This window comes from Dermacentor andersoni, chromosome 4 (genome assembly GCF_023375885.2).
Source record: "Dermacentor andersoni chromosome 4, qqDerAnde1_hic_scaffold, whole genome shotgun sequence".
In the NCBI taxonomy this organism is placed as follows: domain Eukaryota; kingdom Metazoa; phylum Arthropoda; class Arachnida; order Ixodida; family Ixodidae; genus Dermacentor; species Dermacentor andersoni.
Genome location: NC_092817.1, coordinates 48,906,674 through 49,050,852, shown reverse-complemented (window position 1 = coordinate 49,050,852; position 144,179 = coordinate 48,906,674). Strand labels below are relative to the sequence as shown.

Genomic DNA, 144,179 nt, shown 5'->3' with positions numbered 1-144,179 from the left:
GTACCGAGCTCGCAGCGTTAAAGGAAAGGAAATGCGGACAGGACAGATGACGTTTATTGTTGTGTGGCAAGATGCGAATCTGAACCTGGCAACGTTTAACGTTGGAACGTTATCTAGGGAGGCGAGTCTAGCAGTGTTATTGGAGGAATTAGAGGATAGTAAATGGGATATAATAGGGCTCAGTGAGGTTAGGAGGACAAAAGAAGCATATACAGTGCTAAAAAGCGGGCACGTACTGTGCTACCGGGGCCTAGCGGAGAGACGAGAACTAGGAGTCGGATTCCTGATTAATAAGGATATAGCTGGTAACGTACAGGAATTCTAAAGCATTAACGAGAGGGTGGCAAGTCTTGTTGTGAAATTTAATAAGAGGTACAAATTGAAGGTAGTACAGGGCTACGCCCCTACATCCAGTCATGACGACCAGGAAGTCGAAAGCTTTTATGAAGACGTGGAATCAGCGATGGGTAAAGCCAAAACAAAATACACTATACTGATGGGTGGCTTCAATGCCAAGGTAGGCAAGAAGCAGGCTGGAGACAAGTCAGTGGGGAAATATGGCATAGGCTCTAGGAATAGCAGGGGGAGTTATTAGTAGAATTTGCAGAACAGAATAATATGCGGATAATGAATACCTTCTTCCGCAAGCGGGTTAGACGAAAGTGGACGTGGAGGAGCCCAGATGGCGAAACTAGAAATTAAATAGACTTCATACTCTGTGCTAACCCTGGCATCATAGAAGATGTGGACGTGCTCGGCAAGGTGCGCTGCAGTGACCATAGGATGGTAAGAACTCGAATTAGCCTAGACTTGAGGAGGGAACGGAAGAAACTGGTACATAAGAAGCCAATCAATGAGTTAGCGGTAAGAGGGAAAATAGAGGAATTCCGGATCAAGCTACAGAACAGATCATCATCATCATCATCATCATCATCATCATCATCATCATCATCATCATCATCATCATCATCATCATCATCATCATCATCATCATCATCATCATCATCATCATCATCAGCCTAGTTACGCCCACTGCAGGGCAAAGGCCTCTCCCATACTTCTCCAACTACCCCGGTCATGTACTAATTGTGGCCATGTTGTCCCTGCAAACGGCTTAATGTCATCCGCCCACCTAACTTTCTGCCGCCCCCTACTACGCTTTCCTTCCCTTGGAATCCAGTCCGTAACCCTTAATGACCATCGGTTATCTTCCCTCCTCATTACATGTCCGGCCCATGCCCATTTCTTTTTCTTGACTTCAACTAAGATGTCATTTATCCGCGTTTGTTCCCTCACCCAATCTACCCTTTTCTTATCCCTTAACGTTACACCTATCATTCTTCTTTCCATGGCTCGTTGCGTCGTCCTCAATTTCAGCAGAACCCTTTTCGTAAGCCTCCAGGTTTCTGCCCCGTAGGTGAGTACTGGTAAGACACAGCTATTATACACTTTCCTCTTGAGGGATAGTGGCAACCTGCTGTTCATGATTTGAGAATGCCTGCCAAACGCACCCCAGCCCATTCTTATTCTTCTGGTTATTTCAGTCTCATGATCCGGATCCGTGGTCACTACCTGCCCTAAGTAGATGTATTCCCTTACCACTTCCAGTGCCTCGCTACCTATCGTAAACTGCTGTTCTCTTCCGAGACTGTTAAACATTACTTTAGTTTTCTGTAGATTAATTTTCAGACCCACCCTTCTGCTTTGCCTCTCCAGGTAAGTGAGCATGCATTGCAATTGGTCTCCTGAGTTACTAAGCAAGGCAATATCATCAGCGAATCGCAAGTTGCTAAGGTATTCTCCATCAACTTTTATCCCCAATTCTTCCCACTCCAGGTCTCTGAATACATCCTGTAAACACGCTGTGAATAGCATTGGAGATATCGTACCTCCCTGTCTGACGCCTTTCTTTAATGGGATTTTGTTGCTTTCTTTGTGGAGGATTACGGTGGCTGTGGAACCGCTATAGATAGCTTCCAGTATCTTTACATATGGCTCATCTACACCCTGATTCCGTAGTGCCTCCATGACTGCTGAGGTATCGACTGAATCAAATGCTTTTTCGTAATCAATGAAGGCTATATATAAGGGTTGGTTATATTCCGCACATTTCTCTATCACCTGATTGATAGTGTGAATATGGTCTATTGTTGAGTAGCCTTTACGGAATCCTGCCTGGTCCTTTGGTTGACAGAAGTCTAAGGTATTCCTGATTCTATTTGCGATTACCTTAGTAAATACTTTGTAGGCAACGGACAGTAAGCCAATCGGTCTATAATTTTTCAAGTCTTTGGCGTCCCCTTTCTTATGGATTAGGATTATGTTAGCGTTCTTCCAAGATTCCGGTACGTTCGAGGTCATGAGGCATTGTGTATACAGGGCGGCCAACCTTTCTAGGACAGTGTTCCCACCATCCTTCTACAAATCTGCTGTTACCTGATCCTCCCCAGCTGCCTTCCCCCTTTGCATAGATCCCAAGGCGTTCTTTACCTCTTCCGGTGTTACTTGTGGGATTTCAAGTTCCTCTAGACTATTCTCTCTCACCTTATCGTCGTGGGTGTTACTGGTACTGTATAAATCTCTATAAAACTCTTCAGCCACTTGAACTATCTCATCCATATTAGTAACAATATTGCTGGCTTTGTCTCTTAACGCACACATCTGATTCTTGCCTATTCCTAGTTTCTTCTTTACTGCTTTTAGGCTTCCTCCGTTCCTGAGAGCCTGTTCAATTCTATCCATATTATAGTTCCTTATGTCCGCTGTCTTACGCTTGTTGATTAACTTAGAAAGTTCTGCCAGTTCTATTCTAGCTGTAGGGTTAGAGGCTTTCATACATTGGCGTTTCTTGATCAGATCTTTCGTCTCCTGCGATAGCTTACTGGTTTCCTGTTTAACGGCGTTACCACCGACTTCTATTGCGCACTCCTTAATGATGCCCATAAGATTGTCGTTCATTGCTTCAACACTATGGTCCTCTTCCTGGGTTAAAGCCGAATGCCTGTTCTGTAGCTTGATCCGGAATTCCTCTAGTTTCCCTCTTACCGCTAACTCATTGATTGGTTTCTTATGTACCAGTTTCTTCCGTTCCCTCCTCAAGTCAAGGCTAATTCGAGTTCTTACCATCCTATGGTCACTGCAGCGCACCTTGCCGAGCACGTCTACATCTTATATCATGCCAGGGTTCGCGCAGAGTATACAGTCGATTTCATTTCCAGTCTCACCATTCGGGCTCCTCCACGTCCACTTTCGGCTAACCCGCTTGCGGAAAAAGGTATTCATTATCCGCATATTATTCTGTTCTGCAAACTCTACTAATAACTCTCCTCTGCTATTCCTAGAGCCTATGCCATATTCCCCCACTGACTTGTCTCCGGCCTGCTTCTTGCCTACCCTGGCATTGAAATCGCCCATCAGTATACTGTATTTTGTTTTGACTTTACCCATCGCCGATTCCACGTCTTCATAGAAGCTTTCGACTTCCTGGTCATCATGACTAGATGTAGGGGCGTAGACCTGTACAACCTTCATTTTGTACCTCTTATTAAGTTTCACAACAAGACATGCCACCCTCTCGTTAATGCTATAGAATTCCTGTATGTTACCAGCTATGTTCTTATTAATCAGGAATCCGACTCCTAGTTCTCATCTCTCTGCTAAGCCCCGGTAGCACAAGACGTGCCCGCTTTTTAGCACTGTATATGCTTTTTTTGGCCTCCTAACTTCACTGAGCCCTATTATATCCCAGTTACTGCCCTCTAATTCCTCCAATAGCACTGCTAGACTCGCCTCACTAGATAACGTTCTAGCGTTAAACGTTGCCAGGTTCATATTCCAATGTCGGCCTGTCCGGAGCCAGGCATTCTTAGCACCCTCTGCAGCGTCGCAGGTCTGACCGCCGCCGTGGTCAGTTGCTTCGCAGCTGCTGGGGACTGAGGGCCGGGGTTTGATTGTTGTGTTCATATAGGAGGTTGTGGCCAAGTACTGCACCAGGGTGGCCAATCCTGCTCTGGTGATAGAGTGCGTTACCGGTTCTGGTCACCGGGATCTGGCCGCACTCCAGGCCTGTTTGTGCAATTTTCTCAACACACAGTTGTTGTTTTTTTCTGGTATTTTCCGGTGGAGAATTGTGCGGCCCGGGATTTGAATCACGGTCCTCTTGCACGGGAGGCGGATATTGTACCGTCCCCGCAGGTATTCGGCTTTAACTCAGGAAGAGGACCTTAGTGTTGAAGCAATGAACGACAATCTTATGGGCATCATTAAGAAGTGTGCAATATAAGTCGGTGGTAACTCCGTTAGACAGGATACCAATAAGCTATCCTAGGAGACGAAAGATCTAATCAAGAAACGCCAATGTATGAAAGCCTCTAACCCTACAGCTAAAATAGAACTGGCAGAACTTTCTAAGTTAATCAACAAGCGTAAGACAGCTGACATAAGGAACTATAATAGGGATAGAATTGAACATGCTCTCAGGAACGGAGGAAGCCTAAAAGCAGTGAAGAGGAAACTAGGAATAGGCAAGAATGAGATGTATGCGTTAAGAGACAAGGCCGGCAATATCGTTACTAATATGGATGAGATAGTTCAAGTGGCTGAGGAGTTCTATAGAGATTTATACAGTACCAGTAGCACCCACGACGATAACGTGAAAGAGAATAGTCTAGAACAACTTGAAATCCCACAAGTAACGCCGGAAGAAGTAAAGAACGCCTTGGGAGCTATGCAAAGGGGGAAGGCAGCTGGGGAGGATCAGGTAACAGCAGATTTGTTGAAGGAAGGAGGGAACATTGTCCTAGAAAGACTGGCCACCCTATATACACAATGCCTCATGACCTCGAGCGTAACGGAATCTTGGAAGAACGCTAACATAATCCTAATCCATAAGAAAGCGGATGCCAAAGACTTGAAAAATTATAGACCGATTGGCTTACTGTCCGTTGCCTACAAAGTATTTATTTAGGTAATCGCAAATAGAAGCAGGAACACCTTAGACTTCTGTCAACAAAAGGACCAGGCAGGATTCCGTAAAGGCTACTCAACAATAGACCATATTCACACTATCAATCAGGTGATAGAGAAATGTGCGGAATATAACCAACCCTTATATATAGCCTTCATTGATTACGAAAAAGCGTTTGATTCAGTCGAAACCTCAGCAGTCATAGAGGCATTACGGAATCAGGGTGTAGATGAGCCATATGTAAAAATACTGAAAGATATCTATAGCGGCTCCACAGCCACCGTAGCCCTCCATAAAGAAAGCAACAAAATCCCAATAAAGAAAGACGTCAGACAGGGATATACGATCTCTCCAATGCTATTCACAGCGTGTTTACAGGAGGTATTCAGAGACCTGGAGTGGGAAGAATTGGGGATAAAAGTTGATGGAGAACACCTTAGCAACTTGCGATTCGCGGATGATATTGCCTTGCTTAGTAACTCAGCAGATCAATTGCAATGCATGCTCACTGACCTGGAGAGGCAAAGCAGAAGGATGGGTCTGAAAATTAATCTGCAGAAAACTAAAGTAATGTTTAACAGTCTCGGAAGAGAACAGCAATTTACGATAGGTAGCGAGGCACTGGAAGTGGTAAGGGAATACATCTACTTAGGGCAGGTAGTGACCAGGGATCCGGATCATGAGACTGAAATAACCAGAGGAATAAGAATGGGCTGGGGTGCGTTTGGCAGGCATTCTCAAATCATGAACAGCAGGTTGCGACTATCCCTCAAGAGAAAAGTGTATAACAGCTGTGTCTTACCAGTACTCACGTATGGGGCAAAAATCGAGGACGACGCAACGAGCTATGGAAAGAAGAATGATGGGTGTAACGTTAAGGGATAAGAAATGAGCTGATTGGGTGAGGGAACAAATGGGCATGGGCAGGACATGTAATGAGGAGGGAAGATAACCGATGGTCATTAAGGGTTACGGACTGGATTCCAAGGGAAGGGAAGCGTAGCAGGGGGCGGCAGAAAGTTAGGTGGGCGGATGACATTAGGAAGTTTGCAGGGACAACATGGCCACAATTAGTACATGACTGGAGTAGTTGGAGAAGTATGGGAGAGGCCTTTGCCCTGCAGTGGGCGTAACGAGGCTGATGATGATGAAGATGCAACTCAAAGGGTGTAAACTTAGAGTGTGTTGTGGGGCAAATGTACTTCCGAAAGGGTGTTAACATTTTTTAGAGTGTCGCAAGTACCGGGCTCGCAGCGTCAAAGAAAGGAAATGTGGCCAAGACAGACGACGATTATTGTTTGGGGACAAAATACAACCCAAAGGGTGTAAATGTTTTTTAGAGTGTAGTAAACGTAACGAGTGGACACTCCCGTAGGCCCCTGCGGCCGACTTGGGCTATCGACTTCGACGAGCTAGCGGAATCAGAGAAATTCATCCGCCTCCACGACGGCCGCCGCACGCCGAAGGCCATACTGGACGCCAAGAACAGGAATATAGCAGAAAAGAATTTATTGCCGCAAGATTGTAAGTGGCATATACAAGGAAACTGGAAGAAAATGCGAAATGCAAGTAGTACGGGTGTCAAACGGCGCACTTTTAATCGCTTTTAAGCCCGATTCAGTTTGAATTTCTCGGTCGCGATTGATTCTTTTGCGCAAGCGGCGCGAGGAAGCCAATCGCAGTCTAGAATTTTTATCAGGATCGGGCGTGATCGCGATCGAAAGTGGTCGTGTGATACCGCTATAATTGAGTAGAGTCGGAAATTAATGGCGTGATTGCGATAATCTTCACACAAGGATAACAACACACACGAGACGTGTCGTAACACCAGGTTAATGAAAAAAAAAATTACGCAGATAAGCCAGCAAATAATTTACTGAAAATGGGATTGTTTCAGAAGGAATAAATATGACGCTTTTTTGTACTTCTACTAAGGAAAGCGATATAAGGTAGCAAAATTGTGCGAATAGTAGCATGCCAAAATAAAGTGGCGATATAGACAAAGACAACTGGGCACGCACCAACATCATCTTTAATGCGCAATCCAGTGAGTCCCTCATTGAACAGCTGTAAGATACTGGCATCCAGCCAATTAAGCACTTCGACAGTGTTGGACTCTTCACCTGCATTCTTCGAAGCGTTGCAATCGTCGTCTGATACTTGGAAATGTGCCCTTGGATATGCGTGATGTCCTTGGGCTGTAGGAAAAGTGGAACGTAAGGAAGGAAAAGTGGAAGGAAGGAAAAGTGGAACGTAAGCGATACTGGAGCCTTCAAAGCTTTTGAATGAAGATGGTACGTTCCTTCGTGTAACGCATACTTTTCTTATCTAACACGCGACTGTCTCTGATATTAATGTACGTCACCAAAAGAATGGCTGTCAAGGAAGCACTAATAAATGCTGAGAAACAAGAAACTTGCAACGGTAAGGACTCAATACAGAAAACACGCATCTTCAGCCCAATGCAACAGCTAACAACGCTCGATAGCACATAGACTGGTACAGCGGTTGAGAGAGTACGTTAGTGCCATACTGCCAATATTGCACGTTGTACGGCTTTAGACATGGTAATATTTCTTTTGCAAAACTAGCGCACCATGCTTTTTCAGAAGCAGCTTCGCGCAACGTCCTTGAATTAACCAACACAAAGCATTGTGCACCAAACGGCATGTGTTCACAGGCCGCATTCCTTAACGAACCATTTTACTTGAAATAACAAAAGTTTGGGCATGTTGGTGTTCTATTTCTGCATCTAGGCCACAACACAAGCTGGTTTTCACTCTGTCCTTGTCTCGTGTTGTGCGTGAAATGCAGAAATTAACCAATTTATTTTATTTTCGAACTTCCCCATTGTTTCGAACGTGCCTCCCAGCTCGGACACTGCCGCGTTGCTGTTATCGCTGGCATCACCGCTCATTGCTACGCACGATAAAAAAAAAAAAAAGAAAGGAAAAATGCAGAATGAAATTCAACGTTACAAATGGGCAGCAGCTGGTTATGGCTTCATGACTGCCATGCCCCCCCTCCGTCTATGTTCATACGGCAGTGACACAACGAGGTACAAAGAGAATAAGTCTTTAACAACGCGCGAAAGAACTTCCACTGGCCTTACCGTGAAACGGCTTCGAAGCAGTAGTGTCAAACGCTGGCAGAGGATCCTGACAACAATCCTCGGGAGCATTTTACAGAATAACGTCCCCGCCAGTCCGGCGGCGGGGCCTGACTGGGCTTCGCACGTGCTGGGTCGAGCCGCCTGTCAAGCTGCCAGCCACGGCCGCCGCCGCAGCCACATTAGTCACGACGCAGCCGACCTTGTTCAACGCACGTTTGAGAGCAGAACGATGCCACTGCGCAAGCGTACTGTCGCGTGGGATTTTTTCATATTTCGTGGGCTTTCTTTGCAACCCGAAAAAAAGGACGTGAGACGTATCGTACAGGAAACAACTCAATCGGTGGCGTCTTAAGGTCCTCTACACACCTGCGGGGTCCTCAGCCAATAATTAAGAAGTTGGGTAATTAAACTTAATTATTTAGTGATTTATGGGAAAAGATGCCTGAGTTACTATAGGCCAACGCTATAGGCCAATGTGAATAGTATGCGTTCGGTTCAAAACGCTTCCGACGCGCTTTTCATTTTTAAAATCTTGGCTCAAGTTACGTTGGACACCCTGTATAGATCGCACATACAGCCTCCGACGTGAACTGGTAGGCCGTGCTTTCCGCGTTTTCATCTTTGGCACTGGCTCTCGCTAGACAAGATGCAAACTGCGAGAATTTATCGGCGAAAGAAGCAGAAATGTCGGCCTCAGCGAGTTAGCTTTAGTGAGCTGATGCGGGAGTTGGGAAAAAAGTGTGAAAGAAAAAGATAGAACATGATGACGAGAGAAAGATAAGGAATACTAAACAGAAACGAGGCATTTGGTCAGTCCGGTATGCAGTAGCGTTTCAAGGCTCTGTTTTCTTTTTCTTAGGCGCGAAAAGAGTGATTGACGGTGAGAAAGTGAAGGCCGAGCTTGTCTTCGAATTTTTTTGAAGCCCTCTTGAGTGACCTTTTCGAATGTGTGCAGGTTTGATAACACGCTAACGTCTGGGGACAATAAAAAAAAAGAAAGAAAGAAAGGGAAAAAATAAAAAATAAAGAAGGAAGAAGGGGGGGGGGCACATTTTACAATGGTTAATATGATTGAACATTCTTATCATATGCCACGCCGAGTAACCGATCAAGCCGTAATGGCGCCGCACCCGCGTCCGAGCCAAGAACGAGGGACGACAAGAATTGCTGATGGATTATTGCGAAGTTTGGCCCTTGGTATTTTACAGGGACGCTGTTAGCCTCTAGTTCGTAGGGATTTTTCGGTCTGTGCTCACCCAATATACAGACCTCAAACGGCAGCTGGAAAAGGGGTCTGTGTTTGACTTCCCGCGTAACAGAATTATGTTTTCTCGTACGTGCGAATTACAATGCCAATGTTATCATGTCCTAGGTTGTGTGTAAGTCGTAATTTACGAATTTTGCGACACAGTTTACTTTGAGAAATTCAATTAGTTTAATAACGCATTTGCACCAGGCGGAGGGCCTACAAGGACGAGGATATATGCTGCACTTCCGCACACATGCGTGCGCGAATTACGAAGGCGTGCGCTCAACGTATCTGTCCTTGATGCTTAGCGTTCTGTCATTGCATCTGTCGCACAGCGTGGGTTTCGACCGTAATCGAAAATATAGCGAACACTGTCCAAAAAGCAGTAGCGCCACTTAGCCACTTAGGCAGACCTCGAACGTCAACTGGACAAGGGCTTTGTCTTTCAGTTTCCGCGTAATTGAATTATGTTTTCTCGTTTATTCGAATTACAGTCCGAAACTCCCATGTCTGCAGTATGTGTGTAAGTCGTATTTTACGCTCTTTTCTGACGCACTTTACATTTAAACATTCATTTAGTTCAACAAGGCCCTTGCGCTTGGCGGAGGGCCTAGGAGAATGAGGATGTATTCTGAATTTCCGCACACGTGCGCGCGAGCGTGACTCACATTGCTAGTGGTGGCGGTGCTTGTCTAACGACGGCAACTTCGCTGTACATCCACTTTCGCAGGGTCGAATGGACAGACAGACAACGAACTTTATTTAATCCTGCGGAGCTACTGTCAAGATCTCCTAACGAGAGGCATTTGTAGCCGCTGGCCGCGCCCACGTAGAGGACAGAACGCCGTGACGCTCCGCCCTTTCCTGGGCCCTCTGGATAGCCTGGGCTTGCTTTCGAAGTACCGTGCTTCTGATGGCCTCCTCCCATTCGGCTTCGCTGGAGAGAAAGTCGTTAGGCAACGTGGGACATCGCCAGAGCATGTGAGCCATAGAGCAAAAGGTTTCACTGCAGTCGGGACAACTAGGGTCCACATCCGAGTACATTTTACTGAGGAATCCCCGCCACCGTAAAGATCCCGTCTGCAACATTCTAAGAGTAGCTGACTGACCTCTACTGAGCTTCGGGTGAGGCAGAGGATAAACTCTGCGACCAAGTTGGTAAGGTTTAGTAATTTCATTAAATGTGAGGAGTGGATCGTTCTTTTTAGTCCCTTCCTGCCCCTCTGGCACCTCCAGACCGCCGCGGCGCGTGAGTTCTCGCGCACGGTCGTGGGCCAGCTCGTTGAGGTTTGGGAAGCCCTCGAGAACGTTCGTCCCCATATGTGCGGGGAACCACGTGATCTAATGAGAACCGGGGCAAGCCCTTTTCTCTAGAATAGAGGACGCTTCTCGAGCGAGGTTACCCGATTCGAAAGCTCTGATTGCGTCTCTTGAGTCGGTGTAAATGTAGGAACGCTCTGGGTCACACAAGGCCAGCGCAACCGCAATTTGCTCTGCTATACTTGGGGTGGCCGCTTTTACCGAAGCCGAGAACACTCTTCTGTTCCCGTACTGCGCAACATCGACAAAGACCGCGGAGTCTCTATCATCTCTAACTTTCTTCAAGAAGGCTCGTGCACGGGCTTTACGTCTACCCTCGTTATGCTGTGGATGTACGTTTCACGGGAAGGGCCTCACCAGGTAGGTCGCCCTCGTTTGTCGTGTCAATGTTATACGCCGGTCCTCCATTAGCCTAGGAGCCATACCAACCTCGTCGAGAATTCGCCTGCCAGTTTTGGTCGACGATAGTCTCTAGATAATAGAGGCAGTGACCTGTGCCTCTGTGATCTCGTCTATGCTATTGTGCATCCCTAGTTGATTTAGCCTGTTGGAGCCCGCGGCATTAGGAAAGCCTAGCACTCTCTTGATGCTCTTGCGCATGAGGGTATTTAATTTGGTCTTTTACGTTTTGGTCCATACTAGAGCTGATGCCACAAAGTTAATATGGCTCATGAGAAACGCGTTGTACATCCGAAGGAGGTTGTCGTCACCTAACCCCTTCCTTCAGTTGGACACCCCAGAGATTAACTGCAACATATTCTCCGTCTTGGCTGTAACGTGGGTAATTGTTCTGACATTACAGCCCCTCGCGTCTATGAGCAGGCCTAGGATCTTAACTGAGTCGACTCTAGGAATTTTCTGCCCATTATTCGCGTATAATACCACGGGTATTATGAGGGGTGTCAGACCCCTAACCCCTTGCCTTGCGGGTCTGTAAAGTAAAAGCTCCGATTTACTCGTAGACAGCTTGAGACCCGTGTCCGCGAGGTAAGCCTCCGTCTCGTCCAAGGCCGCTTGTAGAGCTTGCTCCATTTCCGCCAAGGAGCCCCTTAGGCACCAGATCGTGATGTCTACTGTGTAAAGTGCGTGACCTATGCCCTGGAGGCCGCCCAGCCTGTCTGGTAGACCCTTCATGACTATATTGAAGAGCAGTGGCGAGATGACTGATCCCTGAGGGGTACCCCAAGCCCCCAATCCGTCCACGCTCGACCGAATCTGCCTCACCTGAATAGTAGCAGTTCTATTCATGAAAAAGGACCTGACAAAGGCCGGGAATTTGACTGCCAGTCTTATCTAGGCCGTGGCCTGCAGAGTTTATCGATGTAACACTGTGTCGAACGCCTTAGTGAGATCCAGGGCGAGAATCCCTCTCACGTCCTGGGTGCCGCTATCAAAGATTTGCTTCATTAGCATTAGCATAATCTCCTGCGTCGCTAGGCCGGGCCGAAAACCAACCATATTATGTGGGAAGAGGTCTCTGCGCTCTTTGTACCCAGAAACCCTGTTCAACATCGCGTGCTCCGCTACCTTGTCTATGCACGAGGTTAGTGATATTGGCCTCATGTTGTCCAAATGAAGGGGTTTTCTTGGTTTAGGGATGAGTGTCACCATAGCCGACCTCCATCCGTCAGGCACTTGTCCGGTCTCCCATAGCCTGTTGACCTCCGTAGCTAGTAGTTCCATTGCCTTATCGTCCAGGTTTCGTAATAGCCGGTTAGAAACTTTATCTGGACCCGGATCCGATCTGCTGTTTAAATTGTAGAGCACCGCCCTGATCTCCGATTTCGTGAAGGGCTCGTCCAGCTCCTCTACCGTCGCGCACTCGATTCGCGGATAATGCTCTTCCTGCGTCGGCCCTATGGGGAGGTTTATATCCGCGACCGCATTCAAAAGTGACTGTTCAGTACCTACCTCCTGTTTGTGCCGGTGTATGGCTTTACTAAGTGTTTGCCTTTGATTCTGCTTAGTCTGCACGTCACCCAAGAGGTGCTTGAGGAGGTTGCATTTCTCTCCCGAGTGCATGGACCCGTCTACTGCCGCACAGACCTCGTCCCATTGTAGCCTATTGAGCTCCACGCAGTATCTCTCGATCTCTCTATTAAGCTCCGCAACATTTTTCCTCAACCTGCTATTTACCCTTTGTGTTTTCCACCTCATCAGAATTGACGATTTGGCCTCCAACAGGTGCTCTAGGTGCGGATCTATTCTTAGGACCTCCGCTTCCGTTTGTACTTCCTTATTAGCCCTCTCTACGTCCTCCGTTAGCGAGTCGATAGCCTCGCCAAACGAGGAAACTGTGCTCGTTCACTCCTTCCTAAGTTTCCTGAACTCCTCCCAGTCCGTGACCCGAAATACCTTGGCTGGTCGGACGTCCACCCTTAAAGTTACCACCACTATGAAGTGGTCACTGCCCAGGTTCTCCTGCTTATTGGGCCACGTTACGTTACCCACGTTCCTTAAACATGCCAAATCAGGCGTTGTGTCTCGCGCAATTGACGTGCCCAGCCTAGTGGGGAACCCTGGGTCCGTGATTACTGCAAACGCGAGATCATCCAGGATCCTCGCCAGGTTCTCTCCTTTTACAGTCCGTCTGACGTAGTCCCATGCATCATGAGGGGCGTTAAAGTCCCCGGCAAATATCAGGGGAGACTGTTTGGCTATTGACGTCGCCCTCCTAAGCAGGGAGTTAACCGTCTGTCTCTGGTCCGACGGCAGGCTATAGGCATTAAGCACAAGGACGCTCTGCTTAAGACGCCCGTGCGGTATAACCTCCTCGAAAAGGGCCTCCACTTACACCGTCCAGATTGGATTGGATGTTCAATAAAGGCTACATTTTTTTTTATCATCGTGGCTAGTCCTCTGCCTCCTTCGTTCCTGACCGACACAGTGTTATGAATCATTTGTCGGAGCCAGGTCTGAGGACAGCTGTCTGTTTGGAAGTGAACTTCGCTCCGTACAAATAGTGAGACAACTTATGGCCCGCCAAAACTAACCAGGCGCGTTCTTTTATGTGAGCGGAACGGCGTCATTTATGGATGAAGTTGCTTTCTCGGTCATGCTACTCAGCCTGGCATACCTAAGGGTAATAATAATAATAATAATAATAATAATAATAATAATAATAATAATAATAATAATAATAATAATAATAATAATAATAATAATAATAATAATAATAATAAAAAATAATAATAATAATAACAATCAGAAACAATCAGAAACAATCAAAGGTGTTTATTAAAGTGCCTAGGAACAACCTCGAGGGCCTTGGTGCTGGCGCACTCGGCAAAACAATGCACAGGAAGAACAATGTAAGCTCACACACACATACACACATACAGACGCGGGCACACATAAAAAATTATAATTCCGCGAATACAGACGTTAACAGAGCATCAAATGTGTACACGAAGAGGACACAAAGCAAAAGTGAAGAAACAGAAGAAAGGATTACAGAATGGCGGAACAGACCACACATATGAGAGTTTTTGTTCAGTTGTTGAAATACCTCTGCAATTCCTTTCAGCAAAATATTAAAATTCGACATCAAGATATCCAGGCACTCTGAATGGGCGTTATATGTCGCCTGCACTATAGATAGAGGGTCATAAAAATGTGAAGGCTGACAGGCACGCTGCTTCCTTGTGCCTTTCTGCGGAATGTAAAAGCGCAAATTAGAAATCAAGTGCGAGGAGCAGATTTTCCACGCATTAATTTGTGAAGAAAAAGAACATCCGATTTATTGCATTTACAGGTGAGGGTAGGTAACGTGAGTGTCTATGTTAGCGCTATGGAGAAGGCTTTTGACAGAATCAATATTTAAATTTAGATGTGAAAATTCTTGGACGTTTTCGAGAAGTTCACAATTTGACCTTCAAGTGCCGGCCGCCCCAAAGCACGGAGGCGTTCTCAAGAACTGAAAGGCATAGGCTCTTATACAAAGTTACAAATGGCATATGTTGTTTGAAGTCTTTCGTCACACGACATACTGTGCCGAGCGTTCGAAACTTGAGCGAGTTGGTGATTCAATATCGACATGATTGCACAGCGCATAAGAGGAGGACTGAAGGAAGAACACAACACAGGCGCTGACTTCAACTGATCTTTATTTGCGAAATCGCCAGAACTATATACATGAGCAAAAGTAATGAAAAAGCAACTTTTGCATTAAGTTACAGGTGAACCCCTATTGCATCATAGCCACATACTTGATTTCGTTTTTTGTGAGGGCTATAGACGGCATGCTGATGCAAAGGTCGCCCAGCCGCTGTATCTTGTCAGCTTCTATGATTTCACGTGTAAGCTGTTCTCGGTGTTTGGAAATTATGACGCAGTCTTTGAATCCAGGGTCCCAATGGCAGCCTCTGCAGTGAATGCCAAGATGACCTTGCACGGCTCTATAAACATTGTAAAAATGCTCCTTCAATCGCTCATCTAAACGTCTGCCTGTGTGGCCAACGTATTTCTTTCCGCAAGTCAAGGGAATCATGTAAACCACACCCACGGCGCATGCTGCAAACCGCTTCCTATAGTTAGTATTGAAAATATTTCGTCGTGTGGCATGAGCGTTCACACGCCTACAGAGCACTGATAATATTTGCGGGGCAGAAAAAACAACTTTAACATCTAATTTACTGCCTGTCTTCTTCAAGCTGTGCGAAATCTTGTGAAAGTAAGGGAGCACCGCGACTGGCTTATTGTCTCTGGCAGTGCCGTGAACTGGTGCTTTGTCTCCCAGCTTGATTTTCTTTAATATATTTTCTCCTACAGAAACTAACAAAAGCTCGGGGTACCCAGCTATGTTAGGCGGAAGGCCTGCGCTTGGAGACTGCGCGTTAAAGAGTGGAAGCAAGACTTGTTTAGGGCATTTGTGAAGCAAAGATTTACAATGCCCCATTTAACCAGCTTAGAATGGGCCTACAGATAAGACAAAAGTGGCTTGTTCCCTCTGGGCTCGTACATCCTCTCTACATCGTTTACTCCATCTTTTACTAAGCGCGATGTCTCAAGCTTTGAGTCGATGTTGTCTAGCTCTCCAGTTCAATATGCGTCGAAACACAATTTCTGGTTAAACATGTGACAAACCCATGACCCGCATACGACACTATGTGAAAAGCTCCTGAGATACAGTCTTCCTGTGCTACAGGGCCTTTCTTAGTCAATCTAACATGAAAGCCGAGACGAGCATGCAAGCTATATCACAGAGTGTGCATCTAGGCTAGCCGTAAAACATCTCGACGATAGGGTCGCAGAAACCAGACGCGTTTCGGTTTGCATGCCTCTGCTGCAGGAGTCTCTTCGAGTCCGTGTGTGTGCTTTGTTGTCAAAGGGCCACGTCACCTGCTAGCTGCGTGCTGCGCTCCAAATTTACGCAGCTGGCTCCTGCTGCACTGTCAGAGAGCCCTTTTGTGCCGACGGAACCACAGTGAAAAAAAACTTCCTTTATTATGGATCGATACGCCACTGTCTGGATTCAAGAGCAAGAGAAATGCTCCTGCCGACCAGCGCTGCCATATTTTGCTCCTATGTGGTACAAACATCATAAGTGCTACTGTATATTCACTCTGACATGTACACCGATGGCTCTGTTACATCGACATCATCTGCCATTGGTGCGTGGATTCCGCCCAACACCGGGTTGACCGGTAAACTGAAGGCATCGCGCGGATAACCGGATTTTCCTACACTAAGAACTCCTCCCACTGAGATCTTCCACCCGACCTCATTTCAATAAAAGATTTCTTTTACGCTCTCCGTGACAGTGTGGCACCATCTCTGCCACACCTAGCCAGAGGACTTATGAGGAAGCTTTAGCTCGGGCCCAACTCCGATGCGGCCTATTCAAATACATGTAAAACGCAGAAACGCTTCTCTGACATAACCCCTGGACTGCTTTTAATAAAATTTGTCGCATTTGAGAGAGAAAGTTAAATTCTAGGCTGCGATCACGCAAACAGCTCACTTCTCCGTACGTTCGGTCTGGCTGCGACGTCACAAAATGGTTGTCCGGTTCCGTCGTGGGAGACGCCCACTCCATGAGAGCCCAAAGCTCTCGTGGTCTGCAGGACCTCGAATAAAGTTGATTTCCTTCCTTCCTTCCTTCCTTCCTTCCTTCCTTCCTTCCTTCCTTCCTTCCTTCCTTCCTTCCTTCCTCAAGATTTGTGAGAACGGCAGGGAGAGCAAAGCCAATAAGCGAGCGAGGTCAGCCCCGGAAGTTTGCGTCGCCAATTCGGGCTTCGATTGGGGACGATATATGAAGTGCAGAACGTTTCTAATGCTTTAATAACTTAACACGTAATATGAAAAAAAAATTCTTACTGTTGCAACATGCGAGAGAAGAAAACTAATTTAAGCGGCATATATTTTGTTTTAGTCCGCTAGGTGGTATCGCACACGCCAAAACGAATTGACGGGAACGCCCAGTTTAGTCGGCGATCGTAGCTTTGTTCTGATCACTTGCGAACCACCATAATGTCCTCGCACAAGAACGTGAGTCTTGGCCCGCACGTTTCATCCCACCAACGCGAACTGTTGGTCGCCTTCATGGAAGGACACCCATTCCTCGTGAGGGCATCATGCGGACTGTGCCCGGAGATTACGGTGGAGCAAAAGCGGCAGTTGTGGAACGACCTCGCCGCCATATTGAACGCGGTAGGCCCGGTCACAAAGACTGTCGAGCAATGGCAGGCGTTTTGGCGGAAGGAGATTTTTCTCTCCCGACGAGATGCCGCCACAGCTTCCGCAAGCCAAAGGTGAGTGCGAGGAGTGGTTTTGTTGCTCGCGATGTTTACAATGCTGTTTGTAATTGCCGCGGCACAGGTGGAGGCCGCCTGCCCGGCCTTCGTGGCCTTATCCTGCAGTTCGTCGGCACGTCCTCAGTGGCGGCCATGTGCGCGCCCTTCTTTCAGCCACTCGACGAGGTAAGCTGTTCATAAAAGCTGCAAAACAGGGCGACGCGCCAGCATTTTTCTTTTTTGCAATCGTGTCGTGTATAATGCATCGCGTAGGCAGTATTATACCGCAGTTATGCAGGGCGCTTTCAATCGCAAGCGAGAAATTTTATCCCGATTGAAAGTGCCCGTGTGACACTGGTATGACATCGTTTTTCTCCATTTTGTGTGCATGCGTGCACTGGTGGCATGCAAAAGGCGATTAACTGCTAGAATTTCATTAGTTTTTTTTGTGTTGTCATAACACTGTGAGTTGCATATTGGGAGGAGTACATTAGACGAACTTTTGAAAACTGCTTCTTGGTGTCTCGTATATAAAGCAGCCCACCGTGGATGTGACCGTGACAACCGAGTCGGTGGGCGCCACAGCTGGCACTAGCGGTCTTTTACGTGAAAGTAAGCTTCTTCCCTGTTACCTCACCTTTTGTGGAAACTGTTTCATCTATACGGAGCGCGAACTACTTCTACTCATACCATTGAGTGCATGTACTTTTTACAAACAATGTAGGAGCACTGCAGCCAGACGGCCCTCCAGAGCCACTGCTTCACAGCCCTCCACCTGCACAACCAACAGCTGGCACCAGCCCTGTGAGAAACAGTAAGCGAAAAGGAAAATCCTGCAATATCACAGCTTTAGTGCTTTGGACGTAACATAGCTGTGTGTTCAGTTCATTATAAATTGTTAATTTTTTTTCCAGGCTGGCCACACAGAGTACAACGTCAGCCTCGCGGACACCGTCGGGTCTCGCACCGGGAATCCCTGGTCCAATGGTTGGCCGATGATTATTCTCGGAGTGTGGCACAAAATGAAGAAACAAACGAAGTGCGTATGTCTTTGCTTATATTGTGGAGTATACCAGACTTACAGTAGACAGCTGAAATGATTTTTATGAATTGTATGGGCTGTGCAGAGGAACACGAACTCATGCACATGGCTAACACAAGTTTGAACAGCTGAAATAAAGAAAAAGCAAATGAGTAAGGGAGACAGACGAGAAGGTAGCTGTACATTAGTTACATGAATAATTAGATAAGGACACTTGCCATCACTCATAAAATCTAACAGCTTCATACACAGTCATCACTGCCACTACCAATTCTGCAAACAGGCAATGACAGAGTGAACTGGAGAACAAGGGCACTTGCTTTCAGTCACGCAGTAACAGCTTAAGACATTCCAATTTCCATTAAACCTGTTTCTTTTGAGCAGTTTCACAAATATGGCGAGTTGCCTGTAATTAAATCGCACGCTTTAAAATGCTGCTGCATAAGACTTATTCGTTTCAAACCTTGGCCTCCCACTTCCAAGTACCAACTAAAGAAATTTACCATGTGCACTGTAATTGAGCCACACACATTTGCTCGCACATCGTGATTGTGAAAGTTCTTTGCATTTGCATAGAAAATAACATCGAAAAGATTTCTCCCAAGGCAGCAGGTGTAGGCAGCAGGTTTGGTGTATGCAAAACACACCTACAATGCTCTGGACACTTTGCATTCGTAACTAATTGCAAAGGCTGTAGCTAACTCACACTTTAAATTTAGCCTGCAGATTCATAAAGTTTGCTTTATGTTATCAAAATATGAACACTTATCTTTTGCTCAGATCATTGAGGACACTGGAGAAAACAAACAAGAACCCCAACAAACTATCGAAAAACAGAAAAAGAGGGTTCACAAATGGTTTGCAATGCTTGTAATTAAGGCAGGAACAGGGAAGCTTTGCAACACAATACGCTCACGATTGTACCTATTTCCACCAATGTTTAAGTTTATACCTTGTTCTAGGATTTCGGAAAACATTACGCACAGTGGCAGTATGACAGCTCGCAGTCTTTCAATAACTATTTTTATAGAGTGTCCGCAACGTGCTTCTTACTCGCAACAAAATGCAAACAGCGGGCTTAGCATTTTTTTTCTGCTGAGATGTCTTCATAATTTGCTGATTCACAAACCCAACTTCATTTCTATGTCATGCATGAACTTTCCAGCCATGTGATAGCTTAGGTATTGATATTTGTTTGCGGAACTACATGGAAAGCAACAACAAAAACCATGTACCGTTACATAGCCAGTTCGGAATGTAGACAGAGACAACAACATATATGGAAAGCGTTTGTCCTTGCATGCATCTCTTTAAACTAAAATTGAAAGTGTCTTTCATGAACATGTGGTAATCTGAATGAGTATACGTACATTTGAGCACGTTTAAAACCAAGTGCTTCGTACCTCCAAAATCATTCGTTATACAGGTCACTTTGTTGTAGAAGGTGCTTGTGGGAAAAGACACTTCTGCCAGGTTTATTGTCGCAGAGTGTTCAGCCGTCCTGACATGGCGTACTCAAGGTGACAAACCCAACATCCGAATTTTCCCCGGTCGCGAGCACGTCCCTCTCTTCCTCTTCTTCGATGCGCCGCGCGAGCACGATTTCCAACATCCTCCGCGGCCAACAATGTCCCTTGCACAGTTCCAGAGGACAAAGAAGTTGAACCGGTCTCATGAGCTTTGTGCTGTTTGCTAGCCGGACTTTGCATGCTCTGACGTACCCGTCACTCCCCTTAAAGATTTTAACAACTTTACCTAAATTCCAAAACGTAATTGGTACTTTGTTATCTCTAGTTATGAAAATGTCATCATTCTTTAAACAGTTGTCGAGCTTCTGTGACCTGCTGTGCGCGCTTCTCAGTGTCAAGATGTATCCTTTATAACAGCGCTGCCAAAAGTCGTTTAGTTTTTGTTGTCTACATCTCCAGGCGCGCAGTGTGTAGTTAACTTGCGGTCGTGGAAGGGCAGTGAGACGTCTACCTGACAAAAAGTTAGTACTTCCGCTTCGGTAGAATCATCAGAAATGTATGTGAGTGATCTAGAATTTATCACTGCATCGACATCTATTAGTAAAGTGTGGAGCTGTTCGAAGCTGAAGCATCCTTTTCCTAGTGTTTTCCTGAGGCAGTTCTTAACTGTCAGAATCATTCTTTCCCAAAATCCTCCCCACCATGAAGCGCGCTCAGCAATGAACTTCCATGTGATGTTACTAGATGCACAAAGGTTCTGTACCTGGAAATCACGTAGAAGTACACATGTCAGCTTGAGTTCGCGACTGGCTACCTTAAACGTTAAAGCACTGTCAGAATAAATTACACATGGCAAACCATGGCTCGAAATAAATCGACGAAAGGCCTATAAAAAGGAATTCACAGTCATGTCAGTGGAAAGCTCTAAGTGAACAGCTCGCACTACAGCACAGTTAATACTACAATGAATGGTTTCACAGAGCCGTTTCCCTTCACAAACACTGGACCAGCGAAGTCGATGCCTGCGACTGGAAATGGATGAGACCTCGAGACTCTGTCGATCGCAAGTGGAGCTGTAGGAGCTGAAGCCGCTTTAAGACGATACCTCGCACAGACCCCGCACTGGACAAGCACCTTTTTAACGCACTGGCGACCGCGCACTACTCAAAACTTCTCACGCAACTCGGTGAGTGTAACACCGACACCATTGTGAAGGAGGCATCGATGTTCGCTGTCCACGATGAGGTGCGTACAGTGATGACCTGCGGGTAGGAGTGCAGGACATTTTACATTGTCTGAAGCAGCTACGTTGTCAAGGCGAGTCTTGATCCTGACAATGCCCTTGGCATCCATGAACGGGTGAAGGTCTCGTATGGTCGACGTCTTGTCGAGAGCTTTGTCCGTTGTTAGTGCAGCAATCTCATTTCCAAAGCTTTGTGCTTGTGAAATCCTCAGCCACGTATCTTCGCTATCTGAAATCTCCTGAGCGGAAAGTGGACCTTCTCGTCTAGTATTAGAAGGTGCTTGGCAATTGCGAATGAACCTCTTCACCCAAGCCGTGATCCTAAGGACCGTCTTCTAGCGACTATATTTGGTGATATCTAATATAGGTTCAGGAGTCCTACTCAGGGCCATCAGAACCACTTATTCTGCTGGTTTTCTTTCGTCGAGTAACACCTCAGGTGAGTTCTCGCACCTCTCTTCCTGTTTTGGCCACGTTTGTTGGGGCGTAATTAGCTATTCGGGGCCAAGCCACCATAAAGAATTTGTGTAAAGGCTATGGGCTGACACACCTCTTGTTAGTAAATCGGCTGGGTTGGTTTTCCGAGCGCAGTGACCCCAGCGACTTGGGTCGGTGTGGTCTTGAATTTACATTACTCGATTGCAAACAAAGGGTTTCCACTTAGTGGGTGATGACCGTATCCAGCATAGGCAGATGTTCGAATCGGTCCAGCAGAAGTATTCGTCGCATTTTGGCAGTGTCTCTTGTAGGAATGTCACGATCCGCACGCCTAGGCAAGCCCCGACGAGGTCAAGACGCGATAACGTCAGTGTCTTGATGGGAGCGACCCGAGCTTTCGAGCGCAGTTGTTGGACATAGATGTTGCCCGATCTCTCTTAAACCCTTAGGTATGCGACGACACCGTATGCCTTAGGGCTCGCGTCAGTGAAGACATGTAGCAGTGAGTGAGCTCCGTCCGTGTTGACTTTGGTCAATGAGCTCCTCTTCAGAGACAGACCTCTTATGTCTTTAACCTCCACAGCAAACTTGTTCCAATCATCTTCGAAAGCCTTCGGTAGTGACACATCCCAATATAATCCTTGCTTCCATATCTCTTGAAAGAGTATTTTGGCTCTCATTGTGAATGGAGACAAAAAACAATGCGTCGGAAATTCTTCATGTGGCTTGGCGCACTGTTCGCTTTGTGCTCTTTCCTTAGTTGATAATCTCTAGAAGTGGGTCAAGGGTCACACCAAAGCGTGTCTTCTTCCGTATTCCAGTATAGGCCGAGTACCTTCGTTAGTATATGTTCCCTCGTTGATGTTTCTTCTTTTTTTCCGCAGCATGTCGCAGCACGTCGTCGTTAGTATACCATTTCTGCATATTCATCCTTGCTGGCTTCATGATCTGGGTTGTTTTTTCGTACAAGTGGGATATCTCCTCTGGTGTTGAAGCGCCAAATACCAAATCGTCCACGTAGAAGCTTTCCTTGAGCTGAGCAGCTGTTTCTTGGTATGTCGAATCTACGTGGTTGAAGTGATACTGAAGCGTAGCTGATATGAGAAACGAACTCGAAGTGGTTCCGAAAGGCACCCGCGTCATCCTGATCTCCTCGAGTCGTGGAAGCGGTTTGTTCTTGGTGGGAACTTCCTCAAATCACAAGAAGCGAAGCGCATCTCGGTCTTCTTCCTTGATGGATATCTGAAGGAACGCTTTCTGTACATCCGCTGCATGTCCAAATACGTACAAATGAAACCTGATTATCATCTTAAGAAGGTCAGCGTTCAAGTTCGGTCCCTTTTCAAGTCTTTCAATTAGACTACATGATCCTGTTCCGTGCGAAGATGTGTTGAAAACAACGCGCAGTCTAGTAGTAGTAGACGTCTCGCTAATGACTTCATGATGGGGCATGTAATACACGTTTTCTCGTGATGTTTGGACGTCGTTGACCTTCTCCGCATGGCCATCCTTCTTGTACTGTCTGAATGCTTTGTCATACGCTTCCAAGGCTTCATCGTTCGACGAAAGCCTTCGAACCAACGAATACAGTCGTGAAAGCGCCACTTTGCGATTGTCGGTCATATCAGGTCCAGTTGATTTCCATGGGAGCGATACTTCATAGCGACCATGTTGAAATTTGATGGTTTCATTAAACTTCGTCAAAAAATCTCCTTCTTGCTTGGATGATGGCATACCAATCGCTTCCATTTCCCAGAATCATTGCAACGGGAAGGAAAGCTCTTCATTCTCGTATGCGTTTACGCGTAAAACACATATCTGACTGCTCGTTTGCCGACAAACTTTCCTTGTGAACGCCAAAGGCCCTTGAATAGCCCATCCGATGTTCGTGTTGATCACTACCAGAGATCGGTTTTCGGTATCCCATCTCACCTAACTTGAATTCGGCATGAGCTTCTACATCTGGTCGGAACCACTCAAAAGACTCACTCCGGGTTCACCTGTTGCGCCAGAAAAAACCACTGTGTCTGCTAGTGGCTTGTCCTCCGCGACGATGGCACGGAGCAACTGGTTATCTGGAGGACCTTCGATCATGGCTTCGCAGACGAAAGGCACGACGATTGCTTCTACCTGTACTGATACATTCTCGTGCTGGCTCCAAACTGTTATGCTGACTACCTTAGCCCGCTTAGCATGCTGTGACCGAGCTCGTCCGAACGTGCTAATCACCAGATCTATATCTCGTATTGGAGATAAATTGAGCCTCTTACAGACATCTTCCCGAAGAAATGTTCTCTGACTGCCATTGTCCAAAACACCGCGGACGTAACAGCAGTGAGTCGGAGTCGTCAGCCCGCCACGGAACGTCTGTAGGAGAATCTCCGTAGCAAGTCGAGGCTGTGTACCGTTCGTTGCAACGTGCATGGCAACATCCGGCGTCCTTTGCGGTGCTGAAGAAGGCGATCTTTCGTTAACGCCAGCGTTGCACATCGTGGAAGCATGACGAAGCTTGCATGCGGTACACTGGACCCTGCGACGACAGTCACGCGCAAGGTGTCCCCTCGTCGCGCACTTGAAGCATCGACCATCTTTCCTGAGCATGCTGCGTTTGTCTTCGAGGCTAACGTCACTGGTGCATCGTTCGGTCCTATGGTATTTGGCTGAACAAAAGAAGCATGGTTCTGTTCATACTTCTGCCTTGTTGTGAAGAACCCTTGCAGCAGGAGTCGACGACATATTGAAGCTCGGACTGTGTTTAGGACGTGTTTCGTTCAGCCTTGGTGTTCTAGTCTGAGCGCACCTCTCTTTGCATTCGACTTCTAGCTGAAGAAATTTCAGCAAGCGCTCTAACTCCTGTTCCGGTGAGTGCTTACTGTTGCCTGAGCCTACCGATGGCACAGTGGACTCAATGTTCTCGCGCTTGTAATACTATACTACCATATCTTGAGGTATAGTTTACAGAAGTATTTCACCTAGCATCGAAGCGTAAGATGAAGCGCTCACCTCAAGGTTTGCGAGTCCTCGTCGGTTGAGTTGAACATCGTCGAGCAACTTCCGCAAGGCTGGAACGTTGTCCGAAGATGTAACCGATCCGAGCATTCGTAGGTTTTCCAAGAGCTTGTGCTCGATCAACTTGCGGTTACCGTAGCGCTGCTTCAATATTCCAAGTGCGTCGCTGTAGCTTGATTCCGTCACTTGGATTCCGGCAACCGCTTGAGCAGCAGCTCCGTCAAGTAGCGAAATCAGGTAATGGAAGCAATCCGTGTCGGACAGCCGCGGGTTCTCGGGAACAGAATGAAGAAACATACCCCAGAACGGCTGCCATCGGGTGGTCGTCCCGTCGAAACGTACAGGTTCTAACTTCGGTAACCTAGCGCCAAACTCACGCTGTGAACGTGTCGTGTTTGTCGAGGAAGCAAACGCTTGGTTCCCGTCAGATGTGGTCGGTGGCTGAGTTGTCGGAGGCGAGGAGGAAACCTTGAGCACGTCGATATTGTGCTCGAGCAAGGCCAAAGCGCTGGTAGCAGTGTCTTCATATTTCATGACAGAATCATAATTTGCTGTGGCTTGCTCGTCGGCCATGAATGTTTCGAACTCGGCGTTGAGTACGGATAACACCGACTTCGTCGCCCTTAAGCAGCGGCTATGCAGTACACGAAGGGCTGAAAAGTCGAACTGTCCGGATTGAATGATCTCGTTCACCTAGATAATGATCCTCGTGCTCTGCGCTCGGCGGGAAGTCCGCTTGTTCTTGATGCGCTCCGTGACTGTCTGGCTGCAGAGGTCTCTCCCAGATGAAGCAGCAAGTTGCAAAGGCGGTGGCTGGCTTCCCGGGTTTCGGCACCCAAATACGATGTGGGAAAAGACACTTCTGCCAGGTTTATTGTCGCAGAGCGTTAAGCCATCCTAACATGGCGTACTCAAGGTGACAAGCCTAGCATCCGAATTCTCCCCGGTAGCGAGCCCATCCCTCTCTTCCTCTTCTTCGATGCGCCGCGCGAGCACGATTTTCAACAGTGCTTGTCCGATTGTTCAGGAATGGATGCTGATGTAATGCTATTTTTCAAGCTTCTTTGTGGTGTTTGCCAGGGCGTGGACCGGCTAGCTGCAGCGGCTGGGCGAGTCGTGGCTGCTGTCGAGCGGCGGACTGACCAACTGGCTGAGGCACTGCGGCCAGTGGGCCAGCTTTAGCAGCTACTGGCCCAGCTTATGCAGGAGGCAGTGGCTGCAAGAAGGCAGTAGTCGATTTGAACTGCTGTATATTTTGTGGCATCTTTACTATTTATTTCATCGACATCTACACTAGTAGCATAATAAAGTTTTATGTACTTATTATTTACTGCATTCAGTACAATTATTCTTTTCTGATCTGATCTTGTGCATTTAAAAAAAGATATATTTACTTATCTTTAAATTTTGAGATGTCACTCCAAGACACTAGAAATAAAAGAACAGTTACCCTATTTCAATTACGTGCACATGAAATTTCATAATATTGCTAAACTTTATAATGTGTTCTGAATGCATGTATCATTAATATGTTTAAGGTGTTTCAGTAAAAAAGAGTTAGATGTCAGTCATGCTAGTGTTTGCTCTTTCTCTACTTTGTGTTGTTCATGAGGTCCAATTTTTTTCACAAGGTTTTACATCCAGCGTGTACTTAAAGTCACTGGATGGCTGTTTTCGAAATATGCTAGGTGCGACATATAGTGAAGCTCATTCTTGAATGGAAACCATTATTTGGTGCCTGAATGGGATTCTCCAGCTAGCAGCTGATGCCTTGCACGCGGAGAAAAGAACTGTCTCAGTCATATTGTTTTCAACTACTTCATGTTATTTCTGCCGGTTATATAGAAGTACAGAGGGCTAGCCAGGCTTGTGTTATGTTTTTTTCATTGCATGCTTATCACTTCTGGCTAGCCACATGGACTCCTGCTGTAATATTTCTTGCTACTCTTTTCATGTAATTTTATATATACCATGCTCCAGATATAAAGTGCATTACTGTACTTGATATTGAAGAGTAGTTCAAGCTGCTGTGATATGTGATGTAAACACGTCCTGCAGGTTTCCGGCTATAGCAGCACAATTGTATGTGTTTTAATGAGGTCTATCAGCATATCCATGTATGTTGTATTAGTTCAGCTCATTCTGACCTATTTCATAACTGTTACTACTTCAGAAATGTTGTATGTGGAAAGTATGTGAATGCAGAACATGTAGTGGCAGACCCTTATCTGTAATTTCTTTTTTGTGGGTGATGCGACCAAGTTTACGTAATTGAAACCATGAAGTAGATTGATGTAACAACATTTCCTTCAGCTACATGATTTCTTGCTTTTACTCCATGCTGGCTGAAAATACTACATAAACAATGTGCCCATTGCAGTGTGAAACCAGATGTTCTTCTGAAGTTTCAACCTAGCTACCCAGCTGGCTACAGGGATGCTCAAAATGTTCAGACAGCATGACGTGTCTTGGTGAAATGTTTTGTTTTCATTATTTCCTGTTGTAACACTGTGTTGTTGTTTTGTAATTTGTGTTTACAGAATAAAATTACAAAAGAAGAAAGAACCCGGAAAAGAGATGCAGCAGCACAAGCCCTCAGGTGCTTGTGCTGTTCTTTGTATTCTCCATGAATGTTCATTCCCATCACAAACCAACTTACACAGCAACGTACACTTCTTTAATATGTCTTTTCAACTGTTTCTAAACCTTTTGTTGGTGTAACACACCCTGTGAAAATCCGCGGTGTCTTTCAATACCGGTTCCACATGGCCACCATCGATCGCGATCGATTTGATCCGGTTCGAAATTCTCAACTGCGATTACCTCCCTCCCGCAGCTTGGGCGCATCAGTCAATCTTGACCGAGAAATTCAATTCCGAACGGGCTCGATGGCGATCGATAGCGCGTTATGTGACATCCGTATTGTATACACTAGGATGACGTTACATGAAACCGGTAAGGTACCATAAAAGAAGAAAGCGTGCAATAAATGGCCGATCGTGAGTACCTACCATGATGATATTCAAGGCGTGGAAGCCCTACCTCAAAACTAAGCCCGCATTCCCGCCCGGGCAGTCCTTCAGGTTGTTTGGTTAAATGTTTGATGGCTGTGAGCGCACCATCGACACAGGCCACTGCACCGGGAATGCGGCCGCGATCTGAAAAGGCTGCCTTTGCGCTTGCCTTGTCGGCCGGTGTTATCGGGAAACTCACCCAGCCCTGCTGCCAGCCCATTACGGTTATTACCTCCGCAACCACGTGAATGCTCTCCCTCACGAAAACCTGCCCACGGATATGAAGTCTTCGCTGCCGATGGGTCTTTGAAAGCTCCCCGTCGCGATGAAACGGAGAACACAAAGCACCTTGCCTTGCGTCGTGATGCAACCGGTCCGAAGGCCACCTATGGCGTCCTCCAATTTTGCGCAGAGCCAACGCACAGTGTCCTTTTAGAGCCTGAAGTGCCCGCGGAATTCTATCGCCGAGGCTGCTCAAAAGACTCCAAAAGCGCGACAATAGGAGCAGCCATCGTGGCTCGTGAGCGCTAAACACTGAACGTGATTCCGTGAGCACAAAGTAAAACGGTGAGCATTCTTGGCAGATGCGCTCATATCACTCAACAATAAAAAAATGAACAGAATTTATGTTTGTCACTGCGCATGCACAACATTTACTTTCATTGATTACAATTGTTTTCAATAATTAACATCGGTAACGTTGTGCGACGGCAGGTCGCGTTCTAATCTCGAAAAACGGGACCCCCGCCACAGCCATACAGTTTCATTAGAGTGTACTAGTTTCATACAATAATTGGCCACAACCACCCATGTTCGGCGAGCGACGACATTACGAGCACACGACAGGCGCATCGTTTGCTACTAGCGCTGCTATGGCAACGGCCATTCATTCTTCGAAACGAATGATCTTGTCGACCGTTCCACGCTAGCAGACGATTCCACTTGGTTTTCGAATGATTGACAGGAGCGTGACGTATGCGCATTTTGTGATCCCGCCCAGGCGCAATGGCGGCCGTGACGAAACGCGCGGGCGCCAACGAATGACGTGAGGACAACCAAACGAACGGAAAAGCGAGCTGTCTGCGCGATTGCAGCCCTATGACTGTTGGTAGCGGAATTTCGATTTGGGCCGAAATTTTGTTAGAGAACGTTCTAAAAATGGGCAAGTCTGAATAATATATAGAAGCACCATGTTTATAAATTAATAGCTCTGCATCAAGAACAGATATCACGATTCTGTAAACGGCATCCACTGGATAAGTGAAAGCGTACAAACTTGATATGTCATTTTATATCTCACGTGAATTTGTTACGTTGTGTACAAGGTTTCTGCAAAATCTGTATTTCCATATTACATCTTTTCTTGAGATTCATGTGTAACATATCAATTTTGTCCGCTTTAGGTGTATTATTAAACGCAATGTTCATAATTATGATATCGCTTTTCATTGCTGGGTTACAGGGTTGTAAATTTGATAGTTTTCTGAAAACTTGCGATTTTGCCAATTTTTTATACAGAATTGACGACCTAAACCTAACTTCGAAACCAACAGTCACTAGATCTTAAGTTTTTCCTTTGAGATGCAACAAACCTCGTCAGATTTGGTGGAGTGGTTGCCGAGAAAAACGACTTCTCCTTTTACATGTACTTAGATAGGAGCACCCGAGCTGAAGCTTCCTCTTAAGCTACTGTGACGGAGCTGCACTGCGAGTAGTTTTTTTTTTATTAAAGACAAAACGGCTCAATCACAGGTCATCTTCACCGACTCACAAGCGACCCCTGCGGGTTCTTAAATCACAACGCACACAATACCAGCTCTTCGACGACGTCTGACGTTTGGGCACTAAAGCGTGCGAACTGCGTCAAGGCCTTGTGCTGCACTGGTTGCCTCGCCATAGTAGCGTACAAGGCAATGTTCATGCATTGTTCACGCCTCGGCAACGCCTCGCCGGGGCGCACATAGAAATCCGATGGAGTCAGTTGAATAGAATTGGCGATAAAGGCGCCTGGACTCTGGTATCTCTGGTGCTCCGCGACATTCGCAGCATTCTGTGTGCTGGGATGCTAATCTTGAATACCGACCCCTTTACAAAATTAACCCATATAGCGAGTTCAACATGCCGTGAGGCTTAAGTAGACAAGGTCAAGCATGCCTTCACCACGTCAGGCTCAACACAGCATACGCCAACTGCTTTAACGGCTATTATTTCCATAAAATGGCTCCTATCGACTGCTGGAGATTGGCCAAGTCGGAAGCAGTTCTACCAAGAAGGCTTTGGACCTTCTTGGATTTAGAAGTGCTCTTTTACATAAACTACATTATAAATAACCAAATCAAATCTTTGAATAGTAAAGTATGGGTGAGAGATTAAGAAGCTGCAAAAATAAGAAGCAAACATAATATAAACTTTGATATGAAACAGTTCAAAGTAAATTAAAAAAATGAAAAAAATAATAAAGTTTTGCGAATTTAATGCCATACTTCGCAATATCTAAAAGAAGAAAATAGAAGAGACTTCCGCGTTTCCTCCATGTTTTAGTCAATATACTGCGTCAGCACCAGACTCTCATAACGGAGACTAACAATCCGCTCTGATTTTGTTCGGTTTTCCTTTAAATATGGTCCATACTCATAATGACGTCCTTTACCAGCAACGTCGTCATTGCAAAACACACGATGTAGCGGCGCGGTGCAGTGATTAGCGTGGCCGGCTTTGATTTTCATGCTAGCTGTCGCTGATTCAGCTGGGAGGCGCCAATCAGTGGAGAAATGTTCCCCGACAGGTCAAAGGACCACTAATTGTTGAAGGTATGCTTAATTACATCCCGTTTTGCAACAGCGACACAAGAACGTTTTCTGAGAAAAACAGCATTGATGAAGAATCGCTGTTGCCCGAGTAACGTTTTAGTGTGGCAAGGTTGAAAGGGCACAAAAAGAAGAAAAAGAAGGGAAATAGATAAAGGTGAAAGATAGCTATACTGCGTGACACGTCCCTTGCGACCAATCCTCGCAACGCCCCCCACCCCCACCCCCTCCCCCCCCCCAAAAAAAAAGAAAAGAAAAGAAAGGATCAAGATGGGATACCTTGCAGTGCTTGTCGTCTGGCAGCGCTTGCATTAAAAAACAAAAACTTGCTTGTAAGTGCCCCACACAAATCCCGTTTGAACAAGAGTTCCTCTTTTTCTAACGGAATGATCCTCTCTGAGCTTAACTTTTCGAATGTCCGAGGCAGTCTGCGACTGTCAGCTTTTAGCGTCTTCCTGCAATACCTCTCCATTTGGCTGTCTGTATTTTTTTTCTTGTCCTGCCTCGGTTTCCATGTCGCTCCAGGATCCCACGGCTTACACTGCTACCATGTATCCGGATTATAGTCACAGACTGATCTGACTAGTTAACATCAGTCAAGAAAGCAGAGCTACACGCGCACAAAAATAACACGGAAATATGACTTGTGCCGGCTACGTGTCGTTCATTTTCGCAGTCAAGTGGTTTCCCCCATTCTTCTGCCTTCAACTCATTGTTCAATTCATTAACCATCTGCGCGCGCGTGGAGCAGACCTTGTTATTGTTGTTGTTGCATGTCGATTTGAAACCATGTCGGCTTATTTTTGTTTTTTAGTGTAGTATTCACTTCCTAAGCTGAATGAAAATCACATTGTGCCTTATCTTTGGGGTAGCCTAAAGGCCGAACATCTGAATATACTGCGGTAACCTTTAAAAGGCCTCTCACCAGGCCCCACAGCAAATTTTGATTATACGCTAGAAGTCGTTACGTGTCGTTTAGGGAGCGTTCTGCCGCAAACATTTTTCATATCGGCTCATTAATAGCCGAGATAGAAATATTTCAGTGCCGCGAACCCATAACTTCAGCGGGGGGGCTCCTCTGCCAAGCGAGGCACTCTCTCCCCTCACCCCGTCTAGCCTCTGCAAGCGAGATTCCTTCCCTGCGTTCTCCAATACCGGACCTCAAGGATCGCGTGACGCATAGGTCACGGGTCCCACCTTCAATTTCTTTTTCTCCTCGCTTTTTTGCGGCGCGGCGCACTTCCGCTGACGGCGTCGCGCGCGAGTTGTTGTAATTGTCTCATTTGGCGCAGCGCACAATTTTGCGCGCTGTGCACGAGGACACCTGATTAGCGGTATAAGTCAGTGCTACACGGATACTAAGGCAGACACAAGCGGATCACAGAGCATGATCTCGTGCTGGAACCCGGTCGAAAATGATAGTTTCGGTGTCTAAACGCGCGACTGCACGACGTGGGAACAAGCAGACAAAACGGAAGAACTTGCTGCGGTGCGAAGTAAAACAAAAACATGCAGACATTCGGTTTATGCGTTTTATAAACTTTAATTCGGCTATTGAAGCAACATATTACACAAATAACAGATGTTGCCTTGAATAATTCTCGAACTGATGTGTCACCATGAGCGACATCATAGTGCAAACACGTGTACATAGGCGCACTTGCACGTGTACGTCATCCTCCGGCATGGAGTGAGGCGGCCACAAAGAGAAGGGAAAATGGCATTTGGTTTGAAATTTGAGACCTTTCCGCGGCGCGTAGCGATGTAATACTTTGCAGACACAATCGCTATCGCGCATTGTATGCTCTGCGCTTGTCAGCTCAAAATGGCCATACCTTGTGAGGGGCCCTTTAAGCAGAAAAAGAAAGCGGGTGATCGTGAAAAATTGTAGGCCCCATCCACGCATGGGCAATATGATTAACGCAACTTGCTAATAGCGCTGAGGAAAACGAGAAACAAAAGCTTTAGTACTTCAGGCGGGTTTTGTACATCATCTGGCCTTACTCGTGATGATAAGGCACGCCTTCACTTCGTGGCATAGAAAGCAGGAAGGCATGCCTTACGTAAGGTATATAGAGAGAGGGCTAGAGAAAATGATAAATGAAAGGCAGGGAGGGTCATTAGGACTTTACCCGGTTATCTGCCCTACACTGAGGCAAAGGAAAAGGAAAATATACGTAAGGTATAAGTTCGATCATAATGGCAAGGCTGGTGAAAACGAACCGAAGCAAATTGCTCGCTGACCATCTTTATCTGAGACCCCTCCAGCCTCTTTTCTTTCAGATTCTCGAGCTTTCCTCAAATATAAGAAATATAATATCTAACCAGGCACACGTGTACTTATGTCCCCGTGCGTATTACTTATGTCCCAGTGTATTATTTTTTTCTGGTAAGAAAATTTGCCTTAGGAGGCTGTGGGCTATTGTGGCCCTGACACTTGTTGTCACCTGGGCCTGGCGATGGGAAAACCCTGGAACATCTACTATGCGCCCGACTGCAGCGCCTACGGCGAACGCTCAGCCACTGCTGTGGCGGTGCCCTGCTTTTAGAAATGTCACGTACAAGACGCTCAGGAAGACCAAACTCATGCCCGTATTGTTCCAGAGGACGGTGCCCGTGGAACAGCGGACAACACATTCGCATTTCCATTGCAGAAATAACTGCCCCGCCCATGGCTGCACGTGTTTACTCGACGTCCTTTCCTATGTTTAGCCACATATGCCTTGCGGAAAATTTCCTCTACACTTCCTTAAAAAAAAAAGAAGGAAATAACAAAACAATCAAGTTGTGGAAGCATGCGATGCCTGTCGGCTGCCGGCGCTTGCTTTTAAAAGAAACTTGCCCGAACTTTAAATGCCTAATCTATAGAGACTTGACGGCGCAAACGCACGAACACAATGTGAGGCCCTCTTATAAAACACCGTGGACAAACGTTCTGGGGTCAGCACCATCCTCTGGAACACGAGCGTATACACATCGTCACGGGTTCAGTGCTTTGCAGGCGTTGTCGCCGTTTAGTCCATATTATTACATATACTATATTCTGTGGCAGCGGTGGCCGCATTCTGATGAAAAAGGAATGCACAGACGTTCTTGTACAATGCCTTGGGTGCTCGCTAAAGAACCTCCAGGTGGTCGAAATTAACCAGGAACTCTCCCCTCTCATAACCCCGTGTGCAGTTTCGGGAGATGGAACCACGTAATCTAGTTTAAACAATGCATTCTGACGAACGCTATGGTTTCACCTGTGGCAAATTTCACCGCGTGCTGCTGTACTCTCTAAGCTACATTCCAACTACGGACAACGTCAGTGGTTCAGTCGACACCGCAACAGTAGTCGACACAGCATGTTGACATCCTAGAGCTGCAGAGGAACAACTTGGACGATATCGTAATTTTATGCGGAAGTAAAATTATATACATTAACAAACGAAACTATGCAGTCAAGGGTCTGATGGAAAGAAAAAGCGCGCAGATTCAACGCAATTTTGGAATTTAACTGATGCAAAACTTGTTTGATTATCGAGGTAGCTGAAGTGTCGGATGGAACGAGCACATCCGCGTCGCCCTGTTAGCGGTATGCGTTGCGAGGAAGGAGGTGACGTACGGTGCTTGTCGAGGCAATAATATTGATGAGAGGCCTATCAACAGAGATATACGAACCATATCTTAATACATTTAAGGCTTCATACCTCTTGTGTCACAGTGGCACATTTACCCTGGGGGATTGGCCGAGAATGTGCACATACCCAGTGCTACGTACCCAGTGACCCTAGTTGCCTACCAAGCCAGAACACAGCCAAAAACAAGTTGTCTATATATTTGGGCACATATCGAGTGGCTCAAGTTGTGTACTTGGCAAGACAGACGACAGAATTTAGTCGGTGGCTCAAGTTGTGTACTTGGCAAGACAGACGACAGAATTTAGTCGGTGGCTCAAGTTGTGAACTTGGAAAGACAGACGACAGAATTTAGTCGGTGGCTCAAGTTGTGTACTTGGCAAGACAGACGACAGAATTTAGTCGGTGGCTCAAGTTGTGAACTTGGCAAGACAGACGACAGAATTTAGTCGGTGGCTCAAGTTGTGTACTTGGCAAGACAGACGACAGAATTTAGTCGGTGGCTCAAGTTGTGAACTTGGCAAGACAGACGACAGAATTTAGTCGGTGGCTCAAGTTGTGTACTTGGCAAGACAGACGACAGAATTTAGTCGGTGGCTCAAGCTGTGTGTATACATACATGGTGTCCCAGCTAACTTTAGCCAAAGTTTTAAAATGTGTGAATTCCACGTAGCTGGACAGAACCAAATTATTGTTGTTTGCTTTCGCTTGGAGATACTCACATTCTTTTTTTCATTCCGCCTAATTGTATCATTACATTAATTAATTAATTAACTTCTAAAATATTATAGTTAGATGAAAGGTGTCAATGAGAAAATTGTAGAGTGACGTTAAAAACTCCCGATACAACTTTCTGTTGCTCAATACGTACATAAAGGTGTTATTTTCTCGACGTGAATACACGCAAAGTGCCTCGACCGGCCAGTGGCGCGGCAATTTTGCATTGTATTCGCGGGCTTTTTTCGCGCCCGGAAAACCACTTCCGTGTGGCACGTATTGAGCAACAGAAAGCTGCATCGGCAGTTTTCACGATGCTCTATAATTTTGTCGTTGACACTTTTCATGTAATTATAATATTTGAGAGGTTGAATAAATAATTAAGACTAATTAGCTAATTAGGTAGAATTACAAAAAATAATTTGAGTATCTCTAAGCGACAGCAAACATTACCTTAGTTTTGTGCAGCGACGTGTCATTCGCATATTTTTAAGGTCTGGCTAAAATTAACTGGGACGCCCTGTATATAATAAATTATTTTACATCTTAAAATGACGGGGAGGCAAGGGGAAAAAGCAGAAAAACAAGCTTGACTCACTTCTCCCCGAATAAAAATACATTTTACTCACGAACATATAAAATGACATACAGCACAACGTGTCACGTAAGCAACAGAAATTAAACAAGTATGAAAAATATGTGACAACGTGTAGTTGCGAGGAGACACACAGAGTAATTTCTATAGTAGGACACGTTATTACGTTTTGGCCAATTCAAGTCCAACTGTACCTGGGGAAATCTATCTCGTCTGGGTTTATATTTCAACAGTGTTCATGGAGACCTACAGCGCGAGAAAAACGGTACAACAAAGTCCAAAGAGGACGAAAGTTGTTTTTCGCCATGAAGCAGCACTAACAATCTCTGGTTCAGACCCTTTCAATAGGGTTGTTTATAGCCACCGTTTGATTTATCTACTTTTCATCCACCCGTGTAAAGCCTACTTTTTTTGTCTTTCTGCACTGACTGTGTACATGAATTTGAGCTGTATGTATTGTTTACTCCTGAGTAATCTTCGCTTTCTGAATAAATCGTAAAAACTGCTTCATTTTTTCACTTCAAGGAGCTGCTGTCCGCCAACTCCAAATTTCTTCTACGGGGCACAGGGCCTCAGGTCAATCATTTGCGCCTCTCGCCATTGATATGGTGCTCAATAGCTCAATAATTTCTGACTAATTGATTGATCAAGACTATGCTCTTTGATCTGTACAGCACGTATGGAAGTTCTTCATCCTTCACGCCACTCTCTTTTCAAGTTGAAATGCGTATAGTATGGAGGTATAGTGCTGAATCTCGGGAAACGTTGTTGAAAAACAAGGTTGGGTTGTCATATCTTCGGACAAACACCTTCATTTGGAGATGAGGAACACTTTGAAAATTGTCCCGACTCTGCTCGGCTGCAGGGAATGGACATCTTACTAGTAGCTCGGCCCCAACGGCAACGCTATCGGGGCACGAACCGCACTTTGTACTTTTTGAGCTCCGCAGGCGGGATGTCGGCAGAGTCCAGACCGTGGATCTTGTCTCCTTCGGGGAGGATGAGATACTTTTGGAGTAGGCTGGTGAGGTAGAGGAATATCTCCACGGAGGCCAGGATTTCGCCTGGACACATCCGTTTACCTGCGAACCGAATACCATGCTCAAAATGAAGAGCTCCAAGGTTTCCTGCGATAAGTCTCGCAAAAGGCTAATTGAGCAATTATAAATTGTTCAGTTCAAAAAGAGATGTCTAGCGCGAAAGAATACTGTGCAGCACCACACACTGGGCACACAGCAAATTATTTGAAATAGATTGGAATATAAATAAAATTTGGAACAATCTTCTGAGACACTGTACTGATGTAAACAGCAGATACTCCCATGTCAGTGACAAGCCCATTTCGCAAAAAAGCGTAACTAACTAACTAACTAACTAACTAACTAACTAACTAACTAACTAACTAACTAACTAACTAACTAACTAACTAACTAACTAACTAACTAACTAACTAACTAACTGACTAACTAACTAACTAACTAACTAACTAACTAACTAACTAACTAACTAACTAACTAACTAACTAACTAACCAGAAATCCAAACACTAACAATACTTCCGATATGTGCTATTGACGCCAAGGACGGTGTTTGATGATGGTGGCGGCACAAGTTAGCGTCGACATGTTTTTAGTAGACTGCACGACAGCGGGACGACGACGGTGTTCTTACGATTGGGATAATGACCACGCGGCGGCGACGGTAGCACGACCAAGACGACACGACGACAACGGAGCGATGGCAGCGTGACCACCATGGCACGACAACGGCTGCGTACACCTGTGCCCCACAACCGTCAGCCAAGGCGGCGGAGAAACGCGAGACAGTGGCACCACCGAGCACAGTATCTAAACTGGGAAGCCTACGCGCAAGAACGGTTGCATGTGGGCTTCGTAATCTAAACCTTGAGAGAACCCCCTCACGCGAGAACGCACGCGTCTCCACAGCTGGAGAGCACGTGACCTCTGAATTGACACCTTTGCATCGGCAGAGAAAGTCCAGCCACCGACCACGAAAACGGGCGAAAGAGCGAAACAAAGCAATTCACTAAAAAAAAAAAAGAAACGAACACGACAAGATGTGGTGATGTAAAACCTGTATAAAGACAAACCCACGGATGCGTTCTCATTTTGCCCCTAGTGAGACGTGATCAGGTTAAACGCAGTTGCTGGAACTGCTGAGGGACAGCGTCCGAGCCGGATGCAGCTATTTGAGCGTGCCCATGCAAAAGTCATAGCTTTCAGAAAGTGTCCCCACTGAAAACGCGTAACGTGGCGGGCGAGTGCCAGGAATTTGAGAGTTCGAAGGTTTCCATATATAGCGGCACACTCGCGAACGCGTGTAAAGGTCAACTCACTGGAAACGCGGAGAAGTTTTCATGTTGCGTAAACTAAGCGTGTCATGCAGACTCACTAGCGTAGTGCTCTCTCTTGTGAGATACGCAATCGTTTGTTGAGCCCCAGTGACTCTATGTGGCGTGGCTCCACGGGGGTTATGAGCACGGTTGATTGTGTGTTTGTATAAAAACGTGTTTAGCGGTGGATCGACAAGGTTTGTTTAGCCGCATACGCGCTTGCATTGCGCGGCAGTCCTGACTTGGAGGATGAAAAAATGACCAGAGAAACTTGGGCACGAATTAGGCACGTACACAGTTCGCGTTACTTAAACTGATTAAGAGTGAGGCAATATATAACGAGGGTATGGCAATGGTGCGTTGCATCGCATGTCGTTAGACTCCGTTCCGTCTGCTCTCGCGTGATACCGTGGCGTAGCAATTCTTCCAGCCACAGCGTGCGGTGTAATTAGTCGCACCGTAAATTACGCAGTCATTAAACTTTATCTAAAGCCGGGTCCCAAACTGTCGCCACATGGTTCATAATACCTTGTAACAATGCTGTTTTTCTTTGGGTCGAAAACCGCACTGCTATATTGAGTGTAAAGGATGTCGTTGTAACCGCTCTGCCGAAATGCGCTGAAAGCCGACACACGGGCAAGCCATCCCATTTCAAGGTAACGGGTAATGCGTGGGCGATGGGTTGCTGCCCGAATTCGCGCTGTAGATAGGTGCTTCCTTTTTCCATGTAAACCTCTCCACACAAGTTTGTGAACGTCACGTGTACTGTTACGGTGCGTGTATGTCGTAAATACACTTCTCAAACTAATACACAAGTTGAATTTAATGTTGTGCCGAAACGTTATCAAAGTGAATGATAACGTGGACCCGCGATATAACGGAACGCCCGCCAACCTTCCATGTTTTTATATCGTTTTGTTTTTTGATAATCGACTACTGCAGCAATGCGATCCTGGCATCGAACGTCGTCGGGTGCAGAGCTCGAGCCGGCGACGAGACGTGAGAATCGACATGAAATTTCAACTTCATCGCCGTATCAGCCATGGTTGTTCAATTTGAGCTCTTTGTTTCGAACCAGTTTCATAGTACTTCAGCGCGCTCCTATTGGCACTTTTTCTTAAAAAGAGGAAAATTTGTATTACCTTCGCGCCCGTTTTCTTCCTTATCACCTGGTCTCCTCGTCGCCTACAGCATGCATAGGGCAGCCGTGGCGATGAGTTTTGCGGCAATCCCATACACCTATGAAGTTTGTGTCACACAGTTAAAAAAAAATGTGGCCACCCGACATTATGTGGATGAGGTTGTTCTCAGCCTAGAGAGAGAGAGAGAGAGAGAGAGAGAAAGGAGGAAGGAAAGGCAGGGAGGTTAACCAGACGGAGTCCAGTTGGCTACCCTACACGTGGGGAGGGGGATGGGGAGTGAAAAATAGAGAAGACACGAGTCTGTATCGCACTTTCCCATGCACTAAGCTAGGTTCAGCATGTCTACAGTAGGGCAATCAAGTATGTCGCCTTCAGTTACTGAAGAAGTGCTCGAATGACTTTTTGGGATCATGAACTGTGAGGCCAAGCTGCCAAGACCTTTGCTTCTGCAAATGGCCTATCGTCCAGCATATTCAAGGCACACTGGAGAGTCCGACGTTGGTTATCGAAATGAGAACAGTGGCACAGAAGATGACTGATGGTCTCTTCACATTTGCACTTAGCGCACATTAGTGAGTCCGCCATCCCAATACGATAGTTGTAGGAGTTAATGCTACTCCTACCCGCAGCCGACACAGCAGTGTTGCGTCACGTCGTGAAAGGTTTGCTGGTAATTTCAGTTTCAGTGATGGATCGAGGCTGTATAATGGACGGTTAGAGTTCTTCGGTGTGTGCCAATAACTCAACGTGATGGTACACGCGAGATTGCGAAGTTCTCTTGCAGCGTCTACTCTCGATAAAGGGATAAGGAGTATCGGTGCTCTAGCCTGGGCATGTCGGGTAGCGTCATCGGCGAGGTGATTACCAACGATGCCACAATGTCCCGTCAGCTCCTGAAAGATTACATCATGTCCTCGTTCAGAAGAGCAATGGCAAATTTCCTTGATTTGGAACAGTAGCTTTTCGTAATTACCACGTCGTAAACCTCGCAAGCTCTGGAGGGCTGCTTTAGAATCACAAAATATTGCCCATTTGGTGGGCGGTTTTTTTCCAATGCATCCCACAGCAGCACGGAGAGCGGCCAGTTCGGAACCTGTAGATGTCGTTAGGTGTGAACTTGATGACGACCGATTCAGATGGTATATCAGTAGCGCCCGTCAAACTTTCCGAGACCGAACCGTCCTTGTAAACATGGATTCGGTTAGCATACGAACAATGCAAAAGTTCCAGTGTGATCTGCTTGAGAGCCGCGTAGGTCAGGCTAGCCTCCTTCGCAATTACTGGATTAGCGAGGTACACAGGAGGCTTTTTCGAGCACCACAACTGGGATGGCGTTCTTTTTGCGGGCTAGTATCTCATTAACAGAGAGTGCTGGTTAGTATCTCAATCACAGAGAGTGCTAGTCAGCCGCAACTGATCTGGAAAACGCTACCTTGGGTCTTTTCTCAGGCAAGCGATCGAGATGGGGGTCAGGGACTCTGGATATATGACCAACATGCACCAGGAGAGCGTCGACAGCTATATAAGTCGTTACCGGGCGGTTGAAGCACATCGGGGTAAAATAAGCTTAGGGATATCTGTCCAGCTTTGGCAAAGCGCCCCAGAAATAAAGGGCAGCTGATCGACAGGCATCACTAAGCATGAAATACAAATTTTATTCTATGCAGCCCTAAGGACGGCATGAAATTTGTGTTCTTTCTTGAAGCCCATGGACACACACAGAGAGAGAGAGAGAGAGAGAGAGAGAGAAAAGAAAGGAAAGGAAAGGCACTGAAGTCAACCGAACGCGCACTCTGTTAGCTACCCTGCGCTGGGGAAGAAGGATAAAGCTATGAAGAGAGAGAGAGACAGAAGGAAGAAGTAGAGCGCTAGCTGCTTACATACGTGGAGTTGCCACACCAGGTCTACTAATTGCAAATCAGCTCTGCGGAATCCCGCAAGGTGGAGGAAGCGCCATGAAAGCGAAAATTGTCATCCATGCCAATGTAGCACGTAGCTACAAAAGAGCTTCTTGTAGCTTCAAACGTGGCTCCTTTGTAGCTACGTGTGCTACATTCGGGTGAACAATCTTTCCTTTTTACACAGTATATAAATGGACGAAGAAATATATGATCCTCAGCATAGTTGAGGAACTGCAGCAGCGTTATCCTTGCTTAAGTCAAGCCTACTTAACAACATTAAATTGTGTTTTGGAAAGTAACAGCGCTGAACGGACAAGCACTTAGGCAAAGAAGAACACGACATGAGCGCAGGGTCACAACTGAAGTTTGTTTGGAGGAATATCACATTTATAAACATTGGCCGACAGTGTAACAACTGAACGACAGTACATGCGCAGCAGGAGCCATCCTGGTGACATGTCGAACTATGTGCAATAAACCAGTCCGCAACAACAACAACAACAACAACAACAACAACAACAACAACAACAACAACAACAACAACAACAACAACAACAACAACAACAACAACAACAACAACAACAACAACAACAACAACAACAACAACAACAACAGAAGAAGGAGAAGAAGAAAACAAAAACAAAAAGAAAGCAAGAGAGAAAACAAAAAAACAACAGAAGAAAACAACAACAAAAAGAAAGTAAGAGAGAAAACGAAAACAACAACAGAAGAAAACAAAAACAACAACAGAAGAAAACAAAAAAACAACAGAAGAAAACAAAAAGAAAGCAAGAGAGAAAACAAAAACAAAAAGAAAGCAAGAGACAAAACAAAATATAAAAAAAAGCAAGAGAGAAAACAAAATACAAAAAAAGCAAAAACCCAATAGAAGACTTCTTTTATCAAACTTAATAACAATCGATCATGCTACACTTTCTTGCAAATATCTCAACTCTATTACTAAGGGTGACAGACGGTTTGCTAACACATATTTCCCCTTCCTTATCAATATAAAATTTTCATAAGTTCCTTCGTGGTTTGATCCTTATGCCAGAACAAACAATCAGCTTTATCTGCTATCGGTCAGCGCCCACACTCTCTACAATGCGAGCGCATATACAAGCCCACCACACGTTTTAATAATGACAAGTGTTCCTTAAATCTAAACTTCACACATCGATCGGTCTGGCCCACATAAACCAACTCGCAAGACTGGAAACCTGTAAACAACGGAAGATCGCCATCGAACGTGTCTATTTTTTAACTTGTCGGAACAGAAACTGCATTCCTTGCCAAGGACCAACAATTTTCTATGAAAACGGGAACAAATTGTGGCAAGTTTGTTGAGCGCGGACATGACCACACGCACCACATACTCTACCCACGTTCTTCAAGCAATGTGAAAACTTGTGCAAACATGGCACCACCACCGGTCTTTTTTTGATTGCGCGCGGGATCTTTTCATTTATTCTTTGCCTTATCCTTTACCCACTTAATCAGATTATGACAGGCCTTCAAGATTTCACTGTCCGGGCAACGCGCGTTCTGCAATATCTGAATCTGGCCAAGTAAATTCCAATGAATGGCTGCATGTTCTTTGAAGCACCGCGCGCAACGCGGCATAAACAATGCCAGTTTTTCCTGTCTTAGAATGTCCTGACGAAAATTTTAAAGGCGCCTTTACAGAGCGAGGCTTACATAACCGACACAAATGGTCCTCCCGAAACCTCAGTCTAACATCCAGGAATTGAAGCTCGCCTTCAGCAGGTAAATTAAAGAGAAATTTTAAAGCTCTACCGCATTCCTTGAACATCGTTAAAATGTCAGCCACCTTACCATTTAGATTCTCTCTTTCCGTGATGACTATGATATCATCAACGTACCTAAAGACACTAAAGGCCAAACATCCTACATTTCCAGCGATAAAACTATCAACTCGACTAAGAAAGATATGGCTTGATAGAAATTCCCGACTTCTGTAACAGCGTGCTGCCTTTGCATTCAACAAACATATAGTAGATAGATAGATATTTATTTCTCTCAAAACAAAGTACAGAAATGAGAGAGGACGGAAGGGAAAAAGCTGCCGAATGCAGCTTGAGGACCCCCTACGCCCTACAGAGCAGCAGTGAGGTGAGAAACAAAGGCAATACGACAGGTTGCAAAGTATACACAAACAGAATTCAAAATCACAATACTCGTAATCTATTGCATAACTGCAATTTTTACACGGAATCTATTACATTGTTATGATTTTACACAATTAACGCAATTACACAATTTCTTCGTCAATTCCCATTACACAATTCTAACGCCAAAAAATACAGATAAATATAATTAATTCAAGTCCACTACAATACAGTTACACAGGTGAGCTATTCGCTCGAAAGCCCGAAAAGATTGATCAATTCTATGAAAGTTTGTATGGAAAGCAACCTAAGGGAAAAACGATTATCTTCGAGAACATTTAGATACCTAGGCAGATTGTACGATAAAGATTGTGTGCGGTATTTGGTGCGACTTAACGGTAGGGACCATGACATAGAATGACGTACATCATATGTAGGTTCATGACGTACAAGCTGAAACATTGTTAGCATAAGGTTGTTGTTAGTTGCTACAGCAGTTTTGTAAATGTAAAGAAGTTTGAACACATACAAGGTAGTTACACTTAAAATATTGAACTGCCTAAAATATTCTCTGGTGTGAGCATTCCACGGTATATTAGCTATCAGCCTTACCGCACGCTTTTGTGCAATTAAAAGGCGCTGTTTATTGTGTTGTGTCGTTGTACCCCAAACTGTGTGGCAATAAGTAATCACTGGCGCTATGTATGAATTATAAATGAGGAGTTTAACTTGTGTGGGAAGGGTTAACCTATGTTTGCATAACACCCCATTTAACCTGTTCATTTTAGCACGAATATTTTCAACTTGTAGGTCCCAATTGAGTGTCTCAGAGAATATAACACCAAGAGATTTTATACTGGATACAATATCAATCTTGTCATTACCTAATAATAGTTCGATATCACCACTTACTACTTTATTTTTTGTTCTATATATCACAGCTTTTGTTTTATTCGTATTAACTTTAAGACAATTTTTATTACACCAGTGACGCAAACGTTCCAAAAATTGGTTGCCACGGATGGATAACTCAGCTAGTGTGCTTCCTGTAAATATAGCGTAAATAAAACGACAACAATTCGAAAAAAAAAAATTCCACTATGAATAAATGTCATATTCCTCGAAATAAACTTCAGTTGTAAGTCAGCGGCTGTGTCGCGTTCTTCCTATAAGAAGCCCAAGTCTCTGTCCGTTTAGCGCTGTTACTTTCTAAAACATGAATTACCACCAACTAGCCCAAATCTCTCTTCTGGTAACGTTAAATCAGTTTGGAATTGTGAAGTGTTCTATAAAAATTTCTGTTTCTGTTTGTTTGGTGGGAATATTGCCATAGCGGGTGAAATGTAGGCCTGCGTAGTTCCCCATCTCAGAAACATTGAAATTCGAGCGCCAGCTCGTGCGCAAATCGTTGCCATTCACCGGTACTAAGAAGAAGCTTAGTACCGGTGAAGGCTTAGTAAGCAGAAGCAGAACCTTGGAGGTTAACTGAGAAACTCGAGAAGCGAGGCGCTGGACATCGTAACGGCAAGAAATGAAAGTGCCCCATTCCCCCTCCCGGTAATTCAAGAACTACTTTAGAATTGAAAACTGAGCTATAGTTGATAAGCAATCATCTTTCTGTACGCGCAGCTTTTACAAAAGCGAAGGCTAAGAGAAGAAGTGCGTGTCTTGCGTGTTTTCTTTTCTCAGTCCCCGTTTTTGTGAGCACTGTGCGCACAGAAAGATGGGTTCAAGGAAAACGTTTGCCCGAAAATTTATGTCTGAAAGAGAAGAGAGGCCTGCGGCAGTGGGTAGCATAGATCGAGCCTATGCAAGTACCGAGAAGCATTTGCAGGAATGTTGGTCTTACCGATTGAAAATGGGATCAGGTACTCTGGTTTCGGTTGAATCAAAGAGCCGTCCTCCCTCAAGAAGCGGCCTGGGTCGAACTTGGAAGGCTCCTTCCAGAGCGTAGGGTCATTGTGCACCGCCCAGACGTTGGGTGAAATGGTGGTTCCTCTCGGAATGTAATACTCGTCGAAGAACGTGTCTTCACCGGCGCTGAAAGGGTCGTTGACGAAGGAAAGACAACGTGAGGTGTCTCTGTTAATCAAAACTATTATGCACTACGCTCTTTACGGCAAAGATTATGTTCTCTATAGGAGTTTACCCCCCGAGGATCAGTGTACGCAAAATGAGCGGTGAAATTATCTTACGTAGAACTGTTGCTCATAAACATCGTAAAGTAAGAGCAGTAATATCTACCACAGCGTAATGTTTGCGGCGCGACTGGTGAACGTTGCTTTCAGTCCTTGGACGGTGCTCATCTGCAGATGGGAACATGTTCACCTACAATCGTACACACACTCACGCCTGTGGTGCGTGAGTACGTGCGTGTTATTTACTGCTTTATAGTGCAGACATACAAAAGTTCTAAGCATCATCATCATCATAATTAATATAATTACCATCATTACATCTTATGCTTAGTGGCCTTTTGCATTACAAATGCTTCTCTCAGCGATATTCATTATCCCATTCATCTTTCAGCTAACTTCGCCCTATGTGCCCGCTAATATTTTCTCACCACACCACATGATTCTCTTCCCCACTATATAGCATCTCCCTTCCCTCAGTAATAATTCTGTAACTATAACGAAGCACCGGTTACATGAACTACGCAATACATAACCAGACTCCTGTCTATTGAAATTAGACAAATCTTTCTCCATCACGTGGCCCGCGGCACAGTCGTTAGCTTCTCGAATTCCTTTGATATCTCCAGTTTCAACTCCATATGTTAATAGTAGTAGAATGGATTTATTGTAACACTTTTCCTACGTAAACGTTTCCTTTACCTTCTGGGAACACCGAGAGGCGACACAGTCTTCCAGCGGTACATCTCCCAGATGCAGGCCATCGTGTAAGGCATCTTATTCCTGTCCTCCCACGCGGGATGCCTCTCTTTGCCCACCACTTCGTCGATCTCGCGGCGAATCCCGGCCTGCACCGTGTCCGGCTTGTCTGCCAAGTTCAAAACGTGCCACTGGAGGGTGACTGCCACCGTGTTCGAGCCGGCGATGAAGAAGCTCAGCAGGTTGCCCAGGAGGTATGGCTCTGCGCGGCAATCAGCCCCATCTTACCAGCGATGTTACGACCGCACTCAAAGAAAAGCTCCATCCTTTAGGCTTATCTTTCCCTCAAACACCAATCATATTGCGTGCGTTCCCTTTCCCTAATGCTCAGCGCCCGGTACTTTCAGGTCACGAACGGCATGTGTTTTCCTGCCCGAGACAACATTCTTGGCACGAAAGCAGTGAACATACAGTTTCAAAGAAAAAAGAAACGCAAGCATGACGGATGACATTCTTGTTTGGGGACAAGATATGCCTGAAAGGGTGAAAATTTTTTAGTGCACACGTTTAAAAAAGTTTGCCCTTATTGGAGCTTATGTTGTGCCAAAACGATAATCGTTATCGACCTTGCCTGCATTTCCTTTCTTTAACGCTGCAAGCTCGGTGAATGAATTAATGAACTTTATTCCCCTTTTAAGAGAGGGGAGGGGCCTGGGGGGAGCTCGGTACTTCCAGGTTACGAATGGCATGCGTGATATTAGCGTGACAAAGCATTCTCGGCAGGAAACTAGCGAGCGCAGAGTTTTCGAGAAAAGAAACGCAAGCAAGGCAGATGATGATCATCGTTGTGGGACAAGATAAGCCCTGAAGGGTACAATGTGGGCACGGCGGACCAGGAACTGCCATGGCACTTACAGAAGCCGTGTTCTTCATTGTGCAGCGCCTTCTTGGATTCGCCGTGGTATCAACTACAGTTCATGAGCGTCTCGGCGAACAACGGTTCTGCGATGTACGTATATGTACCTTCGGCGTCGATATGGCGCCTCCTATCTCATCCTCATCTCCAGACGCAACCCTGCTCCTATCCACCGCTTTTGAGCACGACGCTGTGACGTCATCAGTGGTCACCCGCATAAAAGAAGCGCCACAGGAATTTTCCTTCCGTGGGCACGGCGGACCAGGAACTGCCACGGCACTGACGGAAGCCGTGTTCTTCATTGTGCAGGTTGTTTCCGATACGAGCTCCTTGCGTAGCGATTATCGTGATGTTATGCTCCTGCCGTGCCCACGGCGATGCCTTGCTATGGTTTATGAGTGTCTAGTTGTGTGTAAACTGCTTTGCGGCGATGTTGAAGTGAATCCCGGTCCTACACAGGCCGAAATGCTTAAACAGCTATTAGAGGAGCAAGCTGATCTTCGTAACGAAATCCAAGAACTGCAAACGCATTTCTTGAAAACTGAGAAGCTGGTTTTGGAACTTTACAGCATGTTTAAACATATGCACACATAAATCACCAAGCAATAGATATTCCGGAAGCAAACACTCATAGTTTAGAGTCTATTGAACATATGATCATTTTACAGTCTAAAAGCTAACAGGCCTTCAGGATCGAAGCCGGTATTCTAATCTCATCATTCATGGGATACCTGAAATTACAAACGAGACCAAAAACACGCTCAAAGATAAAGTTGTTGAGGATACATTTAATGAAAAATTTAAAGTGCAGTGGGATTGTGTCGGTCATATTCACAGATTAGGAAGGCAAGGTGCGAAGCGACTGGTAATTCTGTATATTCAGAATTTTAATGAAAAGAGAAATACTACAAAATACGAAAAAACTGAAGGGAACTAATATGTTGTATCCAGAATGACTATTCGCAATCTGCCTTAAACAAGCGCAAACTTCCGTAGAAAAGTGCAAGAAACGATAAACTTCAATGAAAGAAGGTCACACTTGTACACGACAAGCTCAAAGTAGACAAGCATACTTTCTTTTGGGCTGAATCGCAAAACAAACGGGTACAGGTTGCAGATAGTCGGCCTCGGCAAACACAATCGTGAATCAATGAGCCTTCACGCAAGAAGCAGCTACAACTAATTAATGTTAACGCTAGAAGTATTGTAAACAAAACATGCCTATTTCGGTAATAACACATTACTGTTATAACCAAAACTTGTCTTCGCGAGGATATCAACGACCAAGACATCTCTCCCCCCTCCTGTTGTGTTTATCGCGTGGATAAGCTTTCTAGGGGGGAGATGTGGCGGTCCTAATTAAAAGTCAGATGCAAGCTGTCGTTTTATACATAATACCTACGTTGGAATGCTTGAGTATTAACGTATCTCTTTCGGGTTATACCCTCGTTCTATTCGGAACTTAGAGACCTCCTGACGCCCCTCCTGAATTTTTGCATGAATTACGGTCTTGTATGAATAAATATTTAAGCAGTAGGAATATTTTTGTAGGTGATTTGAATTTGCCCGGAGTAGACTGGTTGCCCCTTCAGTCTGGGCCACATAATAGTAAAGGTATTAATGTACTATTTGATGTCATGTTAACTCATGGTCTCAGACAAGTTATTTAGCCGACACGTGTAAAAGGTTCTTAATCTTCAGTGTTCCACTTTGTTTTCTTTGCTCGCAAATTCGCTGAATTCACGCTGCTGATTGAGCAGGGGCTATATGACCACTATCTTGTTTGTCTTTGCTTACTACTTGTTCCCTGTGCTAAAATTAAAAAAAATCATCTTTACATTTTGTCAAAGATTATTCTAGCATACATGCGCGATTTATTACTTGGAAAATTGTCGAACTGATTTTGACGAAAATAATGTCAGCTTACTTTGGACCCACTTTAAGGACATGTGCCATTTTTGTCTTGATAAATTCATGAGAAAAATGAAAACAAAAACAAATTCACAAGCAAACACCATCGATCCATCGCAATGTCATTCATATGAAGCGCAATATTAAGAGATTAAAAAAGCCCGTGCGCAGGCAGACTTGACATCTGAAGTGCAGGACAAGCTAGCACTTGCCGTGCGTAGTTCAAAGGATTATTATTTTAACTCATCACTGCCTAATTTTATTCCTAACGATCCAAGTAAATTTTGAAATTACATTACCGAGAAGAAGAAAGCAATATCCCAAATGACAATAAATGGACAGATGGTTACGTAGAAGATAGAACTTGCTTCTCACTTTAATGTGTTTTTTCACAGTGTCTTCTCGAATTCCAGTAATTATTCGCGTAACTGCACAGTGTACCAACCTGTTTGATGTAAATTTTATATCATATGCTGGCGTACTCTCTAAGGGTGTTGAACCTAAAAGCCAGATGTTCAAGTAGGCTTGACAATATCCCTAACTTGTTTCACCGTAGATGTGCTGTAACCTTATCAAATTTCCTTGTAATAATATTGCTACGGCACAATATGCGCGATCACGAAAGGCCAGCAGTGTGAAGACGACGACGACGATTAGAAGCTAGCGCGGGCTGTTGCCTCTTGGCCAAGCGCAGCGTATTTTCCTTGTAAATATATTTGTACATAGCTTTTCGTCTGCGTCTTCCTACGTAACATATCTGGTGGAGGTGGACGTTCCCTGTACCTCGTCACGGAGCTTCGCAGTGGACGGTACGTCGAGCCTTCCTTCATGGCTCCCGGCGACGACAACCCGACTCCGCCGGCTCCGACACCTGCTGCCACTTCGACGACCTACATCACTCTCCCCGCTCCCCGTGATCCTGGCGTATTCTCGGGCCAAGATGGGGAAGACGTCGATGACTGGATCAGCCTGTATGAACACGTCAGCCGCAATAACCGGTGGGACCCTACTATTATGCTCGCCAACGTAGTCTTTTACCTCGGTGGCACACCTCGAGTTTGGTATCGCACGCACGAAGATGAGCTCACCAGTTGGGATTCACTTAAGACACAGCTTCGAGACTTGTTCGGCAACCCCTACGGTCAACAACTTGCCGCGCAGAAGGCGCTTTCCGGCCGTGTGCAGACGTCAACAGAGCCCTATGTCACGTACATTCAGGACGTCTTGGCTCTGTGCCGCAAAGTTGACACCCACATGACTGAGTCAGACAAGGTTTCCCACATCCTCAAAGGCATTGCCGATGACGCCTTCAACTTGCTCGTTTGCAACAACGTAGCGACGGTGGATGCTGTTATAAGAGAGTGCCGCCGCCTGGAACTCGCCAAAAGCCGACGTATTGACCAGCAGTTTGCCCGTCTGCCCAACACCCCAGCGACATCTTCCTGTGCCGACGCTCCTCGTCCCAACAACACTGCCGATGTTACCAGGATCGTCCGGCGTGAGATCGAGGCCGCCTATCCGGCTGCCTTCGACTCCAGTCCCACCAACACATCTGCAGTCACGGTCTCACTGATCCAGGCAGTTGTCCGCCAGGAGTTTGAAAACATGGGTCTTCACACCATCTGCTCGGCCCATCGCCCTAATACCCGCCCGGCTTCTTCGATTTCGCCCCGTCCCGCATCTTCTTACCCACCACGTTTCCGCAACCCATCTGAATGGCGCACTGCTGACGACAAGCCTATTTGTTTCCACTGCCATCGAATCGGGCACATTTCTCGGCACTGTCGTAGTCGCTGGAGTTCCCCGAGCCGGCCTACTTATACTGCCTACTCTCGCCCCTCAGGTGGCCCTTCTCGTCCCTATGCCGCACGCTCCGATAATGCCGCCACTGATTCTCCTGCAACGAACCGCCCCTATTCTCGTTCGCCTTCGCCCCAACGACGACAATCTCGCTCTCCCCAGCCCCGTCGCGCCTATTCGCCGACTCCCTTCGGACGCCGCTCCCAGCCGGAAAACTAGACGATGCAGCGCCTCGAGGTGACGCTGCATTGCTCCCTACGCCGCCAAATCCTCTACTGACTTTGCCCACTCATCTGAACCTTCTTGACGTGCAAGTCGACGGTGTTTCTGTGTCTGCTCTCATAGACACTGGGGCGCATTTGTCCGTAATGAGCGCTGACCTTCGTAACCGGCTCAAGAAAATTATCACGCCCGCCACGACGCCTGTTGTCTGTGTCGCCGATGGCGGAACAGCCCCCGTAATTGGTATGTGTACCGCCCGCGTCTCCTTCGCCGATCGCTCAACAATCGTGCTATTCACAGTCATCGCCCACTGTCCCCACGACATCATCCTCGGCTTAGACTTCCTTTCCGCACATTCTGCTCTCATCGATTGTTCCGCCAGTACTCTCCGCCTTGACCTGCCTGTTCTGGATCCTGCTGAACCACACCCCAGTCGCCTCAGTTCCGCCGACTTCGTTCGCTTGCCACCTTCGGCACTGACCTACGTTGACCTAGTGTCATCCCCACCAGTCCCCGACGGTCACTACATCGCGGCTCCTATGCAAGACGTCCTCCTTACACATGGGATCACAGTACCCCATACAGTTTTATCTATTACGGCGAATTGCGTCTGCCTGCCAGTGGTCAACTTTGGCTTGACGACACAAGTGCTGCCACGTGGGATGTCTTTGGCCCAGCTTTGTTCATTCGAGGATCACTCAGTAGCATCCATTGCAGTAGACGACACTTCATCCGATACTCCTCTACCATCGCAGTCGGCAAATTGTACCATCGCTGACTTACGGAAAATGATTGCCCCCGACTTGCCCTCCGAGCACGCTCGTGAACTCTACCGCGTTCTGTTTTCCTACCACGATATTTTTGACTTTAACGATCGTCCTTTAGCCCAAACTACAGCTGTCAAACATCGCATTAATACCGGCGATGCCCCTCCTATTCATCGCCGCCCGTATCGAGTGTCACCAGCTGAGCGTCAAGTTATTCACGCAGAAGTTCGCAAAATGCTTGCCAAGAACATTATTGAACCATCATATAGTCCATGGGCGTCACCTGTAGTACTGGTCAAAAAGAAGGATGGCTCATGGCGCTTTTGCGTGGATTATCGGCACCTTAACAGGGTTACCAAAAAGGACGTGTATCCCCTACCTCGGATTGATGACGCCCTTGACTGCCTCCACGGTGCTCGCTATTTCTCTTCTATTGACCTTCGCTCCGGCTACTGGCAGATTGCCGTGGACGATCTCGACCGCGAGAAGACTGCTTTTGTCACACCCGACGGTCTTTATCAATTCAAAGTGATGCCGTTCGGTCTATGTAACGCCCCTGCCACTTTTGAACGCATGATGGACTCCCTTCTTCACGGTTTCAAGTGGTCCACGTGCCTGTGCTACTTGGACGACGTTATCGTATTCTCCCCAACGTTCGCTACGCACCTCGAGCGCCTCTCAGCAGTCCTGGACGTTTTTCGGCGAGCCGGTCTGCAACTCAACGCATCGAAGTGCCAATTCGGCCGTCGCCAGATTACCGTCCTTGGACATCTCGTTGACGCGAACGGAGTGCAACCGGACCCAGGCAAGATCCATGCTGTTACGCACTTCCCTGTTCCGAAGTGTGTCAAGGATGTGCGCAGCTTCATCGGCCTTTGTTCGTACTTCCGCCGTTTCGTGAGAAATTTCGCCGCCATAGCACGACCACTAACCGACCTTTTGAAAAAAGACGCTCCTTTCCAGTGGGGCGATAACGAGGCCTCTGCATTCTCTCATCTAATCGACATTCTCACAACGCCTCCCGTTTTGGCCCATTTCGATCCTTCTGCGCCTACCGAAGTCCGTACTGATGCCAGCGGTCACGGAATTGGAGCAGTACTGGCACAACGCCAGCGTGGCCACGACCGTGTTATCGCTTACGCCAGCAGGCTCCTCTCACCCGCGGAGCGCAACTATTCCATCACTGAGCGTGAGTGTCTGGCCCTTGTTTGGGCGGTTGCGAAATTCCGCCCATACTTATATGGCCGATCCTTTTCCGTTGTCACAGACCATCACGCGCTTTGCTGGTTATGCTCACTGAAAGATCCTACAGGAAGACTTGGTCGCTGGGCCTTACGCCTCCAAGAATATTCGTATACTGTCACCTATAAATCTGGCCGACTACACAAGGACGCTGACTGCCTGTCTCGCTACCCGGTCGACGAGCCTGACGACGCCGACAGTAGTAGCCCCAACGGCATTTTCTCTGTCTCTGCCTTCGGTAACATCGCCGATGAGCAGTACCGAGACCTATCGCTGCGAGCACTTATCGAGCGTCTGCGCTCTACACCTACCGACGCATCCGTTCGCCGATATGTCCTCCAGGGTGGCATTCTGTATCGAAGGAACTTCCTCCCTGACGGCTCTGACCTTCTTCTTGTCGTGCCAAAACAGCTACGACAGACTGTGCTCTTTGAGATGCATGACGCACCCACTTCAGGACATCTTGGGGTAACCCGCACGTACGACCGCGTCCGCCGCCGCTTCTATTGGCCTGGTCTCGCTCGCTCCGTTCGACGCTATGTTGCTGCCTGTGATCCCTGCCAGCGTCGGAAGACACCTCAGGTGCTACCTGCCGGTCATCTCCAGCCGATCACCGTCCCTGTGGAACCGTTCTTTCGTGTTGGATTAGACCTGCTCGGTCCCTTTCCCACGTCATCTTCTGGGAACAAATGGGTAGCCGTCGCGACTGATTACGCCACCCGATACGCTATCACTCGGGCTCTCCCTACCAGCTGCGCCACTGACGTCGCGGACTTTCTCTTGCGTGACATTATCTTGCTTCATGGCGCCCCGCGACAGCTGCTTACTGACCGTGGTCGAAACTTCCTCTCGAAAGTTATCGCTGACATTGTGCGTTCCTGCTCCATTCAACACAAACTGACTACTTCATACCATCCTCAAACCAATGGCCTGACAGAGCGGTTAAACCGTACTCTTACCGATATGCTGGCCAAGTACGTTTCCAAGGACCACCACGACTGGGACATTGCCCTTCCTTACGTAACATTTGCGTACAATTCTTCCCGGCACGACACCGCCGGATTTTCTCCCTTTTATCTACTGTACGGTCGCGAACCTACCTTGCCCCTAGACACGGCACTTCCTCCTGCTGCGGTCTCAACAAGCGAGTATGCGCGCGACGCCATCGCCCTCGCTGACCATGCACGCCAGCTTGCCCGTGCTCGACTGACGGCCTCACAGACCACTCAGCAGTGTCAGTACAACGCCCGCCATCGTGACGTACAGTTTTCACCTGGTGCGCTCGTGCTCCTGTGGTCGCCCTCTCGTCACGTCGGACTTTCAGAGAAGCTCCTTTCGCGATACACAGGGCCCTACCGCGTGCTGCGCCAGGTGACGCCTGTGACTTACGAAATTGCTCCTGTGGCCTCAACCTCGTCCTCTCCTGTGGCATCTAGTGATGTCGTACACGTCAGTAGGCTCAAGGCCTACTACACTGCTTCCGAGTCCGATCTTTAGTCGCTCCGGGACGGCGCTTTTGCAGCCGGGGGTAGTGCTACGGCACAATATGCGCGATCACGAAAGGCCAGCAGTGTGAAGACGACGACGACGATTAGAAGCTAGCGCGGGCTGTTGCCTCTTGGCCAAGCGCAGCGTATTTTCCTTGTAAATATATTTGTACATAGCTTTTCGTCTGCGTCTTCCTACGTAACAATATTCCAGGCTTCATTATTGCCGTCTGATTTACCGAGTGATTGGAGGACAGCCATAATTGCACCAATTCATAAAAAGGGGGGACCATCTACTTGTTGAAAATTACCGTCCTAATTCTTTAACGCCATCATGCTGCAAACTCATAGAGCATATCATAGCAAAAAGCATGACCGAATATATTGAAAAGCAATGCGTTTTAACCACCTTTCAGCACGGGTTTAGAAGTTGGTACTCGACTGTCACACAGCTACTCACTATAGTTCGTTCCTTTGCATCAACCCTTAACAAGAATGGACAGGTAGACATAGTATTCTTTGACTTCCATAAGGTATTCTATACGGTCCCGCATGATAAATCAATTCTGAAACTTGAAAATGCAGGAATCTCCCAGATGTTTATCTCTTGTGTTTCTGCTTATTTGTCTAACCGGAAACAATTCTTTGAGATAAATGGAGAAAAATGGGACAGCCTTCCGGGCTCATCGGGTGTTCCTCAGTGTCCCCGGTCCTCTTCTTTTTGTTATGTATATTAATAATATTGTTAAAACTATTGAAGGTTGCAAGTGTACAAGTTCGATTATTCGCCAATGACTGTGTACTCTTTAAAGATATTGTTTCTGTTCATGACCAAGCTAGTTTATGTTGTAGTTTAATATTCTTGCATGACGCAGTAGCTGGGGAAGGGCACTAAATAAAGATAAAAGGGTACTACTGCGAGTGACCCATAAGAAACCACCCCTGCTTTATACCTATAAGTGAGATTTATCACCTCTTCATGAAGTCACTAGTTATAAATACCTAGGAGTGACGCTTACTAATACACAATAATGGAACGATCACAAAACTAAGATTTGCGTTTCAGCCTTCAGAAAGCTATGCCTTTTGAGACACAAACTTAAGAAAGCCCCTTTCAAAGTTAAAATGGTATGCTACCTCTCCCTAATTAGACCTAAGCTGGAATATGTATAATTCGGGATGCGTACACAAAAACTAATATCAATAGTCTTGAGAGAATTCAGAGAAAAACGGTCAGGTTTATATTCAACAAATTTTCAAGATCTAATTCCCCCACCACACCTGTGGAAATTAACAACATTGAACCACTCGTCCTTAGAAGAAAGAAACGGAGAATTGAATTCCTTAAACTACTTCGCACTAAGAATTTAGCCCTTGACCCATCTGAATATTTATCGAAGTTATCAACTAGAACTACACGCCACCGCAGACATGATGGATTAGCCCCTTACGTTCCAAGAACGAACACATACAAGTTTTCTTTTTTTTCCCTCGAACTGTAACCAAATGGAATTGTATAATTGAATCCACATCCTAATCAAGTAATTTTGTGGTTTTGATTGTTTTGTCAATCTTGATTTCATTGTATGTACCATATGTCGCCCTCCCTGCTTGGACCACGTGTCCGCAGTGTTTATTAAATAAATAAATAAATAAATAAATAAATAAATAAATAAATAAATAAATAAATAAATAAATATTTTAAAGAGTGTACAGCACAAGGTTACCGGCCCCCGCAATCTCCATAAGCTAGCTATTAACATACAACAAACGTCTGCTGTAACAAAAACAATATTAGGCCTCCCGAGAAGGACTCTTTCGAGCACCAGCGATCCAAGAAGCGCCATTCAAGACTATATAGTTACATTTATGTCGCACAATTGCTGCATTGCCCGGCCCTGGGCCGGCCTCCTGCAGCTGAAGCAGAAATATTCGTTACGTTTTGTTCTCTATTGCCGTGAGAGTAGAACGAGCGTTGAACCCTTTGAGAAAGAGGGAGTATAAAAAAAAAGAAACATTTGACTCTCCTTCCTGACGGAGTAGTAGGCCACGAGGGCGCATTCAGGCATGGCGGGCTACATTTTAGCGAGTGGTTAGGTGCGCCCGTAAGACGTCGATACTCGGCAGGAGCAGTAGCTTTTTTAGACGTGCACCAGGTGGACCAAGAACTGAATGTAGCGAGCAGAATAATATACGCAAGCAGAATAATTGACTGGAAATGCCTGGACAGGCCATGAGATGAAGAAACTTCTCAAAGAAGTACAGGAGTAACTGGAAGTTGAAGAACGTAACGCGGGATAATCAAAAAAGAAAGTGAAAGAAATAGAGATGGTAAATTGGACGCAAGAAAGGCCATGGAGCGTTATAAAGACGGCAAACGAGAACTTACGAACAACGAGAAAGAACAAACGAAAGAAAAACTATACGCAATAAGGCAAAGTGCAGTGCCTTGTTTTTTTTTTCTTTGAGGCCCTAGCTGGCTGCCAGAGGAGAAAGAAAACAAAGAGGAACAAGTTTTCGAAACAGGTTGAGGCCTGCTGCAGGTCTGTTGCAGAAAGAAAAACGCCGGAAACGCACAGCAAACTGTACGGGAATGGCAAGATATTCGCACAGCCAGGAACGTAGAGAATGTCTACCTGCCAGAAGCGCCGTGGGGTTCCAAGTTATTGGAAGCGTTTAGTGGCTCGAGGTCGAGTTAAGCAAGAGGCGAGTATTGTTGGAAAATAAAAGCACAGAACTTTGGTAGGGTAAATAGTTGAGCCCGTTGGTGCAGTACGGTGAAGTTCTGCAAGACTAACGCTCAGGCGGAGTAGACAGAAAAGAGCGAGGCACGCATTGTGCAATCCGTGTGTCGCTCTTTTCTGTGTACTTCGCCTGTGCGCTGTTCTTTCCAAAATCAGAGAAGACAGGGGAACGGGATTCTCATAGCCATAGGTAACTTTACGATATTTATCGGAGTTAGGCAAAGCGCTAGATAACGGTACGGTGAAGCGTAATAGCTCACAGATGCTAGGTGACTGTTTGTCACAATCTAGATATAAAGGTGATGCCGTTAGGCACCATCTTCATCGTAATGAAGGAGTCGAGTAGGAGATGCAAGTAAAGGCTCATTTGTGAACGCTGAAGATAGTTAAAAAATATATACGTAGATCCAACGCCCATTTGGAATCTACAAGAAGTGACGCTTTCGCGAAGCGGTTAATCGAATGCTATGACATTTCCCATTTTATTCCTGCGTGTTTGGCATAAAACAACCTGGCGCGTCCACACGGGCTCTCGGGCGTCCGTACTACGCGATGTGACCCACGCGTCGATCAATTCAAAGAGCTTGTTGGCGTTGGCAATGACAGAAGTATGCGTGCGATTGTGGCTTTAACCTCATTTGCAAAAAGAAAACAAGAAAAAAAGAAAGAGAAAAGGAAAAGCTGGAGCCATTAAGAGAAAGCTTTAGCTCGGGTGCTCCTATCGAAATACATGTAAAAGGAGAATTCCTGTTCCTCGGCAACCACTGCACAAAATTTGACTAGATTTGCTGCATTTAAAAGGAAAACTTAAATTCTAGTGACTGTTGTTTAGAATTTTTTATTTCGGTCGTCAATTTTTTTATAAAGATGGACAAAAATCGCAAGCTATCAGAAAATGAAACTATCGAGTTTACAACTCTGTAACTCATTAATAAAAATGAGATCATAATTTTGTGGATTGCATCAAATAGCACATTTAAAGGAGAAAAAATTGATATGTTGCACATGAATCTAAAAAAAAATATCAGTAATATGGAAATACAGCTTTTGCAGAACCCTTGCACACAACCTGACGAATTCAAGTAAAATATAAATTAACATATCAAATTTGTCCGCTTTGAATGTTCTAATAGGTGCTGTTTACAGAACCGTAATATCTGTTCTAATGCAGAACTATTAATTTGTAAACTTCGTGCTTTTATATTTTTCGAGCTTTCAAGTTTTTGAAAATATTTTGAAGAAAATTCAGGCCTTACATCGAAGTTCCGCTTCCACCAGTCACTACAATTTAACTTTCTCTCTTATATGAAACAACTTTAATTAAAATCTGTCCTGGGGTTATCTCAGGAAAGCGTTTCTGCGTTTTACATGTATTTGAATACGCCGCCTCGGAGTTGGGCCCGAGCTAAAGCTTCCTCTTAACAACAGTTGAGCGAATTATACTCTTAAGCGCATTGGTTCCAAGTAAAGAGCAAAAAGCAATGGCGATAACAAAAAACCTTGCTTCACAGAGGAGCGAAGAGACACAGGCGTTGAAAGGTGGCCATTGTCGATCAAACGAGGCGACCAATAATTAAAGCATGATTGCAGATGTTTAAATATGGTGGCGCCTACGTTAGCCCGCTCGAGAAGAGAAAACAGAAAAGAACGACGGATCAGGATAAACACGTTAGCTAAGTATACTTGGAGCATTGTCAGTTCTTGAGGAGAGGTGGAACAAGGAGAGAGAGAGAGATAGAGAGAGAGAGATAGAGAGAGAGAGAGGCAAAGGAAAGGCAGGCAAGTTAAGCAGAGATTATCTCCGGTTAGCTACCCTGTATCGGGGGAGGGGAAAAGGGATTCGATAGGTGAGAGAGAGAGCAAAAGAATGAAAAACAACAAACAAACAAAAAAGCCCCACCCACACATATACATATAAAAGAGGACTGTTTCTGTGGGCACTGTCACGCAGTCTGCGAAGGCGTTCCTAGTGCTACACAGTGCGATGCGTAGGTTTGTTTGTATTGAGCGGTCTTTAATACCGCAAGTCTGGTGAGGATCAATGCGGACGACCTCGTTTTCTTCTATCAAAAGTGTGGTGCCTGTCGTAGAGAAATTCGGGACCATATTTCGCGCGCAAATTAACTGTACTAAAATGTTTGGATTGTGGTTCGTCGCATGGATCTCTAAGCCAACAAAGTTAGCTGGCGTTTAATGGTGTTGTGAGCAACCAAAATACCTTGGCTTTTGGTTAAGTGCGTATAAGTGCACATTGCTGGAGGGAACGTGTACCAAACCTAAAGCGATATGCGCAACCTTTCATTGCCATAAGCTTTCGACATTTGGCAGAAATAAAGCGTGCAGTTTACTTTAGGCAACAAAACTCTTTTACATTCTGAAAATACTTAATTGTTTCAGGGTTTGCATTCAGCGATTTCACCGAATATTAGCAATTTGGTCATCAACTTATGAGACGATGAGGCGCGACAATCTTTGCAAACCAGTCAGTACAGGCGACCTTGGATGCATGGTGCACCTTTATGTTAGACAAATAGTGTCCCGATACTTATATTTTCGTTACTGTTCTCATCTATTATTACGAGCATTCATGCAGGTGGATCTCGTCAACGTTTTGCCAAACTTCGGTCATTTCGGCTGATTTTGTTTTTTCGCGTCCTTATTTGCAGATTCATGCGCAAAGTGTATTTCCCAGTGCGTTTCCTGCAAATTAGAATCTCAAATGAATATCTGCTCTCTATGTCACGGAAAACTGCATAAAGATATAATCAGTATGCTTTTTCTACCTCCATTATATCGCTCGCTATGCATCGGCGCATCTGGACATGACTTGCTTGCATGAGTCAATAAAATGCCTATTTCTCCACGCCCCAAAGCGCTAGAAAGTTTCAGATAAGGGGACTCAAGCCACACGGAAGCGTAGAAAAAAATACAAACAAACAAACAAACAAACAAACAAACAAACAAACAAACAAACAAACAAACAAACAAACAAACAAACAAACAAACAAACAAACGAACGAACGAACGAACGAACGAACGAACGAACGAACGAACGAACGAACGAACGAACGGACGGACGGACGGACGGACGGACGGACGGACGGACGGACCGACGGACGGACGGACGGACGGACGGACGAACGAACGAACGAACGGACGGACGGACGGACGGACGGACGGACGGATGAACGGACGGACGGACGGACGGACGGACGGACGGACGGACGAACGAACGAACGAACGATGCGAGCACAAAGAGCGCGAAGGACTCACAATGGAGTTTGCGTCCCCCACGCTTGGATGAAGGTCGCGCCCCATAATCTAAAGCTCTATATTCTCCCATAAAGTGCACATTGGCAACGTTACCCGTAAAGCATGGTTGTATAGGTGTCTTTGTATCTTCGATTAATTGCGGTCTCTACATGTGATGTAAATAGGGCCCTGCTTTATTAGCCACAGGGACGCCATCACACTTTAGTATCTTCTCCAAAGGATCTTAAAAATAGATGTTTAAGTAAATTATCATACCGAACGATGTCTCATGTCATCTAAAAGAGATTGTCTTTTGACTTGATGCTACTTATGGGGCTGCACAGTTTAAGGAAAACTTGCATGTTAGGTGGAATGAAGAATCATTGTATCTTCGCAGTCACTTCGCTTAAATTGAATTGTTAAAACGCATTTATGATCAAAGACACTTCTCACCGTATACTGGTATGCTCTGTTGATGAAGTATATATATTTTCCCACGTTTTAGAGAACTGTTTGTTTTGTGCTTGATCGCGGCTATGGCTGTACGCTCTGCCATATGTAATAGATACCATGAAAGTTAAAAAATAAGAAAGGGAATCTTGCCTAGTGGGTAGAGCATTGGGTTGCTTTGCTGGGGCGCCGACGTTCGATCCCACCATCAGAACGTAATTCAATTTTTTTTTTCTAGTATGAACTATTCGGCAAGATTCGGTAAGAACTATTCGGCAGTAGCCCCCAGCAGCCACGGCCAGGAAAGTCCGGGAGGGCCCGCAAAGAAAGCTTCGTTCTAAAGACTGTGTTATAGCCTCGCACGGCCTGCCAAAGTCCTTCTTGAATGACAAGTCAAGAACGCCATAAAAGAACGGCTCGGGCTCGAGCGAAATTGAATTAAGGTTTGTTCCTGTGCTTCTGACATGCCGATATTTCAACTGAACGCACATTTACCCTCTAGTAAACTTACCTTTGTCTCCCTCAAGGCCTTGCGTGCGTGCTAAGAGTGCAGTGCTGGAGCGTAAGTTAAAGTTTCAGCAAAGTGTTACCATTAACGGTTGCAGCTTTCGCGCAGAAGTTTTGCTATAGCCTTCAGCGTGACAATTAATGCTTGTTGAGCAAGTTGCGGGTTTGGGAGGCTCGTTAGCTAGCACGTGCAAGAAGGTTGGCAGATGTCCGGCTTGGTCGCCGCAGTTAGCGATAGCGACGTGTTAAACTTGCCTGTCCCAGTGCTATAACCTTTAGCTTCTTCCTAAGATAGCAGAGAGTACTTGGAGCATGGCGTGATAGTTAACATTATTTGCTAAAAAAATTCACATAGGGACATGCCACACACGAACACAGTTGGCAGGCAACAAAAATACTGTACCCATTGCAACCCACCGTGGTTGCCTAGTGGCTATGGCGTTGCGCTACTAAGCTCGAGGGTGTGGGATCGAATACCGGCCACGGCGGCCACGTTCTGACTGGGGTGAAATCATAATAAAGTTGTGGTTTTGGTACACTAAATTCCAAAATTAGAAAAAAAAATGTCTTCGTCGCAGCCGAGCGGCGCAGGCGCGAGAACAGCTGGCATGGCGTAATCGCGCCATATGTGGAGAAGTGACGCGAAAGCTCAGGTGGCGTGATCGCGAGTGAAGACAGGCGCTGGCACAATTTCAATTCACGCCGCCGCCGCCGTCGCCTCTCCCCGGTCCGTGCCTCTGCTACTCTTTACGACACGTGATCAGCTTATCAGCTTCGCGATGCACCCATATTTTCCTCCTTACGTCGACTTCGCCCCCGCCCTCCTCTGCAGATCTTGTCGCTCTGTCCAGCGTTGCACACACTGCTGTTATTCGGTTAGATACACGACCCCGAAATTCCACGGAAGAGACAAAGAAGGCTATCGCTTTAAAACTGCATAGCGTTTTGATGCTGCTTGTGCCCTTGTGCAGAAGTGCTTACGATCAATAGCTGGCACGACTTTGGACCGTTTCGGTATGCTTCACATGCCCCGAGAAAAAGTCGACTCACGCTGAAAATTTAAATTTGGATCCGCCTCGTGTTCTTTGATCTTCCTTAGGTATCCGTCGATGAAGTCACGATTGAAGTGCTCGTCAAGGGTCGCCTTGTGCTCCTTGATTTGTTTTCTGAAATCGGCAGGAAAGACGGGTTCCCATTGGAGCAGTGCCCATAAACGACAACCTTATCGAAGCATCTTGAAAGAAACTCGGGGCTAACTTTCATTCCCGCATTCTGAGGAAGCTTAGCTCAGGGGCAACTCCGATCTTCCCATTAAAATACATATGAAACGCTGAAACGCTTTTGAAAAGACCGCTACGCCGATTCAAATGAGATTTGTTGCCTTTCAGAAGCTTTACGAGCTATATAAAAAGCAGAATTTCGATTTCTAACAAATATTTTCGAAAGTTGCTAATTTAAAAAAAAATTGAGCACAAAGTTAGGAAATCCGTGACTCCGCAATAAATGCAGACATCGCAGTTCTGTAAACTGCATCTATTAGTGTTTCTAAAGCGGATAAATTTGATGATAATTTTCAGATTGGATGATATTGTTACAACTTTTGTGAGGCTTTTGGAAGAGTCTCACTCATAAATTAGATTTATATATTTAAGACTGGTCTATAATAAATGGATTTTGTCTGCTTTAGATGTCAATAGGTGCCGTTTACAGAACTGTGATGCCATTATTTATTACTGAAACGTGGTACTTGAATTTCGTTGAATAAAAAAAAAATGTTTTCTAAACCCACTATGGCCTAACTAAAAAGTATGCTTCCTACAGTCCCTGTGTCCACTAGTGCCGGCAGAAATTGCTTTGCGAATAGCAATGAAAATGTATTCCACGCAGAATCTGGCCTTCAAGAAAATACACGATTCAACGACCTCCTTGACAAAGTCCCAAGGAAACTGTAGAACGTCTTTGACAGCTGCTAATACTATTACATTAAGGAGGTTGCGCCACGAATGCGCTGGGGAAGTGCTGTTCCTAATTGAGCCTCTTTCACGCCAAATGCGGTCTCTGCGTAAGTGTCGGCGGGCATGTATCTCTCTTCAATGACAAGTGAACTTTTCTGGCCAAGGCCCCTGAATTCGTAACTGCCATAAGGTAGGTGCCCGGATGAGCAAACAGAACAGCAGGCAACAACTGAAGACGGCGGCAACAGACAATTGAAGAAGTCGGTGGCGGAAAAGCGATGACATTAGCAATGCAGTGTGTCACTGCGTTAATGCTGTTGCATTAACGTCTGCGTTCATCACGAGATGGATTCTGTCGGAATTCGTCCTTTCAAATACAAAAAAATTCATCAAGATCAGTGCAGTGTTTGATGAGATAAATGATTTCTCCTTTTCCATCTATATATACAGGAGCTCCAAGCTAAAGCTTCCTCTTAAAAGACATGCGAAGCTCAGTAATCCTCGTTAGAAAATGGCCGAACTAATTTGAATGAAATGAGTTGCATTTAAGAGAGAAGACCAAATTGTACCGATTAGGAACCAGACCACTCACGTGGAAAACAGCAATGAATTTAGCGCTGTTGTCCCCTTTTTGTGATCGCCTGCCTAGCGCTGAATTCGTTACGGTTCGGCATGCAGTAGCTATAGCCCGGCAGCAAGTACTACTAGAGACCCTATTTGGGGCCTCAATGTGTAAATGTTTTTGGATAATTTATAAGAAAGCACAATGCTTACAGCTGCGCGACTGTGCACTAACAACTCTGCACAACTCTGCTGCGCGACTCTGCACTAACAAGAAATATAACATTTGTGTAAAATGGATCTTTTATGTCGTAAAAACAGGCTCGCAAAATGCATATTTTACACCTTTCATGAAATGATGGTATTTCTACTTCAGTTTTAGAGAAGTCGTAGTCACATATTATTAACCTAATTTAGAGCGGTGTACAGAATAGCGTATTAAACGTCTGCTCCTTTATTATCCCAAAACATCTCAAACACCTGCGTGGCAGCATGTGGGACAATGACAAATAGCGATAAAAATAGACTTAAGGAAAGTGTCGTTGCAAAAACTGTGCCACTGTTATAAGTTTATCGGGACCAAGCAGTGCCGGGCCATGCAAGCCATCGCAGTGCTTGGACGTCCCATACTAACACTAAGCAGAAACCAGGCTGGATTTTCAGTTCTGTGATTACAGAAGTTTGCCTCACCTGAACAGTTTTGCCATGAATGAGAATGCTGGCTTGGCGTAAAAAGATATAGTGAAACTGGCTGGATAGTAGGGTATTGTTGCATTAAGGAGACCTCCGCCAATATATATTATAGAGAATAAAATAAAAAAAACACATAAAAGCTTAGGGCTCTTCGACTTCTGAATCAAACTAAGCGACTGCAGAAGCTCCGGTTGTTGACCGCTGCAGAAACAATCTAAGTAATCCCAATATGGAAAGACTGCTCGACTAGTGAGGCCATATCCTTTGATACTTGTTTTGATGGCCATTCGTTAAGCGCTTTCCATGGTGGTTTTATTTAACTCGGTCCATTAAACTATTTGACACTGATGCAGCACTTTCTCTCAACAGATCCATGGCATATTGCGTAACATCGTTTAACCAGGTGCTTCCCTGAGTCTTAGAAAGTTTCTCTAGCCCCAATAATAATCAACATCGATCTTCAAAGGTGCGTTTATGAGTCGAGGGAAATGTATAGAAGAGTTCTGACGCATTCGCGCGTCGGCGAATATGAATGAATTAGCGTTTTGATCGATTCAAGTTGAGGAGCAGCAGGAGTATGTTCGGTGGCAAATTTTAACTCGAGAAATCCGCACTATTGGCACACAGGAAACGATAACAGACTTCTAGACAAATAATCTGTTGATATAACTTGGCTTAATATTTTCATTCAGTGCTCCTTGAAGCGTAAGCTAGGCCTTCATGTTCAGATATCGAGAACGAATTTGAAAAAAGCTGCTGAGATAACGCACGAATTGAGTTGTCGAGATGAGATGGACACACACACGCACACGCGCACAGGAATGGTGTTACTCTGTTATTTCTGTGTGTATCTTATTGCTAAGTGCGTCTCGGGATAGGAAATCGAAAACTCTTACCAAGCGAATTAAAGCTTTTTCCAGAACCAGTTTCGAGGAAAGTTCCAATACCAAGCAGTTTAAATCATGTGGAATTTGCCACAAACAGCTAGCGAGAAGGTAATTACGAACTGCGGTGCTTGCAAACAAAGGGAAACAAGAAAAGAAAATTCTGCTCTACCTATTCTGTTAATTTCTGTTAATTTTAAGTTAGTTTAACTTGCCTTCCAGTGCGGTTCAATTTTGATTAAATCGCACTGACGTCACTAAGTACATTATCAGTGTTGAAGCCGACTTCATGCTGACCGATGTGCTTGCCGCCGTTAACCATCTAAGTTCGTACGACTGACAGTTCGCTGTTTAGTTCGCTGAACTTCTGTGAGGATCGGAAGGATGCTTTACTGGTCTAACAAGTTAGCGTGAACTGCAGACGCAACCAGACGCGCTTCAGCTTAATATAATACGAGACTATGAATAGGCAGTGCTGCCGGGCAACTTCGCCATTAATGAAGGGGGCTTGGTAAAGGTGGTCGAATTACGCGGCTCTTGGCACCATTAGCGCCGATGATGAACTCACGCTTATTAAAACTTCTGCGACGGCACGCGGTTAAGATATCGTTTAGCATGTAAAAAAAAATTCTCTGCTTCAAAGATTACAATTATGCATGAATCGGTTATAGATCAATATATTACTGTCAGACTAGGTTGCATTACCATACATGTGAGCATCCATATCATTCTTTTGTAGTTACTGATTGAATGCTGAATTATTATTCTTATATCGCTTGGGTATTCGAAATTATATGGTAACGGTTGTTGTATCTGTTGAGTAAGCTTACATTGATCTTTACGTCTTCTTTTGAGTAGAACAGCATCATGTTGAGAAATATTGGATGCTTCATCGAACTGTATTCAGGAGTGGATACCTTTGTTAGATATGTGAAGTTTAGAAATTGAACCCTCCACTTAGGATTTGAAGAAATCAATCAATCAATCAATCAATCAATCAATCAATCAATCAATCAATCAATCAATCAATCAATCAATCAATCAATCAATCAATCAATCAATCAATCAATCAATCAATCAATCAATCAATCAATCGACCAATAAACCGATCATTAGAGTATACCGTACGATGACACATATGTCGTCGAAACTACCTATGAAATAACATATTACCCTGCGTCTTTGCGCCTGTCAAATATAAAAGGTAATCATTGGTGACCCATATTATTTAACGTCCTGATTTTCTCGTAGTTCGGGCAATTAATCTCTGAAAAAAAAGAAAAAGAGCAGCAACAATATAGTGTCTGAGCCGACTGACAGTCCATAGGGAGGGAGAGAGATAGATTTAAAGACAGACAGGCAGATACGTGACAGATGGAGAGGCAGCTTCGCCACATGTCCAGTAGTTGTATACCACATGCGAAAAACTTACTTGGTGTCCTCAACGAACTCCAATAGTTTGGAGACAATGGTCGTCTGGCGCGTTGAAGGCAATTTGGAAGCAACCTTCAGGAGGAAGGGAGGCAAGAATTCAACCAGGCTACCGGCCCGGATAGCGCTTAACAGGTCGTTGAGAAGGCTGTCGAGGAAACGGCGACGGGGGTGGTCGAACGGGTACCCGCGCCCGTAGACCAGTGCCGAGATGTTATTCGAAGTGCTGGTTAGCAGGTAGTCCTGGAAGGCGATAGGTGCTCCCTTCGCCTCTGCCACTTTACCTATTATGCTCTGACACTCGTCCTGCGTAGAACCAGTAGTTTAGGACATTCAGAGACAATCCTTACATTTCTTTTTTCACACGAAGGCGCGCACAGTAAAACAGACTTCAGGCCGAAAAGGACACAAACGAGCACAATTTAAAAAAGTTTAGGCTTGGAAAATACAAGTATGAGTTTATTATTTATGTGTGGTAAATAAGCAGAACACGAACGGAAACACAATAGGAGGTTACGGTACATAAGTGAAGGAAGGGACGGCGGGAGCAGATGTGCAGATTCTTAAAAAAAAGTGGCAGTTTCGCCCGAAAGGCAAAGCATCGATTGCTATAGCAAATTAGCATACAGTTATACGAAGTAAGGATAGTACTTTTATCGGCCGTATCAACTTGTAAACGTTTGCTTGCTAACTAAATTAACAAGCATGGTGCCAGCCCGCACAGCAAACATGAACACATGACACTCGAAGACCACGAACACTCGATGTCAAAACGCTGGCCTGAGGAAACGCGGCAGCAGCGGCGAGCAAAGTGACCTTCGTGCTGTCTATCGCTTCAAAGCAAACTGAGCGCCGAGAACACACAGTACGCTAGGCGAGGACAGAGCAATTGGCTGAGTGTCCCGTGAAGATTTCATCCATCTTTTCCAAGTAGCGGTGTGGGTGGTAGGAGAGAACGGTCGGGGACAGGCCCAGTATGTGCGGAGAGGGTCGAGATAATCCCCACGCACATGGCAGGATGGGTGGTCGCGACGTTGTTCCATGCGGTGCTGCATTGAGGAGGGTCATTTTCTGGGCCTGCCTATGAGGGATGCATCATGATGGGTCACGGAAGGCTATAAGTGAGGGAGGCTACGCGCATCTCGGCGCTTTAAGAGCCTGCTCAACGTTGCATTTTGATGCTCGGCCAGCTGCGTCCTTGGGCAAAGAAAGTGTTATTTGAAAAGTATTTCCATTCACTTGGCGAAAAAAGTTTGATTGCAAATTCCCAATGTTATTTAAATTTTCGTGCCGAAGCCTCATCGCGGGTACGTCAAGTTGACGTCTCGGATTTCAGTGTTTCCTCGTACTTGACCCCTTTTGGCGCAGGAGCGATTCTCGGAACTTGCCCTGTTGGTTCTTTGGTTTCTTCAGAACGCAATGTAGTACAGGCGATTAGGGACATACAGAACCTGAGTTGACGCTGTAGGATTCCATTATTGTCAGGAATAGCCGGTGTGAGAACTTCTGGGTGAATACGACACCAGTTTCCTGTTCATACTTGAAGCGTGAAGGGCGTCCTACTTTTATTTAAATGTACATCTGCGCCGCAGGACAAGCTTCCCGAAAAAAAGTGACCTGTCAAGGTAAAATTAAAAGTTTTGCTACCGTAGAAGCAGAATGTAGTTATATTGCTGAAACGTAGTCTGATCTAGCTGAACTTAATCTTATTATTTGGGGTCATTAGGTTATTAAGAGACCAACCATGTTATATGCTGGCGCCTAAATGACAACGTTAGTGCTTTTTGTGATATTTTCGTTCTTAACGTGAGAATATTTATGCGTGTCAGGACACTGAAGTGAGGACGCAGATGCATGTTCAAAGCGAAAATAGCCTAAACAGAAAGTATAGCAGACATCCTTGTCAGACGTCCTCTATGAGTGGACGGTGGCCATGTGCTCATAAGAAGAGACGTGCGTCAGCTCCCTTCGCGACTTCTTAGTGGACACGAATCTCATGCGCGACCTATGAGTGATATTACATGATTTGTCCCCTCTGCACTGTGCTTCTATTTATTTAATGCCTTGATGTCTTCGCCATGTTGGTTTTCTTAGATCAGTTTTATGCTATGTATATGAGCGTGTGTACATGAAAGGACGTGTATGGACTTGCTTTCTTTTACTCCTTTGCTTTTGCCTCCGTGTAGCGTACTTGGCATTTTAGATTACCCACCTATAGAGTCCATTTTTCTACACTTCAAAAATTACCGCAGAACTTATTTCACGATGACTGTCGATGCTAATGCAATTAGCATTTGAGCAGTGTAGCGACACACAAAATTTCTGAGGTCACGCTTATTGAAGATCTGCGGTAGTCATTGTGAGAATTACGTTGCTTCAGCTATATGCGTAATATCCTGGTTTTGCCTTACTTTACTATGGCACTCGCGTGCCAAGGCCCCCCCCCCCCCCCCCCCATGAGTACAGCGGGATGGCGACAACTGTATGACGCCGGCGCAGCGACGACGGTGGAATGACGAAAAAAGAATAACGTCGACGGCGCGATCCCAGCGGTATTACGACGACGATATGATAACGGATGCATGATGACTGCTGTTTCATGACGACGCAATGATGACGATTGCATGACAAGAGCGAATAATCACGATTGAATGACGACAGCCTAATTGCAATATAATGAAAGAAATATGGATTGACGTCGATGGGCTAACGAATGTGGTATGGCGATGATGACAGGGTGACAATGAGATAACGTTACTGAAGTGATGACGATCATAAAACGACAGCGCGATAACGGCTGTGTGACAATGATGGCGTGGCGACGACGGCACGACGATAGTCAGACGACGAAGTTAGAATAACGACGATGGAACGGTCCTGATGGCATCACGACGATGGTATGACAACGAATCCATGGCGACTGCTGCATGATGACGGCACAATGACGATGGCGTGACAACGATGTGAGCATCAAGGGATGCGACGAATATATGATGACAACGGCGGGGAGATGACTATCACGAGGACTGTATGATGACCACGGCTTGACGAGAGTTGGATGGCGAAGGTCGAGTGACGATCACGGCAGGACCACGACAGCATGACGACGACGATATGAGAACTGCGCATGATAGCGACTGTCTCATGATAGCGTATTGGCGATGATGGCTGGATAATTGTGGTAGTGTTACGATTGAAAGACGACCGCATGATTACGATAGAATGGAAGTATTCACGATGATGGAATGACGAGGACGGTACGACACCAATGGTATGATGCTTCTGAAGTGGTAACGATAGTAAAACGATAGCATGACGACGACAGTATTATGGCACTGGTATGGCGACGACTGCGTGGTGACGATGACATGACGAGAGTAGGACGACGAAGCTAGAATGACGGTGATGGAACGACAGCGACGTCATCACGATGACGGTATGACATCAAATGCGTGACGACGACTGAATGACGACAACGCAACGGCTACGATGGAATGACAGTAGTGTGAGAACAATGGAAGGAAGACGAGCGTATGACGATAATGGTGCGTGACGTCGACTGCATCACGAATATTATGACGATGATCGCGTGACGACGACGGCATGATGAGAGTCGGATGAGGAAACTAGAGAGGCGATAATGGAACGACCACAACGGCGTCACGACGGCAGGGTGACAACGATTGTATGATGACTGTACGACGACGATGGGGTTCTGACAACTGCATGAAAAGAGTCGAATGACAAAATTGGAATGACGACAACGCAAAGACCACGACGGCATTACGACCATGATCCCATACCTAGTGGTCCAAGCTGTTAGGCAACTTCGGCCACTGGGTCGGCCTAGAAATTTAGAACTTGTTGTTGGGCGAGTTGGTGCACCTTAGCAAAAAATTTTTTAACTGCGCGAATAAACGATCACAGAGAGACAACACAAGGACTGCGCCTGTCCTCGTGTGCTCTGTCTGTGATCGTTTCATCGCGCAGTTAAAAAAATGTTTGGTCGGCAACGACGACGACATGACGATAGCGAGATCACGAAGTTGGATTGACGACGATGGAACGACCACGAAGACATAATGGCCGCGAGCACATACGTAGTAGCCTAAGCTGGTAGACAGCTTGGGTCACTGGGTTGGCGTAGAAGGCGTGACGACGACGGCATGACGATAGTGAGATCACGAAGTTGGATTGGCGACAATGGAACCACGACGAAGACATAATGGCCACGAGCACATACGCAGTCGCCTAAACTCATAGACAGCTTGGGTCACTGGATCGGCGTAGAAGGCGTGACGACGACGGCATGACGATAAGAGATCACGAAGTTGGAATGACGACAATGGAACGACCACGAAGACCTAATGGCCACGAGAAGATACGTAGTAGCCTAAGCTGATAGACAGCTTGGGTCACTGGGTTGGCGTAGAAGGCGTGACGACGACGGCATGACGAGAGTGGGATCACGAAGTTGGAATGACGGCGATGGAACGACCACGACGGCACCCCAACTACGAGCAGAGAGCTAGTTGCCCAAACTGGTAGACAATATGGGCCAAAGAGTCAGCGCAAGAGGCTAGATAGATAAATAGGTAGTCTCAAAACGCTTGAAGAAGGCAAAAAAGGCTAATAACCATAAAAAATTAATATGAGATTAGCCCGCACAATGAGATACAAGCTCATGGCTGTAGCGGTCGCTTTAAAAACGATCATAAGCTCTAGCCTCGATTTAACAGCCGTATTTTTGCAGCGAAGCTGTATATAGCTGGAAAGACGGGATTAGTTCGCGTCCGTCGACAGAAGACTATCATCGCCAATGCTCATACTTAATGGCTCATACATAAGAGTACTGTTGCGCAAGCTGCCGCAGTGACGCCAGTTTGCGACGTGAGGTGTGACGTCCCAAGCCTAGCCACTGATTTCAATGTTGTTGCAGCACGGCTACGGGAGGCGGCGAACTGTCAATATTACCAATACTCTAAAGCCATAAAGCACCACACCCCCCCTCAGCAGTTGTAGTGGTGGTCGTCAACAGCTTCGCTGGACATTCACTTTCGCAGGGCCTGAATGGCGAGTTTTTTTTTTTCAGTACAAGACACCTAGCGCGTTGGACGCCGGCGTTTTTGCAAGAGATACTTACCTTTACGTGGTCCTCCATGGAAGTCTTGCCGTAACCAAGATTCCGGAGGACGTGAAGACAGAACCTCCGGTTGTGTTCCCATAGTTCGCCGTTCATCGTTGCCACACCTAGTCAGGGAAATTTTATGCACTTATAGAAAGGTAGACATTGTTTGAATGCATGGTCACTTGAGTTTCGGGGATTCTGCATTTGACACTGATCTTGGAAATAAATTCGACTAGATCAATGAACGCCTCTTCTGTCTATGAATGTGCGCTATTGTACTCTTATTTCGTATTGTATGTTATGCTGAGAAGTGCTTTCGATAAAAGTAAGTCGAATTGTTGCGATATTTGTTTACGCTGACCAGCTCCGACCCGCAAGAGCAGTGACGGCTGATCCGGCGGGCACGTGGAGTGGCGCGAGCCAATGGGGCCCTGAACTAAGGGCTCCACCCAACAAGGAAGTCACCCCATCACATTACAAATAGATGTTTTCTCTCTCTCTCTCCCTTTACGATGTTGATTATGGTCAAGGTGCTTGTGTTACCATGTTACCAACCTCGAACTGTATAGGGAGAAGAGAGCTTTGTCAGGCAGTTGTATGCCTTTAGTCTTTGTCTCCTCTCGTTTCTACGAGAAATCAATAAATCAAATGAAATCAAATAAAAAAAACTCGCCCGTCAAGCGTCCTGGATAGTGCGAAGTTGGTCTGTAACGTTCTTTTTTTCCCGCGAAAAGCGTACATAAATGTTTGAACTTTCGTTCGTCTTATAATGCGCCACAATCATTTTTTCTGTTTAACGGCCGATTTACTAGCCTCAGTCAGATATTAAAGCTAAAAGAAAGTAATCCACTTGAATGCCGCACAAGGGAAATCCTACAAGGAAAATTCATACGGGTTTCTCAGAAAGATGGCATCAGAGTTAAACATTCATCGTGGTCCGGTCATAGAATCCTGTACGAGTGCCTTTTTCGGACGGTTGCTCTACCATATGAGCTAACCATCAGGCTAGTAGATCGGAGAGCGAGGCCAAGTTAATCGATAACTCGGTGCTCAAGTTACATTCAGTATGGCTAATTAGTTCTGTGGAAACCCGCAAGTTGGAGGAAGGTTCTTCAAATGGAAACATTGTCATCCACCTGATTGTACGACTAGCCCCAATGAGGTTATATACTTGAGTAGCATGAAGCGACAAAGGAAACGTACGAATACATTGCGGGCTTCTGCCGAACTGATTTGCCTTATTCAGTGTCCCTGGGCTTCGAATTCTCTGCTAGCATAATGGTTAGTGCAGATGGTAGAGCGACCGCTCTGAAAAAGCGTTGGTTCCGGGAATCCTGGTTTCGATCCCTGGACCAGGATAAAATTTTCTTGGATTGCGAAGCTTTCTTTCTGAGAAAGCTTTGTGGATGTCCTTTGTAACTTCGTGCTACACTCAGGTGGATGAAAAATTTTCCCTTCCATGATCTTTCCTCCCCCTTGCGGGATTCCGCAGAACTAATCTGCCAGATGCAACAGCTGTCTCATAGTATGACGCTGCTTGAACTGAATTTCAACTGCTTGAATTTCAATGTGGTATTGTCACCGGCCTTTTGGTTCTACATCGTTTTAGTGGATGTCTTGCCGAATACTGTAATCCAGAAATATAGCTCAAGTGATGTTGATACAAAAGCATCACATGGCCTATCGAGAAAGATAGCCGGCGTATGTAGTAGTGAAACGGCAGCTAAATTCCCATTGGCTGCGACGCCACATCGCGAGCGCGCCTTGACGTAGCATATCGGGCGAAACTGTATTACGTGAAGGGAGAGGGCATTGCTGCGACGCCACGTCACCTTCGCTCTCGGAAGCCGGCGCGCAGTCCGTATCTCTCTCTCTCACCCCCAATGGGCTTAGCTGGTGCGCGCGCCTGCCGGCGTTGGTTGCCGCTGCTGCTTCCTCGGCCTCTCGTCGCGCAGGACGCCGATGGCATGCAGCGTTGGCCTCGCAAGCTGCTACTGCTTGCTGGCTCGGGTAGCACGTAGTGCTATGGTGCATTACTCGCAGCGCAAAACTTGAAGGACCGCTCAGCGGCTTTCAACTGAACATTAATGCTTTCCCATTCACAACTCATAAGAAGTGTTTAGGTGTCCTCGGATTTTTTTTCTTCGGTTTCCTTTGGCGAAACGTTGTTTAAAGAGCCGTGATGCGTTGCGCGTGCTGCTCGTGCGTCTAACAAAGAACTTTAAGCTTATAGGCCAGTAGTTAGCGATGTATAGGGAAAATAACAGAATGACCTAGCTTAGATAGTACGTGGAAGGAGAAAAGCTCAGCTAGACGGCATGTTCAGAAATGTTTATTTATTTTATTTATTTATTTATAGAGTACTGCGGACAAGACGTTCAAGCAGGGTGAGCAGAATACACAAGATTGTATACACAGTTGAACAGGATGAAACAAGTGTGTAACACGGTTTTCACACAAATACTTTGGTCATAAGGTAGACGGTTAAGAACAATTTAAACTTGATTATAATACAACTATAATAATACACGAAATCACAACATTATTTACACACATGGTATACAGCTCACGGCCCTGGGGATATGCTTCAGTTAGTTTATTCCAGTCAGCTATCGCTTGTGGAAAAAAAGAATACCGAAAGGTGTCAGTGCTTGCGAAAATTCATGTTAGAGAATGACGGTAGTGGTGTCGAGTGGGTCTGCTTATCAAGGGAGATACGTATTTTGCGGTGTCTAAGGCCAGCCTATGATTAATTAAGTTGAAAGAAACTCTAGCCGTCGTTTCTTTCTTAGAATTTGTAATAGTTCAAAGCCGTTTGCGGCTAGCAATGCAGTGGGGGAGTCAGTAGCCTAAGATTTGCTGTAAATAAATCGTATTGCTTTTCTTTGAATTTTGTCTAAGTTCTTAATGTTAATTGTTGTGTGAGGGTCCCAAACTATGAAAGCACACTCAAATTTTGGCCTAATTAAGGACAAGTAAGAGAGTAGTTTAACAATAGGCGGATCAGTCTTGAGCTTGTGGCGCAGAAGGCATAGTTTCCGGAAAGCGGCAGAGCAGATGATATTTATGTGCAAGTTCCATGATAAATCACTCGTTGATGTTAGACCTAAATATTTATAGCAGGTTACTTTCAGTAAAGGTGCTGCAGCCAAATTGTAAGTGTAGTCTAAGGGGGCTTTTTTGCGCGTTATGGGGAGATAGACACACTTAGTTGCATTAAGAAGCATTCCCCATTGCTGACACCATTTTAAAGTATTGCCTAAGCTAGAGATAAGGTCACATTGGTCACTAACGCAGGTAACTTTATAAAAACACAATCGTCAGCAAATAGACGAATTTCAATTGGGGTGTTAATCATATTGACGATATCATTAACACAAATAAAAAAAGTAAAGGGCCAAGTACGCTCCCCTACGGAAAGCCAGAAGTTACTGGATGGCAGCCAGAGTGTGACTCTCCCACCTGAATATATTCGTTGCAGTTGTTTGGATAAGCTGAAATCCAGGAAATGATTAATTATTGCACGCCAATCAACCGAAGCTTAGAAATTAGTTTATCGTGTGGAACTGTATCGAATGCTTTGCTTTAATCTAGGAATATTACATCAATTTAACTGTTAGTGTCTAGACAAGCTGCAAAGTTGTGAACCATAGTAACCAATTGTGTTGTAGTAGAAAATCCTTTTCAATATTCATATTGATGATTTGTTAGAACTGAGTGTTCTAAGAATTCGTTTAATTTATGAGCTATTATGTGTTTGATAAGTTTACAACACGAAAATGTTAAGGATATCAGGCGATAATGTTGTAGTAATAGACGTTCGCTTTTCTAGAATGTAGGCACAACTCGGGCTGACTTCCAGTCATCTGGCGATTCCGCTGATAACAGAGAGACAGGAAAAATATTAACTAAGTATTTGGTAACAGACTCGGCAAAGCGACGAAGAAATATGTTAGGTATATTGTCGGAACCGCAAGATGTTTTACTCTTTTAGTCGAGTAGCATAGCAATGACGCCAGGATAAGAAATGAAGTTTGCATTTACAGCACGGTCTACGTTTCTGGCGGTAGAGAATCACTGGGGGCGGGAAATACACTATGGAAATAGTCATTGAAGTGTTGAGCAATGGCGGTCTGATCAGATACCATAGAACTATCGAAAAAAACCTGTGCTATGGGTTTCTGTTTTCGCTTATATAGTTTCGAAACTTCTTTGGATCATATTTTATGATGTTTGGGAGGGACATATTGAAGTAGTATTCTTTCGAGGTATGCGCCGTATGTGCAAGGTTATTTAGAGTGTCGGATGTAAGTTTGGGGTCAGCATGCATCTTCTTTAACCTTTTCGCTTTACGTTTGAGGTGAATGATGCTTCTCGTCATCCATGGCGTATGTTAATGCACCTTCTTACGTTTAAACGGTATAAAGTTTTCAATGCAGTAGAAGCACATGCGTTTAAATTGGTCCCACAAACTGCAAACATCGGTATCAACAAATTCTATCAGGCAAGTTTCTAGGTGGTCGATAATGCGTGCATCACGGGCATGTCTATAGTCTTTCACACAATGAAAGGCCGGCTTCATAGTTTGAGAAAGCGGCACCAGGGGAATAGAAACTGAGACAAGGTAGTGATAAGACAGTCCTTAAAAAATTACAGCGGTGGATGTGCCGAAATCATGAGGAATAAATACCAAATCTAAAACAAATTAAGAGGCGCTTTGATAATTCGTTGGTTCATGAACTAATTGTATCAAATTATGTGTGAGCATTAATGCAAACACAGTTTTTGCATGACTGGTATTGGCTGAAAAGGTCTCAAAACGTTCCCAGCCTACTCCAGGCAGATTAAAATCGCCAATGAAAAGAACTTTGTGGTCCTGTTATTTAGACATGTGTACCTTCAATTTTAGTAAGTATTCAAGAGTTGAGTCGGACAGTCTATATAAGGGGTATAAGATGAATGAGTGGCCCCACAAGGTTACTTTAATGCAGATACATTCAAGTCCCGGTATGTCTTCCACCAAGACAGTGTCAAATCTGTGTTGGATCAGAACGGCCACAACACCTCCTTTTGATTGCCTGTCCTTACCAAAAGCCGTATAGGAAAGCGGGAAAATGTGGTCATCATGCACTCGTTCATGTAACCACGTCTCAGTTATTACGGTAATGTGATGATCGTACTGCCGCAGTAAAATTTCAAGAGGCTTCGTTTTATTCCCAACACTTCGGGCATTCAAATTAAGGAGACGAAGTTGCCTGTCGTGCGCATGCACATTACGTCAAGGTTTTGACTGCTGAGGGGTGGTGTTATTGTAGCTGGTCATTTTCATCCGCCTGTTTTGCACTTTGTCCCAAGAATACATATCCTTATCGATCTTTTGTTTGTCGTGTACCAGGTTGATTCTTTTGCCTTGTTCTATCTTGGCCTTTGCGCTGTTCCAGAGCTGACTGCGTTTTCTTGACGTTGATTTAGTATAATCCTTCTTAATAAAAATGTTCAAACTCTTCAGTTTGCTTGCGTTTCTCAGTATTTGTTCTTTTCCTTAAAGTGCTGCAGGTGAAACCTGCTTACCAAGTCGATGGATACGCCCAACAGATTCGCATTTAACCTGAAGTTTGTCGTGAAAAATACCCTTCAGAGCCCTGTTCTTTTGTTCCTCTTCTGAATGCACTGAGGTCTCAGGTATACCATGAATAATTAAATTAGAGCGTCTGCTATGATCTTCGAGGTCTGTTAGCTTTTTATACTGAAAAGACATCACGTGTTCAAACGATTTCAATGTGGCTTGCAATTAATCAGTATTTTCATGCGGCACAAAGGGCTCAGACGCCATATTTTTAACAGTACGCCTAAATTCGTGCATCTGTTCTTTCAGTTCCGCAATCCGAGCTTTTATTTCTAATAGTTCCTCACAAATTTCTGTCTCACTTTCAAGTAGTTGCTCGCACAGTTCCTTCTGCGTAGGTTTTGGGTTTTCCTCGACATCACCACAAATTAGTAGTTCGCAAAGGGCAGAGCCGTCATACGCTATTACAAAACAACGCCGTGGGCACGGAAGGACCACTAAGCTCCGGCAACCACTACGCATTGAAATAGGACGGGGACTAAAATGCAGTAAGCACAGAAGCATTCCGTCTAGTGACTTGGCGGCTTTGAATTCACCGCACCCACAGAAGACGAAATCATGCCGGTCTTCTTTTATAGCGGTGCCAACCAATGACCTCACACTGAGATACTTAATAGGATGGGCCAGTAGAGTTGCGTCGCCGGATGACGACAGCGTTGAGAACGAAGTGCCACTGTCGATGAGCTGGTTCTTGCCGTCACAAGACGCATCAAGTGTTCGCGCGCATCCAGAAGCAGCGAAGCCAAAAAAACCTGGAGTAAACTGAGAAGCATTATGTTTAACGACGTGGCGTATTTAGATAGGCCGTGCCCACAGAAGACGAAATCATGCCGGTCTTCTTTTATAGCGGCGCCAACCAATGACCTCACACTGAGATACTTAATAGGATGGGCCAGTAGAGTTGCGTCGCCGGATGACGACAACGTTGAGAACGAAGTGCCTTTGTTGATGAGCTGGTTCTTGTCGTCGCCAGACGCATCAAGTGGCCGCGCGCATCCAGAAGCCGTGAAGCCAAGAAAAACCTGCAATAAGCAGAGAAGCGTTCCGTTTATAGCTACATGGCATCTTTGGATACGCCGATCCTTAGCTTAAGAAGTGCCAGTTATCTATTTACCCAATCGCTATGTTCGTGGCACTTCACTTGCACTGTCACCTGCCGTTAATGTTCTATCTAACTAGCAACACTTAACATTTGAACTAATATTTCTTTTCAAATTATAAAAGAAAGTTTACTGATGGGGCGCATTAGGCAACAATTTGGCACGAGAACGCAATAGCAAGGCCCCAATAATAAATGGCACCTGGAATTTACAGAAGAATGACTAGGTGATCCCTTTAATTGCGAACCGTGATGCACATGTTCTCGTGATTTGTGATGGCGACGATCGGGCCAGATTTAAGAGGAAGCTTCAGCTCGGGCCCAACTCCAACGCGGCCTATTCAAATACATGTAAAACGCAAAAACGTTCTTCTGAGATAACCCCTGGAGCGATTGTAATAAAACTTGTTGTATTTGAGAGAGAATGTTAAATTCTAGTGACTGTTGGAAGCGGAATTTCGATTTAGGGCTTGAATTTTGTTAGAAAGATTTTCAAATATTCCACCGTTTGGAAAAAATAGAAGCACGAAATTTACAAATTCATAGCTTTGCATCAAAAACAGATATCGTGGTTCTGTAAACGGCATCCATTCGACCATTCAAAGCGGACAAATTATATATGTCATTTTACATCTTACGTGAAATTGTTACGTTGGTTACAATGGTTGTGCAAAAGCTGTATTTCCATACTACTAAAATTTTTTATATCCCTGTGTAACATATCAATTTTGTCCGCTTTAGATGTACTGTTAGATGCAATTCAATGTATTGTTTTTTTATTTTTCATTGCTGAGTCACAGAGTTGTAAACTTGATAGTTTTGTTTTCTGAAAATTTTTGATTTTTGCCAATTTTAATAAAACATTTAGGACTTAGATCAAAAATCCGAAACCAACAGTCACTAGATTTTATGTTTTTCTTTTAAATGCAACGAACCTGCCGAGAAAGACGAATTCTCCTTTTACATGTATTATGATAGGAGCACTCGAGCTAAATCTTCCTCTTAGGAGCGACGTATACGAACATGCACTCTTACCTGAGTACACTGCTCCCCTATACAACCAGTTGACTGGACGGTACAGGACTTCTCTTTTAGTGAGGAACTTCTTTATCGACTGGAAGTTGTTCAGCATAACCATGTCTGTAGGGCCTGTCTTGATTCTGTTGGGAATAACGAGATGAAATCACACAGTGCAAGGAAGATGGTAGGTGCTTGCCTTAGTTTCATCTTTCCACATCTATCGTTGCGCTTTGACACATATAGAGCCATATCCTTAGAGCACTTTGCCTGAACATTTCACGAATGCTACAGATACCTCAAGCCACTTTTTCATAACTTTCACTGACCTCAAGTGGAGCAGGTAATTCCACCCTCCCCCTCGCCCCTTGTCCAGGCCCCTGCCCCAAAAAGAGGAACCTACAGGGACACGTCAACCAGCTGACACACGGCGCTTCCTCACATTCCTCTACCGGTGTTCAGTAGCACATCACCTTTCTTTTCAATTCTACGCCCTCGTCGCTAACACACCCTCGGTCGTTACCTCGCCCACCCGCCTTACCCTCTCTCCCCTTTAGAAGAACCGTACCTATATATACTATGCCATGAAAAACAGATGTCGCCTTGAATAAGACAAGTCCACGTGTCGAAACGTTGGTTCTTGCTTTTATCTTGTTCCCGTTTTGCTCATCGTTTTTCAGAACTTGTAGCTCACCAAGTCTACCTTCCGTCAAATTTTACACCAGCAAAAATACTTTTGACACCGCTGTGGTGGCTACGAAAGCCACAAGTACGCCTCACGTTGCCTGGAACTGCGAAGAAGAGTGGCCAATCAGCAGTGGTCCTACGGCAGACGACACTGTTATTATCGATAGAGGCTAATATGTAAGAAACGCACATTTACACCGATGGTCTCCACCACCTGCTCCACAGCTGCTGTTGTCATACTGGGCTTACTAGTTACGACCGAGTTCAAGGTGTCTCATGTGTCGACGCGTACGGGAACAGAACTTTCCGCTCTGCGTTCTGCTGCTAATTATAACTTGCAAGCATGATCTTGAAAGCTGGTAGCTTTTTGTGAATGCAATAAGACAGCCCTTCAGAGTTTCCAGTCAGCCTTACGACGCAGGACTCCTTACGCATTCGTGTCTGAGGTAAGAGCAGTTATACATCAAGCCTTGGCTACCGGGTAATTGCGGCATCGTAGGTAACAACAATACTAATGATGCTGCCCGGCCAGCCCACAAAGTATCCCAGACAGTCCCCATTGTCTAGAGCAGGCGCTGCGAGGGGCCTTCGTTTCTTTCCTCGCACCAAGAGGCTAGCTTCTTGAAACACCCTTATTGTCTCAAACTGACATCTCCACAGACTACACCCCGTGGCAAATACCATGACAATTTTCTCACTGTGATACCTCTTTGCTGTGCTGCGACACCTCTGGTTAAGGGTGCATTTTACGAAATCCTAATCATTCCGTAATGTAATGACAGACATACCATGTGTGACTCGTGCAACTCTAAAGGGGCAATTGAACACATACTGGGCTTTTGTCATCGTTATAACGTCGCACGTGAATTTATTCGGACTACGCCAAACTACTAAATCGTTCACCGTATTCAGAGACAAACATTCTTGGACCATGGTCATATGCGTCGATGGCTTCTAAAGCAACGCGCGCATTATTACAGAAGAAACAGAGGATAGCAGCGTTGTGAAGGACTGTAGACGTGTACGCATTACTATTGCCCCTGACATACTGTCTTCACTACTTTCTTCCACCCTACCTCATCTTTAAAGCGGATGGCTTTCTTGGATTCTTTTGGCATTATCTTGGTTCGTCGATGGTTGGACTCGGACAAGAAAACGTTCCTTTGTGTGGTGCGGCAGTGGCGGCTGCAGCGCCAGGGGGTTTTCTCATGCGACTCGAAGCCGGGACGCTTTCAAGAGCTGGAGACGAAGCTTGCGGCATACGTGACTGATCTACGCAATCGATCACTGTTGGTCACGTGTGAAATGATCACGCAACAAGCCCGTATCTTCGCTCTGGAAGCAGGGATACAGAGGACTCAATTCAAAGCTAGCAGGGCCTGAGCATCTAAATTTATGACGAGGGCTGGCTTCTCCCTACGTATACGTAGACGCACCAGCGTGTGCCAGAAGTTGCCGGCCGCATACGAAGAGAAGGTCCCCCCCTTCCACAGGCACTTCCTAAACTTCGCGACTCCTGACGGCATTTGCTCGGCCAGATCGGCAATGCCGACCAGACTCCCGTATACTTTTATATGACCAGCAATACGACAGTGAGCGTTAATGGAGCGTGCGATGTGAATCCACTAACAACGGGCAATGAAAAGCCACGTTTTACTGTCATGTTGTCATACGGATGGCACCAAGCTTCGCCCGTACATCGTGTTTAAAAGGAAGACGATGCCTAAAGAAGTACTTCCTAATGGCATTGTGGTACGGGCGAATGCAAAGGGCTTTATGACGGATGATATGGTAGTGGAGTGGTACCGTCTCGTGTGGCTCCTGAGGCCGGGGGCATCCCTCAAGAGAGACATCCCCAACCTGCCAGTGTTGGACTCTTTCCGGGGCCACCTCACAGACAAGGTGAAAGTGGTGCTTCACAAGGAGCGCACCGACATGCTCGCAATCCCCGGTGGCTTGACGGAGCTGCTTCAGCCTCTCGACGTGGGGGTCAACGAGCCTTTTAAGGACCTGCTGCGCCGCGAAGACGAGTGGATATCCAGAGAAAACCGCGAACTTACCCCAAGCGGGCGTGTGAGGAGAGCCTCCTTGGCTACTGTGTGCGGGTGGGTCCTCTCTACGTGGGCGGCGGTACCGCGCGATGTTGTGCTGCGGTCGTTCACCGAATGTGGACTCACACTTGATGACGACGAGCTATGGGACCGCAGCAGCTATGACGGCAGCAGCACCAGTGAGGACGACTCCAGTGACGATAAGTAGTTTTCATCACCCGCGTCAATACATTTCTCTTGTGTGAAAGGCACTCGCACGTTTTCATTTCTTTATTTTTTTTGAGGCATGTGATTTTGCGGGGGGAGGGGGGGTGAGGGGGTCTATTTACATTCGAGGCGAGTTACAATCATATAAATACGGTACATGCTGCGTAAAGATTATTTTTTTTTTCGGCGTTTAAAGAAAGCCCGCGAATTACGAAACAAATGCAGGTGACTTCGCTCGTGCGCTATGATATTGCAGCGCTCTGAACCATGCGTCGATCCTATTGCTTATCAGAGACGACGGCACTTCCTTACCGTGTGCCACCGCCAAAGATGTTCACGCCCTGTGAGCATCTTTGGCGTGAGCCGCGGCCGCTTATTTCGCCATGGCCCGCGCACACGGTTCTTTCGCTCGAACCGCGGTTGAGAGCGCTGCAATACGATAGCGCACGAGCGCAGTCACGTGGTTTTATTTCATATTTCGCGGGCTTTCTTTAAACGCCGAAAAAAAAAAAAATCACCACGCACCATGTATGTTTCCACAAAAAATTGCATCGGTCGTTTCCGAACCCCCTCTACTACGAAACGAAACGCGCTTGGCACTAGAGTGAACATTAAACAGTTTTCATAATTTATCTTAGTTAATTAATTAAGCGGAATATAAAAAAATGTCTAAGGAGCGCCACATGACGGCAAACCACATGCCGTTGGTTTCATTCAGCAGTGGCTAACCACTTTTTTTTTAACTCCTTGGCACAGGTTACGCGAAGCACCCTTTATAAGGGCGGTGTTATGGTTGACCTGTACCTAAAGTAGGAGTGTGTAGGTTGAATAAGTGGTTTAAAAATAATTACTCAATACTCGTTCTTTCCCTATTTTTATTTGTCACACGAGGCGCATAGTTGGTATTCCCCGGCACCTGAATGAGCGACACAAAGCACATTGTTTAACTTTTGTTAAAATAGTGAACATTCAAGCAGATAGATGACGTTAGTGGTTTCGCAAGTGAAGTCGCCGTTGATTTTAACAGAAAAATTGGATGCTGTGCTTCTAGCAGTCTTTGACGTGGTCATGTGTGTACAAACTTTACAACGGGGCTTATTGCAGGGATGACAACTAGCAAGAGCAATCGCTTTAGTCTTTGAAGAGGTTACTAGGTCGCGCAGATTCCTAGAGCGACGATAGAGAACTCTTGGCGATTCCGTGAAAATGTGTTTAAGACGGTCGCTTTGTGTTAGTAAGTTATAATGCTTCCTGAGAATGTGGGACACGTTAGGAATAGATGCAGAGTGTGTTAGGATAAGGTTAGTTCGTGAAATCGGCGCCGATCGCTTGTCCGTGCAGATGAGTTCTTTCCGGTCGAGGCAGTCGGCCCGTTTAAGGGCATCGTCAATTATTTGTGAAGGGCGACTTCACTTGCGACAGCACTAACGTCATCTATCTGCTTGAATGTTCAGTCTGTCATATGCAGTATATCGGTCAGACCGAAACATCTTTTCGTGTCAGATTCAATAACCACAAAGCACACGTTAACAGCTTACCACACCTTCCATTATCTAAACATGTTCGACTGCCAGGTCATACGTTTGACAATATCAGTGTAACCATAATACAATCAGGTTTCTAATCGCACCATGATCGAGAAGTACGAGAATCCTTTCTCATCCATAAATTTAACACTGTGTCACCCGGTATCAACGAGAGCGTAGGAAAAATGTCGTGCCTTTCTGCCATATATTGATGTGTATGTTCTTGTACAGAATGGACAAAGCATGCCAAACCAGTTTTGCCATGTCGCAATCGATATTATTTTGTACTTCATATGCAATCATCGTGACACGTTAATGATATTTCATGGATATCATTTATCGTGCTTAAGTTATATTTGCTGCTGTACTTTTTTTTCTATTATTTTCAAGTGTACACGTGCATGTACTACTGATTGCGCCCACGTGCACATGCCCATAAAAGCGGCTGCGCGCTTGTATCTGTGTTTATTATGACGAAGGCCGTGCCCCGGCCGAAACGTTAAAAACATTAAAGATGAAATTTTCGTAAGTGTGCACCTTCGTTTTTCAATCTATATATATATATATATATATATATAATGATATTATGAGAAGCCAACAAACACTGACACCAAGGTCAACATAGCGGAAATTACTTGTGCTTAATAAATGAAATAAGGAAACGACAAATTAATCGAAATTAAAGTGGATGAAAAAACAACTTCCCGCAGGTGGGAACCGAACCCACAACCTTCGCATATCGCGTGCGATGTTCTACCAATTGAGCTACCGCGGCGCTGTTTCCCCATCCACTTTCTTGGGTATTTATGTGCACTAGTAGAACCCTGGGAGTGTTAGCCAGCGCCACCACTCACAGACCCATAAAGATCACGTTCTCGTGATGCCTGCGGCATAAAGGACGTTCCACGTCCGCCGCCAAGGTCTGCGAGTGGTGGCGCTGGCTAACACCCCCAGGGTTCTACTAGGACACATAAATACCCAAGAAAGTGGATGGGGAAACAGCGCCGCGGTAGCTCAATTGGTAGAGCATCGCACGCGAAATGCGAAGGTTGTGGGTTCGGTTCCCACCTGCAGCAAGTTGTTTTTTCATCCACTTTTTTTTCCATTAATTTATCGTTTCTTTATTTCATTTAAGCACAAGTAATTTCTCCTATGTTGACCTTGGTGTCAGTGTTTGTTGGCTTCTCATGATATGACTAATAAATATCGGGCCCCTCGGTTAACCCCCTTTCTTCTCGTTCATTATATATATATATATATATAAATAAATAAATATATATATATATATATATATATATATATATATATATATATATATATATATATATATATATATATATATATATATATATATATATATATATGTGTGTATATTGTAGCAAAGAAGACAGGCGTGTGCTTCAGGCATGATGGGCGGTAACTTCCGACTGCGGAGTTCCAGGGTTGGTGTAAACCTAGCAACCTCCACCAAATATGTGAGGCAGTTTAATTAACAGGCCAGAACGTTGCACGATACACAGGCACGTCTGTTTGTCAGGCATCGGGCACCGAGCGCGCGAGCTCTGGTCTTGAGCGAGGCGTTGACGATGCGTCTGAAGCACACGCCTGTCTTCTTCGCTACAATATTTTTATATATTTGTTATATATGTAAAGACAGATGTTATAATACAGCATAATAAAGAAAGGATATTAGTGTGTACACTGCCAAGAAATGCGTGGTACAGCCAAAGCTGGGCGTTCGCGCAGATCATTCATTCTAAAAGAGAAAGAAGTGTCTTTAATGCCTCGTGGGACAAGCGATGCCAGCGACACTCGAGTACTTTATAAATGGACAAACGGTGCCTCTAGCCGCTACCCTAATGCATTCGAGATGCATTGTCTTCGCAAGTCAAACCAGGGACATTTGTTCAACAGGGGGTCGGTACTGCTTTCATGCGGCACGTGGCAATATCAGCCATTCCATTTAGTAATGAAAGTGGTTTAGGGCAGCCAACCAGCTCCTAGCAAAAGTCAAGGCCGAATGATCAAGGAACAAATGACCCCAGAAGTGCACTCCAGTTGTACGTGGTATATTGCACCCGCGGTTTGAGTGCAAGTGAGATTGCCCCACCACGTGTGTCCCTGAAAGAAGAGCTGGAAGGTAGTGTTCTCATCGATCATCCTTTTCTGCAGAGTTGAATTTTGTGAGATTGAGCGGCTTCTGAAGCAATGCGAATATCATTAGTTCAGTTTAAGATAAAAAGTAAATGATTAGTGGCTGTTGAAAGCAAGGTTAGGATAATGAAACAACTGAATTCCGATTACGGTCGTTCGGCGTGTCGATTAATGAGAGTTGGCTATCCGTTTTGAACTATTCCTCGGTAACTGCATAAATTAAGACAACCTGAAGAGGCGTGGGGTAGACAACTGGCAGGGAAGCGAAAATGACTCTGCATGCTCAAGCAGAAGCTAATCTCAAATCGAGTGTCGTTGAGACTACTCTGCGACGCTATCAATGGGGCTTGAGTTTGAGCTCAAGCTTGAGCCAGGCTACCTGTATATCACTGACTCAGCCTACCTGTATATGGGTCCGTACTGCTTGGCCCACTTCATGGCCTGGTTGCAGTGGAAGTCCTTGCGCATGAACTGCGGGTGACCCACTAGTGGATAACCCGGAGGACCCGGAGGCAGCCTCGACCCGGGCGGCGCTCGTTTTCCGAGCAGCCATCGTTGCAGTACGAAATAAAGAAGTGCGGCCACCAACAGGCTGCCTGCTACTGCTAGACAGTCCATGGTCGTAGCCTGCGTGAGAGGAAATTTCTGCAGTCAGTTTGGCTGCTGATACTCTCACGCGAAATATTCAGCTTGAACCCACAAAAGTATGTCAGATGATGAAGTGTTCTCAACAGTCAACCATCGAAATGAAATTAATGACCGTTCCAGCGCATCGGTTGGCAATTCCGGTGCACCGATGTAAAAGAGTGCGACAATTAGAATGTGAGGACATAAAATGGCGCAATGCATTTTCGCAAGCAGTTTGCAAAAAAAAAAAAAAGAAACAAGCTCACAACCTACCAAGTCTTTCAATAAATAAATAAATAAATAAATAAATAAATAAATAAATAAATAAATTTATAAATTTAAATAAATAAAAAAAGGAATCAATATTGGGTTTAATCTTTCACACAAACAGGTGGGTATAATAGTAGAGCAGCAGCTTCCAGGTTTGTTTTATGCGGACGACGTCGTGTTGCTAGCTAGCAAGCAATGTGATATTCGACGTTCGGCTAATATCTGTGAACAGGAAGGCGAGAATCTAGGTCTGAAATTTAGCGTTAGAAAGTGCGGTGTTATCGTATTCAATAAAGACAGTGAATATACATTGCCAATACAGGTCCAGGAAATACCCTGGGTAATGTAATACAAATACGCTAGTGTATGGATAACCGAAGGCAATATATGTGTGGAAAGAGCGGAAAATAAGCAACCGTAGCAAAGGGCAAGATAAATGCGATCATAATGAGACAGAGCGTTATGGGGATTCAATACGTGTGAGGTGCTCCGGGGTATGCGGAGAGGTGTAATGGTTTCAGGACTTAAGAACTTGCATGTGGAAATGCGGTTGTTTGCTTGAAGTCAAGGGTACAATTAAGAGTCGATGACGATCAAAGGTCAGTGGGACGCCTCGCATCGGGCGCTCACTGGAAGACTACCAATGAAGCTGTGCATCGTGATAAGGGCTGGACAAGTTTTGAAGTGAAGGAAGCTCAGTGCAAAATTGATTTTGAAGAACAACTGAGGAATATGAAAGAAAGTAAATGGGTTGCGAGAGTTCTCGGGTATTTGCACAGCAAAAAGTGACAGGCCTGCGCGGCCCACTCAGCACAGTCACAGCGTAAGCTGGCGGAGCGGCTTCATAGCAGCTCCATTTTGAGCATCACGCACTGGAGGGTCTTCGCGGCGAAGTCTCTTCGCGTCGTATTCACGAGAACGATCAGAACTGTCCACCCGGCGTTGACGGCAAGCTGACGCTTGAGCTGCGGCTTGTACGGCTCTCTGCACAGCGATCTGCTGAGACCGACGTTGCCTGGTTGCAGCCGTGTGCGTAGCTCTGGGATTCGCTTCTTAGGCAGCGGTTCGAACCTTGCGAACCTTGCCATAACGTGTACGGAAGAATAAACACAGGTATCTAGAATACGCGGTGCCTTACTTTTCGAAGCGATATCAGGATGCCTTAGAACGCGTACTTATCAAGCGAGGTAAACCAAGGAAGAAGAAGCATGTGCTTGCTGCGGTAAAGCGAGGGACACGATCGAACATGTCTTATTGGAATGTGAAAATATCTACTCTGCTGTCGGTTTAAGCTCCTCTGGCCTCCTTGAAGCCCTTGGGTAAAGGGACAGCGGGGGGAAAGCAAACATGTCCGCAACAGAGATTTGTAAGAGGAGATTGGAAGATTGGTGGCAGTAAAGTTGGGATACCACAAACAATGGAGGCGCACAAAAACAATGTTCCCAGTAGTGGTTCAGAAAGTTTGATGTTGGGAATTCTGTGCGGGTGCGTGTTCCTTTCTTCAAGAAGATAAGTAGGACATTAGGCAAAATTAGAACAAGAGCGTGGTGGCGCAACCTACCACCCCTTTTCAAGGGGGACGCTCGTAGCATCCATCCATCTTATAAGCCACATGCATGCAGCGAGTAACTTACTCAGCGGGGCTGGAAGGTTGAAGTACCGGGAATCGTCGGGGTGGGTCTGCGTCGACCAAGTGACCCGTGCTACGCTGCTAGTCGGTTTTGGCGGATGCAGGGGGAACATTGCTCGTGAAGAAAATGTTCCTTAATAGCTAGTTTCCGCCTAGAGGAACATATTGAGGGCCGACGTGCTCTCGGAATGCGTTCAGTCGACGGATTTCCGGCATGTGCACTTTTATTTCGCTCACAACGGATGTGAATTGACGTGTACTCGTCCATCTTTCTCTCGGGCTATCGCGTTTAGCCCAATCTTAATAATTGAAGTTGCGATACTATACTTTACCGACGGTGTTTCGGATAAATAAAGAAATGCCGATTTTTAGGGATAAATGTTTACCGCGCGGTTATCGTCAGATTGTGAGTATATTTGTCGACTTGGGTTAAAAAAATGCTCATGTTCTTTCAAAAATTTAATGTACATAGCGGAAGAAAAAAAAAGGTGTTGTCAGTCTACTAGCTCTCAACTAATGTTTTCCTTTAGCGAACTACGACGGCTCGTAAAAATGGACACGTTGGCGTAACTAGAGTTAGGTGCCACGCGTAGTATTGCAATGACTGTACCAAAACTTTAGATAAAGGTATAAAATGTATTTCTGTAGAAGTACAAGAGTGCCTTATGGAGCTCCACATTTCTGCCGAGGTCAAATTAAGTTACGCACGTGTTTTTACAAAACCTTTGCTTGAGTTCGTAGGTACAGTCTGTTAGAAATTATATACAGTCACGCGAGCCTGCAGCAAAAGAAGTGAAATAAAAAAATAAAAAATGAAAATGCAGTAAGTTACATGATTGAAGTTTTCTTCATTCTTTTGCGCCGTATTCTAGTTATGTGCATGGGGCACCTAAAGAATAAACAAGAAAGAAATACACATGCGGGAAAATGCCTTTTGGCGGTCAGTAAAAGGTCACTGAGGACAGATTGGTTTCATGTTCACGTATGAAGTTATGTTACCTAAAGTACCGCAGCGCTGTGTATAGGAAAGTTACTGGGGAAGTTGCATATATCCGGAGACAACGGAAGCAAACGACACATAATGAAAACGTTCGAGTCCCGCAGGAGCAAAGTACATTCACGGGGCATCAATCGCAGCCCAGCCGCAGCGTCTGTTCGCGAAATCAGAATTAAGATATGTTGACAACTTTCACTTCCAGATCGTGCGGCTTCGTCGGCGTGGTCATTCCCTGATGCTGAAATGTCTTGGAAGCCATGGAGAGATTATATTGTGTCCCTTCTCATGACTGCGATGACACATCTGTCGAATTTCTGAGGCCAGATGTTCAATGGGTCTGTGGCGCATTGGGCTTTGTATGCACTGAAGTGCTGCCTTGGAGTCACTAAAAACTGTCCAATGTTGCGGAGGTTCCTGATTAATGAAATCAAGTGCAGCACGGAGTGCCGCAAGTTCTGCACCCATGGATGTGGTCACACATGAAGTTAGTAATTTGAGTTCTTCAGATTTTGCCGGGATGGTGACTGCTGCAGCCGAGCTGCTGAGTTTTACCGAACCATTTGTGCAGATATGTTGCCGGAGTCAGTGCACGTTGTGAATGTGTTCTAAAGTTGTTTGCTTCAAAGCTAGCAACGGCACTCCAGCTTTCTTTCTGATGCCCGGAATTGTCAATTACACTGGCGGCCGGTGCAGATACCACAATTTGTCTGAGAATCGTGTAGCAGGAGTTAATTGTGATGACAAGTAGGACTGACGTCTTACAATACTTTTGGCAGATGTTAAATGTGCCATTTTTGCTGGTAAGAAAGCAAGATGGTATGAGCGAATCCGAGTCACTTGTCGGATGTGTGCTCTCAGGACATCTGTAGCATAGCAGGCTGTCAAAGGGGTGTCTTTAGGAAAGGCTACTGTCGCAATCGATGATGTAGTTCTTGAGAGACCGCGACAACTTCTGACTGCTTGTGCTTGTACATTCTAGATTCTGCGAATATTTGTAGTGCAAGCATTTCTTAGTACAGGTAAGCTGTACCACAGGAAGCCCAAAAATAGTGCTTTATATAGTTGCATCATTGATGGTACTGTCGCGCCCCAGGACATCCCGCCGAGAAAACCGAGAAGGTCCGCAATGATGGCCAAACGCTATGTCATGTACGAAACGTCAGGGCTACAAGACAAGCCTCTATCAATGATGACGCCAAGAAATCGGTGGGTTTGTCTGTATGGTACAGTTGGGTCATTATTCCGAAAAACATATGAGGCCATCGCTTTACTAGTAAAAGCAACGAGTGCACACTTCTCAGGCGAAAGCTGTAGGCCTTTCCTTCTTAGTTATGTTGACACGGCCATTGAAGCCTTCCGAAGTAGTGCGCGGACTTTTACACGTGTCACTCCTGAAGCTCATATGCAAATGTTGTCTGCATATACGGAAAGCTGCAGGGTTCGCGGTAACGAATCGACGAGATTAACGAGCCCCAGGCTGAACAGGGTAGGGCTGAGTACTCCGCCTTGTGGTACTCCACGACTGGTATAGTTAAACGGCGTTGGTCTGTTTTCAGTGAAAATAAAGAAAGATCTTCCATTCAAATAGCTGCGAATTGAACAAAAGGCGTTTCCACCAATACCTACAGCTTCTAAGGCGTCCAGAATTGCATGATGATCTACATTGTTGTAGGCACCTTTAACATCAAGGAATTAAGCCGCAGTGATTCGTTTCAAGTGTTTCTGGTGCTGTACACATGTTACAAGGTCAGTAACGCTATTTATCGACGGGCCTCCGCGTCGGAAACAATCCACTACCTCTGGATAGACTTTGTAAAATTCGAAGTGCCATTTTAAGCGTGTAAGGATCATTCTCTCCATTACCTTGCCGACAAAAATGGCCATTGCTATTGGACGGTACGATGACAATTCCAATGGATATTTGCCAGGATTGAGGAGTGGAACAAGGCGACTAGATTTACACGTGGTAGGGACCAGGCCGCTACGCCATGATGCGTTGTATAGGCCAAGAAGGGCATCACTGGCCTCTTGACCAAGGTTTGAAAGCGCAGAATATGTGATGCCATCGGGTCCTGGTGAGGAAGATCGTCTGCACCCAGCGAGTGCGGCCTCTAGTTCTTCGATGGAGAACGGAGTGTCCATACGAGGATCTCGGGAGCCAGGAGGGACAATAAGAATATGTGTGCAAGGCTGAAACGTCGAGCCCGCGATCCTTGCGCAGTAATATTTGGCTACGTCGACTTCCCGCTGTCTTTAATGGAGGGCTAGAAATTTAAATGAACGGCGCTGTTGAGGAGCTGTCCGAAGTCCGCGGACTGTTCTCCATTCAACGGACAGAGGTTGTCCATCCGTGAATCACGGCACCTTATGGACCCATCAGAAGACACACGAAGTAGCAACCTCGCTGTTAAACTGCGATGGCGGTTGTAATCACGACACACGAAACTTGTAATACGTCCACGTTTTCTGCTCGACAAAAACAGCAACCACAGCGCATACCGATGCCCCAAATTGACTATTTTTCCTGGTTTTAATGCGAATAATTAACATTTTTTGGGAACTTTAACCTATTTTCAGGTTTGTCCGTTTTTATATACCTGCTTTCACTCTGTGACCCAAGTTGTCTACTAGTTTTGACCACTAGGTATAAGCTAGCTGCTGCCTTACCGAGCAGACACCATGGGCCGCTGGGTATGTGGCTGAATAGACAACATGCTGGTGGCTGCTGTGTGCCCTAATCGACAGTGTGGGTCACTTGATATGTGCTCCTGAGTATGAGCCTAAGCAGACGACTCTGGTGCTTGGTATGTGAGTTTGGTACATTGCCATTCTTGAGCAATCCACCGTAATCGATGTGCCAGGATAACACAAGGAGTATGTAGCCCTGAAAGAAAGGAAAGTCTGAAGCTCCTACGCGCTGTGGGAATCGGTTTAAGCGGACCTTTCATTGGCGTTTGTAAGCACGCCGCTCCTGCTTAGCGCCAATATGCGACTAGAAATGACACCACCCAGTTGGACACATTTGTCCTGGACGCTACCTCGGTCAACATGATATACTAGGTGTAGTCGCAGCTGCTACGGCGTTTCGAATTGGGACGCAATGCTTACGACAAGATTACTTGGTAGGACTATCTTTCGACATTATGGTTTGCAAAGAGACTGCCACTCTGTGTTTGCTGATGTTCCCATAGGGTTTCGTGATTCACGGTTGGTCATAGGAATACAACAATTATCATAATGGTCATCATAATGTCTAGCATATATCATCCCCAATTACACGCCCATCTTTAGAAAGATTGATAATCGCATTAACGTTGCCAATCATCTCAAAAGGATGGATGAACCGCCATATTAAAGGGAAAGCATAACCCACGATGATATTTAGGGTATAATGAACTTCGGTGAAAAATTCGGGCATTTCGGCATCACGAAGAAAGCATTGGCCAAAACTTTCCGAGAAGACAAATTTCTGATGTGTAAGGGAACAGTAAATCCAAGGCCCACCTCTTAATCAAGGGCAGGGCGTAGGACCTAAGATACGTAACATCAGCAGACCATGACAAATCATGTCCATTTGGCCCTGAAGAATATATCCATTGTAGTAGTATGTGGCGAATTCAAGCAATACATGTTTTACACTTTCAGAAACCTTTTCTCGGTTGCAATTTATATGCGGAATAGCATCCTAGACCTAGAACTAGAAAATGCCTTTGATAACATAAGGCACTCCTTCATTCTACTACAAATCTCAACGCTCAGACTTGGTCAACGTCTCCACGACTACATCCGTGACTTCCTGAGGGGAAGACAGGCCTCGCTATGAGTCGGCTCCCTGCAGTCGGAGCCAGTTGTACTGGGCGACAGCGGTACCCCGCAGGGCTTGGAGATATCCCCTAGCCTCTTCAACCTGGCCATGATAGCACTGTCGAGGAAACTGACTCGAATCAAGAACCTCCTACATACCATCTATGCAGATGACGTGACCATGTGGGTGGCAAAGGTGAGCGTAGGACAACTCGAGCACACTTTACAAAATGCGATCCGCACCACTGAGGAGTACCTCAAACCAACAGGCCCGCGGTGCTCGCCGAGCAAGTCTGAGCTGCTGCTATATAGGCCCAAGAGACGAGGGCCCAAACCAAAGGGATGGGACACAGGCTCCGCCTGTGTCCAGACGGAGCCTGTCCAGCGGTGTACAGGCGGACCCAAGCGTCCGCCTGTACACCGCTGAAGGCAACACGATTCCGGTGGTCGGTCACATCAAAATGTTGGGCATGACAATAGAGGCGAATGGCTCCAACACCATCGCAGTCGCTAAGCTCACCACGAAGGCCGAGAGTGCCACACGCCTACTGAGACGAGTGGCCAACCCGCATCACAGGCTCATGGAGCACAACCTGCTTAGACTGGCACAAGCCTTCGTAATCAGTCACTTCGTGTACATCGCAGCCATGCGCAATTGGTCCAAAGTGGAGAGAGACAAGCTTGAAACGCTCCTGCGTAAGATCGGCAAGCGAGCCATGGGTCTACCCATGGACACGAGCAGGGATGCACCGAACGCGTTAGGCATGTACAACACGCTGAGCCAGATTGCGGAGGTGCAGGAACGGGCACAGATCAACAGGCTGTCCGGCACACCTGCGGGCAGATGGATCCTACGAGAAATCGTCGTCGCGCCTCGGGAGATCGAGTGTAACAGCCACGGGCTAACGCCCGACCTGAGGAAAAAGATCAGGGCAGCTCCTGGGCACCCGAAAATAGGGATCCCGATCACAACATTGACAGAAGACTTGCTAGATCCAAAGCACTCCTCCGGCAGGCAGCCGCCTCCGGGAAAGCGTGGTGCTTTACGGACGCAGCCAAATATCCTGGCAGACGAGCCTATGTAGCAGCGGTGGCCAACAAAGATGGCACGGTCATCAACGCGTGCATGGTCCGCACTGATAGTCCTGAGGTGACCGAGCAGGTGGCCATCAACCTTGCGCTCCTAGAAGATGATAAAAGCTTGGTATACTGCTACTCGAAGAGGGTAATTCTGTCCTTCCGAACAGGGAGCATATCCCCGACCGTCGGCAGAATACTTCGTACTCAACAACTCACCCCACACTACATCAATTGTTCCCTGCACACATGGGACCCTTAGAGGGGCCGCTCCCTAACCTCTACGAGACGGCACACGAAGCCGCACGAGACCTAACTCACCGTGCGAGCCCGGAGTCCTTCTCGGCAGGATGGGGAGCGAGCGCGACCCCCTCGTCACTTACAACGATCTCACCCAGCACTATAAGTTAGTCAAAAGAACCATGCCGCTACCGCATAAAGCAATCAATAAAGCACAAGAAGTCACGTACAAGCGGCTTCAGACGGGCACTTATCCAGGCCCGGCCTTCCTGCACAAAATCTTTCCGGACGCGCACCCTCCCATGCGTGTCGCTTTTGTAAAAATATAGCTCACATGCTCTGGGGTTGCCTCCTGGCGCCGGGTGCCAGGACCACCAAGGAAGAGTGGGACCGAGCTCTACGCAGCTCGGACCTTGAAGCACAGCTCTGGGCTGTCCATCGGGCCCGCGACGCAGCGGAGGGGCATGGCCTCTCTGTCCCGACGTGGGAGCGCCCCGCTGCGCACTAATCGCACACATCGACGGACCTCAAGAAAGTTATCCATCCATCCATTCATCCATCTCAGTGGTCGTTGCACGCTGTCGAAAAATATCTGCCTTGTAACAAAGGGCTTCTCTCCCTTCCTTAAGCTGTGTTCACCCGCGTATACTTTATCTCTTTCCAGTGACCGTGCTTTACCGGCCAACCAATTTTAACAAGTTACGCTCGGCACAAGACGCGCCTTCCTGTATGAACTCTTATCGCCGATTCTACAGGGAAATAATCTTGTATAATAGGATTGCGTGCGCGAAGCGAGTGGTGTATTTTCTGGAACGTAAGCCAGCATCAGCGATTAAGCTAGAATGTACTGTCGACCAAAAAAGTAAACGGACCACGGCTTAGGTGGCCGGAACAGCTGCAGGGCCACACCGGTGCACTGCTATCTCGCTCCGCACGCTGACGTCGAGAGTGCCCCGAGTGACCCCAGATTTCGCCCTCACTCTCACGGAGTGCTTTACACGCTTGATAAACTTCTAGTGCGCCGTTAGGTTGCTCTGGTGCTGACGGTTGCGACGAAGGGGACCGTGCATTGCTGATACTCTATAACCTGTCGCTGTCGCACCGTAACGGACGGCAGCCGGGCATCAAACCGCGGCACTGAGAAGGAACGAAGACCCGTTCTGATTATTGTTTTGCTTATATTCACCTTATCCTTCATATTAGTGCATGTCGCTGGCGTCCGCCGCTGCTCGATTTTAGGCAACATAACGCAAGTAGCAACAATGGCGGCTAAGGGGATGTGCGCTCTTTCACGCCGGCGTGATACGTTACAGGCGCCAAGCTTTACTGAGGGCACGGCTTTTCTGTCGAGATTACTTTTCCGGCATTGTCTCCAGCAGTGCGCTTAATATTTATATCAGCGACGCCTCTGAAAACTGCTTTAATTAGCTACTACTATGCGTAGGCCGTTATGAAACTTTACGAAAGTACGGCCAGGAAGAGATAATTGGGACGACGAACCGGAATAACCAGTCAGTCGTGAAAGTTTATTCACGGAAGCTTTCCATGGCTTGAAGGGGTCGTCAGTGCGATGAAAAGTTGCCACCGGCCGCGATGATTTGGCTTATACCCGTTTCACACGGGCAACTGGGATCTCCTTCAAACTTCCTTCCCTTAAAGAACCGCAAGGGAGTTTAACTTCAAAGGAGTTAGCTCCATGTCACACGGCCTATAAGCGAGCTTTTGAAAGCTGCCGCGGGGGGCCCATTAGGCGCTGCTCACCTCGTACGCAGTCATGAAAGAAACACGTTATATATTGCTATAAAGTCTTGGGAAAGACGTGAATCACTCATTCCGCACGCGCGAGACGTGCGATCGCGTTGAGCAAAACAACAAAAAATGGCGCAGTCAGGACAAACACAGCAGCCATTCCGAGAACGCCTGGTTCGAGAGTCGAATGTAGCTGCTCAACTCAAATATCTTTGTCAGTGCTCAAATACTATATTATATGCAATAAAAACAGTTATAATTGCTGGTAAAAGTGAAATTAATAAAAATGAGGGTGATTTCGTGACTCGAAATTCAAGCACGCTGGGAACAAGAGTACTCCCTTCAGTCTGCAAGGGAGATCTTCCATCTCCTTTCGCTGGGAACTTCCTTAAACTTCCTTTGCTAAAGGACTGCCGTGTGACACGGCGCGCATCTCCTTCGAGATAAAGACGTCCTTGGTTAAAGGGAGCTAAAAGGACTTTCGCCGCGTCCGTGTGACGGGGGTATTACTCGCCTTGGCATCGAGAACGCCGCCGCTATAGCTTCGGACGTCCGTGCAGCGCTTCCCACTCTCTATCGCGCTGACGTGAAAGAGCCCGCGTCACCGTGGCCGCCGTTGCGGCTACTTGCGCCATGTTGCCTAAAATCGAGCAGTGGTGGATGACGGCGACGTGCACTAATATGAAAGACAAGGTGAATATAAGCAAAACAACAATCAGAACGGGTCTCCGTTCCCTCTCAGTGCCGCGGTTTGATGCCCTGCGGCCGCCCGCTACTGCGCGACAGCCAATGTGCTGGACTACTGGCGATGCACGCTCCCCTTCATCGCGACCGTCAGCACCAGAGCAACTGAAAGGTGCACTAGAAATTTATCAAGCGTGATGAGACCCCGCGTGAGAGTGAGGGCGAAGCCTGGCGTCACTCAGGGCACTCTCGTAGTCAGCGCGAGAAGCGAAATAGCAGCGCCCCGGTGTGGCCCCGCAGCCGCTCCGGCCACCTAAGCCGTCGTCCGTTTACTTTTTTGGCCGATAGTACGTACAGTGCTCAGCGATTGAAACGGGATACTCCGACAACATGGTGGCCGGTACTTTCTTGCACCACCAGCGGGCGTTGCTGACACTGAGATGATGCATTTTTGTGTCACATGAAAGCGAGGATCTTTTTGATGCATCGTAACTGCATTCGGCCTCCTCAGCGACCACCCAGCGATCACCGGTGGCGCATAAAGCGCCGGCCGCCATGCTGTCTGAGTATCGCGCTTCAACCAACCCCCGGAAGGCGAGTTCTAGTTTCGGTTTCAAGGAACAAGCGTGCTCCAACCGGTTTCCGGACATCCTACTTTTTTTTTTTAATTTCTCTTCTTGGAAATCTTACATCGGGCGAAGGGCGGGAAGTAGTGGTGTTCGTGCGCTCGTCAAGTGTACCACCGCTCACCCTTGCCACTCGCTCAGAGATATCGCAAGCCGCATCGCGCTTTGTCATCTGCTTCGGTTGTCGTCGCAAGTATGAAGATGGGAAAGATAATGCAGAAAAGCTTGATCAGGCGTGCAACAAGCGGAAGACGCAGGAAACCAGGTCAACAAGGCATTAGACGAAGATGTCTCAATCGGGGTATCGGGGCATTACATGTGTTGCGCGGCTCCGTGGTGTTCTAACACCGGGAATTCCAGTTCTCCGACGTTCTTCACGTTTCCTAATGACAGCAGGTAAGCACAAGTATTTCGCTTTGTTTTCTGAGCAAGTATTCGTTTCGCGTGAATAAACCAGTTCAGTGCAAGCCTGAGCGGACTGACATAGGAGTAGTGTCGCTAGACCCATTCATCATGACAGCAGCCCATCCGTTGTCGGTGAAATACTTGTACTGAAGGGCTTGGGTGCGTGTATGCTGGGCCATACATTTTGTGCACCCATTACTTTGTTGACGCATGCAGCTAAGCGAAAGCAAATAACAAAAGAAGTCACAGCCATTATGTTTTATTGCACTTCAAGAGCAATGACGGAAAACGGATGCATGCACGTACTTACTTGTTCAGTTTTGATGCACCACTACTAAGATGTTGTACTGAAGGTTTAAGCTCTCTATTTTATCTGAATTTTTGAGCGTAGATGGTACCATACACTCAGTTACCTTGCTTTAGGCTCAGCTTCGGTGTGTGCAAGTGTTTGAGCGTCTGTATTATAGACGAGGCGGAATGTTATCTGTTTCGCCGGCAAGATGTATTTAACAATACCAGTAATGCATGTACAGACTATTTAATTCTCATTAAGTACGAAGTGGTAATCTCCCTTGCGATGAAGAGTGGTATTAAGCTTTTTTCATTTTATGAATGGTTGGTTCCTTGCGTTGCTGTTGCGCCAAAATAGTGTCCTAATACTCGCCGTGCTTTTCTGTATATGTGAATGTGACGCAAATTATGACGACAGGCAGACTATATGCGCTTGTAAGTGCTATAGAAATATGCTTCCTCATTCGGTATGTAGTACCTATAGTGGGGGGGGGGGGAGAGCAATTACAGGCTAATTCCTGTTCATGCGGATGCATGTAGCCAGTTTAAAATTCTGTGGGTACTTATTTCTCATACTGTCAATGAAATATCTATATTGTACTGTGCCTTCTTTCTGTAAGCCACAAAATGTGTCGCCGTCATAACATACCTGATAGTCAAGTTCCATGTGACCAGCCCGTGATGGATAATTTTCGCATTGGTTTGAATCTTCTGGAATGCATGTTCGCTCCTTGTGTACAAATTTCAGTTGTGAATGAAAATTGCTTCTGCAGATTGGCACTTTCGCACTGCGTGGAGGTCAAGTGTTTTTGCAGTACGTAATGTGTGAATAAAAGCAAAAAAACGTTCAATTTGTGTTGAGTTTTGACTGACTGAGAAATCGGCCGGCTTTAGTCGATCCACTTCACAACACACGAACAAGATTAACGATTGATGGTGCCAGGGAGTTATTTTCTTTATTCTACCCACCACTGTATCTGTGAACTAGATGAACTGTAGCCCTAAACTTAACCAGAAGTTAGGAATTTCAAACCGACTATTTTCATGAAATGACGAAATGTAATATAATACCTGCAAATATTGGTAATTAACCACGGTTTGCTATATAAATATTTTTCATTATAATTGCTTGGCACTGGTGCGTACAAGCGCTGGAACAGTGCTTTAATAATGAATAGAAGCTGCCGGAGTAAACGTCGCAGAAAAAAAATGGCCGATGATTACGCTTCTTGGTAATGCGATCGTTCAGCGCAGCTGCTGACTTACTTCAACAACAGGCAACCGCATACAGAACACGCAGTGTTGAACGGAGGCGGTTCTGCATTTACGATAGGGCATCACACACCGCGATCTGCCGCTATCGAACCGGCGCTCCGGCGACGCGCCATCTTACAGTGGGTCACCACCGCGGAGAGGGGGGAGATTAGCAATTACTATTTAATGTTTCTTCTGAGGTGGGATGAGGAAACGGGTGGAGAACAGGGGTATTGAGTAGAGGTCACACACTCCTTCACTCACAGGCGGGCCTCAGTGTGGTCGCACAAGGTTGGGGTGGGAAGTAGAAGCAGGGAGACGAAACACTACAACTGTCTTTCGAGTCACCGCAACGGCACTGCGCCAGGTAAGGGGAGGTATATGGCCAGAGTAGAGGCGGGAGAAGGACAGCCAGGCACAAGCACTGCCAGAGGGGACAAATTCCACTGACGAACGCGGCCCGCCAACGGGGAAGCGAGTGACAAAGCTGAGAGCCGTACAGCCGCGCGACGCAGAGGTGGAGGAGCGGAGAGCCCTGGATCACGCGCGAGGCGGCAAGGAGCGCCCACCACCGGCACCGCGGCAGTGCCGCAACAGCAGAAGAAGGGACGGCGAGGGTGGGGTGGACGGTAGCGGCGGGAGTCACCGCAACGGCGCTGCGCGGAGGAAGGGTGAGAGAGGATAGGCGAGGACACGTGATCCGGGTTTGGAGGACAAGGGGAGAGCAAGACGCGCGCCGCGCACGAGAGGTGGCAGCAACAGTGCGCGGATGATTACCTTGGCTACGGCGAGGCCAACGGCGACGGCGACGGCGACGGGAAACGCGGGAACGGGCGCCAAAGAGCTGCGCTGTAAAAAAGCGCTTTGTAAACACGGTACACCTCAGCGGGTTGTGCTCCGCGATTTGGCCAATGTCGTCGCGCGGCCAGCCGACCTGCAAAGAGCGCGAACACAGCCTGCTTTCATGCGAAGTGGGAAAGGAGAGCTTCGCGGCAAGCCTCCTCCTCTTCCCGGTGGCGCGCCCTCTCTCTCTAGCTTCTGACCTCATCAGAGACGTCATGGAGGCAATGTTTTGTTTTTGATTTATTTCCAGTTAGATACCCGGCAACCGTCAGTGGTGGAAGCGGCGCTGCCGCCACGTATCGGCATGGGACCGAGGGCTCCGAGGGAGGCAAAGGGAGTTTCCGCAGCCTCTTTCAACCACTGAGTACTGTACGTGCAATGAGTAATGTGCAAGTATATGCGACGCACTTGACCTGTGAATCAGATTTCGATAAACGACAATTGTGCTTGTCACTATCGCGCTGCTTTGAGTGTTACTTGTTTTCCTGGGCACAAGTTCGCCAAATCAAAATTAAATTCGCCACTCACAGTTTTAGTAACTACTTCTTCACCGCCCCTACAACGTGATAACACTAGTAAACGGGGCTCCTGCGATTGCAGTGTGGTTACTCTTACCACTAAAGGAAGCTTCGTAACCCCGAAAGGACGCACAGATAAAAGGGCGGCTGGGCCACGTGGTACTTCTCGCGCCCGGTAACCGTGACCTAATCGATTCTGACAACGATTGCTCGGGTCTTATCAATTTGTTGATTGCTGAAGAACAACATCTCATTCTAAAGAAGCCAACTACTCAACATTGAAAGTTTCAAACAGCATTTACTTCGTTAAGATTTTCCAGATATGCGAAAATATTTCAGATGCGTTACGTCACACTGATGTGGTAACGTCAATGTTGAGGAATGAGCGAAAATAAAAACAAGATATTCAAATTTATATATTTTTTTACCAGTAATACTCAAACGCTTTTTTACCAAGTGAATGAAAGTAGAGTTGTGAATTAATACTTTTCCAGTTGTAGAAACCCGCACAGTGCCCGTTGTATGCCCAGTAGTGACGCAACACTAGTACTACGTAGCCGGACGAACTTGCGCGTATTAGCGGGCGTTCCCCCTACGAAAAGATTATGCAAAACCTGTCTGCGCACCGAGTTTGAGAAATGAGGGGGGAGGAGGATATCTAACGTACGGCAGGCGCTGACCAATTTGCCAATTTATAGTTCGTTCTCTTGTTGGGTAGTCACAGCTCCATTTCTAACTCATGAAGAATAGCAGCGAGGCATACGCGCTATGTAGTTTAAACTGATGTGTGGTTGTTCATTGGTGTTTTTTAAATACCGCGGCGGCCGGCTGGTATAATGGACACGGCTATCGAAAGGACTGGCAGTTGCCCTTCTTGTTACGCGGAGGTTCAAGCAGGATCAAGTTTTATTTATTTCGTCTCAGCGGACGCCTAACCATGATTTAGCATACCGCACTTCCTCAAGAAGGCTGCGCTGTTGCTGTTACATAATAAAATGATAGTGATTATTGCATCAGTTGCGTGTGTGTATGTGTGTGCGTTTGAATACACTGTCTTCACATTCTCTCTTCTTTTCTACCCTTTTCACAGAGTAGCTAACTGCACAGCTCATCGTGTCAACCGCTATCTATTTCATTTCTCTCTCGCTCTTTTTCTTTTAAATTTTTTTCGTGTTAACCACCTGCTGTAATAATCTTGCTGTAAGTTTACAATATTAGAGTCAGCATTAGCGGGATAATATATTTGTTAGAGGCGAGCGTCATCTTTTCCCTTTCCAAATAGGTTAGCATTGAAGTGACGACACAGAACATAAACACTGTCGACATGTGCCTCTTCATCTTGTTGTCGCACGGAAACTGGAGCACGTACAGGACGGCGCGCTTATTTGAAAAGGCGATATTTTATTTTGTTGCTGGAATGAGCATCTGGTCTAAATTATAATCCAAATGATTTGGGAACAGTTGGCCAGAATTGGTTAACGGTGGAAAAAAAAGGCGCACGATGAATTGCTATTCAGTGATGCTCTGTTGCTGCTCGCACACTCACGAATTGAGGGCGCACAGGAGAAGGATATTTTTCGCACGATTAGGTGATGGCTCGCCTTCTACTCGCACTCTGGCACCGACAGCTGAGTGCGTGATATGGGAATGGACAGGTTATTGCAGTGAGCGCACGGCCGAGATATCTGACTTCCTTTTATCCCTTTACGCGGAGCGTCAGAACTATCGATGCTTCCTTTAAATTTATGATAACTTACGAATAGTACTTTGAGTCTGGTGAAGCGAGTTTTTCTTTTGCGCAAGGGAGGTGGAAAATGCTTACTGTATCTCGAAAAAGTAACATAAAGTACAAGGTTGACTGAAGGCTTGCGCAACATTTTCGCATCCAGGGATAGCCGCGCAGACATCGGCAGAGCGTCCGCGAGGAAATTTCAAACCTATTCCTCTATTTCATTCAGTGTTCTCTCGGTTCGATTAACTTGCCTTTTCTTTTTGTCCCGCCCCGCAAAAGTTAAGTCGTAAGAAACAAAAGCAAGGCGGCAACGCTTCTTTGCTGGAAATCATTAGCAGCGGGGTTACGCACAGTGTCGGCGTCGCGTCGAGTTAAGTTTGCGTCACGGTCCATTGTAGCATTAAAGTTTCAGGGGAAAAAAATCTAGTAAATGGTCAAAGAGCACCACAAGAATGCCGGCACATGAAACTTTCGAGCGTGTCTTGAACGTGGCTTAGCCTTAAACATACGCGCATCTGCGCAAATAAGGGAGCCTTGGCGTGTGAAGTAGGAATTTCTTACAGCGAATGGCGGGGGGTGGGGGGGGGATGCTGGTATTGGAAAAACAAATACTTCCGTCCGCAAAACTGCTCAGCTACAAGGTATTATTATAACTGTACGGCCCTAGAACTGGTTTATAAGATTGATCGATGGTGTAATGTAACGAAGACATCCTTTTACACGCTGTTTTTCATTTGTGTGTGTGTCTGGGAGGGGGAGGGGTAGACATCTAATCTATCGTGGCAGGACATCATGGGCCTCCGAGAAAGATGTCAAGAAGTAACCGTGCTTGTTCAAGAAGCGCGCTAGCACAAAGGGTCTTTGTACGCTGACGAATTCGGCAATTGAACACCGAATGTGCGTTTATGCGAAGCCGTATACGTATAAGAGCATCGCTTCGTATGAGCTGATCGCTGGTCTTGTTGAGCTGCACGTTGCAAAAAAGACCATAACTCTGAGCGCACGTGTGCTACACGCACAGTGCAGTTGACACGGCTGTTTGCGGTTAATATTTGTTCCTCAATGCGTTTCCCTTGCCGCTTCATCGTGGTTTATCGCAGGTGCATGGAGGAGGAGCAATAAACCTTATTGAAGAAATGAGCAGACGAAAAGCTTTTAGATCGTCCCATGGTGGGTGGTTTCCGTTGTCCATGATGCCAAGGTTCCGCGCCGCCAGTCAGAAAAAAAATAAAATAAAGCACAAAATACAAATAAAGAATGGAAGTGGGCTGAGACGACAGTTACCGGTACGAGGTCATCAAAACGAAATTATGCATCATGTATCTTTTTTTTCTGTCACCGCCTGCATGATATCCGCTGGCAGAGCGGAAGTCATCAAAAGAGCCGCCAGCAGTGCTGTCTGACACAGCCAAAAGGCAATAAACGCTGGCTGAGTCAATCCCACGAAGAGTGACATAGAAGAGGAAAGCTCTGCTGGCCCCTAGTGTGTTTATTCAAACACTGACTTAATGACGAAGTGCTAATGATATTCAATACTGAATGACGATTAATAATGACTTACTTCTTTCACACAAATTTTAAATACTGTTCAAATTCGCCGAAAATATATCGTGTACCTGGGCGCATTCAAGACCGCATGCATGCATGAGATTTACGAACCACGATGTTAGGACCACTGAGGATTGACACTATATAGTGCAACCAATGACGATCAGCAAAGCGCGCAGAAGGTGGATAAATCAGCGTATCTTTTAGGTATGAAAGCTTTACGAAAAAGGATTTGCAATACACTACTAACATACCTTGCACGTGCTTTCTAGTGACAACACTAGAAAAATAGAACGCGGACAAATGCCTAACATCTGCACATTCCGCGACTCTCTCTTTGTAAGCCTACATGCATGAAAGCTTGCTTATTCGGGGAACCTAATACGGGGAACCTAATACGAAAGTATTCGGGGAAGCCAATACCTGAATAGATGTTAGCACTGCACACTCTATAACACTACAGATGTTCAAGAATTTATCCGCAGCAACTTACGAGGCGCGCTGCCAAAACGGGCCCTCTCTAATGATGCAAAAAGTTCACACGAAAGGAACAGAGAAAATTGACGAGAAGGTTTTACAGTATTCACGCAAAGAATAAGGAAAAAGCACGTAGCGACACTACTTGTAAAGTTAACAGACAGATTTTCATCCCGTCAGAAAGAGCAAAACCCGCAGAGGGCGGATAAATCAACGGTTCTCTTAGGCATGTAGCGCCCTCTGGGCTGTACTTTCCGGCGATAAGGTAGCATCGCCGCTTACAGCATTATCTGACTGAGCGACGTTGGATGCTCGGCTGCCGTGGTCGCGGAAGTTCAAATCCTTGTATTTTTTTTGTATCTGACGATGATGAGCTTGAATTTGACCTCCTCTAGTGCACTACATCTGCAGGCTTGGAGGGACATCTGACACTGGCAAAAGATACCGAGAGCGAGTGGGGCTACACTCATCCAAGTACAATAAAATTAGCAAGGCCCACTAACCTCCAACAATGGCACTCCCTCACCAGAACAGGAATTGGCCTCCCTGGTGCAGTATTCGGCCACTCCCTCCCTCATGATTCCTACAATTAACCCATGGCCTTCAGTTCCTAGCAGCTGCGGAGCACCTGACCAAGGCGGGGGTCAGACCTGTAACGCAGCAGAGGGTGCTAAAAATCTCTGGACCCGGACAGGCCGCCAATGGAAACTGACCATGGAAACATTTACCAGCCGAACTCTGTCGCGTAAGGCTAGCTTAGCAGAACTCTTTGAGGAACTATCAGATATTGTTTGGGATATCATTGGTCTTAGCGAGATTAGAAGAACTGACTAGGCTTATACAGTGCTGACTAACGGCCATGTCCTCTGCGGTAGAGGTCTCCCAGATAAGAAGCAATACGGGGTAGGATTCCTAATCCATAAGGACATAGCGGGCAACATTGACGAATTCTACAGTATTAATGAGAGGGTAACAGTAGTCGTAATCAAACTTAATAAGAGGTATAGATTAAAGGTAGTACAAGCCTACGCTCCAACATCCCGTCACGAAGAAGATAAAGTAGATCGGTTTATGAAGATGCTGAATTAGCGATGAGAAAAGTGTAATCTCAGTATACTGTAGTAATGGGCGACTTCAATGCAAAGCTGAGGAAAGAGCAGGCTGGTAACAAGTAATTGGCAACTACGGCGTTGATTCTAGGAGCGCTAGAGGAGAAATGCTGGTAGAATTCGCAGAAAAGAATAAGCTGAGAATAATGCACACCTTTTTCAAAAAGCATAGCGACAGAAAGTGGACCTAGAAAAGCCCTAATGGTGAAACAAGAAATCAAATTGATTTTATGCTTTCTGCCGACACCAGCACAGTGCAGGATGTAGAAGTGATAGGTAGAGTAAAGTGCAGTGATCATCGGTTAGTGAGGGGTAGGATTCACCTCAATTTGAAGAGAGAAAGAGTAAGAGGTATGTATCCTAATGGAAGACAATCTGTATGGGTGATTATAACTTCAGAACCAGTAGGCAAGCTCTCCAAAGTAACAAAGGACCTAATAAAGAAACGACAAAGAATGAAAGTATCCAACTCAAGAGATCAGATCTGTCGAAGCTGATCAACAAGGCGAAAATAAGACACGAGAGAAAGGCTGAAGAAGCCGTAAAAATGGACGCAGCCTGAAATCAGTGAGAAGGAATCTTGGCACAGGACAAGCCAAGATGAATGCACTGAAAGATAAGCAGGGTAATATCAGCAATCTTTAAGGTATAGTAACAGCAGTGGAAGAATTCTATACTGACCTGTACAGTACCCAGAGGAGTCAGAATGCTTGCATACGAAGCAGTAAGGGAACAAGAGTTCAAGATGGCTAGTCAGCCTCAAGAGTCTGCGAAGGAGTACGTTTACTTAGTTGGATTAACCACAGAGAACCCTGATCAGAAGGAAATTCATAGTAGAATAAAATGGGGTTGTATCGCATACGATAGACATTGTCAGCTCCTGACTGGAAGCTTACCATCATCATTGAAAAGGAAGGTGTACAATCAGTGCATTTTACCAGTGCTGACATATGGACAGGGACTTGGAGACTGACAAAGAAGCTTGAGAACAAGTTAAGGACTGCGCAAAGAGCGATGAAACGAAGAATGCTAGGCATAACACTAAGAGACAGAAAGAGAGCAATTTACATCAGAGAGCAAACGGGTAGAGCCGATATTCTAATTCACATTAAAAGAAAAAATGGAGCAGGGCAGGTGATGTGATGCGCAGGTTAGGTATCCGGTGGACCATTATGGTAACAGAATGGGTGCCAAGAGAAGGGAAGCGCAGTCCAGGACGTCAGAAGACTATAGGTGGGGTGATGAAGTTAGGAAATTCGCATGTGCTAGTTGGGATCGGTTGGCGCAGAACAGGGGCAATTGGATATGGCAGGGACGAGGCCTTCGTCCTGCAGTGGAGATAAAATAGGCTGCTGCTGCTGATGATGATGAATAATGACTTAATGGTATAAGAAGTGCGTAACTGTTTCGTTGCTGCCTATCTCACTTTGAAAAAAGAAATGTGTAATTTTAATTTCCACTAGTGGTCTTAAAGCGCAAGAAGTAACACAGCTGTCCAGAGAGTCTACGTTTTTGGGCCCTTCCTCTGGCACAGATTCTTGCTGAGACACGAAGTCTCATAACTTTACAAGGCATCCTACAGCCTTGGCTAGAGCTACAGTATTTGAATCTGGCTCTGCCATGGCGTTCTCCTCGTCGCACTCTTCTTCGGGACAGACACTGGAAACGATTTCCAGATCTAATAGTTCAGCGCAGGTAACGAGCTCACTGTCAAAGCACACAGTCTTTCAACGAAGTGCTACTGTCAGCATCCAGCTGGTGACCGACGTCTGTCCACATCCCGGGGTCGATCGCCTCGTTACGCTGTTCCTCTTGCTCGCTTTCATTGCACACGGGGGAAAGGCCTGAGTTATGCATGCAGTCTCTAATTGTAGCCGGTTTTGTTGTTCACCAGGTGCCCCAAGTTCGTTCAACTGCAATATTCGCTGCTGAGAAATTCGTTTAACAAATATTTTTCCACAGAATGAATAGGAAAACCGCCGGGGATATTATAAAAGTAAGTTATTCTGAAAAATTTGTTACACCAACGTTAGTATAACTGAAAAGTCACACTAGGGGTGTTCTCATGGCATCCTCAAGAACTATATTATTCACCAAATATATATTTAGTGAAAATTGGATAAACGTTAAGTTTAATGTGCAAGCGAATTTTGAAGTGTTGGGGTAATTAGCGCTAAACTAAAGTTGATAAACCCCCATTTCCGCTTGTTTAAAGGCGTTATACGAAACGTTTAAGAAGTTTTGCCAATTCTTCGGGAGAACCAATGGCGGCAGCAATTTTTAATATTAGAGTGTAGGGCCCATGTTATGGGGTGACGTATACCTAAAGCTTATAGTGTGGAGGGTTGATGTAGTTTCTAAAAATAATTGAGTACTCGTTTCCCCCTATTTTCTTGTCATACGAGGTGCTTAGTCGAGTTTTACTGTCTCTTCAATGAGCTATAGAGAAGGCACGTTGTTTATATTTCATTCAAATACGAAGAGTGTTGTGGGTGATGTACGATAAATGTGTAGACTAAATAGCTTTAGAAAAAAAATTACCTTTAGAAAACGAAAGAGCTGTGTAGGTTAGCAGCCTTTAAAAACATTTCCTATGAAAACATTCCCAAGCTTTACAAGGGTATCTTGCAAACCACGTATAAAGTTTAGGTAATGTCCTGGAACACCTCGAAGTTCCGCAAAATGACATTTCGAGAAGATAAGGCGTATATAAGCGAGGACATGACTGCTGTTTCAAAAGCGTCAGTCGGTCGTACGATCTGAAAAAAAAAGTGCTTAAATAAGTGTTCAAAAAGGTTATGCGGCTTTATACTGTCATTATCTGCACTATTTTCCGAAGTTCTCGGACTTCACAATGCAGATTCTGGGTAAAGAGGCTATGCTATGTTAGGGGTGACGTTTGGAGAAAGCTGACCGTTCATTACTTCATTATTTGCGTTGCAAATTATTTCTAAGTGCTCTTTTAAAACCACGAACGTAGTGTTATGAGCGCAACCTTGTTAGCTGAGGTTAGCCGAATGGTTAGCTCAATGGTTGTCCTAATTTATAATCACGCAATAGCTAGCTCAGGGCCTACCTCAATGTTTATCGCTTCCAGCTATCAAGTACACATTGCCGGGAGGCTCTGAGTTCAACGATATAGCAAATAAATGCTGGCTCTCCGTAATCGAGAGCACATGTAAGCATGAAATGGCTAGCGGCAAAGCAGATTGGTTGGAGATGATACTGGCCACAATCTTAAAATGGGCGTAACGTATGTTCGCAACGGCACACCGCACCCCACCGCACCACGGCATACTGTGCACTGGTCCATATGGACGCAACAGTTGCCTGTCACAGGCAGAACCTCATTGCGAGTCTCATCTCACTCAGACAGCCATCTGCGGTGCGCCGGACGCTACCGGCTTGGACGTTACCGGACGTTACCAGCGCTGGGCACGTCGCGGACCTCACGGAACGCTGGCGTTGAAAAGAGCACAGACAACTCGGTCTCAGCGCCAAAATATGGAAATCAAGTGTAGAGTGCTCTGTATCTGGCTTTGGAACGTCACTATTGGAAATGACAAATAAAACGTTGGCGTACTATAAGTTACAGCTTGAGTGATATTGTGAACAAATATATGGGAGAACTCGGAAGCAATATTGTTTGAAACTTGTTTGGGGATTAACTAGCGTGTGCAATGTGGTCTTGACTGGTTGCCCAGATGATCTCGTTTCGTTCCCGCAACTTGTCCGGATGTTTTCGGTTTAAGTGCCCTAATAACGGTTCTGGATCCCGGTGACTTGAAGGTCGCCGACAACGGGTGAAAGCGTTTCATGCTTAAAGGAACACTAAAGGGAAACAATAAGTCAGTTTAGATTAATGAAGCATTGTTTCAGAACTCTGCAGGCAGTCATTTCAAAAAGATAGTTTGAATATTAGATGAGAAAATGAAGGTCCAAGTATCAGTATTTGAATTTCGCGCCGGAACCCCAGCGCCGGTACGTCAGCATGACGTCAGATATACCAAAGTGAGTTTTCGCATTTGGGCCGCGTTGGCGGAGTAAAGGTTCCGGAAGCTTGCCATGTTTAAGATCTGGTTCCTTTAGAGCACAATGTAGTCAATCTGGACCGCTATATATAATTAGTAGGCCCTAGAAGATGCCATCAAAATCCAAGACGTCACATCCCCCAGGTGCGGCAACTTAAGTAGGCGTCGCCACCCGTATTTCGTTCTTGCGCTTTTTCTAGCTTACCAAACGTCTTATCGTTGTACGAGTGGTGTTTTTGGTGTTGTAGAAAGGTAATTTACTGATGCAGAAGAAATCATTTTTCACTTTAGGGTCCCTTTAAATGCTTTGCAATTTGCCCTACCTCCGGGATTGGTCACCCCGAAAGGCCACCTTTCTATCAGAAAGCTCGCCTTCGTGCATAGCGTTGGCCGCCAGCGTTTTCCGGGAAATATTACGGTTATATAAGTTGCAGTTGCTGGGAAGCGTCAGAAGCAGTCAGGGATCTTTGAATCCTATTGCGTTACAATCTCAAAGGCGAACCTTAAGCACCCTCCAAATTTTTTTTTAGCAAAAGGGGGAAAAAAAAGCAAGGACACTGCTATTAGGCTACCGCTCACCGGAAGCGAATTATGACGGATATCGTGTGACTCCCTAGCATGACACCCGAGTATTGCGGCCTGTTTGTCTCCGCACAGCATCCCGATGCTCTGCTCGCTAGACCATGAACGCCAGATCAAGAAATCCAACATAACACCCTTACCAGCTTCAATCATGCAAGCCAGCGCTTTGAGGCGCTTGGTGCGCGAGTCTCATCGCGTGGCGATAGCTTACCGATAAAAGTGAGAACGCGCGCTCTTCTGGTTGAGAACTGAGAGTTAATGTTGTATGTCTAAAAAAAAAGAAGAAAGAAACCAGTGCAATCACGCTGTGGTTCGAAGCCACATATGCTGATCCCGAATTCTACAGTGCCAGCAGGACAAAACTGGCTGTGGTTTGGAGGCAGCGTTTAGAGAAGCTTTCTTAGTGGCGTATGAAGGTGCCCAAGGCCACCCAGTACAACAACAACAACAACAACAACAGCAACAACAACAACAACAACAACAACAACAACAACAACAACAACAACAACAACAACAACAACAACAACAACAACAACAACCAGCTGCACGTTTACCACGCTATGCCCTCACTCACGACCAAATATAAGAGAGCATTATCAGCTGCCGAGCTAGAAGAACTCCTCGTATGCCCAATTGTTAACAAACCCAAAACAACCAAAGTTTCAGAATGACCACCGCAGATTGTAAATAAAGGTGTCTTCAGCAATATGACATGCCGCTACATTGCTTGAACGCGAATCGCATTAACGTCGACAGTTATCGTGAGATGGGTTCTGCGGGAATTTCGTTTTTTCCTACTTGGGTAACAGATGCGTATTAAAAGGTAACAAATAAATGCCAAGCATAAATTATTGCGTTACGTAAGAAATAAAACAGAAGAAACTGAAGCATGACCAAGGGTCCCCCCCCCCCCCCCCCCCAAAAGTGTCACTTCAAAAAGAGTCCGCATATGCTGGAGGGGCACAATTGTTTCCCGCCTGCGCACCTATATGAGACAGAATTATACACCCTGCTGTGTAATCATTCTCCTAATTACACTAATTTTCTAATTACCTGATGGCCTTTGGGAAACACTAGATCATGAAGTATGTTATCGTGTAAAAAGCTTATGTATAAATGGATGAGTAACATTTATGTTATTGTGTACTCGCCTACGGAAGTCTCGCTGTTAGTAAAACCTGATAGCACGCATCGCAAGCAGGCCAGTATATAGCATCGAAATATTTCCTGGAATTTTACCATTTTATTGTGTCGACATAAAGCAGGCATTCAGTACAAGCAGGCAAGACTTATACACGAACAATTCTTTTCTCGGAACCTTTATTTGTGTTGACGGCTCAGTAAATTCAAGATACTTGGACAAAACGCCCATGAAAAAGTGGCCAGGGAATAAAGCGTGCTAAAAGAGCGCGAGAACTCATGAAAATGTCTGATCAATTTATCGCAGCTTATTGCGCACTGCACCATGCTTTTAGTTCTCCATTGTAGAGCATGACGACGTGCTCCTGATGTTGACACTTATACCTGATACGTGTAATGTCTATTTATCCCTTTCTCGGGGACGGCATTTGAACCGCTCATAAATAAATATCATCGCTCAGCGCAAGACGCGCCTGCATAATTGGAACTCACTCGAATGTTATCGTTGATTATATCTATTGTGTATGTTCTCGCCGAAACTTGTGTGATGAGTGTATGCGCGACACGAATTGGGAAGTGCTTTCTGGAAGGCATGCGGGCACCAGCGATTACGCTGGAGCGATGGGCGAGTCATGTATAAAAGCCGACGCGCTTGACCCATCGATCCGGTTTTCGGCGATCGCCGACTTCGCCCGCCACATTCATTGTGTTTTAGAGTGTTACTCGTTTTTCTGGGCACAAGTTCGCCCAATAAAGAGTTAAATTTGTAACTCACAGTTTTGATACTACGTCGTTTTTCATCGTTACAACATGACAATATCGTCCACAAAGCCATGGCCTTATAACAACGTATTAATGCGTGATGAGGATTGTTCTGAAAGCTATGATCGCAGATCCTGCGATGTCGATATACTGTGGCGGCAGTTTGTAGGACTTCAGAAAGAGTCCACATGTGCTGGAGTCGCACAGTTGTTTCCCGCGTACGCACCTATATGAGACAGAATTATACACCCTGCTGTGTAATCATTCTCCTAAGTACACTCCTTTCCTAATTATCTAGTGGCCTTTGGGAACCAGAAATGAACAGGAGGTGACGAAAAAGAGGGGAGGATAAGGGGACCGCACCTTTGGTTAGCGTTTTGGTTCGTAGAAGCTGCTTGCCATTGACAGGTAAGTTTGGGTAATAATATGTCTGACATTGCGATTGTCTGGGGCCTTGTTTTAAGAACAAATATAACTAAGAGCTTGTAATTACGGGCCTGGGTGGCTCGGCGCCATGGAAACTAATTTGTTCAGGTGGCGGCTTGCTATAGAGCATTGCGTAACATGCTGTGCTAAGGCATTTTAACTTTACTGCAAGCGATAATTCAAGAACATGACTTCATATTCCTTAGTTGAATGGCTAAATGAATAGAAACTCTTGCGTGCTTGAATCCTGACGGGCACATGGGACGTGATGATAAGCTCAGTGTAGTTGCCCAGAACATGAAACACCATGCACGAGCTTCATGATTTTGTTGAAATATTATGTACAAGGTGCTTGAAGAGGAACATTTTGAATTGTTTGAAGAGACAACTTCAGACGAGCAGAAAATTGGTTTTATTTTCATTGCGTTATAGAATGACGAACCACGCACTGGATGGAAGCAGATATGTAAATGCCCTTCTGCTTGGGTCGCTGTATTCAATACTGTACTGCATAATGACCGAGGTATTATGTTCCAGGTGCTTTTACCGGGGAACGAATCTGAGCCTGTAATGGTCGAGCTCCTCGATGCAGACGTCGATGGAGTTAAAGCGTTCCATCTTGTCTCCTTCGGGCAGAACGCGGTACTTCTGAAGCACGTACGTGATGTACAGAAACATTTCCACCATAGAAAGTTTCTCGCCCGGACACATGCGTTTCCCTACGAACAGAGAAAAAGACAAGAAAAATGAGATCCTGGTGTTTGCGTACTTTGTGGCGTTTGTCCGTAAACAATGAGGGCTAATACAGTGTGGCCCCCGTGATCAGCAGCGCGTGACTCGCCCTATTTCGGAGGCTACAAGGAAGCGACACCTCTGTCATTTGCACTGCGGACAAAGAAGTCAACTTGCAGCACAAGCCAGGGTACACGAGTACAGGGGCGCTATAACGTAAAGCTATTCCAGTCTGCGATTCCAATTCCAAACTATTCCAATTCTGCGATCAGCCGTCCGCGATATATTGAAAACATTTTGGACCGCCCCCAGTTCGCCTGTCATGCGACGTCACGGAAACCGCAATAGCTCCCAATCTGACATGACGTGTACACACTGATTATGCATGATTCGACCGAACAAAGGAAAAATAATTATTTTTGATTCGACGCTTTTCCGCCATTAACCCTCTGCTATTGGTCAAAAGGTTTCAGGCTGCACACACTTCACCTGTCTATCACTCGACTTCGCAAAAACAGCGAAAACTTATTGCGTCAAAGTGACGTGTAGGGGTTAAAGATGCATTAATATGCGGAACAAAACTGGATTGTTCTCTGAATAGACGGAGACTGCGCCGTTCCGAAAGGAATAGAATATGGCTGCCGCCAACCACTCAGGCACTGGCTACTCGCAGCTGCCGGAAAGCATGGGTTTATTTGCGTATAACAAAGCTTTTTGCGTGGCCGTGTAACGCTATCGAGCCCTTTCAGCACGCATACGACATCGCTCTGCCAACTATTCTTTACTGAGGATCCGTTTTAGCGGCCTTTTAACTGTCTGTTTCACGCCGCCGCGATTTTAGACAAGCCACCACAAGTTAAGTAAGGGAAAGCGGACCAATCGCAGGCGCCGTCACCTTCCTCTTCATCCGGTTATCTATTTGCAGTGCGCTGGCTCGGCCCCATCGAAACCCTCTACACTTGAGTGTGCTCCTCTCCTCTTGTCAGCTAATTAGATATAAAAAACCGCTCAAGGGGCGCTATAACGTAAAGCTATTCCAAACTTTTCTATTCCAATTTTGCAATCAGCCCTCTATGACCCGTCAAAAAAATTTTCGGGCCACCGCCACTTTACCTGTCTGTCAGGCGACGTCACGAAATCCGCGAAAATGCTTCATCTTATTTGATGTCTGCGCACTGATTATGCATGATGAGACCGAACCAAAGAAAAATAATTATTTTTCCTTCGACGCCTTTTTCGCCATAATACTCTGCCATTGGTCAAACGTTTTCGGGCTTCGCCTACTTCGCCTGTCTGTCACGCGACGTCACAAAAGCACGAAAACTGATAGCGTCAAAGTGACATGTACGCGTGAAGCACGCATTAATATGGCGAACAAAACTGAATTTTTTTCTAAATAGCCGGAGGCTGAACCGTTTCGAAACAAATAGAAAATGGCTGCCCACCGATTGCTCTGGCACTAGCTACTGGGAGCGGCCGCGGAGCATAGATTAATGTGCGTATAATAAACATTTTTACGTTGCATTATAACGTTATCGAGCCCTTTCGGCACGTACGCGACATCACTTGGCCAACTATTCTTTGCTGAGGATCCGTTATGGCGGCATTTTTAACGTTCCGTTACACGCTTCCGCGATTTTCGACCAGCTACGGCAAGCTAAGTAAGGGGAAGTGGACCAATCGCAGACGCCGGCACCACCATCTTCAGCCGTGTTGGAGTTGTAGGACGATCCCAATTGCTGTCCCCAGATTTTGGACCTTGCCGTTGGGTGCGGGAGTTGGCCGAGGTTGAGGAGGACTTTGAGATGAAAACTGGAGGTTTATTTACAGTATTTACAGTGAGAGTACAAAGAAATTAACAGTCATAAAGTCATTACGGGCCGGCAGCAACTCGGACGCTGCGGCCCGCGGCAAGAAGCCCGAAAGAAATGAATGAATGAATGCTCTCTGCTGCTCCCGGTCTATGGCTTTTAACCCCTTCGGTGTCTCGAAGTCACGTCCCGATCGGCCAATCGGCGAGCCCGCTCAGGTGTCGTCATTTTCGGCAAATCGTAGGCGCCCGTGCGAGTGTACGTCACATTCGGCTCAGAGGGTCACTCCTTGGGCTCCTTCTCCGAGGGATTACTTGTCTCCGGTATTGCCTTCCCGGTCTGCAACTGCCATCACAAAGGCGGATGGGGGGATTGCTGCCAGGGCTTCACGGTGCATTACAGCCGTCTTGCCTCGGAACCCACGTTACCTGGAGCAGTGCCAGGCTCTCGCTACACTTTCAGGAAGAGCCAAGCAGTGAATAGCTCCCCATGCGGCGCACGAGGTGGGGGACGTCAACTTGCTTGGACGTGCTGCGCCTCGGGCACGTGGTAGATGTGCTTCTGCGTTTCTTAATTAGGTGTGACGCGATTCGAAGTGGTCCGGTGAACTCGAAGGAGGCTCAGGTAAAGGTCCTGTATCTAACAGCCGGTTATCTACTTTCACTGTTCTGGCTCGGCCCCATCGAACCCCTCCCCACTTAAGCGTCCTCTTCGCCTCTTGTCAGCCAACTGGATAAGGAGATCTGCTGAATGTAGGCAATGCTATTCGCTTTGAGAGTGAAAAAAAGTGACCTCCTATAAACGAGGAGCGCGTTTCGTTGGGCTTTTCAAACAACAATGCGGGTTACCGCCAGATGCTTGCGTCGGTGGTAACGTAAATTTGACGCCACGAGATTAGAATAAAAACAGAATGGAATAGTTTTACGTTAAAGGGCACCACGGTAGGCAATGTTATTCGTTTTGAAAGCAAACAATAGTGACCTCGAATAAACGAGGAGTGCGTTTGATTGGGTTGTCCAAGCAACGCTGCGCATGACCGCCCGATGCTTGGGTGGCGGTTACGTAAATTTGACGTCAGGAGATTGGAATAAAAACATATTGGAATAATTTTAACTTATAGGGCCCCACTTCCTGTTGAAAAAGGAATCAACATAAACATTTCGAGACTGCTGGTGGCAAGTGGGATGTGGGTTGCCTGTCGTATGAATTTGCGACACGTTTAAAATAGACACCCAAGCTTAGCATGCCCCTAGCGTACACAACCAGATGTCCCCAAAGGGCCTGGCTCCGAAGGGCATTTTATGGAATATAACTTCAAGTTTGCGGGGGTCAAAATTCCCCGCGTGTGCCTTTTGGGCCATTCATAGAGGGTTTTCTCGCCTCGCGAGCCCATCATAGATGAAAAGATGACGAAGTGGACAATATAGACGAATACGACAGCCTGTCGAAATCCGGCATATCATTGACTTTGCCATCTTCTCATGTCGGATTGCTGGACGCTGTCAAAATCTCCGTTCGCGAGTGTTCAGAATTGCTACCCAAGTGTGGTGTTGGCGTCGTGCGCTTGTGCCATCATAATGTAGTAAGAAAAAAATTGAAAAGAGGGAGAGAGAGCGTTAAACATTTACTAAGACTGTTCCCCACACGTATACTCACTGCACCGACATTTATGTCGTTGCTTGGTGAAACAAGGCGCCCTTCACCGCAAATACTACACAGCCGGAGGAGATGAGTCGAACGCGCTCCGCTTCAAATTTTGCAAGCACTGCAAACGAACGCAGGCGCGCACGAGTTGTGGATGACGGCTTCTCGCAATTAGCTCGAGACGGATTATGCGTCCCATACAATGTGTAATTAAAGCTTCCGTGGCCCCGTAGTTACGTTCAGGCATGCACGCACGAAACGCGCATAGAACAACTTTAACTTTCTTCTACCGCACGCATAAAACAAAGTTATTAGAGGGGCAAGACAAAACAAAGCTTGCGACATTAAAGTGCCAACTTGCTACAGCTATGTGCTATCCTGCAGGAAAGCGTAGGGCTAATAAAGTAGTTTCTAAAGCAAAACTTTCTTTGCCCAGCCCACCACAGAGAAGACCAGGTCAGGTCACTGCAGTTTGAATGGTTATGTGCACAGAATAGAATAGAAACTGCAATAAATAATTTCCAACAACTCTCTACGATAACTATTCGGAGGGCCACTAGCACTGTCATTTGTAGTATATCTGTTAAGTAACCTCTGAGTAACTTTTTAGTTAAAAATTTTATAGCACATGTTCTTTTTTGGAAAGTTTAAGGAAATCGTCATGAAAGTAGTTTCGTGTCTCGACATTTGAAAGCTGCCCTGTAGGCTGAAATAATTGGGCTCAAATTATTTGTTGAATATGCTTCATTACACACGCTGCACTGATTTGACGTATCAGCCTGTGGCGTAAAATAAAGCTGGGCTAAACGTGAGATATAGAGTTGTCTGTCCCACCCCCCCCTGCTTAGGTGACTATGCATCCGATCGGAAATTCGCCCAGCACCTATCGGAATAAGATCGGCGGGAAGAGGGAAGCGCGACGGCCGCTTCGTTTTACGCCGTTCCTGCTCGGTCACAGGAGGGTTGCTCCGCAAGCCGCGCCTCACAGTGCTGCGTGCGTAATCAGGTAAAACCCAACAAATAATTTGAGGCCAATTACTTCGGTTTACATAGCCGCTTCGAAGTATTGAAACACAGACATGAACATTTATGACGATTTCCTTTAAGTTTCCAATATGAACGCGTGTCGTAAAGTTCGTAACTAATAAATAAATTAATATGATTAGTTTAATTAGTGAATTGATTGATTTGGCTTTGTTGCAAATTAGGTCCGCCTAGGCACAATTATATTGTAGTGACTTGATTCGAATAACTTTTGCGGATTTTCTTAACAAAAAAGTGTGCGAAGTAAAAAACAAAACAAAATGAAACAAAACAACAACACTGTATTTGACATTCACCCTTCCTGAGTTACTTAGTATATGTACCACTTCCTATGTACCTATTCTTGGCCAATATCTGAAATGGAGAAGTGCCACTGTGTCACAGCGGTACAGGAGCCCTTCAGGCATTTACACAGGCGTCGTACTTCTATTTGCACGCAGCTCTCCTCACCATGCTTCCCCGGGCAAACATTAAACAGTCGCGTCGTTCCCTTGGCAACGCTGTGTCAATGTATCCCTGTCTGCGCCCGCATGAACTACTGTCTGCATTTCGGCATGCAGCGCATAAACGTAAATATTGCTCGACATTAAAGTTGTAGCCGTTGAGCTGTGTAAACATACACATTGCACGAGGTAATGGTGCCGTGTATAAACGTAAAGATTGATTGACATTAAAGTTGTAGTCGTTAAGCTGCATAAACATACACATTGCATGACGTAGCAGTTGCATAGGGTGCGAATGCAGGCAGTTATACGCATCGCATATAGTTTTATAGCACGCCATTAACCTCTTCACGAAATCTTCGCTTCCTGTAGATTCCAACATACGTGTTGCATATGTATTTTTCTTTAGTGGCACGAGCATCGACTGATACATTTGTTTCTTGCGAAGCACTTCCCGTTCACCTCCTGAGACGACTGGGAAGGAAATCAAAATGAATCAGGAAAAAAGAAGAAATACCGCAGTACGTGGGTTTCATTATAGACATGATATAAGAGCACAGATTTATTTACAAGATGAGTTAATGAGGTGTCTGGAATAGTTAGAAATAATTAGAAATCAAAGAAGGCCGAGGAAGAAATTGAAAATAAATCAGAATAAAATGGTAGAGTACAAACTTCATGGGTTTCATTATAGAAATGATGTCAGAGCATAAGTTTAGTTAAAGTTGAGTTACTGGAGTGTCTGCAATAATTAGAATTAATTAGAAATCACAAATTACCGCACACCAAAGCACAGCAATGTAGACTTTAGAGACCCGCCGCGTGAGCACTACTTTGGCCAAATTCCTGGAAACCCTAAAGCAGAAAGTAGGGATGTCACTAATGAGGTCACACATAGGAAGGTGGCGTGATATTCAACTGCCTAATTAATGGAAAACAGTTGCTTCCGAGTTCCGTTCGTGCATTGCGTTCGCCTAAAGTTAATCTAAAGAACACTAACGCCGAGGTGCGAGTGCCACTGAGAGACGCCTAAGTCAAAGATTAGGATAAGGATTAGGTTTCGCCTACCATTTTTTTCTTCTTTTTTCTTTGGCGAAATCACATTTGGGATTCGGTGACTCGAATCGCAGCTGGAGTCACTTGAAGCGGTTGTCAAGGCGCGAGAACAAGCGAGCCGCACCGTGTATCATAGTGGCTCGGTATCCAGGGGCGCTATTCTACCCAATTCTGAAGTCTGGATGCTGCCACGTTCCGTCATATTGTGAAATTCGCCATCTTGGCAGCTGTGACTGGCTTACGGGAAGGTTACGTCCTCACTGAGGGGCTCTCAATGCTATCGCGGCAGAATTTCACAACATTGGCGGAATTCGTTTCCCTAGGCTTACAAACGTTCAAGGTTAAAGTCGGCTCTCGAAACTATTGGGGAGACCCGTGTCGACGCTGGCAGTGGCAGTACGATAAATCAGGTCGCAGAAAAGCATATGGGACGATATAGGGACGAACGCAAGCGCCACACCTGTATTCTCCGAGTGTGAAACGTTACATAAACACAGCACTAAAGTTACTATAGAGAAATAATAGAACATTTCAAAATTGACCATTCTAATGTTTCTGGTGCGAGCAATGCTTCCCTGAAACTGAATATTTTCTTGCGGAGGCTTCGTGTTCGAAATGCCTCAAGTGCCACTTGTTACTTTGTTTTCTCTTGCCTGGTAACACATGTTCTCTCTGCGTATGAAAGGAACAGCACGATGATAGATGCCTACCATTGCTGTCTAGCGCCGTGTCCGTGCGCTCCTTCTCGTGGCATCGTCTGGCACTGCTTTTCCACGATAGCGAGCCAACACGCCCGCCAGTCAATTCTCGAAATAGTTTTGGGCGCACCTCCGTTGCGAAGCTCCATGCTCTGCGGCGACGGCCAGGCAGAGAGCGATAGCGAGCGCCACCGACCTCGCCGGTGACGTCAGCTATAGGCGTTCTACCGGGACGTGGTTCGCGCGGCATGTTCACTTGTCCGTAGGCGTTGAGAATGCGAGTAGCGGCGTCGCTACAAAACTCTTGTTCTAAAATTGTGCCGACTCTGGTAGCAAAACTTCAAATAGCGACACGAAAATAAAGAATGGAGAGAAGCAACACAGCTGCGCAACGCCCACTTCAGAAAAGCACGTCAAAGTCCCCTTTCGCCGTGGAAAATAAAATAAATGGATCCGACATCACGTGCCATTTACAGCTACTACTGCTGGTTGGCCATTCTGGGCAAGGCGTAAATAAAGATAGCACCGTACACGTTGCACCAAAAGATGAAAGTCCCCAACAGTAACAAAATGAGACGAATATCCTTGTGTATCCATATTGGCAATAAATTCCTCAGGGAAATGTTACCTTACTCCCAGCTGGCGTTTTAGTGAGTTCATATTGTTTTCAGCAAAGCATCGTCTTTTGGGACTTTTCTGAATGTTTAGGAATGCTTCTCAGCGACGTGTACTCCGCCCCCAGTGCCTTGACGCGTTTGTAGTTCTATCTGTAGTATTCCAGGCAGAAACAGGGGACTAAACTTGGACTGTCACTAAACAGCGGGGTGACAGCCGACAGTCTGCGCCTTTTCGCAGCAAAGTTTGTCTCAGTTTATGATCTGAGAGAGAGAGAGAGAGAAAAATACAGGAAGGCAGGGATGTTAACCAGTCAATAGTCTGGTTGGCTACCCTACACTGGGGGAAGGGAGAAGGGGAAGAGAAAGAAGGGAGAGAGAAGGTGTAGGTACGTGTACGGACAGCACTTCAGTTAAAGTCGCTCGAGCAAACCAGAAGTTCTGAGAAAACACAAAAGTGCCTTCACTGCCTTCTGAGCCGATGATCGGTCGGGACGGTGCTCTAATATTGTCTGTTCACTCAGAGGACGATGGTCTAGTCTCCTCAATGTGTCGGACAAATACTGTCTTTGTGCTTGAAATTGAGGACAATGGCACAATATGTGGTCAATGTTCTCCTCGCATGCGCAAACATCACATGCAGGACTATCAGCCATTCCAATTAGGGCTGAGTAGGCATTCGTGAAGGCCACTCCAAGCCATAAACGACACAGAAGAGACGCTTCACGCCGGTGCACACCGGCTGGAGGTCTGAGTTGAAGTGATGGGTTTAGTCGGTGCAGTCTTGTGCGCCTTGTATGTACGGTATTCCACTCTGCTAAGGAGATCGTGCGTGCCAGAATGCCAAGTTGTCTCGCGGCGTCGGTCCTTGAGAGCGGAATGGGGACGCAGCGGTCTTCTTGGTTTGACGTCCGAGCTGCCTTATCGGCGTCATCATTACCAATGATACCGCAATGACCTGGTATCCACTGAAAAGAGATATCATGGCCTTTTTCTCCTAAGTGATGGACAAGTTCCGCGATTTCGCACGTGAGCTGATCGTGATTCCCATGTCGGAGAAATGAATGCACACATTGCAAGGCCGGCCTTGAATCGCAGAAGACTGCCCATTTTCTAGGACTTTCAGTATTTATCACTTGAAGCGCCTCGCGGAGAGCCGCGAGCTCTGAAGCTGTAGACGTAGTGACATGGGAAGTCTTGAATCGCTTGGTTATTCTCATTGCTGCTATAACTACAGCGCCGCCGGAACTGGTTGGTGTAGTTGATCCATCAGTGTAGACGTGTGTGCAGTCGCTGTATTTCTCGTACAACAGAAGTAAAGTTAGTTGCTTGAGCGCTGATGATGGCAAGTCCGACTTTTTCTGAAGTCCTGGGACTGTAAGGTTCACTTGAGTACGGCGCATACACCATGGAGGAATAGAAGGCCTTGCCGCAGGTGTGTAACCTGACCTGAAAGAGGCACGGTGCGCGAAGACAGTCGCACTGAATGTCGTGTGGGGCCTATCTACTGGGAGACTTGCTAGGTGGTGGGTAGGGGTCCGGGCGACGTGTCTTATGTGCACACGCATTGTTTCAATGTTAATGTGCGTTCTAATAGTGAAATCTTGAGCGACTGCAATGACTTCAGTCATTGACGCACTCCGCGGTAGACCGAGACATATCTTGAGTGCTTGGGCTTGGATGCTTTGGATTGTGTTCAGGTTAGTTCTGCAGGTGTTGGACATGACAGGTAGGCTGTACCGCAGGAATCCAATAAAGAGGACCCTGTACAGTTGCAGCATAGAGTGTATTGGCACTCCCCAGGTCTTTCCTGCAAGGAACTTAAACATATGGCAAATTCCTGTCAGGCGTTTTTTCACATAATTCACATGAGGGGTCCAGGAGAGATTTTTGTCAAGGACCACCCCCAAAAATCTGTGACTCGTGCTGTACGAGATGATGTGTCTGTCGACGGATATCACGTATGGAGACATTGATTTCCTGGTAAATGCCACCGCTGCGCACTTCTCGTATGATATACGAAGTCCTTGTTCTCGAAGGTAGGATGATGTTAAAGTAGCTGACTTTTGAAGCCGCGCGCGAAGCTGCAGTCGCGTCACAGCCGACGTCCAAATGCAAATGTCGTCGGCATAGATGGAGAGCCTAACGGTGCCTGGCAGGATGTCGGTGAGTCCAAGGAGTGTTAGACTGAAGAGCGTTGGGCTGAGTACTCCGCCCTGAGGCACCCCACGGTTACTGTAATGCTGGGAGGTCGGGCCATCCTCGGTAAGTACGAAAAAGGATCTCTCATGTAGATAGCTACTTATCCAAAAATATACTTTGCCGCCAAGTCCTACTGCCTCTAACGCGTTGAAAATCGCTTCGTGCGTTACGTTATCGTACGCTCCTTTAATATCCAGAAACAGGGCAGCAGATAATCTTTTGCAGGACTTCTGGTGCTCGACGTACGTCACCAAGTCGATAACGTTGTCTATGGAAGAACGGCCACGCCTGAAACCGGACACTGCATGTGGATATACCTGGTAATGTTCGAGGTACCATTCTAGCCGTGCTAGAACCATCCTCTCCATTAGTTTTCCGATGCAACTGGCAAGCGCAATTGGTCGGTATGATGCAATGTCTACAGGCGACTTGCCAGGCTTGAGCAGTGAAATTAGGCGACTGGTCTTCCATTCTTGGGGAACCGTACCTGTCTGCCAGGAGCTGTTGAACAGGAGCAGGAGCACTTTTCGAGCCTCATCCCCAAGATTACACAGGGCACGGTAGGTTATACCGTCGGGTCCTGGTGAAGATGAACGTTTGCACAAGGCCAGTGCAGCTTCGAGCTCGTCCATGGAGAAAGGACTATCCATGCGGGAGTCGCGTGAAATCGGTGAGTGGCGGAGCGTCGATGTTCCAGCGCAACTAGTTTCACCAGCAATCCTCCTGCAGAAAGCTTCCGCTACGTCAATCTCGCTGCATTGTTGGTGAAGGGCCAAAGACTTGAAAGGGTGGCGCTGCTGAGGGGTTCCACGGAGACCACGAACAGTTCTCCATATGTGAGACAATGGTTTTCGTGGATCCAAAGATTCGCAGAATGATTTCCATCTTTGTGATGCAAGTTTGTCCATACGACGCTGAATCTTCTTTTGAGTTCTTCTGGCCAACCTCAAGTCATGTACAGACTTCGTGCGCCTGTATCTTCGCTCTGCACGACGACGAATTGCGCGAAGCTTCCCTAGCTCAATGTCGTATTCGGTGCGTGTAGACGTTCTCAGAAGCGAATGTTTCGTAGCCTCTAGGGCACCTTTTATGATGTCCTCTAGGCTAGTGGACAAGTCATCACGACAGCCGTCTTCGACAATTGACTTGAACATTGGCCAGTCGATACATTGTGTGACGGCGGCTAACCTGGAGTCCGTCAACCCTTCAACCCTAAGATAAGTGGGTAGGTGGTCACTTCCCCGCGTTTCAATATCCGGAAACCACCTGACCTTTCTAGTGAAGGAGCGTGAAACAAAGGTCAGGTCCAGGCAGCTACAGTAGGTAGTTCCACGTAGAAAGGTGGGGCTTCCATCATTTAACAAGCACAGTTCTTGTTCGGAGGCAAATGACACTAATCTTCTGCCTCTCGAGTTTATCTTAGAACTTCCCCAGAGATGGTGGTGGGCATTAAAATCTCCAGTAATCACCAAAGGCTGCGGAGTCGCTGTGGTGATTCGCCGTAATCTCTCGCAGTCCAACCGACTTGAGGGCGATATGTAGGCTCCAATTAATGTGAAAGTGAGCTTGCCTTTCTTCACTGTCAGACAGACGTATTGGTTTTCTTGGTCAGGCGACACTGGGTGATGGACATACGTAAGATCACGTCGCATGAATACGATGATCTTGCTGCATTCTCCGAGGGTGGCGGACATGAAACATTCATACCCGGACAGTCTGATGTTATCTGATAGGGGCTCGCAGATGACGATGACTGGGAACTTATTCGTGAACACAAACTGTCGAAAGTCCGACATGCGTGACTTCAGTCCTCTGGCGTTCCACTGAAATATCGACGCGTTTCGGACTTCGTCACGAAACGACGGCTTCTGGAGAGCCATGATTTTAACCAAGAGCTGCAAGTACTGGACTCAAAGTGTCCAGCACCTGTAGTGCGCTTTGCGCAGACGAAGACTTCATGTTGGTAAGTATAACGCGAATGGCACTCATGAGCGACCGCAGAATGTTGATGACCTGGAGATCATCAGCCAGCGTCGCTTCAACAGTTGCAGAAGCCGTTGAAGTCGGTGCGTTTTGAGGTAACTTAGCAGGGAGTTGTGCCCTCGGTAGCTCAGGCCATTCTTCAGGACGGGCGAGCCTCTCCTCTTTGTTCGCTTTCCTTGTATCTGTCTTGGTGGCGCAGTGTGGAGATGCGGCAGCCCTTCTGACTGTAGCTGGCGTGTACCTATCTGCAGTAGCGGAATTTCTTGAACGTTTTCGGTGCCGATGCCGACGTCGCCGAACAGCGGTAGCAGCCTCTCGATGCGTTGAATTGTCGCGCAGCATGCGTTTTAGAATCGTGAATTCCTTCCGCATCCGCGGGCAATCCTTTGATGAGGCCTTGTGAGGACCTCTGCAGTTAGGGCACTTTAGAACATGTGCGCTGCAGGCGTCTTCTGAATGGGACTCAGAGCACCGCGGGCACACTACGCTGAATGAAAAGAAAGGCTGCGACTTCAGGCTCTCGTTAGATTAAAGCGTGACAAGTGAGCTCGGTCGACATGACCTTATGTACAAGTTCTAGCCGTAGGATGTAGGAAGCCTTATCGACAAGGAGGGCCTTTCTTATAAGAAAAATTAATATAGACAGAGACATGAAGTTTACCGTTTCGTAAGTGGCCATTGCGCGAGAAAAGAAAGACCCCAACCCAAGAGATCGACAAAGCAGGGCAGGTCATTGAGCAACAGCCAGCGCTTCGAGTCGCACTACGCTTTATTAATGCATGCCAACACACAAATGGTCGATTTTCTGCTACTCTAAGACGGCACTACACTGTTTATTGTCAGCCTCACGGCGCGGTCTGCATGAACAGTTGGTATTTGAAATCACAGAAGCCATACACCATCTGACTGAGAAAGGATATGAAATAATTTTTCACTGGCTACCAAGTCACTTTGGTATAATCGGAAATGAACGTGCCGATCAAGCTGGATCCCCCCATTGGTCACGTAATTCAACATTTATTTTAAAGCGCATAGCGGCAGCACCCAGCCACGATCAGAAAATTGCGGGGGTGCGTTCACAAAAGAAAACCTCGCCTCGACTATTGTGCCGAAACCATTGACCACGAGTGTCAGTATAAGTGAATAGCCGAACGCTTCTAGAAAGTTGTTAGCTTTGTTGAAGAGATGCCGCGCTTGGCAGCGTATAACGTGTTTCTCGTTTTATTGCATGATTCCGTAGAGAACAGAGCGGTTAACGAGCACATATTGTAGCAATGGTACATGTTTCGTGCGGCAACCCGTGCTCCTCAAAGGAGTCGATTGGCATTCGGCGACGAATGCGCCCGACAACTTGGTTGCATGAGGGCGCGTCTTTTCCATCGATGCCTCTGTGCTGTCGGGTGAAAGTCCGACAACTAACCGCCGATCGCCGACCATGAAAACGTGCTAAAGAGGTAAAGCAAACGATTCGCCTCAAACCCAACCTGTAAATAGAGACAGAAAGAACAACTGAAAAGCGTGTTGTGCTATGTAGAAATAGCGCGACGATACCGGTAGCGGGCTCGGTTGCTGAGGTTGTCCCTCTATTCCTCTCTCTCTCTCTCTGGCTTTAAGGCCAAACTGCTCTCGTCTATATTCGCAAACTGCTGTTGCGCGTCTAAACTATTGCCTGTAAAATTGCCTGCAGGCACTGAAGCAGGAGGCTGCTGGACGATAGAAGTTTCTCACGTGACCCTCAAGTGACCGGTCACGCGTAGTCATTCGAGCCACATCCTGTGATGACAGCAGCTTCTTGCAAACACGGTGACCCATCGCATTCAATCAGTGCATTATGCAGGAGTAACGCACAAGATACAACATAAAGGTGGCCCTCTGACAGCTCTCTCGCCCCAAATGGAGGGAAACTGGTTTGCTGATGAGCTAGTTGCAGTTGGTAGCCAAATTCGGCATTCGTACCCGTTTCTCTCTCTTATTGGTCAGTTTTCGAGCACGCTGTGGGAGTGGTGACGTCACTGCCATGAAGTCACAGTTTGAGCGGCGTTTGGCCTATCGGCAGTCACTGAATTCCGCCAGTCTCCTTCAAATGAACCGGGCTCTTTTCAAACGTCCTTTATGTGCGCTCGCTAGGACAAAAAAGAAAAAGAAGAAAACGTGGCGGCGCTGGCAATTCGGGATACGAAATAAAGCAAAACGAAAGACACGACACCCACCGACTGTATCTGAAAAGAAGTCTCGTCCGTCCCTTCTTTGATCTCGTCCTTTTGCAGAATCATGTTCTTTTTGTCTACGCATTCGTTGTTCAGAAGAAATGTAGGGACTAATTCAATTGTCACTTCTATGCAATAGTAAGACACGCCGCTGAGTTCTGCAGAAAAATTTTACTCTCGCGGAGAAGCGGGCAATTGAGAGCAAAAGTAGGCGACCTGTCGCTCAGCTACCAGTTCAGCTAAGGGAGTAAGTACATTATTGCCCGTAGCACAAAGAGCTTGGTCGCGCCGCCTTGCCCCTTCGTCGGGCGTGTTTCACTCTCTTAAAATAGGTATTAATTAATATCGAACGCTCGCGGATTAAAGTTTGCTTTTATTTCCTGTCTATCATAGCGCTATCAATTTATTTTCATGAAGAAGCATGGACGAAACGGAAATAGAACCCTGGCGGGGAAGGAGGCTGAATTGTTACTGGGACAATGAAGCCAGAGATTATCCGTCAGTCTTTTTCTAAATAGATACCGTGGGAAATGGCATTTTATTCAACCGGGCATGTGTAGCCATAAAAAAAAAAGAAGGTACGTTTGAAGGCTTTCTTGTGCTTTTGTTTGTAGGTTACTTCACCGAAACATCGGAGCTCCATTGCTTGTGCCTAAATTTAATTTACCTTTAGCCGGTCACACAAGGACGTATAGTCGCTGATTATACAGAAGTGCATCTATTGAAACGTGAAAACTCGGAATGTAGTAGCAGGTTCAGTAGTGCAGTTAATAAGGAACTAATAAAGACATAATGTTGTTCCGATAGACCACCAACTAAATGCTACGTTGTTTCAATAAAGCATCAAATAAACTAGACATTGCTCTTATAGTGCACATAATCAATTAAACATTGTTCTTATAAGCACCAAATAGAAGATACATTGATAGAATAGATAACGCAATAAAAAGAGAGAGAGGCTATACAGAGAGGAAGCTCTTTAATCAAACGCAGAGAATTCTGTCGGCGTGTGAAAAGTCACCATGTTACTCTGCATGGGTATAAGGGAAGATTGATTGAAACGCCCTAAGAGAGAGCAAGGGTGGAAGAAAAGAAAAAGGGGCGAAAAGGATGGACTTGGTGTTTACATGTGAAATGATATTCTCTATGTTAGGCTAAACATTGTTCTAGTAGAGCGCCTAATATAGAATGTACATTGTTCGAATAAAACCACCTAATAGAAAACACGTTATCGTAATAGAGCACCTAATATAGACTAAACAAGATACGGACGAACAAAAAGAAGACGACTTTCTGCGCCAGAGCAATGTTTGGAATCGTGAAGCGCGCAAATTGGAACGAATTCGCTTTCATCAGCTCACGTGAGAATTTTCACTAACCTGTGAAATTGTCAGCTGGGCTGCGATCGCACTGACAACAGAAATTATTGTATTTTTTGAATAACACCCAGACACGATCAGACAATGATAAAGTACATATGCGGGACGGATATCGAAGTGTCACTCTACAAACCGTAAAAAGGAACGTTTCTAGTAGTATTCTGGCAGATTGAGTATGTCACGCTTCTAGTTCTGCGCTTTGAGAAAAAAGAAATGTTAGAACTATGAAGCTTTGTACAGGGTGAATGGCAGGCTTCGCTGCGGTTGCACGGCTGCTTCCATGAACAAATTCTAATGTTGTTTGCAGCTTTCACACCATGAGATGCCCTACTTAGCTCTTTACTTTTTTTGTACGCATGTAGACATACACTCTATTGCCCATATATGGTGTTCTATCAGCTAAACTTTCCTGCGTTAAAGATGGTCTGAAAAAATAAAGTCGAGCAGAGGAAGCTATGAAAAAATTTAGGTAGGTGGTTAAGGGACGTAAGGGGAGATCGGCTTATTCGGTAATGTGCCGATGTGCGGCAGGTTTTCTGAACGAAGCTTTATTACCGCAGCGACGTTCAACAACATGGTTTTCCGCTCTCAACGCCGTTACTAATGCATCGTTTTCACGCCTAGCGTCTCAGTAAGCAAATACATGCTTTAAAAATAAGTTGTTAGAGTCATACCGTGTTTATGCGGACTGTTTTTCTTTACGCGATTCTTATTTAGACCATGCCAGGGAATTCATCCCGTGCACTTGCCTTTTGCATAAGCTCACAACAGTGCAAGTTGGAGTTCGTAAAAATTTTTCTTTCTCCGTAGCTTCCAATGCAGCGCACCGATCTTTAGGTGCTTTAAGTGAACAAACAAACAAACAAACAAACAAACAAACAAACAAACAAACAAACAAACAAACAAACAAACAAACAAACAAACAAACAAACAAACAAACAAACAAACAAACAAACAAACAAACAAACAAACAAACAAACAAACAAACAAACAAGCAAACAAACAAACAAACAAACAAACAAACAAACAAACACACGAACAAGCAAGAAAACAAACAAACAAACAAACAAACCAACGAGCACGCAATCAAAAACAGGCAAACACAGACTAGTTAACAAATGATTGAATGAAAAAATAAACAGGTGGATGAAAGAATTAGCAAAACAGACAACCAACCGAGCAAATGACTGACTGACTGACTGGCTGGCTGGCTGGCTGGCCGGCTGACTGACTGACTGACTGAATGACTGAATAATTGATTGATTGATTGGTTTATTTATTTATTTATCGATTGATGGATGGTGAGTAAAGTGAACTAATATTGCCCTCCAAAAAGTGATCTTTCTCGTCCTGCTAGAGCATCTGGGAGCTCCTTGAAGTCACTCTTACCGACTGAAAATGGAATCAGGTACTCAGGCTTCGGTTGTACGAGGGAGCCGTCCTCTCCGATGAACCGGCTCGGGTCGAACTTCGAGGGCTCCTTCCATAGCTTGGGGTCGTTGTGCACTGCCCAGAGGTTGGGGACGACAGTCGTTCCACTCGGGATGTAAAATTCGTCGAAGACAGTGTCCTCAAGAACGCTGAAACGAGGGTCGAGGAGAGCCGCGAATGCACCTTGACAGTTAAAGCCAAAGACAGCCGTCATGTTTCGTATACTTCATCCATTTTGAAAACGCCCGTAATAATTAACGGTGCGGTTCTGGTTAACAGCAATGAAAAAGACTGAGGCTTCTGATGAACGCGAAAGTTGTTAGGTCAGATTCGACAGGTGGCTGTGTGGCTAGTGCTTCCTTTCTTTTTTTTCTTTTTAAGCTCTAGCCACGACGAAATTACGTAGTTAACGTCTAGTTTAGGCCAAACACAGCGGTTGCCTGGAACTTACATTGACTTCTATGGCGGTAGTCTTCATAGCTTACTCAGGGAGCCTGTCACTTCACGCAAGCTACGAAATATTTAAAACTTAACGTGACCTGTGTGTCTTTTTACTATTCCTGCGGGTTTTTCAATTAAGTTCTGTTCCCGCTGCCGCCCTCTCTTCTTATGTTGGTGATTTGGTTTCACTCTTTGTGGACCTGTGTCTTTCTTTTTTCTATTCCTGTGGGTTTTTCAGTTGAGTTCTTGTCTCGCTGCCACCCTCTTTCTTTTGCCTTTGATTTGGTTTTAGTCTTTGTTGCCTGTCAAGTTGTTCTTTCTTTCCTCTCTACTTCGCTCCTTCCGATCCCTAACTTTTGTTTTTGTCATTTCTTACCTGAAGAGTAGGGAGGCGTTGTTCCCTTTTCTCTGGCAGTTGCCCGTCTCTTCCCTCCCTATTTAGAACTCTGTCCATTATATATACGAATGTTTTCAAATAATAATAATAATAATAATAATAATAATAATAATAATAATAATAATAATAATAATAATAATAATAATAAAACGTTTATTATAGTGCTCAGCATAGCTACGTAGCTTTCGTTCTGGCCCGCCCTAAAAGTAATGCGCGATACAAGGTGACATAGAGAAACAAATAGAAACGAGAAAACAACGAGGCAGGCGTAAAAGGAAGTTAATTATGCGACATGATTATCTACGTTTATGCACAACATATGAGATGAACTCTGGACTATGTCAATGCAGGAACAATACCTATTGCATGTTTTTTAGGAGTCTAGTCATAGGACAGTCTCTAATGCAACAAGGCCACTCAGAAAGTGCGAAATGCTGCCTGGCATACTTTTGCGGCGCGGGAAGTTGCACAGAACCAATAAGCTTTGGATAATGCATAATGCCATGGACCGCCTTATGGTAGAGGAAAAGGTCTGATTTAATACGTTTGGTTTTAAAGGGGTGAGTTGAGGTGTATTCCAGAGGGCTGGACTATGGTCGCCAGAACAGCAAAAGCGGCGTTAGAAAAAGGATGTCAATTTATTCTGGACGCGTTAGGTCAGAACTAGATTTGCACGTTCCGCCCCAAACTACAGAGGCATACTCTAGTAGTGGAAGGCACAAAGCAGAACGTCATTTCAGAAAGGCAGCAGGTGAACGAAAGCCATGCGATATACGACAAACAATACCGAGAGCGCGAATGGAACGTATTTCGCATATTTAACGTGTGAAGAGAAGCTTAGCGTTTTTCTTAGTACACGCCAGAAGTGTTCTAGTAATATCTTGATGAGGGATAGTTCGTACTTATTTAGAATTGAGGTATTGAGGTTGCACAGCGCGAATAAGACAAGGACACGAGGAAACAAATACCACAGGCAAGCGCTTGTCTGTAGTATTCGTTCATTTCATCGATTCTGGGCAATGGAGCATCCTGGAGGGTGTATGAAAATTGCATATGGTGTGTTTTTCACCTCTAACCTAGTACAACAGTTTCGGAGGTATTTAACAGTACCTTATCGTCTCTGCATCAGCTTGGAAGTGAAAAAGAAGGAAGTCTTTATGGATGTAATTCCAGTCGTGAACATTGTTAACAGTCATAAATAGCTTTAGGTCGTCAGCAAAGAGAAGGAACGAAGAGTGTTGAATTTGTAAGGAAATGTCATTTATGAATAGTAGGAATAGACGAGGGTCAAGAGCAGATTTTTGAGGAACTACGCTAGTGATCTAATAGCTAATAGGAACGCTGTCCATTGCTGCCAACGAAGCACGATCTATTGCTTAGGTAATTCGATACAAGCGGCAGCGATGGAAGAAAGCATGTCCATTTCCTTAAGCTTTGTAATAAGGAGTTCATGGCAAACTACATCAAATGCTTTACTTAGTCCAAATTAAAGAGCGTCTAATTGGTCCCTATACTATGTACCACACAGGAAGCATGGGTCGCAAATGTGACCAAATTCCCTGTTGTGGAGTGCCTTGGTACAAAGCCATGCTGTTCGTCTATTAAAATGTTCTTAGCATTAACTGAAGTTTTCAGTACTAACTAATAATGTTCGTGGATAATGTCCATTAAAAATTTGTTTGTGTTATGACTGCAACACGTCACTTTGGTGCAATAATTGGGATGAGGGCCACGAAGGAAGCGAGCAAATATTTCACCTCTAGTGCCTCTGTGCGGCGTCGAGATCTCTTAAAGTGTAGTTCTTGAGAACATGGTCAAATGTTTTTTGAATTAGACGTTTTAAGGGCGGCCATTTGAAGGAGCTTCGTTTTAGTTAATTTTTCCTGAAGGCTCCAACAATCATTTTTATCTCGAGTTATTCAGTCATAAATGAATATTTCAATACCTTACGAACGCCATATCGTCAAATCAGAAACCAAGGAGTAATCCGATCGTATCCGAAATTTACAATATTCGCACGCGGTTACACATTTTTTTGAAGTTTCTAGTTGCATGTCGGCTATATGCTTGGTGGATCGCAGATTATAGATGCAAAAGTAAGTAACGCCTTGCTCCATAACTCCATCAAAACTTCTATGGCGCGACATTGGGACAACCCCGAACATCGACAAGAGCGCCTCCATAGACTTGACGCAGGTTTACAATTCCGGCTTGACGAAGGTTTACAGGTTTACAATTCCGGCTTCCACTTCGGTTGCGGAGAGGCCAGGAAACATTCATTCATCGATTACGGCTGGGTGTGGCATACACCCACCGATACCTCCAAAAGATTGGACAAGCACGGGACCCTGATTGTAGCGTCTGTCACACTCCAGAGACAATAGCTCACGTACTTTGCGTGTGCCCTCAATATGCGGCCGAACGAAGAACACTCAAATCTACTGTTGACTGCTTGGACTCCCGCCCCTTTTCAGAAGAAAAGCTTTTGGGCGCGTGGAGGAGTGTTGACTGTGCCCAACGTGCCATAAAATGACTTTTGAACTTTTTAAGTGAGACTGGTTTAGACGATCGCCTCTAGAACTTCTGAGACGTGCAGTCAGTGCGAAATGTGTTTGCGCATTAACGTTTTGTGCAAGATTACTTATTGCGTGGACAAGATTGTAAATTGCTGTGTTCATATAGGAAGGTTGTGGCCAAGTACCGCACCAGAGTGGCCAATCCTGCTTTTGTGAGGGAGTGCGTTACCGGTTCTGGTCACCGGGATCAGGCCACACTCCAGGCCTGTTTATGCAATTTTATCAACACGCGGATTTAGCTTTTTTTTTAAAATCCGGTGGAAAATTGCGCGGCATCGGGATTCGAACCACGAACCTCTTGCACGTGAGGCGGGTGTTCTACCTCTACGCCACCGCTGCACCCTTACAACTTACGATAGGTAGCGAGGCACTGGAAGTGGTAAGGGAATACATCTACTTAGGACAGGTAGTGACGGCGGATCCGAACCATGAGACGGAAATAATCAGAAGAATAAGAATGGGCTGGGGTGCGTTTGGCAGGCATTCTCAGATCATGAACAGCAGGTTGCCGTTATCCCGCTAGAGAAAAGTGTATAATAGCTGTGTCTTACCAGTACTCACCTACGGGGCAGAAACCTGGAGGCTTACGAAAAGGGTTCTACTTAAATTGAGGACGACGCAACGAGCTATGGAAAGAAGAATGATGGGTGTAACGTTAAGGGATAAGAAAAGAGCAGATTGGGTGAGGGAACAAACGCGAGTTAATGACATCTTAGTTGAAATCAAGAAAAAGAAATGGGCATGGGCAGGACATGTAATGAGGAGGGAAGATAACCGATGGTCATTAAGGGTTATGGACTGGATTCCAAGGGAAGGGAAGCGTAGCAGAGGGCGGCAGAAAGTTAGGTGGGCGGATGAGATTAAGAAGTTTGCAGGGACGACATGGCCACAATTAGTACATGACCGGGGTTGTTGGAGAAGTATGAGAGAGGCCCTTGCCCTGCAGTGGGCGTAACCAGGCTGTTGATGATGATGATGGACAAGATTACTCTTACATGTATTGCGTCTACAGTGCGCATCCGCATATTGGACAACGTGTATATATTATCTCATTGTACCATAACATAATCACCCGCCACCTACCTTTCCCTGTATTTCCCACTTCCCCTTTCCCTAGTGAGGAGTAGCAGGCTAGAGACACGCTCTCCAGGCCGACCTCTCCTCCTTTCTCTTCATTAAAATCTACTCCTAAAAGAAAAGGCGTAAGGCAGATTCGGCTCCTGGAAAACCGGATGTGCTGTTGTGTGCTGTGTCAGATTGTGCCATGTTGTCATATTCTGTCACGTTTGCATCTTCAGCCAATCAGAGAGAGCGTAAGCACTGCACCGTGAGCCAGTACGAGTTCATAAGATGGAGAACTTGACAATATGGCCGAATCTGACAGCGTCAACAATGACGGCAGGATGTACTTGGGAACGGTTATTATAAGGGCCTCCACCCTGCAGTGCACATAATTGGACTGGCGATAATGTGATAATAATAATAATGGTGACAATGACGTTGCTTGGCACACCTACCACCTGGGCACTCCTAGGGGTGACACGGTCTTCCAGCGGTTCATCTCCCAGATACAGGCCATGGTGTAGTGCATCTTCTTCCTGTCTTCCCAGGTTGGCTGGCGCTCCCTGCCCACCACTCGGTCGATCTCCTCCTGCACTCTGGCCTGCACCGTATCCGGCTTGTCGGCGAAGTTGAGAAAGTGCCACTGCAGGGCCACGGTGACGGTGCCTGAGCCGCCGAAGAACAACGCCATGGCACTGCCTACGAGGTAGGAAGCTGAAAAAGAAAGAAAGAAAAAGAAAACCCTCGGTATAATGGCCCAATATTCGTGATTGTGGAGGATCATTTGAAGCGATTTAAGGTGTAAAGTGTTTAAATTAAATTTGGATGTAAAAAAGTTGGGTGTCACTGGCGATATCAAGTGATTGTCCTTTACTGAATGAACTATGTAGTATTTAGTACACCATTTGTGATTATTTATTTATTTATTTTGTGTTATTCGATTGTCTTGATTTATTGAATTCAGTTTAACTACAGAAAGTGCGGAATGTGACTTCTTGTTGCTATTTTTTATCTATATTGGCTGTTTAAGCATGGTTACAAATTTTTTTTAACTGTCGCAACATTTTTCGTATTACCTCATGTTATCCTTCGGTCAGTGAACAACTTATTATTTGTGTAGGAGCCGGTGACACAGTCATAGCATTTCCAAATTGCATTCAAGTGAATCACTCATGGGCGATGCCGGCTGCTGCTTTGTGCATGCCCGAACCATACTTTGCAGACATGAGTTCCTTATAAAAATGGATGCTAACAAATGTTATAAAGCGAGAAAATATGCATAGTGATGTACTTAATCTTGACGTGGTAGGCTATTTATCGCGGGGCGTCCTATTAATACGGAGGCTTACGTGTGAAGTTTGATTCCGGCTCCTTCTCGTGCTCCTTGATCTTCTTGAGGTAGCCGTCGATGAAGTCCCGATTAGAATAGTTGTCTAGGCTCTGCTTGTGCTCCTCGATTTGCCCCCTGAAATCGATGCGGGGCTGACAAAACCCGGATGCGCACGATTGCATTCACGTCCTAAAATTCTACTGGTGCGCACATAGTGAGTTGCTATAACTTAATCATAAAGCATATTGCCTAAGTTTGCTGATTTAGTCTGCTTTGTGGCCTTCGTCCATCTCACTCTCTCTCTCTCTTCCCCTCTTCTATTTCTTGATCATGATTGGAAATGAAAGGCGCAGCATCTCTAGACTTGGTTATTCCTAAAATCGAGCCTACCGGGAAGGTTCACAATCCGGTGCTTATTTTCGATTTCAATGAAACAGCGTGGAAACTGTATAAAGAAATCAACGGACGACGCACTGATTTTTTTCGCCCGGGTTGAGCGCTGTATTATGAGGCAAAGTAACCTTGCCCTAGACCCTGGGCCTCAACATGAGAGGCTCGTAAGGCTTCCTTAGGCCTAATTTTAGGCAAACGATTAAGTGAGTCTTCGGGATGGTGCAGTGGTCAGCGCCTAAATCTCCGAACTGTATACACGCTGCCGCAGGGACATGTGTACTAATCCTGGTGACGGTGGTGGGCAGACTTTTGTTTTTATGTACCCTATTTCGAAGGTAAAGCTTACAATGGCAAGATGGGCCTAGCGACGGCGACTTGAAGAGATTGTCGGCGTTACGGAAAAGACGTGCGGGTACAGAGAAGTATCTTTGAGCTTTTCACCGCTGTAGGATAAAAAAAAAAGATTTTTTTCTCATTTTAGTTTGGATTTGGCAGCCTATGCATAGATGCAATCAACTTAGGCTTTAGGGAAAACCCAACTCCTATTTTTCTTATGCTCAAATGAAACCCATAAATGCTGATTGTAAGGTGAACAATTAATCGAATTTAGTGACATATTTCATATATAAATAAAAAAAGACATATGCTATAGTGCCTGACAGGAGGGGAATTTCGACTTTTTTGGAACTAGTAATAACGAAAAAGAAGTGAGAACTTAACGGAGAATTTTGTGGATTTGACGATAACTTATCGAGCTTGGGTGCATCATTTGGCGCACTTTCATACTCTCACGCTTGTGAACAGCGCTGATGAGCTGCAGCCGAAATACCTTGCAAGAGCATTGAATCAGGCAAGATTGAAACTCTGGCTCTGCGACTTCAACTGATACAAAGCAGTTTCGTAGAGACAGGATACGTATATCTGTTTTTGTCCGGGAGTAGCGTCGTAAAGTTTGATTGTTCTCGAAGCCGTGTAAGTTTCGCCACTTCATCTTTTCAAAAATAAGTTTGAGGAACCTGTCTGCCATGCGGCAACGTAATGTTCGTCGATTTCTTTTTCTTCACCTCACCAGCTACCTATGTGTAACGTTCCGAACTGTTTTCGCCATTTTCCAAATCTGGCAAGCATCTGTCACGGTCAAAGCGCAGCCGTGCACCGTGGTACTGAAATGATATTGACTTTCGAAAATGATACGGGAGAAATAAATTTATCCAGCGAAAATCAGAAAAGAAAACTGTCGTTTTACACGCGGAAATTTTCCCGCAACTTGTCAACAATGTCGGACGACATATCAAAACTCCGACAGCTTACTTCGTGTACTGGATAAACGTCTTGACCTTGGAAGCCATGGCACTTCGGCGCGTGGACGGGAGCTTCCTGAGAAGCTGGCGCACGAACATGGGCAGGAACTCAATCGTGCTGCCGTGTCCGATCGCCTCGAACACATCCAGCAGCATCTTATCCATGTACTGTCGGCGCGGGTCATCGTGAGCGTGCCGTGCGCCGTAAACGAGCGAAGCGATGTTGCTAGAGGTGCTTGTAAGCAAGAGGTTGTGGACAGATATGGGGTTGCCGTTGGCCCTGGATATTTTCTCCACGATACTGTGGCACTCACCCTGCAAGCAGAGGCTCCCCGAAGGGTGAGCGGAAATTTCAATTTAGAACAAGGAGAGGAACTACCAGTGTTAGTAAATACCCGTGCCGATGTGCTCTATTTTGTTGCGAAGCAGTTCTAATTGGGCGAACCAACTTACCCCGTGTTAGACGGCATAGTACGGGCCTTTCTTTACATACTTACTGGTACCGGGCTCTGCCACATTTAAAGTTTGCTCTCATTTGATGGCTAGCTGTTTTGCAGATTGGTCGGGAATGGAACTGTTCTAGGTCCGAGGACGATGCCTCTCTGGCAGCGCGAATGAAGAGCTCTTGTCAGATGGAGGCTGCGTTATTCAAGCAAATATCATAGCGACCGAAACGGAACATGCAGAGCGGAATTTTCTCCTTCCATACTGTTACTGAGCACTCGATGTTACGTAACTTCACAGAAGGCAAAAAAAAATTCAATTTTACGTTTCTCCTAATAAACATCAGCAATATTGCCGCCTTTGATCTTCTTGAGAGGGACAACACTTACATTCCTGACACTTCTCGACGCCTCCAACTTTGTGAAAAAACTCAGTAAATCCTGTGAAAACCCCATTAGATGTATGCACTGACGACAAGGATGACGATGGTGGCAACATGACCGCACGATGACTGTCATTCGCTTGTCGCTTTAGTATTCGAGTATTTGACTCCGACGGTGATGGACGTTGGGATCCTGTGCCGATACCTTACATACCGCTACGCCGGTCATCATAGGCACTTCCACTGAGCAGGCTGAAGACGCTGAGCGGCCTGAAGACACTGAGCGGGCTGAAGATGCTCAGTCTAAAACAATGCTAGCTGAAAAATGCACATAGCAGAAGTCATAGGGAAGCAAATGCTCTGTCACTGCTGCGGGAGTTCATGTATATTGCGCAAGACCTCGAAATTTTCATTGGCTGGAAGCTCGCTCTGTCGTGGCATTCGAGCACTCGCTTTGTCGCAGCCATAATCACCAGTCCGCGGAACTTGTGGCGACCAACGTAAGATCAATGTCGTGGCATCATCTGGCGACGAAAAAAAGAGGTCAGTGACGCAGGGGGAGAGCGTTGAGCTTGCTTTGAATTTGCTGCAGCTATCAGAGGCGACGCGCCTGTCGGCAGGGCTGGGCAGCATTGAAGATGCATGTATTTTAGATACTTTCTTAAGATACTATTGAGGTATCTTGCATATGTGGCATGATACATTCGGCAAGCCAGGTATCTGTATCTGTACTTTTGGTGCATCATACGAAGTATCGTTTATTTTAGGATGCAAGTACACCTATGGGAAAATCCACAGGGACACCCAGAGTCACTGACGGGCCTTAAGGCTTTCTCTGAGAATTCACGCTTAGTATTTTGTAATTACGAAACATGATTAAGAAAATTGAATGCTGTGCAGCGCACTCTGTAATAAGGAATAATGTTTTACTAATTAGGTTTTAATTATGGTCATTAGGTGGTATGTTCGAACTGTACAATGGAAGTCAAGCTGGTGCTCAGAACATACAATTTTAATAGAAATTTCATGCTTAGAACCACTTTGAGAAATGTATTCTGAACACGTGTCATTAAATGCACTGTTGCTCCAGATAACATTTTTACAAACAGCATTTTACAGAGTGCTTAAACATATCCGGATCAGCGCACATCACCGCAGATTTCAAGTAATTTGATTGCACTTTACGAGCGGCGTTTAGTAGCCACTCATCATCATCATCACCACCACCACCACCACCACCACCACCACCACCACCACCACCACCACCACCACCGCCATCATCATCATCATCATCATCATCATCATCATCATCATCATCATATTTTATGTGCACTGCAGGACGAAGGCCTCTCCCTGCGATCTCCAATTACCCCTGTCCTGCGCCAACCAATTGCAACTAGCGCCCGCAAATTTCCTCATTTCATCGCCCCACCTAGTCATCTGCGGTCCTCGAATGCGCTTCCCTTCTTTTGTCGCCCATTCTGTAACCCCAGTGGTCCACTGGTTATCTAACCTACGCATTACATGACCTGCCCAGCTCCATTTTTTCTCTTAATGTCCATTAGTATATCGGCTATACCCGTTTTCTCTATGATCCAAAGCACTAACTTTCTGTCTCTGAACGTTATGTTTAGCATTCTTCCTTCCATCGGTCTTTGCGCGGTACTTAACATGTTCTCAAGCTTCTTTGTCAGTCTCCAAGTTTCGGCCCCATATGTCAGCACCGATAAAATGCACTGATTCTACACCTTTCTTTTCAATTATAATGGTAAGCTTCCAGTCCGGAGCTGACAACGTCTGCCGTATGCGCTCAAACTGATTTTTATGCTTCTGTGAATTTCCTTCTCATGATCAGGGTTCCCTGTGAGTAATTGACCTAGGTAATTGTACCCCTTCACAGACTCTGAGCCTGACTAGCACTCCTGAGCTCTTGTTCCCTTGCCCGGCTACTGATAATTATCTTTGTCTTCTGCATATTAATCTTCAACCCCACTCTTACATTCTCTCTGTTAAGGTACTCAATCATTTGCTGTAACTCGTCTCCAGTGTTGCTGAACAGCACAATGTCGTCTGCAAACCGAAGGTTGCTGAGATATTTGCCGTTCATCCTAACTCCTAAACTATCCCAGTTTTATAGCTTGAATACTTGTTCCAAGCACGCAGTGAACAGCATTGGAGGGATTGTGTGTCCTTGTTTGACCACTTTTTTTATAGGTTTCTTCCTACTATTCTTGTGTAGAATTAAGGTAGCTGTGGAACCTCTGTAGACATAGTCCAAGATATTTTTTAAGGGGCCTGTACTCCTTGATTACATAATGACTCTATGACTTCTGGTATTTCTATTGAATGAAATGACTTTACGTAATCTATGAAAGCCATGTAGAGAGGTTGATTGTGCTCTGGGCATTTCTCGATTACCTGATTAGTGACATGGATGTGATCCATTGAAGAGTATCCCTTCCTGAAGCCAGTCTGTTCTCTTGGTTGACTAAAGTCCAGTGTTGCCCTTATTCTATTGGAAATTACCTTGGTCAATATTTTATATAATACTGGAAGTAAGCTAATGGGCCTATAATTTTTGAATTCTCTGACGTCTCCTTTTTTGTGGATTAGTATAATGTTGGCAGTCTTCCAGTTCTCTGGGACGATTGAAGTCGATAGACACTTGGTAAAGAGTGCCGCTAGTTTTTCAATCATTAATGTCTCGACCACCTTTGATTAAATCGACCGGTATTCAATCTTCTCCTGCCACGTTTCCCCGTTTCATGTCTTGCAAGGCCTTTCTAACTTCATCGCTAGCTATAGAAGAAGCCTCTGCATCCTGTTCATTACTACTTCGAATGGAGGTATCGTGGCTCCTCTGGATACTGTACAGGTCAGTGTGGAATTCTTACGCTGCTTTTCCTACACATTCGAGATTGCTGATAATATTACCCTGCTTATCTTGATGTGCGTTCATCTTAGTTTGTCGTATGCCAAGTTTTCTTCTCACTGATTTCATGCTGCGTCTATTTTTACGGCTTCCTCCGTCTTTCTCACATAACAATTTCGAACATCCTTTAAAAAAGTAACCACTAAATACTTTCAAAGACACTTCGTAATAGAATTGGTAGTTCCAGAAAGCAAGCGCTAAAAATGAAGCTTTGTTTTATTAGACTTGTTTCTTTCGCCATGGTCTCCCGGCTGTCGCCATCTCACATCTCTATCCACTTTAGCATGCTATTTGAAGTTGCGTGACATAAAAAGTGCTATTCGGTGTATTATTCCACGGCAGCTGCACAAAATTAGGTAAAGTTCACCATTAGGAATCACTTTGCTACCATGAGTCGCAACATTATGGCTGCTGTGAAAATTAGAGAACACTGAGAACGTGCGCATACAAATGCGGCGCCTGCTTTCGTTTTAATATCGGCGTGCAAACTCTACGATTCTAGCCGTCTTTTAGCTATTTTTGGCCCCCAGTTCATTTACTTTTCTTGCACTACCTTTAAAAGAGACTATCTACACGTTTGCTGATATCCATACGGATATTTTGACATTATATAGCAGAACATGCTGAATACTTTTTGCCCTATTTACAGACGCTATAGCGCAGTCATCGTCATCGGCAAGTTCTCATCTGTAACACTGCGTCCAGAGAGCCTTGCACTTTTATAAGGGTTCTTACAGTACAATTCTTAGCACGTCGAAATATCACAAGACTTCTAATTTGATTTCATTATTTGGTGCTCAATACAGTTTTTTTGCTGGCTTCCTCTCCATCACTCTATTCAGTAAGCCGTTTTTCCGTGTCTAATGTTGGGTTGGGCACCATTTCTGCCGCCACCGTCAACGTGTCCATTAGCGCAATATATACTGGTTAGTTTCGGGCACCTTTGCACATGTCTTGCACTGGGAGTCAATGGTTTTCGATAGTTGCGGAAGTTTTTCTTTTTGCATATCTTTTCAGTCCCTTTCATGAGAGTCTAAAAAAATAAAGAACGAGTCTATTGACAAATCGGGCCGACCGTTCAAATCTCCAGCAGCCGTTTGCGAGCATATATTTTTGAAGCTTCAACCGAAGAGCTGAGCGGTGCTTATAATAGTCGGTAAGCTATCCTATATGCAGAAAATCGTCAGTTTTTTCGTCTGACGAGTGCAAGGCGAAATTAAGATGAAGATTTTGAAAGACGATCATAAGCGGCGTGTGCTGCTTCATTTTGAACTTTAACCTTTATGAAAAGTTGCACTAACTGTGAACATTGGCGCAAACCCATTATACCGTTGTCGTGATGATGACGACGAGGATGTTGTGCGCGCACTCTTTTAAACTGCGTGGTCACGTGTGTCACTAGGCTTGTTCTTTTTTTATCGTCCTGGTGCGTGTAAGCCAAAGTTGCGAAGTGGGGCTCTCCACTCCATTTTCACCCCATCCCGGAGAGTGAAAATCCCCGTTAATTACACTCCTTTTAACTCCTCCGAATGGTGCGAGTTGGATGGTTTCATTTCATTCCTCCTATTCCAGTAAAAGAGGTACAAAAAAAACTTTTTTTCTAGAATTGTTTACTGTTTGCGTGCCCCGTAATTAAATGTGCATTTCTGAAGTCTTAATGATGTTTTTTTAACGTTACATACAACTGTCTTGCACAAGGTTCACGCTCATGGCCTGCTATCTCTGCAGCACGTTGTAGCCTGTAATCTCTCTAATACCCACTATTTTAATGCAATGGTGTTTTTTAACCCTCCCGTACTTTCGTGACCGGGATAGGTTGCTGTTTTGTTTGCGAATACCGCGTGCATAAAAAAAAATCCCAGCCCAAGCACTCCGTACAGGTGGCTAGCCAACGAAGCTGAAACGTGCGGCCCCGGTCTTTATCACTGGGTTAATCCCGACGGTCCATTAAAGGACTGCTTGGTAGCCTGTTGGATCCTCGATGCACAGTTTCTGCTTGCGCTCGGCTGCACGAGCCTGTTCTTGGGCCCAGGCTGTAGCATCGGCATGGCGTAGACGAGCTCATTCCTGATTCTTTTCGCGGCGTTGCTGATCGAAAGCTGCCGGCTCCTCAAGAGTACGTATGACGCTTTGCGCACCCATTTCGGAGCCGGAGAGAAACTGCTGCGCGTGCGCTCGGCTACGACAGAGAGCAACGACGTCACTACTGGCACAGCCAATCGCGCAGCCTCTCTTTGTCTTTTTTTTCGTGTATCTGCAAGGGGTTGCGCCGGAAGAGTTTTCGGCGTACAGCCGACATACTGGCGGACGGGCGAATCGGCTAGCCATATACAGCTTAGCCTTAACGAAGATAGCTGAATTACATGCCCAATGGTGGACGGAACCTCGGTCGACTCACAGCAGTCCGATGCTCTGACCATTAGGCCACAATCACATGTGCACGTCTATCCTTCTGCTCCTTCCAACTAGCTCATTGATATGATCGCCTAGTATCACATTGCGTGCTCACATGCGCCATGTTTTTACCTTTGCACGAACTATGCAGGAATAAGATGTGCAAGTTTTATAGTATTTGACTGGCCACGTCAAAAAAGCGTCGCTTCATATAGATACCAATATGTGCGTTGGACCTGCGCATGGACATTTTTTTTAAAAGACGTGCCTGTTGGGAATTGTGGTTTCTGCGAAAAAATTGTCTGTCTGTATGCTGTTAAAAGAATTATAAGCCCTCAAACGATGCACTGCGGGAACACTGCGGAAATAAGATCAAATTCCTGGTCAGTACAGTGCCCATACATAAAGAACCTTATTTATCAAACACATATGCAAAATGCATATTCAAGAC

The 144,179-nt window shown here is 45.8% G+C and overlaps 2 protein-coding genes across 2 annotated transcripts; both read right to left on the bottom strand.

The window, feature by feature from the left end:
- Positions 1 to 35,348: 35,348 nt before the first annotated feature.
- Positions 35,349 to 81,153, bottom strand: LOC126537088 (cytochrome P450 2A13-like). Its single transcript, XM_072287604.1, has 9 exons — positions 81,149 to 81,153; positions 79,715 to 79,765; positions 79,404 to 79,528; positions 71,659 to 71,765; positions 66,517 to 66,821; positions 62,042 to 62,157; positions 45,697 to 45,976; positions 44,709 to 44,899; positions 35,349 to 36,417 (listed from the first exon to the last, which is right to left on the bottom strand). The coding sequence occupies exons 1-9, from the start codon at positions 81,151 to 81,153 to the stop codon at positions 36,242 to 36,244; spliced, it is 1,356 nt and encodes a 451-aa protein (XP_072143705.1). The 3' UTR covers positions 35,349 to 36,241.
- Positions 81,154 to 113,225: 32,072 nt separating this feature from the next.
- LOC126536663 (cytochrome P450 2A11-like) lies at positions 113,226 to 138,597 on the bottom strand. The gene is made up of 5 exons (XM_072287517.1): positions 137,587 to 138,597; positions 135,902 to 136,017; positions 135,008 to 135,266; positions 130,035 to 130,225; positions 113,226 to 113,551 (listed from the first exon to the last, which is right to left on the bottom strand). The coding sequence occupies exons 1-5, from the start codon at positions 137,739 to 137,741 to the stop codon at positions 113,376 to 113,378; spliced, it is 897 nt and encodes a 298-aa protein (XP_072143618.1). The 5' UTR covers positions 137,742 to 138,597; the 3' UTR covers positions 113,226 to 113,375.
- Between the last annotated feature and the right edge of the window lie 5,582 nt (positions 138,598 to 144,179).

Excerpts from the sequence above, each read along its gene's own strand:
- LOC126536663 (XM_072287517.1), bottom strand. The coding sequence starts at position 137,741 with ATGGATAAGATGCTGCTGGATGTGTTCGAGGCGATCGGACACGGCAGC. Across the intron at positions 136,018-137,586 it reads ACGTTTATCCAGTACACGAA|GGGGCAAATCGAGGAGCACA; the intron begins GTAAGCTGTCGG and ends CATCGATTTCAG. Across the intron at positions 135,267-135,901 it reads GCCGGAATCAAACTTCACAC|CTTCCTACCTCGTAGGCAGT; the intron begins GTAAGCCTCCGT and ends TTTCTTTTTCAG.
- LOC126537088 (XM_072287604.1), bottom strand. Across the intron at positions 66,822-71,658 it reads CCATGGAGGACCACGTAAAG|GACGAGTGTCAGAGCATAAT; the intron begins GTAAGTATCTCT and ends GGTTCTACGCAG. Across the intron at positions 36,418-44,708 it reads CCTGATCCCATTTTCAATCG|GTAAACGGATGTGTCCAGGC; the intron begins GTAAGACCAACA and ends TTCGGTTCGCAG.